Source organism: Lagopus leucura, unplaced genomic scaffold (genome assembly GCF_019238085.1).
Source record: "Lagopus leucura isolate 7727_CA_CO unplaced genomic scaffold, USGS_WTPT01 Super-Scaffold_100001, whole genome shotgun sequence".
Classification (NCBI taxonomy): Eukaryota; Metazoa; Chordata; class Aves; order Galliformes; family Phasianidae; genus Lagopus; species Lagopus leucura.
This window is the reverse complement of record NW_024962262.1, coordinates 40,903,935-41,038,924: the sequence shown is the minus strand read 5'-3', so window position 1 is coordinate 41,038,924 and position 134,990 is coordinate 40,903,935. Positions and strand designations below refer to the sequence as shown.

Genomic DNA, 134,990 nt, shown 5'->3' with positions numbered 1-134,990 from the left:
AACAGATCCTCCTGGACAACATGCTTGGTCACATAAAGAATGAGCATGTGATCCGAGACAGCCAGCACGGCTTCACCAAAGGAAGGTCATGCCTAACTAATCTTGTGGCCTTCTATGATGGAGTGACGGCATTGGTGGACGAAGGGAAGGCGACCGATGTCATTTACCTGGACCTGAGCAAGGCCTTTGACATGGTCCCCCACCACATCCTCATCTCCAAATTGGAGGGAAGTGGATTTGATGGGTGGACGACCCGATGGATAAGCAATTGGTTGAAAGGCCGCAGACAGAGGGTGGTGGTCAATGGCTCTATGTCCAGGTGGAGGCCGGTAACAAGTGGTGTCCCCCAAGGGTCTGTCTTGGGACCGGTGCTCTTTAACATCTTTATTAATGACATCGATGAGGGCATTGAGTGCACCCTCAGCAAGTTTGCTGACGACACCAAGCTGAGTGGTGCGGTTGATACGGTGGAAGGAAGGGATGCCATTCAGAGGGACCTCGACAGGCTGGAGGGCTGGGCTCGGGTGAACCTGATGAGGTTCAACACAGCAAAGTGCAAGGTTTTGCATTTGGGCCGGAAGAACCCCAGGCACCTGTACAGGCTGGGAGGAGTGGTCCTTGAGAGCAGCTCGGCAGAGAAGGACCTGGGGGTCCTGATGGACGAGAGACTGAATATGAGCCAGCAGTGCGCTCTGGCAGCTCGAAAGGCAAATGGGATCCTGGGCTCCATCAGGAGAGGGGTGGCCAGCAGGGACAGGGAGGTGATTGTCCCTCTCTACTCGGCTCTTGTGAGGCCCCATCTGGAATACTGTGTCCAGGTGTGGAGCCCTCAGTACAAGAAAGACATTGAGATTTTGGAAAGGGTCCAGAGGAGGGCAACTAAGATGATCAGGGGGCTGGAGCACCTTCCCTATGAGGACAGGCTGAGGGAGTTGGGCTTGTTCAGCCTGGAGAAGAGAAGGCTGCGAGGCGACCTCATTGCAGCCTATCAATACCTGAAGGGAACCTACACCCAGGAGGGGAGTAAACTGTTCAGAAGGGTTGATAACAGCAGGACTAGGGGAAATGGTTTTAAGTTGAAGGAGGGAAGATTTAGGTTGGATGTTAGGGGGAAGTTCTTTACTAGGAGAGTGGTTAGGCCCTGGAACGGGCTGCCCAGGGAGGTTGTGGATGCCCCGTCCTTGGACGTGTTTAAGGCCAGGTTGGACGGGGTCCTGGGCAACCTGATCTGAATGTCTATGTTTGGTGGCCCTGCTAGGCAGGGGGGTGGAACTACATGATCCTTGGGGTCCCTTCCAACCCGGGTGATTCTGTGATTCTGTGATTCTGTGAGAAGGATCTGGAGGAGAATATTGCAATACCCTCATCAATAGTAAACTACTGGCCTACTAAAAATGAAATCAAATCCTTTTGGTACCTTCTCCTTTCTCCTATGAAGAAGGGTTGAGAGAACTGGGCTAGCTTAGCTTGGAGAAGAGAAGGCTCCGGAGAGACCTCAGTGTGGCCTTCCAGTACTTGAAGGGAGCGTATGAACAGGAGGGGGTACGACTCTTTACATGGGTTGATACATGGGTGAGATAGGACAAGGGGGAATGAATGAAGGAGCTGGGAATGTTCAGCCTGGAGAAGAGGAGGCTCAGGGGAGACCTTATTGCTCTCTATAACTTCCTGAAGGGAGGTTGTAGTGAGCTGGGGGTCGGCCTCTTCTCTCGTGTCATTAGTGATAGGACCAGGGGGAATGGTTTCAAGCTACGGCAGGGGAGATTCAGGCTGGACATGAGGAAGTATTACTTTTCAGAAAGGGTAGTCAGGCACTGGAATGGACTGCCCAGGGAGGTGGTGGAATCGCCGACCCTGGGGGTGTTCAAGGAAAGACTGGATGTTGCGTTGAGGGACATGGTTTAGTAGGAGCTATTGGGAATAGGTGAACGGTTGGACTGGGTGATCTTTTAGGTCTTTTCCAACCTTAGTGATTCTATGATTCTATGATTTTAAACTGAGACAGAGAAGGTTTAGGTTAGATATTAGGAGGAAGTTTTCCACTCAGAGGATGGTGATGCATTGCAACAGGTTGCCCAAGGAGGTTGTGGATGCCCCATCTGTGGGGCAGGCATCTTGTGCCTGTTGTCTCTTTCTGTCACTTACTTATTCCTTCCTCTTTTTATAAAACCTTAATCTCAAGAAGCATGGCATTTTTAATTTATTTTTTTAAACTATTTTTGTAGATGGTAGACATCATTTGAAACAGCTGAACACTGCTGGAAGCCTGTTGAACAACCTCACTTCTTGCAGACGTCAGCTTGTTCTTCACCAGTGTCGTCTCTTCTATAGTAGCTGAGTTCTAGTTCAGATCTAATCGGAGTGGGTTGTGTTTTCATTGACCTCCCCAAAATAAACAGAACCAAACTGAAATACTGCTTTGTTCATTAGATTGGGAATTTTATTAGATAAACCTTTACCAGTGATAACTGCTTGTCTGGACTGAAGAAATGGCTACTTCCCAATTTCAGCTATGTTGTCTTTTACTGTGGAAACTTTGCCTTATTTGCAACTTCAGAACATTCTTCCTGTATCTGCTAGGTATGTTAGAATAATTTCTGAAATCATACAATTCTGAGCAGAAATTACCAATACTGGCCTTAAAGCCTTTAGCAGTGTAAAACAGGAGGTTTACCTGTAAGATCCCCATGTAATAGTATTTATTCTAGCAGATGTCTCACCTTCCAGCTGTAGTAGCGACGTACTCAACAGTAAAATTCAGTATCCTCACATGCTGATATTCTTTTCACTGACCATACTTTCTCTAACAAATACACTGATATTTTAGGGGGAAAAGAAGATGTGCTGCCATTCTGAAGATGTTTGTGAAATTAGCGTTAGCAGGCTTTCTGGAGCATCTTACACAGAAGCTTAAATCACAGCCATTATTTATACCAACATTAAGTAATTGCGTAACCCAAAGGAATGGCAATTTGTTATTTTAAGCAATCAGACAGGGCATAAGAGACTTTCCGATACCACATGATGGCATGATTTAATGCTGAAATCTTTAGTCATACCATGTTTAAAAATGATAGATAGTGGATCAATAGAGCTCAATGTCTAAGATGAGTTATCTCTTTTGAAACAGTTTTTTTTCCCCCGTGTGGGAAATAATTGTTTGCCTACAACAGTAAGCAAATGGATTACCACACTTGCAAAACAGCCTTAACTTTCAAGTTTTGGAGAAGCTGATGAATATCCAAGTAATTAAGATACCAGCTTGCATTATAACATATCAAGTTTGGTTCATGTGTTCTTATGGATTTTCCTGGATAAGATTTATATGTCCAGATTAAAAAATGCTTTGTGCTACTACTGAGAGTAGCTTATTGAGAGTAGCTGAAATCTTCTTCAAATAGCAGTTAAGTTTCTTAAAAACTTTATTGTGTCTGGAACTAGGTCCATATCCACTAGGAAAATAAAGAGGAAGACTGCTGGGTTTCCATAGTTTTCCAGTGTTTGTAAGGCTAAATATTATTTATGTGAATTACTCGACTGCTACAAAAGCTATGAGTATGGAAACGTGTAAAGAAAAGCTTACATGTTTCTGTGATACTTGAACCACAAAAAATGTTTGATATTAAAACTGTAATGTATTCTTGAAGTGTATTACCACTGTAAAAATGAACAAAAAGTTACAAAAATGTATGAATTGTTGTATGTTTGGGAAACACTTTGGGTTTTTTTCTCAATGAAATGCTAGGGAAAGAAGCCTGTCAGTGCAGGGGAGACCTTTGGCTCAAACAACTCCAAGTATTAATGCTGGGAGAAAAAGAAAAAAAAAAAAAAAAAAAAAAAAAGAAATTGAAGGAATTCCAGGCAGTTGTAATACATATAGTTGTAGAAAGTAATAGTTCATTGCTTCCTATGAGTGTAACAGTACGTGAAATTTTGGCAAAATAAGGCAACATTTATTAACTTGTTTTCTCAGCTTAATGCAATTTATGATTAGTATTCAAGTTTCATAGATTGAAACCTGAACGCATACGTGTTCACCTGCATGTTGGAATCAGGTTGGAACAGTTTTTCTTTAAGAAAAAAACATATTTTCTGATTTTTTTTTTGGTGTGTGCAACCTCGAACTCGTGGATTTCCACCGTCTCACCAGATGACTGCTGTCACTATTTTCCAAAGGAATAACAACGCTGCCATTTTCTTCCTGTTCTATAGAACATTTCTGCTGCATTTTGTAGAGAATAATTAAGGTAAGTAGTGATTAACATTCACCTCACTGAAGCTCAGGTTACAGCCTATTAGTTTTGCAAGTGTGAATGGTGCTTTTTCCCCCAGTATTACTGTTGGCTATTTTGCGTGGTCCCAACTGAACGTATCGGCAGTTTTGGATTCCTGTCTGAACAGATTCACTATGTGGACACTCTTCTTCCCCACGTTCAGTTTTCTTTTGTCTGGCTAGCACTACCATGGTAAAAGTGAACCTTTACCCACTCTTGAGGCAGGCAAAGAGAAAGTCAGCTATTTTTAAGTGCTTATTCTAGCTGGGGATTCCCCCTAACCCCAGCTGCTCTGTATATGTGTCAAGGCACCTTATGGGTTTAAAAACATCCAAAGCTGGATGTTGCAGTGCGCCATGTCACAATGTCTTAATCTGTTTGTAGAATAAGTGTGTAAATTTTTTGATGGTGCCAAAGTGAAGAATGAAGTTCTTCCTCTGTAAAACAAAAGACATGGCAAAGACAGCATAAAATGGCACTACTGTTGGTGGTTTTAAAGGTTCTTGACTAAAACTGTTGAGATGTCTGACCTCAGAAGTTAAAGTTACACATGTACCCTGTGTATTTAAACCTTATTTTGGAATCTGAATGCTTTCCAAAGTATATAAAGCTTGATACAAAAAAATAAAGTGTATTTAAACTTTTCAATTTTGGGGTAAAAAGCTTTATGAACTACAATGAACTCAGAAATTCACTGGGGAATTTCAAGGATAATTGGGGATCAGGTCTACAGTAGAGCTGCCGAAGGCAACTTTAGTTGGCAGACAGTTCAGGAATGAGCACTGTGCTAGAATCTCAAATTAATGGGATGTCTTCTGGAAATGAGAGCCAGGCAAGAAAATCCTACTGATTATTTGAGTCTAACTTTCTGTTTCTCACCTCCAGCCACCTGCCTGGACTGCTCTGAATAAACATGAGAGATCTGCCAGGGCAAATCTTGCATAAGATGTTCCATGATTCTAGTTTAATCCATCACTCTAGATTGGGGACGTACTTGGCTATTTCCAAGATCTGTTGGATGTAGTTGTTTTTTTTGTTCTGTTTTATTTTGTTTTTTTTCCCCCCCCCCCCCCCAGGATTTCCATGGTTTTACTGCCAGGCAATTTAGCTGAATGTAGTTCAAATTTCCTCCATATCTTATACAACGGGAAAGAACTCATAATACAACAAATAGTCAGGAGTTCATACGGTATGACGCCTTAGGATATTTTTTTTTTGCAGTTGTGACTTAATTCTTACACAATGTGTGTGCTAATTTGTACAGGTGACGTACTGCAGGGAATGTGAATAGAAAGCTATCACTTAGGTCTATGTATCTATAACAACAGTGAGTTAAGAATTGGATCAGAGTGCTCTGACTCACCGGTGGTGATGATCAGCTTGTGATGGCTGTAATGATTCCTGCTCCCAGCTGCCCATTCCACCCTGTGACATGCCCTTTACAAGCCCCAGTTGCAGAGGTGGCTCAGCTGTTCATGTAGCAGCTGCTGTAGCTTGGCAATTTGTAGCTAAGTATATTAAGATAACCCAAAGTAGTTTCTAACTTACTATAAAACACTGGGCTGTCAACAATAGTTCTTCTATTCTCCAGCCAGAACCAAAAATGGGGAAAAGGGAACAGAACTTCTGACAATAACCCCAAAGATCCAAGATGTTGGATGGAAGAAATTATGCTGTGTACTCTGCTGCGAAACTCGGGAACATTTTCATGTCCTTTTTTAGGAATAGGTGCCTTAGACTTAACCCAGCTTTAGATTCAGATGGTACACAGCCAAGACAACTCATCTCTGATTGTGAATCAGAACTCTGAGAGTGGGAGTCAGATCCAGATCGAGAGTAAGCTTGGATGTCTATAGGGTGAATTTAGATAGGTGAGGTACATGTTCAATGTGCAAAAGATTCAGTGACAATGGTCAATGGAGCCTTGAGGCTCACTTTACATCATTTTTGGGTTATATCCTCTTCCTTCATTGGCCATGCCATAAGTAAAGCTTAATGAATCACATTCATCTACTTATTTCTGAAAGTATCAAGAACCCTTACTTCTTTACTTCTTTTCTTTCTTGGTCAATGTTTCTCTTTCCTATCTGCTGGTGATACTTCTCAAGTCTCTTCAGGATGTAACTGTCAGATTCTTCATGCACTCCTGTAGGAATCTCATGAATGTTAGTGGGTTAAGTAGTTTTTGCTCTACACAACGGACTCAACTTAGAGATGTGACACTTTGGCTCAACACTGTAGACAGCAGAGGGGCAACTTTCATCATTTGGAGTCTCTCACACGCAAATTGCCAAGTGTCTCATTGGATCAATAAGATTTTTTAAGAGTGTGGGATGGCTTGCTCTTCTTTCTGTCTCTCATCTGTGCGAAACAGCATTGTGTGCTGCCTTATTAATCATTCAGATGTGCCTTTTCCTCCTGTAGTCTCTAAGAGCACAGCTGTTGTCTTGGGCTCAGTTATAGTGAATCCTTTGTGGTTCACTGTGTCCCTTGGTGACTTCATCTGCCATGAGATTGCCTTTATATCCAGAGCACCTTCAATTTTCTTCCAATATTCCCAGTATTTTAATACTAGAAGAATTCCCCTTAGGTTTGAAATGTACGCCTGTGGTGACCATCATTATGTTTCCCCTTCCTTCCAGTATTATATTTTCCAGTGTTTTTCGACAGCTTGTCTTCTAAACACTATTCTTTACAAGTGTGTCTGTGATTAAACGGGCACATTGTTCAGAGATAAAAGGGCTACTGGTAGAACAGATGTCACTTGCAGGACCACATATCCCCTTCCCCTGGCAACCGACAGAAGTTCTGGCTAACTTGTAAGTGGGCATCATGCCCTCCCAACAGATGGTCAGAAGTGCAGGGAGCCAAATACCCATCTATGGGCATGAAATATGTTTAAGAGGGTCGTGTCTAGACACAAATGTTGAACCGGCTTTTGAGGCTGAGCTTCTGTGCTCACAGTTAATCTAAATGAAAGGACATGTTTTTTTAAAAAAGGAACATTCTATATTAACATATGGCTGCTTTGGTGTTTAGAGCTGCTGATGGAAGATCAAGAAGTAAGCAGCATAGCTGAGTTTCACAAAGTTAGTTCAAGGAATCAAAGAAATCTGCAGTACAGTTGCTCAGATAAACATATGTAGCCTTAGAACAAAATTTCACATTTGTTTTCATAGAAAATTGAACTTGTTTTCTTATGGCTTCCACTCTGTCATATTTACCAGCAACTTTAAAAATCAGAACAGTTTTTATTGTCATAACTCTGTCTCAGAAAATAAAGAAGTTACAACATGGATTAATAGAACAGTTTTGGTGCGTGGCTTTTTATTACTCCTATAATCATGCAGAAGAACCTGATTAGTTTTCAGCAAGTTTATAAGAGAGAGTCTGTGTCATATGCTATTGCAGCTGAGCAAGGAAATGTGTCTTGCAACAAGGATACATAACTAGGTCAAGATTTTTGCCTTAAATTCTTTACAGCTGAAAATGCTTACTGAAATGCAGCCTATGCTTCGCTCACTTTGTTCGTACCTTAGCCACCTGAATCTAAACATCAAGCAGGTTTAAATCAGTTTCATGGTGTGCTAGATAAAGCCATAGCATGTTGTGACAAATGATAAATTTACTGACTAATATTAAGAAACTGATGGAGATTTATATGCGTCAAAGCAGCTCAGCTGCAGAATTTGTTCTTGCTTATTTGCAACGGAGGAGCTGACTTCAGCTTTGAAGGAGAGAAGAAGTAAGGATTCATGAACTGAGAGTGAGACAGTATTTTCATGTGAGATGAGAAACTGAAAGAATTGGCTTGTTTGTTGCTGTGTCCTGAGAAGGATGGCACAGGTGAATCACGTACTGATACAAAAAAGAGGCAACAGTGCATCCTCACTGTGCATCACTTGTGGATTGGGACAGCTTTGGAAGACTGTCTTTCTTGAGGAAAAGGAGAAGCCAACTTCTAGGTAGTTCATGCTCTGGCAGAAACACTACTCACATGCAGCTCTAATTTGGAAGAGTATGACTTTCCCTGTGGTGACCTGGCTAGAGATTATTAGGATGTTTCATTTACAAGTAGTAATAAATAGGTATTGGGTAGTGTTTTTTTCATTCTCTACCAAGACTGTTTTGATGATCACAGGCTGAAAAGTCATGTAACACATTGTTATTCACTTACACTTTTTGGATCCAGCTCCATTCAGCTTCATATTGATTCCCAGCTACAGCGATTTCTGAGTATTATGAATTCTGGCATTTTGTAGAGTAGCCAAAATCATTTTTGTTTTTTATGCCTTCATTTTGTATGGGCGTGCTATTTGATTTCATGCATATGCTTCTATAGTTGATGGAGCTTATGAAGTCTGTAAGTGAGACAGCAGCATGCAGTCAGCATCCACATTAGTTCATACAAGCATGTGTTTTTCAGCTTTTCATATGCTGTACCAGTACACAGTGCCCTGTGAACTCAGTTCCAGCTTCCTGGTATTTACCAGCCTGTTTTCCATCCTCTTTTGGCCCAAATTTCTGTGGCCCTAAACATTACTATGCTAAAATACCAACTGACATGAAGACTCATGAGCAATGTAAAGTTTGCTTACTTGAAGTCTTTTATATAAATAATGAACTTCACAACCGTGTTGAATTATGGTGCTCGGTGTTTTCAGGCTCTTTGTCTTTCTAACATTTAATGCACACGCAGAAGGGTTAAGGAATGGGGACGCAGTAGAGAAGTGTGTGTGTGAACACTGTGAAAACGCCTAACCAAGTACTTACTCAAGAGGTTGTGGAAGCAAAGGTTCTCCCAGCAGGCCTGGCACGGGCTTTTATATTTTTCAAGAAGGGAAGTAATTTCATCCTTGTTTATAGGTGCAAGTTAAACACTATCCCAATTAATACATTATTTCATTATGTTTACAGAAAAAAAATCTGATTGCGATTCTTACTAAAGCAACATCATCAGATGGAATCTCTCTGTAATGGTTTTTGGTAGTAAAGCAGCACGCATCACAAGTTGCTGATCCAGTTGCATGCTGAGAACACAGACATACATCAGCCACCATAGGAGTGTCTTAGCCACTGGGCTGTAGGGCAGGGGGAGGACAAAGGTTTTTATCTTTCATATTGAGGCTGAGCCACTCTGTGGCATGGGGAGCTTGAAGAGGCTGAAGGGCTAAACCTTCAGCTCTTGGGCAGTCTGGAAAATGACAGTTTTTAAAATGTGTGGCTTCAGATTTACCTGCCTTCTGCACAGAAAATAAAATGATCATCTCTGAGTCTGAATATGCATTTTGCACAGGATCCTGCCTGTTTTCCCCACTTAGAAGCTTCTAGCTTATCAAATTATCCAGTAGTCACTCGGTTACTAAATGTATCTTGTCAATGTATGATTATTAATTGAACTTGCTTATGCATTTTACTGTGGTTAATTCTACACACTTACTGCAGAACTGCTGTGTGAATTAGGAGATCATTGGTATGGTTAATTTGTATGCCACATTTGATGCATAATTTGGAGCTTTGCTTTCTCATTTGTAGAGCAAACTGCTGGGACGCAGGGCGAATTGAGAGAGCAGGTGGACACCACCACCTCATGTAGGTTGCTATCGAGTTGTTCCTTGATTAAGCAGATACAGGCTTGCTGACCTTCCTGGTTCTACTGTGACATTCCATGTTTTTCCTAAAACTTCAGCTCTTTTTTAATAACCTATTTTCTTTTAAATAAAAATAAAGCTTCCAACCCTAGATACTGGAGGAAATTGCTTGGGAATGTTACAAAGAATATGGGAAGAATCCTGGATGGCAAATAAATGGAGCTGGGAATGAATTAACGGAAAGCAAATCTGCAACTTTTTGCAGTGCAGTCCTCTCTGTATCTGAGGAACTGATTTGGAATTTATACATATACATGCCAACAAGTTCCTTTTCCTACGGCTGGTTATTATGATAATATTATGACAATGCTTACCGGGGGGATGTCTGAATGGCTACACCAAGTGGATGGTGAAGTTATCCCCTAAAGATTTGGAGTTCATGTTCCTTGGCACCACAGGCATTTTTTCTTAATCTTTTCAGATATGCACTTGCAGACCGTCTGCTGTCACTTTGGTTATTTTCTCTCAGTTTTCTCCTACTTTGGTACAGTACTGTTTTGTTAATCATGTCACTTTGGGATTTTTTTTTTTGTAGAACTTCATGTTTCCTCAGCAAACTCAACTTCTGAACTAGTAGCTTTACAAACCACTCTCAGCTTTCATTAGAAATAAAGTATCTACACATTTCAGTTTGTAAGAAAATGCTTGAAAATATGACTGGAGCACACTCTAGAGGCTTAAAAACTCAATGGCAGATAAATAACTCCAAATTTATTCGTATTTCAAATCTCACGATTTTAAAGCCAATCTCATGATTTATTTATTTTTTAAGTTTGATTCATTTCTGAAGAAGATTTGAAGCACGACTGGTGAATAATATGGATTTACTTTCCTGCTGTTCCTTGGAAGAACTGTTTTTTATTACTCTTTATCTGCTGACGAGGAGTCGAGTGTTATATCATCCTGATTGCTAAGTCTTATAATCTAGGTCAGAGATGGATTAAACTCTGCCAGTACAGAGAGGTGCTGGTATTATTTCCAGACCATTTTGGAAGTTTGTAAGATTTATCTTTGGGAGGTTTTACGAAAGCATTTTATCCTGGAAAGAACAAATGCTACATTTCATACGTTTATTTGGAAGACTAGAACACATGTATGTGTAAATTCAGGAAGCTCTGAACAGCTCTATAGATGTCATAAGGTTGTACAAAATTTAATACGCCACTTAAAAATGGTCACTACTCTAAATTGAGGTTATATGTTCTGTGCTGTTTTATGTCTTGCCTTTTGGTCTTGGAGCTTGCATGGAGAAATGGAAGCACAAGCTTGTTGCATAGCTTCATTTATACGTCACTTCAGCTTATCTGACCGTGTGTCCGTCCACCTTCACTTTGCAAATACTGTTTATCTGTGTAATATTGCCAATAAAATGTGAAGCTCTTCAAGTGTAGCAAAGCATTAGTGCATTCTTGACTAGTGACTTCTGACACTTTAGGATAAGGCTTAGCAGTGAGTTCATGTTACCCACTTGAAGCATCATGCAGATAGGGCTAAATGTCTGATTGAGTGACCTGGACAGCTGAGCGTTGTTACTGTATCTGAGCAGCAGTTTGTAAAACCATTCATGCTTTATTCCAAGCTGTCAAATAGGCAGCTATCAACACTGCCACATTTTTGTTATCATTCGCAGGTATTTGTTGAGCATACATATTGCCTGTTTGGATTCTGTTGATCATATATTATTTTATGCTGGCGCTCCAGAGGCTCGGAGATGAATCAAACCAAGGCGTCTGTGTCTGGGTATGGAGTTCACATCCAGTAGTCACAAGACCTTTCTTTTTTTAAACTGCAGTTGCTGTCTGTTCCCACTTCTTTGGCTGGTCATTGCTTCAAAGATACAGAAAACTCATCCTGTGGTCCTAATTCCTGCATCCATTACACTGCCTTCAGGAGCACCATAGGGCAGAGTAAGGTACCACCTTGCACATTTGCATTCAGATTTTTATTTATTGAACTATTTGTTTGTTTTTTTACTTATTTTGCTTTTTCAAGTGGTGGAAAGACTTCAGATTTTGGAAATTGTCTGAGTCGCTGTAATAGAGGAGTGAAAAGCTATGATTGTAGTTACCAAGCCGTGACAGAAACCACACAGCTAGAAGTTAGGGATAAAGGATCAAAAAACCTCTCAATGATAAAAAAAATACTGATGAGGAGCAAAACTGATTCCCTCTACATAAAATACTGCGAGAACACACCTGGGCCACAAAAAGAATAAGATCTCTGATGGCTGTCGAGGTAAGAGAAGGCCACGGTGATGAAAGCCAGTACATGAAGAAAAATAGAAAGAAATAATGGCAAATGTCACGCTACTGAAGCCAAAGAGGGCATGAAGATGTAATAACATCTAAGGGAGTTAATATGTAGCATTTTAACTGTCAACTAAATAAGGGAAATTGACAGCCGTACATCTTAGGGAAGACACCATTCATTTTTGCTTCTTTCAGTGAGTTTGCTGCAAGTCAATGGGCTTTTTTTTTTTTACAGAATATTTGTACTAACATTAAGAAAATTTGGACTGTTTTTAGCCTTTATTACACACAAGCATGTGTAGTGTCAGCCTGTGTGGACTGATTAAATCTAAGTAAAATCTGTATGTATGCTGTGGTCTGAACTCTGCAGCGCAAGTTGGAGAGAGGCTTTTACCGCTGGGGATGTGACAGGAAGCAGAAGATGCTCTTGGCTCTGCCGTGTAATGAAGTTAGCTCCAATTCATCGAGCTCATCTTACTGGTGGGGGGAAGCACTGTGAAAGTAATTATTAAGAGACAGAGCTAAGAACATCACTGAGCTCAGCATACTAAGCTTTTGAGCCTTTGTGATTTTATTAGATGCATGAATGAAGTCACCTTTTTTAAATAGCTGAGAGGAAAGGAAAGAGGCAGAGATGTGTGCTGCTTAAAGTCATGCTGCTAAAGAAGCCATGGAGCCACTTGCTCAGACCCAGCAGTTTATTTGGGGCTGCTATTTTCTGTATCCTGAAAAATGAGCTGAGAAATTTGGGTTGTCCCATTCTGCTTTCTTTACCTGTAAATTCTTGAAGACTAAGTCAGAACCCCTTTCCTAAATACAGCCTCTAGTCCTGGAAAGTCATAAAGAAATCCATGTCATTATTTCAGTCTTTCAGGTCTTGAGTGACCAAAGAGAAAGTCTGTTTTTTGTCTGCGTTCCAGGAACAGAAGCACAAGTGATTAGGTAGTTAGACATTCTCCATAACGCACTTACAGAGGATCCATCTGATAACCAGCTGCTGTCTCATCTGCTTGCTCAGTGCTGAGTAAAAATAAATGCCTTCAGCTTATTTCTACACAATTTTCCTAATGTCAAGGTGATTACTGTGGATTCTCTTCAGCAAATACTGCCACAAAGAAAGGCTAGCCATTTTTCTCTAAAAATTCGTGATTACTGACCTTTCATTTACAGCTGTAACTCCAGTTCAGATCGTGTTTTAGACCTGAATTTCGACCCAGATGCATTTTTTTTCCCTTTTGTTTGATATATAGAAGTTTCTGTATGAAATCATCACATTTGAAGGGGTATCAAAGTTCACGTAGTGCATCTTCCTGTTCCCAGGCAGGAACATGTAGAGATAGATCACTTCTGACAGATATTTGTCTCGCGTTTTCTTAAAGGTTGCAAACAAGGTTAAGATTACAGCGCCATGCCAAAAAAGCTGTAAAGACATTTCCCAGTGTTGAATCTGAATTTGCCTTGCTGCAATTTAAACCTGTTCCTTCTCATTTCACGCACCACAGACATGGAAAACACATTATTTCCATCTGTTTTGCAATAGCCTTTTAATGTGTTTGAAGATTTCCTCCATCCTTTTGCATAGGCTGTAGATTTTCTGTATTTTGCTCTTGCTTCTTCCACGCATACTCACACTCCCTTGCTGTTATCAGTAGCATCATTAGCATATGTGCCTCTTGCTATTCTTAATGTCATTTTTGCATCAAATGCCTGCAGTTTGAACCTTTACAGGGAATTACTTCTTGATAGTGAGTCATCAAAACCTGTTATATTTCAATAGGATTATTCTAAATAAAGATTTTCAAAGTCAATGCATCAATATCTTTTGCTAAGTCATTGAAATTTAAATATTTTATTTGAATACTGGTTTCAGTATTCATACAAGTGCTCGTTTCACTTTTCAGCTCTGCAATGTAAAAACAACCCCTGCCTAAAAATCAGGTATGGATGACTCCTGTTTGCCTCTGGTTTCAGGATGACAGGTCAGATGATTTTTGTGGAGGTCACAAAAACCCTCCAGCCCAGGTCCCTGCTCACAGCCAAGCTGCCTGCAGCTAGGTCAGCTTGCTCAGGGCTTTCTCCAGTTCAGTTCTGAATAACTTCCAGGATGGTAGATATTCACCTCTTTCTTCTGGGTGTCCCAGTGCTTAGCTGCTCATTTTACTTCTCATGTCCTCTCATGCTGCTCTTTGCAGGAACACATGTCCTTTTCCCCTCAACTTCACTCTGGGTACCTCCGAAGGGTGTCTCCTTTGCAGCCCCCCATCAGGTTAGTGGAGGCCACAAGCTGATGCCTCCGCATCTTGCTCTCTTCCAGGCTGACTTGGCCAGCTTTCTCAGCCTCTCCTTTTATTTCATGGGCTCTAGCCCCTCATCCATCCTCGTGGCCCCATGCTGGAAGGATTCCAGATTGCTGAAAAGTCTGTTCTTGTTCTGGGAGGCCAGAACAGGATGCAGTGCTTCAGATGTGGCACCACAATTGGGAGCCATCCCTTCCTCTGCCTTGCTGGCTGCACTCCAGCACCGAACACATGAGGCAGCAGGACATTAATGTGGCAGAGCTGAAGTTTCTCTACTGACTTAACAGCTTTATTTTTCTCCCTTTGCTTCAGGCTGTTTATGTAAGTTTTCTTCAGAAGAAGTAATATTTTTCAGTAGCCAGCACGCATGCGGTTTTATCTAGGGTTCAGCATCACTGCAAGCACTTCCCTCCATAGTCCTTTTTTACTCCTTTCTGCTACCAGTGCTTCATGCTTCCCGCATCTTCAAACAAATAGGAACAGAAAGCCATGCTGAAAATTGATCCGTTTGCAGGCTTGCATCACCTGGATCCTTTAAAGGAATATCCCTATCATTTTCTTCCATAAGATGTATCAGCATTATTAAGCAAATATTCATTCATCTCATCACCATGTTAAAACCCCACTGCTAGAGTGGGAAGCAGAGCCTTCATCGTATTGTGGTTGGCAAACTCCTCGACGCTTTATTTTGGGAGCTCAGCTGGCTGCTGCAGAGGGACAGTTTCTGCTCTGTCTGAGCACATCCTGTGCTGGTTAAATACCTCAATCATGAACATATGTTACAGGAAATGCAGTTGTAGCACATAGTTCTTCTTTTTTTAACATTTTGTATTCTTAGGCTTATGACTAAAGGGCAGTGTCAAAGTTCATGGTCTAAAAGACAAGAGTTCTTGACAGCCATCTTTTTTTTTTTTTAGGTTCTTTAACTTGAAACATGATTCTTTTTTGCTTTAAATGCCTATTTAAAGCTGTAATTTGCAGTAAATAATTAAATACCTTTGTGGAAGCTAAATTAGCTTATGAGAGACAGATCCTAATGTTTACAAACCCAAAAAGAGAGCATTGCTTAACTAAAATAGTTGAATACACTCTAAGTTTGTTTGCTTAAGTTCTTCGGAGTTATTTCTTCCACTGTTTGGGAAAGGAAGCTGCATTATATCCAGCTTTGTAGTCCTGCAGGCATGAGATGTCATCACTTCTTTCTCTCTTATTTTATTTTGCTGTAAAATACAAATACAAACACACTTCAGATAGAACCATACAATTTAATAAAGACAGCCCTAAAACATATTTTAAAATAAAGCAAATGATCTGTCTCATATTTTGCAAATTAAAGCGTTCAAACAGAGTCTTAAGCAAAAATGCCCAGAGCACAAACTTTTATCTTCTTATTGTATGGATCAGAAGCTCTTCCTCAAACAGTCCTGCTGTGTCTTTTTGAGGAGTTAGGGCCTCTTCCATGCAAATAAGACTTTGTCACACAATATTTAATTATGTTTAATTAAGGCTATAGAACATCTGCTCCTATAGTTGCTTAGGCACAGATCCTGTGTTAGCTAGCAGGGACTGAATAAAAATGGTAAGGTTGGACTGTAGCTACTATGAAGCCAAATGCACAGTGAGACATTTCTGTGTAATGCTTATATGGTATTAAATACTTGATCCATCATTCTAACCAGTTAAGCCTTTAATAACTGTGATACTAGCTGAAAGAACATAAAGATCTCAAGCAACTGCAGAACTCACGGCTTTATTATTTCCATTTATTTTTTATTTGTGCAAACTGTTTAGCTCTGTTCCAATCACAGTGTTGCATTTGTTTAATATATATCTTGTTACAGCTTCTGTAAAAAAAACAAACTTTGTTTAGATCAATATTCAAAATCCTGTGAGATTCAGAGCAATTTTCCCTGGACATGAATTATTTCTTCATGCATTAAAATCAAGAAGAGAGAGCAAGGAAGAAAAATCCCTATAAAATTCCCCCTGGAGAACTTATAATTTGGGGAAAGAAAAAGGAAGTTTATATTCTACATAGAGAAGGAAGGAGCCTGGAAAACATGTAATCTTCTCATGTCAGTGTTCCTCCAGTTGTTTTGCAGTTTCTCCATAGCCAGTTGGAGTCATTCTCTACACATGCAATGGCGCGTGGTGGTGTATGATCCATCTTCTGCAGCAAAAGAGAAACATCCTTTCTGGAAGGATACAAACTCCAAAGGATGCTCCCTTGCTGGAGCTGGTAAATGGTCCAATTCCACTTTTAAGGAAATAGCAGCAGTGAATAGTGTCTCCAGGTTTCCATTTGTTATTTCAGAAAGTTATTAATGACAGGAAGCAGCAATGCTTGCCTTTTGCTCTTGAAATATTTCAAGACGGAAGATGTTCAAGAGACTTATTTTTAAGCTGGTTTGAGCAAATGGAGTGCAGTTGTAGAGGCATAAGAATGGCTGATGGCATTTTTTTCCTAGTTGGTTCAGAAAACAAGCCAAGCTCTACGCTAAACTTCTGAGCAGCTTTAGTGTCAAGAACAGCAAGTTGGAATTGGTGCAGAGGACACCATCTATGAAAGATCTGCTTTCTCCTGGCTCAGTCTCATCTGTTTTTTATTGCTAAAGTTTTCTGAGCTTGCAATCTCAGGTGGAGCATTTCTGATGGAAATCTGTCCCCCAAGTGTGGACTCTTGCTATACAGATTTATATGATATACATAGCCTAGAAAGTTGCACCAAAGAAAACATGATGCTACCTTTAGCTTGTTATTTAGTTTGATGGAAGGGATTTTTCTTGCCAGTAGAATTTGCAGGCAGAAGTTAGAAACTGATCTGCAGTGATGTCTTCTGAAAAAAAAAAAAAAAAAGATAATATGAAATTTCATACTTTATGTTTAAAACATTACTTTTCCTTTCCTTTGCTCTGAAAAGTAGGAGAACAGTCAGATTCTGAGTGGCTTTTGAATGTTTTGTCAGTCCTTACTCATGTAAAACTTAGAGCTCATTTGTGAGAATTTGCTTGAGAATGTACTCCAATGTTTGACTCCGTATCAACTGGTTCAATAATCCTATTTTGGAGAAGTACGGGACCAGTAGATAAAAATGTATGTGCTGGAGTGTAGCTGTGTTATGATAACCATTACTGGTACAGACAGTTGTACGGGTTTGGATGGAACAAAAGGATGAAAAAAAAAAAAAGAGTTTGAATTGCAAGGGCTACATTCAACTTCAACCTTTTTTTTAATGCTTTCCCCTCCCTCCCCTCCTTTTTTTTATTTCTTTTTTTTCAGACTTTGTCTCATTTCCTAGTATATATTTGCAAGGTTAAATAGCTAGATCAAGTTATTTTGGTGATGTTACTTCTTCACAGCAGCATGGAGCTGTGACATTCAATCCACAGCAGTGGAGCCAAATAGCGTTTGAGGATCTCTGCGTACATTATTTATGTCAGACATCAAAGCGGGAGGCTCACATTTAGGTCTCACCTCAGCCTTATGATCGAATTTAAAGGCAGCAGCAATGCTGTTGTGAGTTATGCATCAACTGTAAATTGTTTACAAAACACACCTGAATGTTAAACCACCTCAGATCGTTGCGGTGTGATTAGATGGTGAATGTAATTTACGTGACGAGCAGCAGAGAAGTTCTTCCTTGTACTAACAAGCATGCATTAAAACTGGCTCTTGATGGCTTCCTTCCCTTAATATCCTTTGCTTCTGAAGTTATTGTCTGATACACTTCCCCATCCCAAATTAGTGCAGGTAGTGCTGATTTAGCGCTATTTAGTGTTGATGTAGTAGTTGCACATGTTTCTTCTGACCGCCATATGCGGTGAGAAGCTTTTCCTTTCTGAACTGAACAATTATAGACTTGTTTTGCTGTTAAACTGAATATGCATATAATTATGAGGAAAATAGGCAGCGCTCCCAGTAAAGCCTCTGGTTTCCAAGTTTCATCCAATTAGTACAGAAGGAAGCTTTCTCACACAGCTTTTATCATGGCCTGTTTCGCTGATCAGCTCTGTAGGCAGAGAAGGGACGGAACACTCCTCAGATCAGAAAGCAAATATAGAGCCAATCCATTGCAGTAATCACTGCATGTAAGCTTATAAATACCTTCACGTCCAGTCATGGCAGGTAATACATTGGAAATAGAGATCTTCAGTGTTTTGGAAGCGCCCTACAGAATTCAAGCCAAACAATGAGAAGCTTATTTTGCTTAATTTAAAAAGAGATTTTATCTTAACTACACCGTTTCCCTTTTGTAGCTGTATCTGATAAGGAGATGGAATATGCCTGCTGGAAACTAGCTGAATGATGCTGAAGCAATGATTGGAGTGCTGTATTTCAAAATGTATTTGACATAAATGCAGAAACCCTCCATTGGGAGTTAAATCAACAGAGAAAAAGGAGAAAAAAACATCAGGCAATCCTCAGCCCTCGGTCCTTATAATGTTTTCTGACCTATTTACCATGCTTAAAAGCAAGGATATCCTATTGCTTTGCTGGAAGCATGGGATTTATCACAAGGCCACTCATTAACAGAGAGAGGTCTGGCCTCTGCTGACGAAGATCATTTTCACATTGAACTCTGAGAAACTGCAGGAGAAATTAAGAGAGGTCTAACCCAAAAGATGCTAAATGACAGCAGTATGCAACCACTAGAATTCTGTGCAATCCAACTTGCCAGCGACTCTCGTTTCTCCTCTCCAAGCAGATGTGGTGTGACTCTGGGAATATACTTTGGCTTTTATATGTTTCTGCATCATCAGGATTCAAGGCCTCTAGAAGATCCTGTTTGCTAAGCTGCTTGTTGTCTGACTGCCAGTTCATCAGAGCATACTTTGCAGAGTTACTTGGCTAAAATGAAAAGCGCCGAGAATGGCAATGGCAGCACACAGGACTATAAAAGCTAAGGAAAAATGCACAATTTATTGAGCACTGGGAGCTCACAAAGAGAAAGGCAAAGTGCTGAGCCAAATAACCATCTCCACAGCCCATCTCTAGCAGGTAGCTGCAGTTTTAATCTGCAAAAAAGGTGGACCTCCACCCTTCTCCTGGTGCCAGATAACAGAATCAGAGCAAACCCTTTAGTCTGGGTAGGTAAAACTTCACTAAGCCAAGTGGGTAGACCTTCAGCAAGAATTTTGCAGGAATGGTTCATTTTCCATGAGGTTTCTTTCAAAAGGAGCACTTGGGGAACTTGATGCTGATGGCTGAGAGTGGCAGGAGCAAAACTGGGGTGAAACAGCAGTGATACAGAAACCTACAGCCTAAATAGATATAATATAAATGTGTGATCACCAGGGCTGAAAGGGTGCAGATGCTGACTGTAAGGCAAATGGTGACATTTATTGATTGTAACATTTACTGACTGCAACATATATTGGCAGATCATTAAATGGCCTCTATCACCTTGGCGCTTCAATACCAACTGCATGCAAAATACACATCATCAACAAATCATACTGTAGGACTAAAAATAAAAACCCTATAAACTCACGTGGTATGATGCAAAAATAGCCCAGGGAGCATTTACAAGTCTGGTGAAGACAACAGCTGCTCATGCTGAGCCGTGCTGCATGGGGCAGCACAACCCCTGCACCCAAAAACAGCGAGGGATCAGCAGAGGGTAACATTTGCACTGCCAGATAGAGATGGTGATTTACCATGCAAACCTGGACTGATCCAGGTTTATGGCTGTATCAAACATTCCCAGTGTGTTGAGGACTCACACAGTTGTAAATCGGGATCCCTTCCAAACCTCTCCAGCCATCCAACCCCACCAAATGTCCGGGTTTCATCTTCTTTCTCTCTACCTGCTGTTTGCACTGCACTCAAAGTGCAGAAGGGTTACCACACCATGAACAAGCATGAGCTGGTAGAGGTCTGTGGCAATCTTCCGTAAGGCTGAAAAGCATTTGTAGAAAAGGACCCTGTAAAAGACACTCAAGGGCCACTGTGTGTAGCTTCTGGCCCAGAGGTCCTATAGCTCAGAGCTTTTCTTCCATTAACCCAGTTGGCTAAATGAATTCTCCATGCAGTGCTGAATGAATGTTGTTAGCATTCCCTCTGAGAGGAGGAAGGGCTTTGAGTGTGGTTCTGCATGTTTGACTTGCGCAGAACACTACCCACCATGATGAATGGTTGGCCCAGTCTGATTCTGGTAGGGACAGGACTGGGTGAGCCCCATCCCTGCTGCAGTCAAGTCATAGATCTGCTTTAACCACTCATCGTGTGCCCTTCTAAAAACAGCTGGGCTACCTTCCCCACTGTTTCTTAACAGCACTGAAGGATTTTACAGACAGAAGGATCTTTTTTTTTCTTCCTGAATTCTAGCATTAATGTAATCAGAATCTGCTTCTATGCATTTATTTTTGTGATAGCATTGTCCTTGAGCTTACATGGCTCCTGTCTATCTGTGATATTTACTCACAGTGGTCCTACCCCCTTCTCCAGGCTTTCTTTTTCCAGATGGAATGAGCCAAGCTCTCAGATCACTGCCACGCTTCTAAGGAGTCTGTTCCAGTGTGATTTCAGTTTTCCTGAACACAGCTGTCCAAGTCTCTATGCTGCAGTCTAAACGAGATTTTACCAATGACTCTGCAAAACACTTACCCTTATTCTGCCCCCAGTTCCCCATCAGGCGTATCTTAGAATCCTCTTTTTGTGGATAGTCACATCAGTGCTCTGAGATCAATGTCTGCAGCCAAAGTTTTAGGGCTCGTTCCTTAGCGATGTCACAGACTCATCAGCTCGATGGAGCAGTGACAGCTGCTCCCGGCCAAGACCTTCCCCTGCAGCTCATAGGATGCAGACCGTGCTGGGATCTGGAGGCAACTGCCAACTTCCCTGCCCCCAGGACCTTACCCAGGGGAACCACCGATTCGCTGCCACCCAGTCTGCAGCGTTATGAAGGTGCTTACTGCATCTGTGCTAACAGAACACAGGGTAAATTGTAGTAAATACACATGAAAAATGATCTGGAAATCTTGAATCCTGTTTAATTGAAATTCAGGACCTTTTCGATCACTTGTAGCCTCTTTGATTCCTAGCAGTCCTGTTCTCATTCTTCATTTCTTTCCTGGTCTTCATTAAGTGTGAATAAAATACTTCAAAAATGCCAATCAAAATAGATTTCTTTCTGCAGAGGGAGCCCCGCGTGACTGTTGTCCTTCTCCATTTCTTCCTTCTCCAACTCTAACCTTCATCTATCACACGTGATGTAGACTGGGTGAGGACCGTGCTTCTATATTCATCTCTGCCTCAAGCAGAATGCTCACTATTGGTTTCTGGGAGAATAAAGAACACAACAGATCAATGCCATTATCTCAAGCTGCACTTAGAAGACAAATGTGGTGCAGCTGTTGCACTGATGGACTCAGGAGTACAGAAGCAGGGCTACATTTGGGGCTGTGGCAAACTAGCCAGAGGGCTCTGCGAGCACTTCCATCCAAAGAACATAGCCAGGGTAGAAGTTACAAATTCTCCAAGGATGCAACGCTGAGAGTTGTCTTCATTGACCTGAAAAATGAAGCAGATGTTATCAGAACTTTCAAAAGTGATCTGACCCAGTGACAGCATTTCTGCTTTGGCATGGCTCTAACAGCACCTGCCATGAGGTAGCACAGCAACTGGGCTGTAGGCTCGAGGGTTTAAGTTGTGTGCAAGGGGAGGCTCAGATTGGCTGTTAGGAAAGAAGGAGCTCTTCAGGAGTTGTGAGGCAGTGGCACAGGCTGCCCAGGGAAGGGTGGAGTCACCGTCTCTAGAGGTGTTCAAGAACCTCGTGCATGTGGCACTGAGGAGTGTGGTGTGGGCACGGTGGGGGTGGGCTGGGGTTTGGACTAGTGGTCTGTTCTGACTTCAGTGATCCTGTGATTCTATGCAATTGTAGCTGGGGAAGGTTTGAGTGTTTTGGAGGAGAGTGCCCGCTGTCCCCAGAGTATGTCTGCCTGGCTGGATGTGGCTTGTGTCACCAGCCATGGGATTTTGCCTCCAGTGGTGTTTCTCTGTGAGGGGAGGGATCTCTGCCTTCTGCAAACATGTTTTAGAAATACATCTCTCTTTGTTTTGTTTTGTTGGTTGCTTGTTTAAATAGATGAAGTGGGTCCAGAGGAGGGTCACGAAGATGGAAGAGCTTATTCAGTCTGGAGAAGGCTACTGGGAGACCTCACTGTGACTTTCTAGTACTTGAAGTGACCTTACAAAGAGGAAGGGGACCTTTTCACACATTCTGACATTGACAGGACAAGAGGAGGGGGGGTGCGGGGGAGGGGGTAGTTTTAACTAAAAGAGGGGAAATTTAGTTTAGATGTTAGGTGGAAATTCTTTACTCAGAGGGCAGTGAGGCGCTGGCACAGCTATCCAGAGAGGCTGTAGTGCCCCATCCATGATGGTGCTCAAGGCCAGGTTGGATGGGGCCCCGTGCAGCTGAGCTGGTGGGGGGCAGCCCTGACCATGGCATGGGGTTGGAATGAGATGATCTTTAAGGACTCTTTCAACCCAAGCCATCCTGTGATTCCACGATCTGTGTGTTTACTGTGAAGTACTGCTCTGTACGTATGAGACTTTTTCTCAGGAGGATGTAAACTTCCATAGGGCGAATCTCCCTGTGAGAGTTACCTGCTGCATGGGAGCTCTGGTTTCTGGTCAGACCGATGTTCAACCTGTCTCCTCAACACTGAGATCCCGACCTTGGTTTGGCACAGGGAGAACTGTACATCCATCTAGAGCACCTCCTCACTGCTCCAGAGGCTGACAGGCGAGGCAGTAACAGCCATAAGAGCCCCATCCAACCTGGCCTTGGATCCCTCCAGGGATGGGGCGCGCACAGCCTCTCTAGGCAACCCGTGCCAGCGCCTCACCGCGCTCGCAGTAACGGATCGATCCCGAGCACCCTCCCGCTGCAGCCCGCTCCCCCGTGCCGCACAGGCCCGAAGCAAGCAGCCTGCGGAGGCGGGCGGCTCCCCCAGCGCTCCGCAGCCGCGGAAGCTCCGCGCCGCTCGGGCCGCCGGGGGGCAGCCGCCGCCCGGTCCGGTTCCGCGGGCGCGGGGGAGGGGGGTCCGCGGGCGCGCAAGCCCCGTGCCGTCACGGGGCGGGGAGGAGGCGGCTCTGCGGCTGCATGTGTGTGTGTGTATGTGTGCGTGTGTGTGGCGGGGCGTCGTCATCCGCATTCACATGGGGGAGGCGGGGGCCTCGGCCTGAAACCCCCGCCCGGGGAGGGGAGACAGCGATCCCATAAAGCCGCCCCCCCTCCCCCTCTCCCCTCCAACCCAGCTCCGCGCGGCCATGACTTCGGCCGAGCAGACCGTTACGTGGCTGATCGCCCTGGGCGTGCTGGAGTCGCCCAAGAAGAGCATCGCCGACCCCGAGGGCTTCCTGCAGTCCTCCCTGAAGGACGGCGTGGTGCTGTGCCGCCTGCTCGAGCGCCTGCTGCCGGGATCCATCGAGAAAGTGAGTCGGGGGGAGCGGGCTTTGTCAGGCCGGGGGCGGCGGCACGGCGCGGGGGGCACGGCGGCACGGCGGCCTCCGACTCGGAGCCCCCGGAGGTTCGGTGCTGAGTTCCTCCCGGAGACGATGGAGCCGGCGGGAGGGAACAAAAAGCGCTCCCTTAGCCCCGTGGCCGCCGCTAACATTCACGTTTCACAATTTGATTTCCTTGTGCCGCTGTGTAATGCGGGCTGTTGTCCTGCTTGCTTTCTTTATTTGGGCTTTCTGGAGGCCTCCGTGTGCTGGCACACCTCATGGAGCCAACTTTCCCCATCTTGCTGGTGACTACTGAAGGTCACCTGGCAGGTGGCTGTGGTCACCTGGTTTTCTGGAGCCCCAGAGTTGGAAACCTTTGAGCTATGTAGGGTGCTGGGTTTGGAGCGGGCTCTTCAATTCCCCACAGATTGTCACTGCTTTGTGCTGTTGTCCACCCTGCTATGTTTGGCGGCTCGGTGCTGTCCTCATGGACTGCAAGCAAATGGGGGATGTGGAAATGACACTGGAGCCCACAAGTGTTATGGAAATGACACAGGAGCATGAGTGACACAGGGACCAGCACAGGGACAGCTGCTGTGGCCTGGAGCAAGCTGCCCATGGAAAACGTGGAGTCTCCTTCTCCGGAGTGACTCAGAGCCCACCTGGGTGCTGTCCTGTGTGACCTCCCCTAGGGAACCTGCTTTAGCAGAGGGTTAGGCTAGATGGATCTCCAGAGGTCAATCCCAACCCCTATGGTTCTGTTATTCTGTGTGTGTGATGCAGCTGGAAATAATGCGTGTCCACTCCTTGGCAGCAGTTGGGGTGCAGACCCCCTCAGGAATAGTTTGTTGGTGCATCCTTCTGTCTGCATGACAGCCGTGGTGGTTTCCCAGTCTGTCTCGCTGTACCTCCCTGCCTCTGGTCTCCAGAGCCCCATGGAGCTGGGTGTTGAGCATTGGGGCAACACAGGGCTATCCCTGCACTCCTGATAAGCCTGGGAGGATAGAGTCTTGAGATGGAGTGTGGAACAGGTTCTGCTGCAGGCACATTGAAACAGATATGAGTGCGATGGAAATAAGTGCTAGGAAAGTGTTTTCCAACTTCACGTGCTTCTGTGTACGGTGCAGCTAGGAGTGGCTTTGATGTGAAAGAGAGGCGTGCTTTTGCTATCGTGTCGAAGGAGACAATGCTTCTGATACTGGGGTCCCTTCCCAATCCCAGACCTAGAGGAGCCTGTGCAGGGGCACAGCTTCTCACAGGAGCTGTCAGTGGGGTGCTGCTATCCATTCTGCCATACAGAGATGAGCCTAATGGTGCAGGGATGTGCAGAGGGTGATGATGGGCTGGGACGGCTGGCAGAGAACAGAAGGCCTCTCGGCCTGCCACCTACCCCAGTCAGCCTGTGTCCAGCTTTCTGCTAGAGCTCTGTATATCCACTAATTCCTTTGTTTTGTGAGCGGATCTATACGTAGTTTTTGGCCTTTCACGCTGTGCTTTCTAGCCCATAGGTGCCTTTGAAAGGCTCACGAACTCATGTTCCAGTCCAACTTTGTGCATATGCTTTCTCTGTAGTTTCAGTGCGTACCCTACCGTGCTAGCTGGGAACACGAAAGGAGTATGTCTGAGCTATTTGTATAATACTGTTCTCTTTTTTTTCTTTTACTTCCTGTGGCTTGCCAATAAAACATATAGCATTAATATCCCTATGTCTTTGTATCCTGGTATTTTTTTTTCCTCATGTCTTTTTGTTTTTGCTACTACTGTTCATTTATAGAGAATTATTTTTATACTGAGCACGTTTTAAATATGAGTCCCTTTATTCCCTATTTGTCCTGAAAGTCTTCAGTTCAAACTGTCTGAGCTCAGACAGCTTCAGCTCAGACTTGTCTGAGCTCTCACCAGTACCTGGTTTGAGCCACAGATGTAGACTGGTTCAGCTCTCAGTATCATTTAACATCACAACTTTCTATGAATACCTGGCATAAGCAAGAAATTGGAAGACTCCCTCAGCTTATCTTCCTGTTAATACAAAATAGCAACTAAAACCAACAAAGAAGGATTGCTTATCAGTTTCTTGAAGATGTTTTCTAGCAAATGCTCTAAAAGCATTTCTTTCTTTCAAAAACTGTTTAGGAAGAGGACTCAACGCTCACAGGAATTTAATAACGTATTTTTGGCATTTTGTGCTTTGAAAGCCTCTGGGTACCCTGCGAGTAATTAGTAGACTAATTTTAGTAAATAAGGGTTGTCTGCCCATACAAGGAGTGAAGCACCTGAAGGTCAGCTAGCAGATTGTTTTTCAGTCAATAAAACGAATTGGTGGGTTTGAGGGCTGGTCACTGTTCTTCCTGTAGATTGCATTGTGTTTGTGTGCTGACTTTGTGCAGAGTAACTCCTTGTCAGGGAGCATTGGCTGCATTTGTTTACAGAACAGCTGCCTGTCTTGAGCAGCAGACAGGTATTCAATTCATCTGATTCCAGGAACTGTGAATGAGAGTGCATTGGAAGGCAGCATTACTATGCATTGCATCTCTTGCTTTTGGGCTGCTGCTGGCCATTGCTGCAGTTGCGTTGCTTTTGAAGAGTGGCCATGAGGAGGTAAAGCCAGGCAGGATTTGGGCAGAGCAATGGTCCCGATGAGCAGTTTTGTAACATGGGAAAGGGGCAGAAGGCAGAGCAGTTGCCTGCAACCAACAGGGCAATGACTGCCACCTCCCTGTGCCCAAACCCAGTGATGCCTCAACTCCTTAAAGCTCAAACTTGCGTTGCATGAGTCTGTGGATCTATGCTAGTGGATGGAGAGCTGTACTGAAAGTCATTTGAATGGGAAGCCAAGGTTTTGTGTTACAGCTTCTTTAAGGCTGAGCGGCCCTGGGGTCAGGGAGAGGCTGCTGCAGCCGTACTGCCATGCAGTTGTTCACTGCGTGCATGTCTTCTGCTGCGGAGATCATTCTCCAGACAAATCCCTCCATTGCAGGCCCATTTGACCCACTTTTGGCATTGTAAACAGAGATTAAAATTGGAGCGAGAATTTTCCTTGTCATCCTTTGCTTCGCGCTCCATTAAGTTCTGTTTGTACTTTCATTTTTGGCCAGTTGCTCGACTGAAATGTATTACTTTGAGGACAGCTCCATTGGCTTTGGAGGAAACGGGATGTTCTTTTGGGGTGGAAGGAGTACTGTCTCTCAACTGGGAACTCCTGTGAGGGTCTGTGACCCCTCTGCTATTGGTGCATCCCAGGCACTTAGTGACAGCCTTAGACAGCCTTAAACAGCCTTGACTGCTGTGCCTGTGGGGCCTGGCCTCCTGGAGGATGCTTCAATGGTGCGGTTGTGCAAGAGGAGTCATGAGAAGCTGGCTGGGGCAAGAAGGTAATATGTTTCCTCGCTGATGGAGGCTCAGCATATGGTCAAAGCAAAACTTGTTTCTCCCTCTGGAGGACTGGGCACTGGGGTCAGTGTTTGTGGTTATTTGTCGGTGCTGGATTGGGACTGATGGGAGATTTGACCTAATGGTTGAGGTCTCTGGAGAAAAGAGGCATTTTGAATTTTAATTTGGGAAGAATTGAGCTGTGTGAGAATCCAGAGGCGAATGGAATGCTCTTCATGAGCACAAGCACTTGGAGTCTGAGTCCCCAGAAGGAGTGTCCAGGCTGTCATATGTTGTGACCATCTCAGCGGCATTGCCTTACGGTAAGTGTAAATGCCCTTTGCTTTGGCCAGATGAGCTCTGTGTTCATAGAATCATAGAATCACGGAATGATTTGGGTTGGAAGAGACCTTAAAAATCATCCAGTTCCAACTCTCTCACCTGGACTTGTCAACCACTAAATCAATAATTTGATCAGCTTGCCCAGGGCCCCATCCAACCTGGCCTTGAACACCTTCAGGGATGAGGTATCCACAGCTTCTCTGGGCAGCCTGTTCACTTCTCTCTGATTCCACTTAGCCAAGTACTTCTCTCCTGGTGACAAAGAGTGACCTGACTGCAATGTTTCAGACTTTGCAAAGAAAGGGCAGGTGCCTGGGAGCCAGCAGTGATCAGAAGCAGCGAATGTTGCAACCAGAGACCTTTGCAAGAGTGCAAGATGAACTGCAACCAAAGTTGCAGAGACTGAAATCAGATGCTTGTGAGGCAGTGTGAGCACCCTGTGAGCAGTGCCACCCATCAAGTGGCAGTGCCAGCTGCATAAGCAGTCTGAATTTGGGAAGTAGCTCTGGTACTTGGTGGGGCTGCCAAGGTACACCTGGCTGAACTAAAGGACTGCCCTGTCAGTGCTCATCAAGACCCACAGGAAGGCACTGAAGCAGCAGCAGGTCGTCCGAGGACTAGGCCAAGGAGGGGAGAAGCAAAACATTTGATGAATTTGATGTGTGTACGCTCTCTCCCCTTAGCAGCAGTCCTTGCATAGAGACTCCCAAGGAGATTATTTGCTTCTGGTAAGAGTATTCCCTGCTGGGCAGCTGTGGCTGCCTGCACAGGGAGACTGATGTTGCTGCAAGGAGGGTGAGCCCAGCTTCTGGGGAAAGCTAGCCCAAGTGAGATTGTGAAACTGCTGTTTTGTTGGTTTTTTTTTTTTCTTTTTCTAAGTAGGTCTGATTCTCAAAAGTGTTCCTATGAGCTTCCTCATGGAACTGTGGTCCACTTACGGAGTTACCATTGACCACACTGCCTTGCAAGTACAGAGAACAGGAGGGGCACTGATGGAGAATGCTGCTGCTTTTTGCACTTATTTGCCAGCTCTTTAATTCTGGTGGCTCTAATGTACAGGGAAAGACAGTGTGCCAAAGAAGCAGAGGACCAGTATCTGCATTTGCTGTCCCTTTTCTTTCAAAATCACACCCTGTTAATGCTGAAAGGTCTATACAGACCTTTGGATATGCCAGACCTACAGAAGAAAGGGTAATTAACGAAGCTATTAATGAGGGAATTGTTTTAATGAGAAAAAAATACAGAGGAAATTTAGTTTTGCTGATCTTGTTCTCTATAATGCCCTCTCCACAGTTCCTAGAAGATACATTCTTTCTAGGTTTGTGTGTAATACTTAGAACAGACCTGGCACTGCCTTAGCCCTTGGGCTAAGCCCTGCTGTTACCCAGACCATTCTCCAAACACCGCATGTCTGTGGCTAAGAGAAAGAGCTCTGGGGTGCCCAGTGTGCTAGGGAGCAGAATGTTCCTCATTGTTCAGGTGAAGATGCCTATGGTTGTAACTCAAGCCTTAGAAAAACTGCAACTGTGGCCTTAAAATTGAAAGTTTACAAATTCTATATATGTATAATTCATATGCATACATATATGTATGTAAAATCTGCTTTTGTGCCACTGAGGGGAGGGAGAGGTGTCTTGAATATTCATATTTACTAAATAAGACTTTTCATTTGTTACTGCCCGGTGTTTGTGAAGATGAAGCTTCACAAAGTTTCAGGCACAGCAGGGCTTGCAGAGATGCTGTGAGTTGGCGGTGCAGCAGGGGCACCAGCCATGTGCTCTGCCTGGATTCTGCCCTGGATGGCTGAGCCTTCCTGCCCCATCTCTAGCTGGTGTGAGCCCCTGATGTGGAGCAAAGCAGTGCTCTCTCCGCTCAGCATCGTAGATGTGAGGTTGCAGCTGTCAGCCACCACTGGCACAGGTGATGAGCTGAGAAGTTTCTGCAGCCCAGTTCTTCCCTGTGGACCTCAGCAGGTAGAGACCCTCCTGGTGCACGATGGGCTGTTCTGGTCTAGGAGAATGTCATTCAGGTCTCCATTTTCTGGCTCTGCAGTGAGTGTGATAGGAAAATGCTGGCACTGTGCCCAGGGCAGGGTCTCTGCTGTGGGATTTTAGTAGGCCCTGTGGAATATTTCCTCACATTGAGGTGAAAAAGCAATCAAATCCCACACCCCTGGCAGATACAGCTGTGCTGACAGAGCTGTGCTTTAGTTGGCTCCATCGATGTCACCGGGGGAAGTACGGTGCGGCTGGCAGAGGAATTCCCTCTCTGGCATATGTTACATCCACACGGAGGACTGGTGCCAGCACCGCTAGCAGCAGAGCTCTCCCAGCGTAAACAAACCCTGAGTGATTGGGCTCCCACCGCCTCAGCTCGTGCTGCGCAGGCGGTGCTGCCGGGGCTGTGGGAGGGTGCGAAGCCCCCACCTGCCTGCAGGGTGCTCCCCAGTTATCCGCTGCAATGGGTTTCCAGCAGCCTCTGCCTTTACCCTGCAGTAGAATTTCTTGGTGTTTCTTGCACCGAGCAGCTCCGAGGAAATGCTTTTCTTCCTGTGGGCGCTGTGTGTTCGTTCCTGCGGTTCAGTGCGGCTGGTAACATAGCACAGGGCTTGGCACATCTGCATGCATGCAGATACCATCTTTTACTTTAAAACAGGAAAAAGAAAAAAAAAAAAGGATTTAGAAATATCTGAAAATGCTGGAAAAAATACTCATCCAGATGTAACCGGACCTCTGTGTGCATATTCACGATGCTTTGTGCATCAGTAGAATCCTACCTGGTTCAGTTCACAGAGTGGGTCTACAGGTGGCTCAGAGCTGCAGCTGCAAAAAACAGCTTTCATCCTCAGCTTTCCATGCTTGACATTCTCAGTTTCTTTGTGCTGTCTTAGCATAGGGTTGTTTTTTTTTTTTTTTAGTGTGCCTGGAGATATAAAAATGGAATGGAAAAAACTACATGTAATGTAATGTGAAAACAAAACTATCGTTTGGAATACCACGATGCCCTTAACTTGATATGTTTATATCTTAGCCTTAATCAAATGTCTGTCTCGTGGGAGCAGGTTTATAAACTTTGATGGGAATTTGATCAGGGTCCAAGGGAATTAACAAAAGTACAGTACTTCCACTGCAAAGAACATACTGTTTTGCAGAATGTTGTTTAATACAGGTGCAGATCTGGAAGGATGAGCTCCAACAGCTGTATCAGGCCCACAGTGTGATTTTCAAATGGTAGGTTGAAAAAGAAAAAGTGGCTCTAAGTGTAGTGTGGGACTCAAAGAAACAGCTTATTAAGGCTGCCATGGAATTGATTGACATTCTAAGAACACTGTAAATTTTCTTCCCAAACTTGAAAATATTAGCTGAGGGCTTTGGAGGGCTATTTGCAATAAGGGAGAGAAGCAGCTAAAGCAGAACATCAGTGTGTTTCAGTGCAGGTCACTGTCAATGAAGGCTGGTTAGATGCAGCAGTGTTCTGGGACACATGCAGAAGAAGAGCTCGGAGCTGGAGAAGCCATCACCCAAAGTGTTCTTGATGCCGAGTGCCCTGATGGAATAGAAGCCAGGTGAGCAGGAAGCTGCAGGTGGTGTGGCAACAGGCTTTATAGGTTGGGAAATCTCAGTACCAGAGTAGAGCAGAAACAGTAGGATGCAGCACTCCATTGAGCCTAAAGCCCAAGCCGTGCCTTTCTAAGAATCCTGCTCCATATTTTTAGTTTAACTATCAAATTCCTCTACTGTCACCTCATATCAAAATTAATATATGGGAAAAATGATCCAGTCACATACTGTGGCATGGGACTGTATCCTCCTGATACTTACAGGAGAAAAACACATTCTCTTATGGTTTTATTCTTTTGTAACACTCTTTAAAGCACAAGGCTGGCCCTTTGTGGGGTTTTTCTCCTGGTGTGCCTGCCTGAAGGCTGGATCTTTAAACTACACTCAGGCAGCTGCACTCACAGTGCATAGAACACCATTAAGGTTGTGCTGGACACAGCTGCTGGTTGGCAGTATCTATTCTGTTTGCTGGTGGTTTCTGTTTTCTCATAACTCGGGTGATCTCTCTTCTCCCTTCATACTAAACCACGTTGTACCTACTAGGTCACACTACATAAATGGATGAATGACAACAGAATTACTACACAGAAGTGTTAAAAAATCAAGCTATTGCTATTGTCTTTTATTTTATTTTATTTTATTTTATTTTTTTTTAAGATTTCTCTTACTTTTGCCCACTTTACTCATCATACAAGTGCAAGCAGGCAGCTGGTTTTCCATATAAATAGCTGATGATGTCACCTTCATATTGACTTATAGTTTACTCATTACAGAATCACAGAATGGCTGGGGTTGGAAGGGGCCTCAAGGATCATGAATCTCCAACCCCCCTGCTACATGCAGGGCCCCCAACCTCCACATTTAATAGTAGACCAGGTTTCCCAGGGCCCGTCCAATCTGGCCTTGAACATCTCTAGGGATGGGGCATCCACAACCTCTCTGGGCAGCCACCTTACAATCAAGGAGCTATCTTTCTGTCTTTTAAACTCATTTATTATGCTGTACATTCCTCTCTTAATTTCTTTGCATACTTTCCCTGCCCAAAAGGTGGTCTTTTTCATATTTTTTTTCTTAATGCAGCTCCTGTTATGGTTTTGCTCAATTCTACCTGTCTCTGCTTTGCCCTTTTTAAAGTGTGTTTGCTGTTTTCCTTAAAGCCGTAGACTTTCTGGAGTCATAGAATGGCCTGGGTTGAAAAGGACCACAATGGTCATCTAGTTTCAACCCCCTGCTACATACAGGGTTGCCAACCACCAGACCAGGCTGCCCAGAGCCACATCCAGCCTGGCCTTGAATGCCTCCAGGGATGGGGCATCCACAGCCTCCTTGGGCAACTTGATCAAAACAAATGTAATGTTAGCTGGCTGCCATCCATTTGTATTACACACTGTTTCTGGATGGCAGAAAAATGTAGTCCACTTCTTTGCAGTTGTGGTACATTGCATACATGTCCTTCCTGAGCTGTCCCTAATTTCTAAAACTGCTCCCTGAGAGTTTTGGCCTCTATCAGAGTCTGTCCGTGAACCACACAGAAGTGGTGTAGGCTGTTGCTCCTGCTCTGTGCATTACCTTCCCTTGTCTCTCTGAATTCCACTCTGGAGCCCTGATCCTTAATTAAGAATCTGTCAGGTCCCTCTGGAAGTCCTGTCTTTTCTAATTACATGTATTCCTTTTTATTTGTATGACTGTAGCACGTAGAGGTTCCAGTTCAACACTGAGGCTCCTTTGTGCTACGGATGCTCCAGGCCTGTAATAAGAGGGCAGCCCCTGCTAATGAACTGACAGTGTGGGTCTGTGGCAGCCAGGGGAGGAAACAAGTATTGGATAGGAGAACTATTTAAGCTCTCCTTTTCACTGTCTTTATGTACAGGCAGTCTGTTAAGATAAGTGATTCTGGAGAATGACCCTACTTCAATCACTGAGGTTTTATATTTTGTTGTTTATCCTTGCTTTCTGAATGCATTTGCTGTACTTACCTGCCTTTACCCTGCAGGGTGATCAAAAGCAGCTGCTATGCAAATAGTTTAAGAAAAAAAGTTGTAGAGTGCAACTGTGTAGTTATTGTGTATCCCATGTCAGACAGGAATATGAGGTAGAGCAAACCAGAAGGGTAAACGTGGAAATACCCACAGCATGCTCTGGAAGTGTTTGTAACAGTGGGTGTTGGGATGGTTGGCTAAGCTTGAGGATTCCTACTTCTAGTGAATGAATCCAAAGAATCACAATGTATAGCATACAATAAATGCAAAACTAGCAAAAAAAAAAAAACAAAAAACCAAACCAGCACAGGAGGGATGACACTCGCCATGTTCCCTGCAGGGTCCATTGCCATTTGCGTGCTTTCCAAATGCACTGTGATTCCTCCTCAGGCTGTTTGTTATATGCATGTGGGACTTCCTTGGCACTGACTTTACCTTCTTGTATAGTCAAGACATTATTCTCAACCCATGGCAGTTTACCATAGTACCAATCAATGTGTTTGTGTGCATGTTTGCTTGAGAACAGTGGAGCTTCTTCCATTCATATTGCCAAATTACTTGTGAAAAACTGTGGTGTTTGTGTGAAATTGATTTGAATTTTGTCTTGAGAAAGCAATAGCAGCTCATGTTTTACATTTCTTTGTTCTAAGGTGTGTTTGCTGATGCTCGTGGTACTGTGAGGTCAGAATAGTTGATACAAACTCCGCAGGATGGCCTGCCTTGGTTGCAGCTTGATGTTTGGACTCAGCCTTATGCTGAGCTCCACGTGCTGTGAAGGTAGATATTATGCATGTAGTTTGATTTCCATCAGTATGTGTGAAGCAGGCCTTCCTCTAGCGTAATGTGCAGGCAAAGGTCACAGCACCCAGAGACTTCCAGAGCACTTTGGCTTTCCAGCTCACACAGAAGGACGTGCCCGGGGCTGCAGGTCTGTTTACCTCTTGGTTTGAGCAATAGTTTGTTTGGTGGACTAATTTGTTTAAAAAAAAAAAAAAAATCAATTTTTTCTTTTTTTCTTGGGGGGAGGTGAAACAATGCTTCTATGTGCTATTAGGTGAGCTAAGCAAGGCTCCAGTAAAGATTCTGCACAGAGGCTGAGCTGTGCCAGGCATGAACGTGGCTTCTTGGGCTGAGGTTTCTGAGGTCCAGCCACGGCTTTCCACTGTGGGGTTCCTCTTTTCCCGAGGTAGGAAGGGGCTGTGGCTGACAAAAAAACCACGGACCAGTGGATTATTAACCGGGTACCGGCACATTTCCCACGGAGCTCTTCCCAGGCTTTTCTCTCAGTTATTTCTAAAGCCCGCCCAGGATTCCGCTCTCAGAGCAGCCCGGTGCCAGGCGGCGGCCGCGCCCCGCCCCTCTCGCTCCCGTTCCCGCTCCCGTTCCGCGCTGAGCCGCCGGGGCCGCGGCAGCCGGGCTGCGCGCTGCGCCCTCCGCCCTCGCACGCCATTTCCTGCGCTCCGTGTTTACTTCCCGGTTCAACCCCTTCCCAGGCAGGAGCGGAGGGAGCGGGAGGTGAGGGAGCGGGGGCCGGGCCGCGCCCCGCGGGGCCGGGTCCGCGCTGAGCCGCCGCCTCTTCTCTTCCAGGTGTACCCGGAGCCGCGCACGGAGGGCGAGTGTTTGAGCAACATCCGCGAGTTCCTGCGGGGCTGCGGTGCCTCGCTGCGCCTGGAGGTGAGTGGGGCGCCGAGGGAAGGGGCGGTGGGGCCGGCGGGGCCGGCAGGCTCGGTGCCCGGGGGAGCGGCGCTGCCGCCTTCGTGCCTTTGTGCGGACAAGATGGTGGCGGCCGCCCCTCCCTCGCCGCGCCGCGGGTCGGGGGCTGCGGGGTCGGGGGCAGCGCTGCGCTTCGGCTCGGCTCCCAGCCGTGCGGGGCTGCGCGTGGGGCTGGTGGAGGAGCCGGGCTGCGGCGCGCCGGGCTGCTCGCCGTGCCCGTAGCGCTGCTCGGAGTGCGGCAGCGCGGTGGTGCCGGTGCGGCTCTGCCCCTCTCGTGCAGCGGGCTCTTAGCGACCACATCGTCCGCTTTGAGCGGCGCTGGGGTCGGCGCGTGGGAATGAAGCGCTAATGAGGGAAAATGGTAGATGTGGTTTCTCCCGAGCATCCTTCGGGTTACATAAAAACCCAGCGAACTGCCATATTTCCCAAACATGTGTTCGCAGGGTTGCACATTAGCGAGTCCCACGTTCCTTTTATATTTAGCTGTGAGAGGGACGTGCTGCTGCCTCGCTTCCTTGATGGGTGTGTGGGAGAGAGAACTGATGTAATCCAAAGCACTGCCCAACTTCTCCGCATTGGAGAGGCACTGTAATCTCTGTTCTTAGAAGCTTTTTTTGGGGTGGAAAAGATGGTTTCTGGTGCTTCTGAATGTGAATTGGCTCTGTGTTGCCTTAACGAGTTCTCAGGTTCTTGCAGTGCCTGTGGTCCTGCCTGTAAGGCTGTGGGGCAGAATATCATTCTGAGCAGGTTGAGCTTTCCTGAGGCTCTGCACAGTGAGCTATCATTACTGAAATTAGTGGTGCAGGGCTTGCGCTTAATCCTAGGTTCTGTTTTGGGAGAAGATTAAAAAATAGTTTTTTAGTGCTGTCCCTTGTGAAATTAGTCTTCCCCCTTCAAAGAAGATCTGCTAGGATTTGTTGAGAGGAAAGAAGAGTTTCTATGGGATTCAGAAACCAGGCTCTGGGCTGAGCTTTGCATTGTCTCTAACGTTTGGTTTTTTCTTGCAATAGCTGACTTCCCACTCGTTTTTTATTTCATGTCTGTGTTTAGTTTTCCATATTTATAACCTCTCTGTGTGAGCACTGACCTAAAATTCAAGCAGTGGAGATACGCGAGCTACAGGGAGTTGGTGAGGGGAGATGCTTCAAGTCTCAAGTCAGAAATAAATTGCAAATACGAAAGCGAAAGGTGGGAAAAGATACAGTGAGTATCCATCTCTTTGTACTCGTTCCCTTGGTAGGGCTCTCACTGAGCTTGGAGCTTTTCCAGTTGTAGTTTGCAGAAAGCTTTTGTCAGCTCTTTTGCTCAGAGTGGTAAGAAAGTGAAGAACAGTGATTTAAAAAAAAGATAACTTTTGTCTTATGCTTGGAGCATGAATATTTTTGAGCATAACCAAATTGTTAGCATGGCTTCAGGGGCTTCTCAGCAAGGCTGCCGGAAACTCCTTTCTTACGTGAAGGCACTTGGCTGCAGCAGCTTCCAGCCCAGCGTGTTGGAGCAGGAATTATCCCAAGTTACCAGGAGAGGTGAGAGCCTGGCAGGAAGGGGCACAAATGCTTAGGTTTATGGAGCCTTCTGTATTTGTCTTAGGAACTTTGGTTATGCTTGGAGGTTGTCCGTTCCCTGTTGTTTTCTCATTAATTTTCCCAACCCCCTGGCTGCGGCCAGAGATGAGAGGAAGGGTAGCCCAGATTCAACAAGTAAGTATCTGGCAGAGGCCTCTCGGCCGCCTGCTAACCCTGGGCTCTTTGTGCTCTCTGCTGTAACAAGGTGTGAGTCAGCCCTCGTAGATCTCTGCTTCACTTGCTGTGGGAACTGGGGAGGTGCCATAGCTTCTCCATGCAGCATTGATGTAATGCTTCCTTACTTGTGGCTGGGTTTGGAAAGAGGGTGGCTGCTTGCTTTGAAGACCGCCTTCTGTTTTTGCATCGAGTGAAGAGTGTCTCTGAAAACAGTGGCAGAGATTTTTCAGGGGAGAGAAGATTAAATAATGAGTCAGTGGTGAGTATAAATATCTGACAAACCAGTGGATGTGGTTGTGATCTTTAAATAGAATAAATGTTTGAATAGTGCAGGTAACAGGAAACTCTAGATTGGAGCGGGGACGTCACCTTCTGTGCATGGATGTGGTGATTTTTGTAACGTGTATGCTACCTGCAATTTTGCATGGCTTTACATGGAGCTGACTTAGACAGGCATTGAGTTGTATGTAGTCAGGTCGGGTGGTTTCTCTCTGATTTTTGGAGCATGGTAAGAAAACAGCACTGGTTTGCTTAGCCTAGGTTCAGCTTTGCACAATCTCTTCTTGTTCTTAGATCTGAAGTTATCATGAGTAAAGTAGAGTTGTGGTTTTACAAAATTATCAGAGCACTTTGCTTTTTATGCTGCGTGATTCTAGCTTTGGAACTTAGATGTGTGTCTGAGAACTCGATGAACTGCCATGGTTAACAGAAAGATGTGCCTCAGTGGGTAGTTTCTTTCAGATGTTTTCCTCTATGGTTTCTGTTTGTTGAAGGATGTGATGACTGCTCTCTGTACTTGAAGATAAGGGCAGAGGTGAGAGTCTTTGTTGGTTTGGGAATATTCTGATGTCTGGAAGTTATCCTTATTTTCATCCTTTCCCCAATAAGTTTAAACTGTTAGATATGATGTTCAGAAAGCATGGTTCAAATTCTAATGAGAAGTATTGCTGTTCCTCAAGGGAAACCAATAGATCTATTTCTTCCCTCCATGGTATTTGATGTGTAAGTGTTCCAAAACAAAATGAATGCTTAATCTGGGGCTTGCAGTAAGCCTTTGTAAGTTGAAATCTGAGTTGGTAAAACAGAAATAGTTTCAATTAATAACTGTAAGATTGTTCTACAAGTGAAGTGTTTTCTTAACACTTCTTAAAATACTGATTTCTCATATATAGATTAAAAAATATTAGACCTGTTAACCACAGAAAATGTCCCTGAGATCTCAACTAGAGTTGAAAGACTGAATTTTCAACTCTATATTATTTCTCCCTTCTGGAAGCTGTTAGTTTTTGCTTAGAATAATCGTAGTGTCAAGTGGTTTGAAGCTCTGAAGCTTCGCTGCGTTTGACAAATGTCTGCATAGATGGAACAGACTGTAGGAACAGCTGGCTACTTTGCAAGTTCATAATGTAATGTGCAGTTTCCTTAGGTAGGGAGACAATTTGCTATATATTGTTCTTACCAGTTTTGCTTTAAGAGCTGTTTTTCCACGCAGTTTCACCTTTGTGTGAAAAGATGCTTAACGACGTTCCCTTTTTGGAAGAATGACCTCTTTGTCAAAATGGGTTCCCAGGAAGGGCCTGCAGCATAGTGGATGTGCATGGCAGACTTGGTTCTAGAAGAGGATTATTAATTAGGTATGCTTGATATGGAACTCGCTGCGGATATGCAGTATCTTCCACTGAACACTGGCAGGAGAGGCAGAAATGAAGAAGTGATGATCCTAGAGTGTTTGTTCCTTCCTGAGCCCCCATGAGTTTGTCTGTGGTGATTGTCTCGTTCCTACATTGGATCTCAAACACACTTTGTATTTCTGTTACTGTGATGGAAAAGGTGACAGCAGGCTAATAGAAAAGTACAGGTGAGCCATGGACTTGAGAATCTTTTCCCTACCTGTCAGCAGACCTCTGTACTTCTGGCATTCATAATGGTCAGTTTATTACAGAGGAAGCAATGCCAAAATCAGGGTTTTACTTCCTCAGTGAAATAACTAAAGAAGAAATGAAGCGAACCTGGCAATGCCATGGAATGTAAGGTCCTCTGTTTGTTCATCAGTAAATCTCTCGTGCAAGAATTTGCCCTTAAGGTTTTGAACGCTACATGCAAATTTGGGAAATGAAATCCTGAGAGCTATTTATTATGTCAAGATATGCAAATGTGTCTGTGATACAGCTGTAGCCCTGGGGAGAAGTTTGCAAGGGGTGTCAGTGTTGTTCTGTTAGACCAGTTCATCTTTTGGGAGCAGGATTACGCGCCTTTTTCTCTTCTTCCCTGCCCCACTCCTTCCACAACCATAACAATTAACCTGTAAGGTGATGCTGCTTTTTCTCTCTGAGCCTTGTACATTTCCCAAAGATAATGATGGCTGCAGTCCTGTTGCCCTTGTGGCCTTTGAAAGGTATTCTGCAAGTCAACACTCAAAGATCTGTTTGTGCAAGGAAAGTGTCGAGTTAAGTTGCTGTCATGAATGGAGCTTCCTGATGTCTGCTAGTGAATTAGGAATGGCTAAGGTTCTAGTAGAGGAGAGTGTTAGGCCAATATTACGATCAGATTTTGTTGTAGATTTTTATTAGATTGGAGGTTAAGATTAGATTTTAAATGTCTGTATACCTGTGAATTCTATTGTATTGCATGGTGACCTAATACTTGAAGCACCCACATAAACTAGTGTGCGTGTAGAGTGTGTATGGCATGGTGAATGTGCCATGGACATTGATCCTTTTGTCTTAACTTCATGGATCATGTATGAGGGATGTGTGGCATGCTGAAATACACCTAGAGCATTTCAGTTGTCACTACATACAGGGGGAGTTTGGGAGGTGCACATGCTGTGCTTCTTTGCTGTAACTGTTATCTAGTATGTATCTGCTGAGAGTGGTTTTGCAGCAGCTTGAATGGGGTAGCTCTGTGGTTCAGGAGAGGCTTCGGTATTACTGCTTAATTTGTGTGGTTCATTTTATTTCGAAGATCTGAATAAACCCTTGCACGGTAATTAAAGCAGAAATATGGTGCACAGTTAATCTAGAATGCACAGCAGACTTCAGCAGTGCACTCTTATGCTTGAATGCAGCAAACAGTGTTCACAAAAGGGTTTTAGTGATTCTTCCTGATAGAAGAAGTGTGGAAGCTAGGAAAATCAGGAGAACTGGGTTAGCATAGAGAGCCAGAGGAGGGGAGGCTTTTGCAGAGAGCATCAGGGCACCCAAGGAAAAAAGGAGTTAAGAGAATACAAAGGTAGTTTGCTGGCTTTTGCTCTTCTCTGGCTTGCTGGAGGAGTTCTTGTCCTGATTTCTTTAGCTCTCCCCTGCCTTCCAGCTCTTTGGTGTGGATTTCAGCAAGGAGGGGCTGCTCTGCTTGCCCTGTAGGAGGAGGAGGGACTTCTCTTCTGCTTAGTTCTGAACAAGGTGTGAAAATGTGTATGAAGGCGGCTCCTGGGCAGAGGAGGTGAGCTCCAGGAGGCATGGTGACAGGAGGAACTGAACACAATCACCTAGGTGTCAGATATTTCCCAAGCCTGTGTGTGACACAGATAGATCTTTTGTCCTCCCTACATACAGTATGTGTTATAGATAGTACATTCTGTGTGAAACTCGAATGCCAGCAGCTTGAGTTATGTAGCATTATGTGCCTTTAAGGTGTATTTTTGGACTCAAGCTACCAAAAAGTAGTTACATCTGTAGTGCATCCTACAGTATATAGCAAGTGGTGTTGGTTGGTCTTTGGGAAACTCTTCTATCAAAAATAGGATGCAACTAGAGGAAAATTTTACCATAGAATATCCTGAGTTGGAAAGGAGCTGTAAGAATCATGGAGTCCTACTCCTGCCTCTGTGCAGGGCCACCCAACATTCAAACCCTTTGTCTGAGAGCAGCGTCGTCATGTCCTGTGAACTCCGGCACTGGGGTCCGTGCCCACAGCCCTGTGCATCCCACTCCATGCCCACCGCGCTGTGCTGCAGCCCCTTTCCCTGACCCCCAGCTGCCCTCCCCTGACAGCTCCATGCCGTTCCCTCGGGCCCTGTCGCTGTCACACAGAGCAGAGCTCAGTGCTGCCCCTCCGCTCCCTGTGAGGAGCTGCAGCCGCCATCAGGCCTCCCCTCAGCTCCTCCAGGCTGAAGAAGAGCTGAAGAATGGAAGAAAGTCTGGCTCCATGAAATGGATGTTGCTTTTCTTTGCTGGTTTCAGTGTAATATTTCTGTTTGGGAGCCTTTATGTTGATTCTTGCATGGGACAATGATGAAATATCAAATCTAGGTCATCTTATGACTTGATGTAATTTCTTAAATGCTTCCAGCGTTGTTACTATTCCTGACTTCTGCTTGCATGCAGATTTCTTGGCATGTGTGGGAAAGGTGATGTACGCCGTGTTGAGGAGAGGAGGTTTTGCAGGCTTCATTTTCCAAGATTGTCTTGATGAGAGAAAGTAGCTTGCTTGCTTCCTCTAATTTAAAGAAGGAGGTGTACTTAGAACACGGTGATTTACCCCTTTCTTTTGGGGGAATTAATCTCACTATGTTGAGCTAAATCTCCAGCTAGTTGTAGTTCTTACGTGTTTTTGCTTGTGCCTTCTATTTCACTATAGCTGGCCGTATGTAGGCGTTTCACCAGTTGCTGGGCTGCTTATGGCACTGTTACTGGGAGCTAGCCTGGGGGAAGAATAATTTTTCTGATGTTATTCACTTTTCCTAGGTCTTTACATCAGGAAGCATTGAAAAAAATTCTAGGTAATGGAGCAGTTGTAGTGCTGTTAAGCTCGGCCTCATCTTACTGACGATAAGATGCCATGTCCTCGTTCCTCCAGCCTCACCGTTCTGATGGCAGGTCCGGAGGCTGTCGGTGATGTGGGAAGATGAGGCGATATTTCAGTAGGTGGCAGACTTCTCTGGATCGCTGCAGAGCCGGTGGTGCAGCCCGATATGGGAGAGAGGGGGAAAGAGGTTGTGACGCCTTTCTGTCAGTGCCATCTTGTGGGCCGGGCATGAAGCTGGAGCTTGGTGATTCAAAATGAAGTGGGGAAAACCTTCTTATGCGGGGATGACCTGAGTGGTTTCCTCAGATGTTTCTGCCTCCCCACATCAGCCTTTGCTGTGGGGAGAGTGAGCAGCCCAACAGCTGTCCATTTCAGTGCCCTGGTTCAGTGTGGTAAGCTGCTGTGCCGCTGGGGGAAATGTGCAGGCTGCTCGTACACCTCGGGCATCTGGGGTCAGAAGAGGGCTGGGGTGAGGGGCTCTCATGCTAAGTTTTTTCCTGAAGAGGTTGGGATGAAGGCTCATAGCTAATAGATGATATTTTTGATTAATTCTGATTAATCCTTCTATCCCTGTAATTCTGTAGTGGGAGTTACAAACAAACAAAACAACAACAACAAACAACAAAATAAAAAGACACCAGAAATGAAACCCTGAAACCTCACCAAAGCACCAGCCCTTCCAATTTCTTTTGACTTGTGTTTTCATGTAGCATATGACCACTGCCCTTATTTCGTCATCAAGTTGGCTGAGCTTCTCTGAGTGGAGTATTTAGAAACAATTAACTTGCAGTTGCTTTTGAGTCTGATTTAGAAACAAAACATCAACAACTGAGCCAAGCCCCTGCTTCAGTACAAATCCTCAGTGCTATTTGCTTTGCCAGCCCTACAGAAAGCACAACATAGTAGGGAACTGCCTCAGGTGGTCAAATAAAGGAAAACCAGGGAGGGAAACAAGCAAACAAATAGGAGGCATTACAGGCTGGTGTATTGTTTGTGAAGGACAGATCCTGGCCTGGTAGCTTTGGGTGATTTTCATGTACTTACATTTTTACACTCCCACCCCTTATTTTCTATGGCCCTTCACTGATTTTCCTTTGGGAGAGGGGCACTACAGTGGTCATCAGAGGGAGAACAAGTGGTGTGGTTAGTGATGACATGGCAGTTTTATTATGAAGGTACTTGATAAATATCCTGTGAAATTTCTGCCTGGTGAAGCCGTCTCCCTCTGATGCCCACTCTAGCTAGGCTGCTTTGCGTGATCAATTTAAGGGATCATTAGCTGTAAGTACCAGTGAAAGCAGTAGATCCTGTTGTATCTGGAATAGGTGTCAATGCCACAAAGCAAGCCAGTGCCCTAGTTCTATTTAGGTTGGCTCTCTATCCCTTTCCTCCCATTTCTCCAGAAAGGGGGCTTAACTGGTTGGACTCCCTTGTGTAGATTGCTGAACTGGTGGATGGGAGGGGTGAGGGAGGATATCGTTACATCTTTCCTTTAATGGTGTTTGCAGTGCTGAAGAAAAATTAAATGCTCCTTAATTTGAGGGGTGACTGAAGCGCCCTGAAGTTTTTCTGAATAGCACTCTAGTCTCTGGGCTGAAAGTGCAATCACTCTGTTTTGTTCTTTTGCACCAAGCTCTCCTTTACAGAACACCAGGGACAGGGACTGTGGGCATCTCAGTACTGTCTGCATGCTGCTAAACGTGCTACCTACTCTGGCAGTGACAGAGCATGGTACAGCAGGGCTTCCACGTGCCTCCCTGTGGCTGTGCACCAGCCCGCATCCTTTGCAAGCAGAAACCTGAAGTTCAGTTGCAGTAGAGCTAAAATATTTGGTAACGCAATTATTGTTGGTTTGGTATGATATCGCTGGTGGTGAATCTCTGTGAAGTGATCTGCCCATCTGAAGAGTCGCTGGCAGCCACTACAGGGGGGTCTGTCCCTTTGTTTTCTGGGACCGTCCCTGCTTGACTGTTTCATCCTGTGCTACTTCTGGGGTGTGTGCCAGGTACCTTCTGGAGCCAGCTGCCCGAGTAAATCCACAGAAATCCAACCTGTTCCCTCCCCACCCCTTGAAAAGGAAACGAAGCAGAACTGCCAGAAAGAGAAAATCTGCTTCCCCCAATCCCCTAACTGCTGATACAATGAGCCTGGCTCCTCAGTGTGGGGTCTGAGTGCCGGGTTTGGAGGAATTAGGGATGTGGGTGAAATTTGGAGTCCTGCAGTAGTCTTCAAACAAACTAGTTTTGGTAATCCCATTGATGGGCAATCTCTGTCTGTGTAATTGGAGGCTGGAAAGAAAGAGTCACACCAGGACAGCACCCTGGTTTAGATGAGTGCAAGCTGCTATGGAAACACCCTTGGCCAGGCAGGCATCCACCGGTTTGACTTTCCTTACAACTCTGGCAGCAGGCATGCATTGCCTGAGTGCTATTTTTACTTTTAGTTGTGTTTAGCCTGTGTTTCATGTTTATTTCTTGTGAAGTGTGAGCAGAAACACCCTTTGCTTTATTTTTAGATGAAGTGCCAGGCTCACTGTTTGGTGCTTTCCTGCCAGTCTCTGGTGGATCTGATTTCTTCCATCATGACTGCTTTCCACCCCTCCCCCTAAACTGAACCAGAGTGGAGTGGCTTGGTGTCTGGCATAAAGTACACAACAGAGGAAGAAGTGGACTGGGGCCTCCTCTTTTGGCATCAGTGGGCTTCTGGCATGGCTTAGGTGTGTTGGGGACTGCCAGACTAAGACACTGCTGCTGCTTATTCCTCTTCTTTACTGAGTGTGTCAGCACAAAGTTATTGGGCTAGTTTGTGAAGGACAGGGAAACAACCCCAACCAAAAAAAAGTATAACTTTGCAGCTGAGGTCAGTTTGTGCTTCAGATATTCTCAGTTCACTCAGTTGATGGGAGACAGAGAAACAAGAGGATTCATCAGCCCCCTACTTCCAGTACTCTCATGTAGTCTCTCAAGTAATGAATAGAAATGAGGTGTAGGGGAAAAAAAAAAAAAGGGAGCTCCTAATTCTAGAAGTCTGTCAGCAGGCAAAGCCTAGAAGCAGTTTTATTTAGATGAGCAGAAACAACAAACAGAGGTAGAAGGAAGCATTTAAGTGGTTTAACATGCAAAACGTGTTGGAACATTTTTCTTGTGTGCTCTATATGTTTATTAGCTCCATTCCATAGAGTGCCTTTGAAAATGTTCATCTTAACTGATTGCTGTTTGCAGTCTAAAAGCAGCTTAAGTGCAGGAATGACATTGTAGTTCATCACTTCCTGTCACTTCATCAGGTTCTTTGTTCTGTATGTTGAAACGTTTTAAGTGTGTGGAGATGGAATAATATCCCACTTCTTCCTCAAGATTGATACCCAACATTTAGGAAAGTGCTTACGCTACAAGTGTGGAACAGGATATTAATCTATACTAATATAATCATCTTTAGAGTAAGCCATGTAAATCTATCCACCCTACAGGCTTGTGAGTAGAGCATAAAGGAAATTACAAGCGAATGCATTTTCATACCCTTTGCCATGGGCTACATCTTGTGTCACAGGAACATTTTGCAAAAGGGAGTTTTCATCTATAAATACAGCTAAAGCATTTTTGGTGCTTGACAGTGAAACTGATAGAGCAATTCTTCACTGTTAAGATAGTTGTTGTAATTAGCTGATTAGCTTTGATACTGTAAACTACTGATAGTTGAATTGACCACATCTGGGTAATATTTATGGCCTAAGTTAATTAACTACCTTAGAGGGCTCTCTGGATTTGCTGACGTCTGTCAGCTTGTTCATTTCTTTCCTGCCTATGCTTGCTTGTTAATACAGTTAATGTTTTAAGTTTTTGTTATTACTGCTTACAGGGAGAAGTATCCCATTTTCAGATGTCAGTCTGTCTTTCAAAATTAAGTGAATGATTGCAATTTTATTTACAGCTGCTGTCAGCGACCGAGGAAGAAAATATAGATGTGCCTTTTAGGGATATCTGTGATCTCAGGAAATACTCTTTGGTACAGAAGTGAGCAGGAGTATTTATCATCATTCATCCAGTCACTTTTTTTTTCCTGAAGGGAAGCACTGGAGCATCTAGTTGGGGCTTATTTTGCACAGATGTTTTAAAAAAAAAAAAAAAAAAGATGGTTTAAGCTATAAAGTGGGTGGGGTGGCTGCTTACCTTTTCACTACAAAAGCATCTCAGGCCCACAATGCAGTTTTTGCATACCAAGCTTCCCTCAAGTCTAACATAGTGGTGAATGCTACTGAGATGTTGAGAAAACTGAAGAGAAGCTTTTAGGTTTGGCATACGTCTGTATGTGCTTTGTGATCATATGTCGCTGCTTGGCTTTCTGTAGGAAACTGTCCTAGTTTCAGTTGGAAAGCTCATGTTTCTGCTGTGCACTGAGCTGGAAGAGGTGCACACATGCTCAGCTGCTGTGTTACTGAAGCAGAGGGATGACATGACTTGGTTTATACATTAAGCTCTTGACAGCTGTTTCTGTTTCAACTTTTCCATTCTCCCTTTCTTGTTGGCTTTGTTGTCCCATTTGTCAGGGGGCTTACAGTCCTGATCCTTCCTTCTGCATGTTCTCACTAGTGGTTTAGCGTGCTGTTTCCTTTTTTCTGTCAATGTTAGCCTAGTGTCAGCTGTCTTATTCCTGGCTTTCCAGGTCTCTGGGAAGGTGTCATCTCTGCTCAAGAGAAGGATACTTTTCCATCTCTTTCTGCTGCTCACTGTAGGGTGGCTGTGGTACTTGTCAGTTCCCTGAAGCAGTGGGGAACTACACCTGTCTAACATAGTAATGCCAAAAGCAAAGAGTGCTTAGGAAACACTTCTCTACTATGAATATGGTCAAACGATGGGCTTCCTGAAGGTGTGGCTGATGCTTCATGTCTGGCAGTGTCCAAGAGACTGTTGGGCAACTGTGTAGCTGACAGCAGTCTGGGAAGGCGTGGGGTTTGCTAAGGCAACTTTTGTGATACTGTCCTTCCGTTGCTTCCAGCTCCGTCTGCTGGACTGCAGCTGAAGTTAATCACGGAACCTTCCTTAGACAGTCAACAAAAGAAGCACCTCCTGTGAGCTGCATGGTACGCATGTCCCTCTAGGTGTAGACGGAAAGGGAGACGGCACAGACATCTGAAAATCTGTTCCCTGAAATGAGGTGAAATGCAGACTTGGCTTTGTCGTTCTTCTTTACCATGCCTCCTTAGTTGTGGGTCTAGCTCTCTGTGCTGATGTTTGAGTTGGGCAGTTGCTTTCTCGTAGGGGCTCCCTCTGCTGGCATTAGCGCCTGACCCATCCTTTGTAGGTGGAGTCCTCTGTGAATCTCTAACACACTCAATCTTTTCAGTGTGTGTTTATAGACCAGTGTAAAGAAAAACAAAGTGAAGCCAGAGAGTCTTTAGCTGATCAAAATTAGGTGGTATTTTTATTTTTTCTTGGGGACAGTTTCTGGTACGTTTTAGAAATAAAGTGACAGAATAGAGAGCCCTTAAAAACTGTGCTGCAAAGCAAGGGTAGCTGAAAGTTTGGATTTCTACAAGCTGAGTCCTGGCAAGCATTGTTTTCTTGGTCTCATTGCTGGTAATGATGGGGTTGGGACCTTCTGTACAAAATACTGTTAATAAGGTAAGGCATGAGGCAAATGCACTACGTGAAGAATGTTGGGAATGTTTGAACTTTAAGAAAGCGTAATAGAAAATAAATCTGATACTGGGAAGTGTTAGCATTTTTGGGACTGCTGGCCTTGACACTTCAGTTGTGTATTCATGGCAGGATTTTATATCCTTATGTGGTGCACGTGACTTGAGGATGAAACTTCTCTTGTGCAGAGGCTAAATTGGCCTGAAGTCAGACTTGTAATGAGAGAATCTGTGCTTGAGCAGCGCAGAATTGGCCCAAATCAGCCATAGGAATTTGTTAAAGTATAAAGAGTACGTGTTGCAGCAGAATAACCAAAATATGCTGATTGCAGAAAGGTTGCTGATTTGTAGCAAGGCCTGTCAGACATCTGGTAGTGCACTGGTACCACAGTGCTCAGCATTTCAAGTAGGATCTTTGTGTTTTTGCTTCACTACTGAGAGTTGTGGAGCCAGACTGAATTTCACCTAATTGCTGTCTGTAATTGCCCTGGAGTCTGGATTTGTTCTTGATAGTAGTTAATGCAGGTCTCATCAGAGAGCAGCCTTGTTGCTAGCTGAATTCCAGTAGTTTCACCAGATAAAGTTTCACCAGAAAAGTGGAATAATTGTACCTTTACGGTCATGTCTACCATCAGGTATCTGCGGCGATGCTTGAGTTGAAGTACACTGAGCTTTGTTGGAAATAAGCATGATTTTAATATTAAGTTGTTTCCATCTTTGTACATCTCTCAGTTGTTGTAGAACATGGAAGCTTTTTACTCTGAAAGAGGAAGCTTCAGGTGCTCTTCCTGCATGTTAACGAAGAATGTGAAATCTCCCTTATAACGTGAAACTCCTCTCCTTTGTTTTCCTGGCTTTTGAAAACAGCCTCTCCGAGGGGATTTCCGGAAGCAGATGCAGCCTGCCTTTGGAGTTGTTGAGCTGGCTGTTTTGATTGTTGAAGTACTTTCTGCTCAAGCGGCTTGCAGAGAGCGCAGCTGCTCACCTACTTTCTGAGTTGGAAAAGTTTGGGACTGAGTTCTTTGGCCAGCAGGCAGCAAGATAGCACTGGGAGGGAGACACCCTTGTGTTGAAAGGTACTAAGGTGTCATGTAGGACTTAATGGATTAAATTGCTCAGAAAACACTAGGTGGATGAGACTGTGTAGTTAGGGTGATGAGTTGTCACAAAGTAGAACTATTGCTTTGGTACCGTCCAGAAGTCACATCACAGCTTCAGCTTCCTTTGAAGCATGTTGTAGTAACTCAAGCTCAGAAAGTAGTAATTAAATTTTAGAAAGAAAGTATAGGTTGTAGTTTGAATGTCTGTCTCTGGAAGAAACTGCTTTTGCAGCTGCCAGAAGGCATAATGGAAGCTATTGCTTCATGCTTTAAGAGCAATCTTCACAGCTGGGTTTGTTGTCTGGCCACTCTGAAACTAATTACGCTCCAAAGCACTGAATGCAAGGAGTACATACTGTATGTCTATTACTGTATCAGGTGTGCAGTATTGTATAACATGCCAATTTTGTACAAAATAAGGCAAGCTATTTTGAAAGCCTTGCAAAGGCTGGTGTTAAAACCAAGGTGGCTTGACTGTCTTAGACAAAATAAGCATTTTCAGTCTGTTCTTCAACTGAAAGAAAAGTGCTTTTTAATAACTATCAACAGTGAAGCTTTCAAATATGTGGTGTTACTTCTAGGAGGATAAAAACAGTGTATTCACTTGGAATTGTTCATAGGAGTTGAGATATATTAAGAACTCAGTATTGTCCTAGGCTGTTCAGCCATGCATTCTGTTTCTTGCAGTGTAAGTGAAAAGATTCTCACCTTTGAAAGAACTTAAATGTATTCCTCTGAATATGAGTCAACTTCTTAGTGTTGTCTTGTATGCATAACATGTCTGAGACAACAGCTTTTTGAGATAATGTTACTGGAGGCTGTTAAAGATGTGGATCCAACAAAGCAGAATTGCTTGTTTTCTGATGTTTGTGGAACATCATATTGGAAAGATTTGCTTAGTTCTTCAACCTGGAACTGCATATTTTACTCAGCTGCGTTATCATATTGCTTCCTTTCTTCCTGCTTGCAGTATCTGGTGTCACTTCTCATTCATTTGAGAGAAAATATGGGCGTTGGGAAAGTTGTCAGTTTGCAGACATTTGTTGCTTTTTGATTGAGAAAGAGGAAGATATGCAGTGACTGTTGAAATGAGATTTGGATTTAAACATAGCTGAATAAGATACTCCCCAGAAAGTGAGTGTCACCGTTCCAGGTACACACAGCACACCCTGTATACGTGGTAACTTTGTGCTTCTGAATACTCACTGATGGCTTTTTAGTTGCTGAATGTGCCAAGAATTTGAAGTCGTGCTGTCATTGCTTTCTGTTGCCCTTTGTTGTTGTAGTTGAATCAGAATTAAAAATTCCTGCAAATGAAAACTGTTTCCTCCTCCAGGAGCAACCCCTACAGTGCCTCAGCTTTGTGCCTTCAGCCTAGTTTCCCTGTTTGCCCAGTTATAGGTAACAGAGAAGCATTGTCTGTTGTGTTTGGACAGTTTGAGGCACAAGCTGCAGTAGGCTTTAAACACAGCGTAAGTTGCAGTTCTGGTAACATCTTTATGTCATGGGTTGTATTTTTGGGATGCTTAGACAAGAAAAGCTTTTGCCCCTTCTGTAGCTAAGCTAGATATTAACAGCTGATACCACCTTTGCCTTAAGAAACAAGGAATGTGAGAGGACATCACCTTGGGCGTTGCTTGATGTGATGCCTGCTTTTGCTGTGTGCAGAGCATCTTGCTCATTTTTGTGTTGAACTCCTGTGAGGCTGGATTCTGTTTGCAGTGCGGTGTGGCTCTCTGGAGATCACCAGGACCTTCTGTGATCTCAGTCAAAAGGTGGGGAGGTCTTAAGGCTGATTGGTGTCGGTCACATTGGTGTCCTCAGTGTGAGTTTCAGATGTTTTTTGGCCATGTTATAATGGAGATCGCAGTCTAAATAAGGGTTATGAATTTTCTTATTTTGGCTGGTTTTGATTCATGCTAAATGACAGAATATTGTAGCTGTTTATGGCCTTACAGTGACTTCAGATGTAGTGTTTCTTAAAATGTGGTAGCTTTGTGCAATTCAATTGGTATCCTTTCTTCTCAAAGTGTTATGTGAATGGCAACTTCACTTTTAAGTATTTCCGTCTAGGTGTTTCAGTTGCTCTGGAAGCCACATCCTTCATCATACATTGTACTTCACATTGATGTATCAAAGAAATTAGTGAGCTGCCAGCAGAAGTCTCACTTGCAGAAGTCTCACAAATGCTTCAACTCAACTCTGTTGGCTGTGCAGACTGAGATATTTAAATAGCAAAGGTTAAATGAGGGGGGGAACAAAACACCCAAAATGTGTCAACATACCACGCGACACCTTTTAATAACAAACTATCATTGCTATTCTCTACCATAGTCTCACCATAGTGGCACAGTGATACACGTGGAGTTGTTTCTTCTTGCCTGTCTTCTTACTACTGAAATCTAAATGTTTCAGTGAGCTGATCATGTAGAAAATGTGGAGGCACGTGGGGTACAGCCATGGGGTGCCCTGAGTCAGGATTGGACCTTTAGTTGACAGGAGGCAATTGTCGACAGAGATGATGGATGTATCAGTGTTTTTAGTAGCTTGATGGACTTCTGTAGCTTTTTCTAAAGCCTTCTGAAGCTATTTTGAGCTTTTTTCTTTTTACCTCAACATCCCATGGCAATGAGTTCCATGGTTTGCTTATGCATTTTATAAAAACTTCCTTTTGTTTGTACAGCTGCTGCAGCTGATGCCAACAGGTACTCTTGTTCTTACGTTATAGATGACCTTCTCCATGCTGTATGTGACTTCATATGGCACAGTAACAACCTTACTGCATCTGTGTCCTGTTGCATTTTGCCATGTGATGATGGACCAGAATGATTTTTAAATTGTGGAGGTAGTATGGAAATGACAAATGCCATTAATTTGTTGTTTCAATCTTTCCTATTTATTTCCAGCATTGTTTCCTTAGAATTTCATGATTTGGCTGATTTGGTGTTATTAAGTGACTGTCCCTCTTGTATTTGTCAATGGGAATAGCTATTGCAGAACATTTTTTTAATAGTGAAGACTCCTCCACCCTCCTTTCAGTGGGGTCCTACTGTTGTTAGCACTGGATTTCACTTGCCATTGTAATATTTGGTCACCTCTAAGGTTCTATGGTAGCTATTTGTTATGAATAAGGTAGCGATTAACCTGAATGATTAGATATCCCAGCAGTGTTCACTATAAGCTTTTTGTGAAATGATGTCTGTTGAGTACTGTAGGTCCTAAATAGGATCCTTCTTGGACACTTAGACGATCTCTTCCTAGCAAAAACCAATTGTTTGTGAATAGCTGTTGTTTCTTCATGAGTATTTCTGAGTTTTCACAGGGAGTATTTTTTTTAACTCAATGTTCAGGTGAGATATAAGGAACGAGTTTTTTGTGATAAGGGTCGTGAGGGACTGAAACAGGTTGCCTGGGAGGTGGTGGATGTCGTTCTTGGATACATTCAAGGCTAGGTTGGATGGGGCTCTGAGTACCTTGATTGGGCTCTAGGTGTCCCTGTTTTTGCAGGAGGGTTGGACTTAGATGGCTTTTAGAGTTTAAGTTCTTTACAGGGAGTGATGAGGTGCTGGAACAGGCTGCCCACAGAGGCTGTGGATGCCCCGTCCCTGGAGGTGCTCAAGGCCAGATTGGATGGGGCCCTGAGCAGCCTGGTCTAGTATTAAATGGGGAAGTTGGTGGTCCTGCCTGTGGCAGGGGGGTTGGAGATTTATGATCTTTGAGGTCCCTTCCAACCCTGGCCATTCTGTGATTCTGTGGCCTTTAAGAGGTCCCTTCCAGCTCAAACCATTCTATCTGTTACTGCTCTTTGTTACAGCTCTTGTCAGTTTATCAGGCTTAGGCACTGGCTTTATTGGTCTGCACTTCTCTTGACTCCTTCCCTTCTCCCTTTTCCTAGATCTCTATAAGCTTGTGTTTGCTGCCTTCCAATCCTCCTTCTGTGTCAAGTACAATATTGTGTGCTATTCTTAACATTTCAATCTGGTGTCCGGCTTCTCTTAAGCTGACAGGTATCATTTGGGGCTGGTAAGTCACAGAGATACATTTGATCAGTCTCATTGACTCTCCTGTGAATTCTGGCATGGAGATAACCAGCTTTACAGTAATACCTGGGAGAAAAGTATTTAAAGGAAACAGTCGGTCATTAACACTAATTTTTGCAAGAAAAAGTAACCAAGAAAAAAGTTGGAATCTATGTGAGCTGCTGGTGGATGTGTTGACTCTTCCTTCTACTTAAAGAAGAGATGAGTATCTGAAACAGTGTCACCTGCACAGAGATGTTGGTTGTTTCTGAGTGGTGAGAGTGCACCTGGGGCTGGGCTGCTGCCATGATGGCATGAGGTGGGGCCTGCATGGGTTCCTGAATTAGGCAGGGGTTACCCTGCACTGCCTAGCACCATGGTACTTACGGCCATAATGCTGCAGGTAGGTGACTGGACTCTTCTCTGGGGTTGGCTGGAGTGGCGAAACCTCATGCTGATGGCAGGTCTGAGGGTGGTGAGTGATTGAGTTGAGGACGCATGTATTGTTAGCATTGTGATTTTGTTTCCATTTTCCTCTTCTGTTTAGCTGGTGCATTCACGTGAAAGCTGTATTTTGTTTCCAAGTCTCTCTCTTCCTAATTCCAGGTGGGGACGGTGAGTGAATGACTGGGTGGTGCTAAACTGCTGCCTTGCTGCTAGGGTGAACCACAACTGGCAGGATTGGGACAAATGCTTTGTCACACTGTAACCAAACTGTTACCAGGTGGCCTAAGCTTGCTCTGTTCTGCCTGATGAAGAAGCCCAGCGCTGCCCAGTGGCTCAGGATGCCAGGTCAGGGCCCAGGCAGTGGTGGTGAGGTAGGGTGTGCGTAAGTAGGCAGCTGGATTCGGGACCCTGCTTTGCAAAGGTCTGAATGCCTGTGGTTGTGTTACTGGGAGGAGTAGTGAAGATCATACTGCTGAGACTGTTTGCTCACAGCAATGCCTTCAGTTCTCTCTGCCAGCTGGGATACCCAAGGCCATTGGCTGGTGAGCCAGAATCTTACAACTGCAATAGCTAGTGTCTTGGAAAAGTTCTCTTTATTTCCTTCAGCTTGCATCCCCGGGTACTACTATGGATAAACAGAAAAATTGATATGGATTTTGTTTTTGTTGTTGTTTGCAATCTGCTATAGGCCATCTTTTATGGAGTTTTGGAAATACATGTTAAAAAAAATCCCAAGTTCCATAGACTGCAAGTGTGCATTTTGTAAAGAAATCTCTTGCCCAGTGCTGGTGTGATGTTGGATAATTAGAATAGGGGAGGCTGCAGCTAGTTTTCCCTGTTGGAAAATACCTGACCTGTGACTCTTCCTCTTGCCTCAAGTGAGTCTTCTTCCTTTGACAGACAAAATGTTTAATGCTTCCCTCCCACATGTTAGCTTGGGTGCTAATGTGGTCCTATTTTGGGCTCGTTTAGCTCATGAAAGTTGCTGCAAGCTTCCTACTTCTTGCTGGATGCATTTTGTTTTTTTGCCATGTCAGCTGTTAGAATGAGATTGCTGTGGGAGTCTGATGAATCCTGTGTTAAACGTGTGTGAGGTCGTAGGAGATGGGAGTAAGGGAGATTCCCTATTTCAAACTGTGTGCTGATCTGTGGGCTTTTGAAACTGAGTCAGAAGGGTTTACTTGAGGCTGTGAAGTGTTTCTTGCCCTTAGGTATCTGCCTCACCCTTGGCAAGGATGATTCGTCTTTCCTGGCTGCTGCTGGATGGCCTCAAGGTGCAGTCTGTTGTGGTTAATAGTCTTTGGCGTTTGATGTTCTTTGCATGAAGATGCTGGGCCCTCTAGCTGTCCAGCTGCTGCTCAGGCAGCTAACCCAGCTTTGCATCTGGAGTGGTGACTGACGCAGAGCAGAGATGGTGGAACTTGTCCCTGGCTCCCAAATAAAGTTCTGTGCTTTAGAATCACAGAATGGCCCGGGTTGGAAGGGACCTCAAAGATCATAAATCTCCAACCCCCCTGCCACAGGCAGGACCACCAACTTCCCCATTTAATACTAGACCAGGCTGCTCAGGGCCCCATCCAATCTGGCCTTGAGCACCTCCAGGGATGGAGCATCCACAGCCTCTGTGGGCAGCCTGTTCCAGCACCTCACCACTCTCTCTGTAATGAATTTCCCCCAGGCATGCAACCTAAATCTTCCCTCCCTCAACTTAAAACCATTTCCCCTTGTCCTGCAGTTATCACCCTTTCAAAGAGTTGATTCCCTTCCTGTTTGTAGGCTCCCTTTAGGTACTGAAAGGCTGCAATGAGGTCACCCTGCAGCCTAGAAATGGTGGGTGATCCCAGATAATGTTATTGCAGGTGACTGGAAGAGACGGAGAGATCCAGCCCTGGACTTTGTTAACAGCGTTTGTGCTTGCTGAAATCAGAACTGCAGGCTGTGACTAGCAAAGGGCCCACTTCAGAGGAGCTGTAGCTCAGAGGATGTGCATGGTTCAGAGCGGTTAATGGATTTTGAAACGAAAGTGTCAAAACGGGTTAGCTTGGATCCAGCTTAAACTTTCATTCTTTTTTTTTTTTTTCAGGCTAGCTCATTTCAGCTAAATGTTGCAGACTTACTGTTTTTCTTCCATTGATTATAAATGGAGGCTTCAACATGCCTATGGAAATTCAGTAAGCCTTTGCTCTTTATTTTGGTGCTTTCCATGGTATATTCAGGAAGCAATTGAGATTTCTGATAAATTCTCTCTGAGCTGAAAGATGGTATCACTCCCTTGTTTTTTGTTGTTCTTGAATTTCTAGGCTACTTTTCCTTTTTCTTCCCACTTTTTTTCCCCCAAACTTATGCATTCTTAGCATGTTTACTCAAACTCTGACCTATGCTAGAAATGTCAAAACCCATTCTCCTCCAGTCTACCTCCTTTAGCTTCTAGTACACATCTGACTATACAAGCATTTTCCTGTTTTGGCAGTTAATACCTTTATTTGAAAAACAAAACAAGTGTGTATGTGAAGTGCTTCTGCATGCTGATGAGCAGCAGGCTAAATGTGGTGCTAGTTTAAGGTCAGTGGGACTGTTCTTGTGGCTTGTGCCTTGTCTGTGGCTCTTCCACCACTGATACTGAATCTGCGCATCATCTGATCACTTGGCTGTGTGCATTTGTTCCAGATGACACGTGAGCACGTGGTTGCCTTTAAGTTGTGGTTAAATCATGTGGTGCTGTAGTAAAACAGCCAGCAGGCTATTTTAAGAGGGAAGGTGATAACCTCATGTAGTACAAAGTCTTTTCCAGTAAAATGACTCTTCTGTAACACCTCCCTCCTCCACTTCCAGCTCTTACCTTCTGCCCTGCTCTGTCTAAACACTGGTGTTGGAAGTCTGTGGTTTCGCTATACATTATGGTAGTGACTTAACCTGGTATTTAGCTACTGTTATCTCTGTTTTGCAAGCGGAGGTCTGGATTACAGATAGGACAGGTAACGCTACGTGTTTTGGATCAAAATAAACTGTTTTTCCTACTTTTTCTGCAGATTTTTTCATGATGTAAATGAGGTACTTGGCTTCATTACATAGCACTCTTCCCACTCTGTACAGTAAGGTTTTTGATATTGAGTTGATACTGGAGAAATCATTTGAGAATTGTTGGCAGAATATGAATCTAGACAGAAGGCATCTGAGATCAGTTGTGGTAAGCCATCCTTCCTGTGTTTTTCTGTAAGAAAATGGAAGTGTTTACAATTCAGCTGATACGTACTTTGTTTTAGAAAGTAAATCAAATATTAACATTTCAGTACATAGTATTTGAAATCCTTAGCTTCAGGTATCTTGAATATATTGTCTCCCTTTTCATTAATACTCAGTTGATTTGGAGCCTTAAAAGATAAAATTCAGTGTCGCTATGGAATTCAGGCATTGGCAAATGGTAGTTTGACTCTTCAAAATTGAATTCTTTCTGTGGAATATTCATGCTGACTATCAGCCTTCAAAACCTATTCAGAGGGCTGAATTTGCTCTAGTCTTCAGCCCAATTGGGCAGTTGGCTTCTGAAGTCCTAAGTGATTCTCATTTATTGCTGTCCAGTCATCTCAGTTCCTGCACTGATTGCATGTGATCCTGCTCTGGGGTCAATCTTCGCTTTCATTGCTCTTTATATTTTCAGTTAGGGTGAAGTGTTGGCCCAGAGTTGAAATGTGAAGAGCCATTTCTTGCGTTCTTTTTCCTTTGAAGTTTTTTCTTAACTTGTTTCTTTCTAGCTTAATATTTAAATGATTAAAAAAAAAAAAAAAAGCCATGAAATGATATGCAGCTGTGATGCGTGGATTGCAAAGTAACATTAGATTCATTCACTTGTTTGTATATCAGGGCAGGAAGGAGTTTGCAGGTTCTCTTATGGCTACTTGAAAGTATGAAGCTTTCTTGTTGCAGGCAAGAAGGTGCAGATCTGCCTGTAAGCTTTACATAATACTTCAGGACATGGTGCATTTCCTCTAAACTGTAACTCAGGGGTGCTTGCATTCTCCATGCTGTTTCTTTGTGGGGGTGTTGGATGGAATTGGTATGAAAATAGGTGCCAAACAAGGATCTGAAATAGAGGATATGGAAAGAATGACTTTTAAAAAGGAAGAAAGCTCAGCCACTGCAGTGACCTGCATCCATCCATCTGACAAGGACTGTGGAGTTACACTGGTCGCTATTGCTACAGACATCCTAGGAATGTAGAAGACCAGAATCTCCCATGTAATTTTTTTTAAGCAATTACTAGTTAGTTACAGACTGATTCAAACATACAAAGGCCTGAAAACACAACTGACTTGACCGGCTTTATCCTGCTGCATTGATTTGTATACATTCATATAAGGGAGAAGAAAATGGTTTTGAGTATAAGCAGCTATTCTCGAAATGAAAGGAACAGCCCTCAAGTAGATGTTAGCATTGTTCTCAGAGAAGCAGGAGCTAGAAACTGCCTTCTTTTCCTGCAGCCTATTTATTTTGAGAGGTCTCCTGGTAGTTCTGTGTGCTTTATTGTTTGCTTTGTCTGCTTGTTTATAAAATTTGGCCTGGGCTTCTTAATTACGGCACTGCATTCAGTCCCATTTACAGCTTTGGCTTCTGCTCCGCTCACATCCTTCCGTGCTGTGTTAGTTTGTCATCTGTGATGTCTAAAACACTGAGATTAGAAGCCTTTATTATTATTATTTTTTAAGCCAAATATAGCTGATACACTGCAGTTTGTTTACAGCAGGGCTGTGCTGATAGGAGCTTCAGAAACACTTGCATTCTGCTTTTATAGGGCTGGATGATATTGCTTTTGAAGAAGAAAATTTCTTTGACATTCTAGAGAAAACTTGCTGCGCTTTCTTGAAGGCACTTCTGTGAGCTCACTGACATCCTCAAACTGAGGAAATTGTGTAACTTGGGTTACTGAGCACCTGATCTCAGACATCAGAAAATGGTATTATTTTGTACAGTGCTTTTTTGTTACATGCACGCATGCTTGAGCCCTTCACTTGGCATGCACTGCAGTTTTTACTCCTCAGTTCCTTCAAATATCTTTAGTGCTTTTGTTGTTAGAAACTGGGAGATGGAGAGAGTGGATTTTTTTAGTTCTCACTTAGAGAAAGAAAAACAACTTAGAGTTCAGTAAAATAACCTTTACCTTTCTCTTGTGGTTTTCCCCCACTGTGTATAACTGTGTGACAGTGTCAGATGTGTTGGCAGTCTATGCTGGATTGAGAGTTAGTTGCTCTTCCACTTGTGAAAGCAATAATGAAACTTCATAGCAGTGCTATCTGTATTTCCAAGCCTGTAATTTATAGGCTTTTTTGGTTAGGTTGTTTAGAGAGTATTCCTTGTGCATTTTGACCTGAATGTCCACAGCTGTGTTTCCTTATTTAGGAAAGAGCTTTACATAGTTCTTGTCTCTATATATGAGAAATAAAGGTGAGCTTTACCAGGCTGAGTCTTTCTTCAGGAATGCTTCTGTCTGAGTTTCCTTCCCTGCTGAGACAGCTCTCTTCGTGGACACTGCATCTTGTTTAGCTGAAACAAAGGAGTTGCATAAGGATCCATTCTAATCCGTTGTGTTGGCATTCACCAAGAAATCTCCATTTTGGTGTCCTGATGAAATTTTGTTTGGTAGTTTCATTTCAACAACTTCTATCTGGAGATCGAAGAGTGGGAGCTTCCTGAAGTCCGTGTGACTCCATCATTTTACTAATATTACATGTCACTAAATGACTCTCCTTTTCCACTCTGCTCCCCAGTGACAAGAGTTTATCAGTGCGTAATATCTTTTAAGATTTAAAATGTACAGGATAATTCAGGTGCTCAGGAGGATTGGACTCAGATGATCTTTCGAGGCCCCTTCCCATCCCTGACACTGTGATTTGAAAGTGACTTAGGATGGGTAGTGATAGCTGTACTACTCATTTACCTGTGCAGGTAGAAATGGAGCAAGCTCTGCTTGTAAATGAAAAACGCATGCAGGTGTCGCTAGCACTCCTGTATTTATTTTTAAATTAAATATTTTTGGCTACTGCTAAAAGCCTATACTTTAAAGTACAAGGTTCTGTAACTTTCTTACTAAAAAATCCTTTTGGAATTCATTTGAAGATGCTAAATTGCCATGTTTTGTGTTTAAAAACATACAAAATTCGGGTAATCCCGGGAATTGTATAGCTCATCTTCAAAAAGGAATCTAATATTTCTGTGCAGATTGTTTGCCATGTAATTTTTTCTGGGGTTTGTGAAAACCTGTGTGCTTAGTTCTGGTGATATTTAGATGTTGCCTTTGAAGCAGTGGCTTGGGTGGAATGTTATATGGTATTTGAAGTGAATCCTTAGTGCCTCTCAGCTGGTTGTGGGACAGAACGGAAATGGAGATGGAAAGCTTTAGTACATCTTCAGGAAATCTAAACAAAATTTCTTTAACCTTTATCCTTTTCAAATTTGTGTATTCAGATGAATGCGTGCCATCTGTACACACAGGTGTGCCACTTGTATATGCTTTTACTGCCAGTGCCTGCTCTAGTAGATAACAGGTTTTTAAAGTATTATTCATTGTAGAGATTAAAGCTATTTATGTGATGTGGTGCTCGTAGTACAATTAAGCTCTTTTGGTTTTGAGGAATACGTTTATATGAGCAATAAATTTTATTTCAGATCTGAATCTTTATACGTTCTTTACCACTGAGTTTTGATTTCCCTCGTGAACTGTTACAAATAGCCCGGAAACCCCATGCTGCAGATCTGTTCTCCCAGTTATTTGTCTTACTTTTAATTTGTCAAACGACTTGATTTATTTAGCTTTCCCTTGTGCTGTGTATTACAGTTTGGGCGACTGTATGCATCATACAAATCTCCAGAATGCTGTAATCTTCTTCCCCTTCCCCCCTCCCCTTCCTCCCTGTTGTCATAGCTCCCTGCTTTCCTTATCTCCCCTTTTACTGCCGCAGCTTTCAGATGATAATTCCCTGCTCTCAACCAGCTGCTGCATAACGGCTGAGTGAGGCTGAGCTCCCTCACTGTTGACCCACCGTTGGAATGAACAAAGACATCGGTGCTTTGCCTGCAGGCTTACCTATGCGCTCTGAGTGTGTGAGGGTTAATCACAAGGAGGTGAAACACAGCCGTGGCCTTAGCGGCCCCTCGCCAGCTGCTGTGGGCAGGAGCACACCGGGGTAGTGGTGGAACTAAAAGAGTTGCTGGAGGTTCTTGTTCGTGAAGGTCACTATTTCCTCACTGAAAGATTTTTATTTTTTTTCCTCCTTTTTCCCTGCTGTTCACTTCTCTGTGCTCCCATGGCCAAAAGCACTGTGGTCTGTCTGCCAGGAGCAGGTGGGATGACGCATTGCATGTGGTCATGCTGCTTGCTGCCAAACCCCGCAGGTGATGCAGAGACCCTGCTCATTTCCTTCCATTTCCTCCGGGGGAGCAAGCCAATGTTCTTCTAATCTTTTACACAGGGAGCCCTAGGCCACCGAGCTGAGCTAGGAAGTGTCCTGCTGGTTTGGAACACACAGCCTGGAGGTCATAGCTTGTTGTAGGGGTAGGTCAGCAGTGGCAGCCTATCTGTGATTCACAGATAGCAGGGCTGTCCCTAAATTAGCTGCTGTTGCTCACAGTGCTGGGCTTTAAAAAAAGCTGCTATCTTCGTCAGATGTTTGAAATGTTAATGTCTGCTGAGAATCCTGTACAGTAAGTTTGAAGCATTAGTCTAGCAAGGAAATACATATTTAAAACAACCCTTTTATCTTCACCAGTATGTGAACTTGTCTTACTGTGAGGTGCTCCTTTCCAGTAGATCATCCCCTAACCTGTACTGGTGCATGTAGAGTTATTCCTCCCCAGGTGCAGTATTCTATACTTGCACTTGTTAAGCCTCATCATGTTCCTCCCTGCCCAACTTCCCCATCTGTCCAGGTCTTGCTGAATGGTAGCACAGTCTTCAGGTGCATCAGCCAATCTTCTCAACTTTTTATCATCAGCAGGCCTTGAAGATGGTTAATTTGAAAGCAAGTCATTGCTGGACATTTTTGGTATTGCTTAGTTTGCTCTTACCTGACCTTATTTTCATTTTTTTTCTTTCTCTTATTCCTCTGCCAGTGTGTTTGTGACTTCAGTGGATACTGCTTCTCAGGAATATAAAGGATGAGTATTCCTGTGTTGGTTTTATTTCATTAAGATTAGGTCATAAACACCTTTTGAACAGAGTTCTCCTCTCACCAAGGGCTGACAGCTCAAGTGGTTTAGAATGACCTGAGTTTATTACTGTGGCCCTTATTTATGCATTGGGATTTAAGTAGATGGATACAGAAGTCAGTTGTGCTGTGAAATGAGAGTATGGATTTAGTAGCTGAAAACCATTACATGGGTGAAATGGATCTCTGAGGCATTTAGCTTGATGTTTAGGGAACATCACTAATGGGAAAATCAATATAGCTCCTATGAAATGAATTTGAGAACTGTCTAATTAATAGCCTCTAATACAATTATAAATGAAGAATTACCATCTAACATACATCTTCCTAAAGGGTATTTGCTGCATTGATACCTGCTCACGTTGTTTAACATTTCATTAATTGCTCAGGAGAGGCCATTATATAATTGACGGGAAAGTTTGCTTCCTGTTGAAATTTTAGCTGCAGCAAATCTGCTGGCTGTGACCGAAAGGGCTGCTGTGCTCCTGGGGGTGCGTGTAGTGCTGCGCATAATGCAAGGCAGTTTGATCAGATCTGCTTTAGAATATAGCATGTGTCCAGGAGATTGATAGGTGAGATGTTGAAACATAGGAGAGGAGAGAGAATAACATGAGAATGATGTTATTGACCTGTTTTCCTGTTCCTGAGTAAGAGGTGTAAGGGGAATCGGTCTGCTCACCTTCTGGAGTTCATTGATTTCCAGTGAACTTTTATTTACTGTAAGGAGTTTCATAGCATAGTCCTGCTCTTACCTTCATTTAATACTTTATGTTTTATGTTATGTTATGCTTTATGTTAATACTTAAAAGGCATATTTGCTTGTGGTCACTTCTGTGGAATTTGAAATCAAAGGGCCGATGTTTATTTGCTTTAAATCTTTTGCTAGAAGGATTTGGCTTATCTGTGTCCTGATGCAGCATGACTTATGCAGTTGCACAGTCACATCCTGACTGATGTTATCCCTAAGTGTCGTGGGGGAAGGTAGGGGGTGGATGAATGGGAGGGTAAAACATCCTTGCAGGTGGTGTGTCTGCAGAGTTGTTTGCCTGTGCAGCAGGGAAAGATGCGCTGGAAGTATTTTTCCATGTGGACTTGCTTAGTGTCTGTATATGCCTGTCACACAATGTTTAAAAGACAGTGGAGTTATTCTCGAGCTAATATATTTTGTTTGCATATTTAGGTTCTAAGAGCTATGGCAAGGATGTGCAAGTCTGAATTCATGCTATGTTTCTGCAGTTTGAAAAGTGGGTTATACTGCTGTCATGGGAAGTAATTTAATGTGCAGGCTTTGTTTTGGTAACGGTGTGCAATATGAAAATAACTGAGCTCATTACTCGCATCTCAAAATTCAGCCTTGGCTCTGTCAGTTACCAAAGTACTGCATGGATGTCCTTCTGGCCATGCTGAAGGGAGAAGCTGCTGAGGGACTCTCAGATCCAGATGAGATGTTTCAAGGGTCAGCTCTTAGGTCTGCATGTAAATAGCAGGACGGAGAAGGCAGTCCATCACACACGCGACTTATTGTGAAAACCTGCAGTTATCCCTCTTCTCTAGAAATCCCACGAAGCTCCTCATGAAACATCTTGAGATAATTTCGTTTAGTTGGAAGGGCTTCTTGGGTGTACTATGAAATCAGCATGAGGATGTCGTGGCCCTTTCATTAAAAAACAAACGACCTACTGGCTGTGACAGTGCCGAGGCTTCCTGTTGGAATGGCTCTATATAAAACCACAAGGAAGCAAACATTTGTCTTATCCTCTCATTGTGCTGCTTCCTGTGGGGCAGATTGGATGCACACCCTGGATACAGGCATTTTTTACGACCTCAAACACATTGTAAGGCCCAATCAGCTCCTCCTGGGTCCCTCATAGTCCCAGCACAACAGGAAACGGGGCACACTCGCATCCTGCTGTGCTTTGCTTAGCTGGCCTGGCAGAGCCCTGGCTGAAACCAAGCTCAGAATGAAGGTGAGCTGAAAATGTAGTTGTGGTTATGATTATTTCTTACATTTCTGTAAGTTTTAGCTATAGTTTATAATGTTTTTCTTAAATGTACCTTTTTAATAATTCTCTCCCCCTCTGCCTGACCCCTTCCCCCCAGTACCTTTCTGATTCAACGTCAATGCAGGTGCCTGTGTCTATTTCCATTCTTTTTTAGGCTCAGGGCCACTGTTTCAAATACTCTTTACAAGTACTCCTTTGAACTATCTGTAGCACAGTGAAACTTGGTGGAAGTTATCTGACTTAGTTAATGCAAGCGGGAACTGCTTGGTGCCTGTCAGCTCTGCCTGCGACCATGGGATCCTCGGGCTGTCTGCCAATTGGGAGATGCTAGCAGCAGATGATCCTTTGGTGTTTGTCAGCCTGTGATGTGGTTACTTTTAAAAGCTTCCACAAAAGCTTTCACTGCTCCATTTCAGCTGCTTCCCAATGCTCCGTTCTCTCTCCTGGGGCAGCAACCTCTCCGTCCTGTAGGCTGCTGGAGGATGGGTGCGGGGCTGTGGATCTGCTGGTGGGATGTGGCTATGATCAGGAAAACAGCCAAGTTCTTGCTGACTTTTTTAGTTAACGGTTGGGACACTGCAGGAAGCTGAATTTTTTATTTATGAATTTTTTGTTTGTTTCTGAAATTAGTTGGGACAACAGTGATAGCTACCTTTTTGCTGTCCTCTTTCTCATCTTACACAAGGGAATACTGTTACTCCTTTGAATCAATGCAGAATCAGTTGCGAGAGCTATTTTCATGACGTTTTCATTACCTCAGGCAAATATTATGAATTTTCTCTTTTTCTCCCCTTGAAAATCCAGATGTTTAACGTCATCACTGCATGCTTGCAAGCTACTAGCATGTTTTCTACAAGATAGTTTGAGGTTTGAATCTACTTCCCACAGTTAAAAAATAAAATCATCCTAAGCTTTCATCATCCCTTCTCTTCCCAAAACTCATTTCAATTATATAACCTATCCAGCAATGTAGAATTCATTGACTTCAAGGAATACTGTTTTCATCTCTGTCTTGTAGAATAAAGGAGTGTGTATGCTGCTGTAATATTTTAAAAGTATGTTATGAACAATTGGGTACAGTGCTTGCGAGCTCCTACAGAATAAGAAGAGTGTGCTGAGAGGATAGTGCAGCACTCAACTTCTTTTTGCCAGAATCACACTTGATATCTTTAGCTTATATTTTCTTGCTTTCTTTTTGACTCAAATTCATCTGTTCCTATGTTTTATTTGTATTGAAAAACAAGTTTTTTAAAAAAGGGGAAGAGAACCCCACAGTTTGATGGATCTATGACAGCCACCTGAAGACTGATCACCTTGAACAGGAAATAGCTCCTCCAGTTATGGTTTGCATAAGGATACAAATGCTTTGTTTAAATGGTTCCACGACTTAATGTACGTTTTTCTGTTTTCAGACTTTCGATGCAAATGACCTGTATCAGGGTCAGAACTTCAGCAAAGTCCTCAGCTCTCTGGTTGCTTTAAATAAAGTGACTGCAGGTAAGTGCAGCTTACTCTTTTGGTGCTCTCTTGCCTTGTGTTCAACTTGCAGCAATGTATATTTATGCCCGCTGCTATACTTAGGATAAAATAAGCATCTGCAGCCTTTTAGAGGTGTGTTTCTTTTTTTGTTGTTGCATCTTGTTGTTAAAGCTTTACCAGTGGCCCTGTGGATTCTGTAGTCTCTTCTTCTGCTGCAGGAAGTTCTGCAGTGAATCTAAGAGTGAGCCTTTAAGCTAGCAGTAGCTCTTAGAAATCAAGGACCTTTGTTTAATAGTGCTATTAGTATCTTGTCCCCCTTATGGTATATCTCTGGTCCATTTCTGAAGAGTTATTTTTTTTTGCTTATTGTTTTTCTTACGTCAGGTATGACTTCTGCAAACAAATTATTAGGGCTAGTGAATGGGCATGGAGTAATATCATTCAGTTCTTTTGAAGCTGCTTATACTACTGCTTCTCATCTTAACTTCGAGTGGGAATGTTGATCACTTTCCGTGCATCTTTAAAGCTGCTACTGCACACTGACTATAGCAGTCTTCACGAGGAGGGGAAAGTGTGTCTGATCCAAACATCAGTTGAGTAATATCCACATCAAAAAGTCACTATTGGAGGTGGTCTTAGAAAGGACCCCGACTGGTTCATTTCATGGAAGTAGAGAGGTGGTAGTGTTGATATGGAAATCGGAAATCAGAAATCAAAGCCAGGTGTTTGTGCCTCATTTATAGAAGCAAAAAGGACTGCATAAGCCTTCTTGACCAGCTGTTCCTCCTAATGGTTTTCTTGGTGACTGTAGGCCTTTTGGACTGTAAATATCCTAAGTCTAGTATTGGAAGATGGCTTTCAGATCTGGGTCTGCATGAATTACATGGTTACACAGATTCTTGAGACAGATCTTTGCACAGCAGAAGGAGTGTGTGTAGTGAGCCTGAAGACTGACTGATGAAAGGCTAAGTATGTACTCTCCATTGAGTTCTTTAACTTCAGGAGGGGTAAGTTCAAGGGACCGGTTATCTTCTGTAGGTGGATAAGGGGAGAGGAACTGGTACAGGGAAGATGAGATAACTGTGAAGAAGTGTTACAAACCCTGGAAATCTTTGGATAGATGGAAGATTCTGTGAAAACTAACGGATTAAATATTTATCTAACATGCAGACTCTGTTGCTGGAGAAGATTCTTGAATTTTTTTTATTTAAACTTTCCTGGGCAATAATCCTTTTGGAAGCATGGATTAAGAATAAAGTTACGACTTTCAAGTGAAGTCCACGATCTTGTCCCATTTTTCTCCAAGCAGTTTATGAAAACAAATTTGAAGATTCTTTCTGTAGTGGACTATAATCACCACTATTTGTATTAATAGTTTGTTTTAATACAGTGGCCTCAAGTGCTTTTAAGAAAGCGACTTCAAAGAGGGAAGTTTTTATGACTTTGGTGCATGATTATACTATTTTTACAAAATACTCAAGTTAAAATGATAGTTTTAGTCTTGCACTATTTGAGTAATAAGTTTACCCTTCAAAAAATATATAAATGCAATGACTAATTTAAAAATATATACCCAAATAAGGTAATAATTGTAGGCATGGGGCATCCTCTGCCAGCATTTTTCTCCTGTGCTCATTGCTCATCTCAGTCTGGTCCTTCTCCTGCATTTTAGCTGCTATTAGATGCTGTACTGTTGAAAGGCATTCTCTTTGAGATTAATAGAGTTGTCCCATTGGATTTGATGTGAAACAGCAGATGTACGTTGCTCATCTAACTCTGTGTGGAATGGAACCTGCTTGTGTCACTTTTCTATACCAAAAATAACTAGGATTGTGTAATCACAGTTTGTTTTAGTGTGAAAGCAGCCAAACAAGGGAATATGGTTGTCTGTGTACCTCTAATGTAGGTCAAATGCTGCTGGAGGTGCACAGCAAGCTGCTAGGAGGGATTAGCAGGCCTAAAAATTAGGAGAGCAGGTAGGATGGGAGACTTGTGCAGCCTCGTGGTGTCCAAGTTTGGGACACATGGCTTATAGGGCTCCTTGAAGCTCAGATGCTCACTCAGTTTTGTTATGTATGGAAAACATGAGGGAAAAGGATGAGATGTGGTGTACAGGCAAAGGAGCAACGTTTGCCTGCTTTAACGTGCCTTGTGTGTAAGGGCCATGAGAGCATTCCTCATCCACAGGCCTGGCTGTGAGGGCTGGGGGCTGGCTGAGAACTAGTGCAGCTGAAAGCAGCCCCATCTCCTTGTAATGCCAGATAGAGCTCCATGTGGATTTCTGTGGTGGAACCCTGGCACCGAGAAAATGCTAATGCACAGCTAATGCCTCGCTTGAGCTGAGCCCCTGCCTTGCTAATACACAGCTCTACCCCCATCATGGGTAGGCTGATGGTGGGAGGGCCCAACTGATCACCTCCTACTGCCCTGATACCCAGTAGGGTGGCAGAATGAGCCCAGCCTGCTCATTCTGACAGCCCCTCGCTGTCAGTCCTTTGGAGAGGATACATCACAGGTGATGTGGGCTTTTTTTGTTTGGTTTTTTTTGAGAGAGAAGCTAGTGAAAGAGTGGAAATGTTGTTGTGGTTTTTTTTTGGAATGGGGAGGGCGATGCTGGTGTTCTTTCCTTCAAGCAAGCAGCTTTCTTCCTATTCTGCTATTCCCTTCTGCCCTCAAAGAAGAAGAAATAGCTGATCTGGCAAAAAGGATGGGAGAGGAACGTAGGAAGACAGTGGAAAGAATGCTCTAATTGAGAAGGAGATGGTGGTGGGGAAGAATTAAGAAACAGATGTGGCTGGCTTTACTTCAAGCAGATTCTATGCATTTGAATTTCTTAGCCACTAGCTAAAATGATGTTGGTTAATTACCTTTAAAAAGACTGGTAGTGGGTAGGAATGGAGAAATGCAATCCTAACCCTCCTCTTCCTAAGCTCAAATTGTTTTCCTGTCTGTACGTGAAAGAAGCTGAGAGTGTCTGGATTTCAGATCACACTGTTGCTTTAACTTTTTAAAACTGGAGTTATTGAGCAGCTATGGATACCTTAAGCCTGCTTTAAGCATGTGAGTTGTTCAGAAGTATGCAGAAAGTTACGTGCAGATCTCTCAAATTCTAATTGTTGCTTTGTGTTCCTTCCCCAGACATAGGGCTGGGCAGTGACTCTGTATGTGCACGTCCCTCATCTTATCGGATAAAATCTTTTGATTCTCTGGGATCTCAGTCTTTACACAGTAGAACTTCAAAGCTCTTTCAGGGCCAGTATCGGAGTTTGGTAAGTTCTGTAATTCAGATGTGCTGAGATGTGCTTTTTAATTTTTTTTTTTCCTTTTTACTTAATTTATAAATAAACAATTGTGTAACAAACAACTGATTGCTGCTTTTCTTATTTTACCCCTGGATTTCAAGCCTGTGAAGTTCTGTTTCTGCAGCTTTTCTTACGATGTTCTGAAGTACATGCAGCTATCTGTGACCTTCTAGGGTAGTGGGCTTTTTTTTCTTGGTGATTTTTTGCCTTTGTTTTTTCCCTTTATTGATTACCACTCCACGTTGTTTGCACAGAGTGTTTTGCAGCATTTATTTCATAGTCTGAAGTATAAGGTCTTTTTTAAAGGCAAAATCCTGTGTTTGTCACTGGTTGTACTCTCTCTGAGTTTAGGGAAGATTAACGAAAGGTATTCAGACCTCAGCAAGGATGGTACTTCTAGTCTTGGCAATACTGGTAGTTGTTCCTGTTTACTGTTATGTTTCAAGATGAATCTTTCAAACAGCCTTCAGGTAGCGGAGTGGCATGGGCAGTTGCTTCACACTGCAGCCTTAATCAGGGTGGGGTATTACGTTGAAACTAATTGTGATGAAAGGTGCTTTTAGCAACTAAAAGCTTGGTAGGGAAGGTTCCAAACTGTAAACTGCTTTTGTTTTTTCATGCTTAAAGGGGGGGCTATTTTGAACTATGTGATGATTGTTGTATGGAACTTTAACACGGTGCTATGTGTGGCTTGCTGTGTTTTCTTTGCTGTAGCAGAGCCTGTGCAAGTTCTCGCCCTAGGCCACTAATTCCAGCTCCCACTGTGCTGTTCACCACCCACTCTGTTTTGCTGATGCAACCATTTGTAGGACTAGCTGTTAGCTGGAAAACTGAAATAACAAGCTTTAAGAATTTGTATCAGATCTGAACAGTTGTGCAGACAATTGCAAAGGGATGGAGAAGCTCAAAAATGAGAAGAAAGCTGGTGACCAAAATGAGGAAAATACATCATTTGGTTTTGCTGCTTTAGATAATTAGTTTGGAACTGTTCTCACCAGATATGTTGCTCATTTGATTCTGCTGAGGAGCCACTCTGATAAAGTGAATTGGCTGTAGTTGATATAACTGCAGTGTTGCTGCTCATTTTGTGACTTTCTGCTGTTTACTAATCTTGCTAAGCAGTTTTACCAAGTGAAAACACATGACATACAAGCAGAGGGCTAAGGCAGAGATAATTGTTTGAGTCTGTGGCAATATAATCATCAGACATTTTGCAACTTAGGATATCGTGAGGCTTTCTGTATATTTTCAAACTAAGCTGAGGTGTTGTATGTAACGATGAAAAAAAAATCGACAAGGTAAGTATTTTAATCACCTCAACTGCATAGCAAACATGTAAGTGGAATTCTGTTAACCTGGAGACCTGAGTAGGATCACTTACACAGAGATTTTCTCACATGTTACATTTTTTTTGGTAATACAGGAGCTGGCCATGTGTAAAGATAGGTGTGTTTAGTAGTCTTATTCTGTCAGTTACAGTGCAGTGGTTTGTATTTGGATTACTAAAAGCTGTTCAAGTATTTAGCTTTTTTAGCTTTTTTAAAGCATAGTAGTTCATCCTAATTCTACATTGCTACAGGTAGCCAAGAACAAAATGCTGAGTTTGAACATTGTTCACTTGAAAGTAGCTGTGAGCATTTAGTTATTATAGAACAAGAAACCTCCTCATTTTTATAAGCATATGTGTACATGGACAGCTGCAAGCTGAATGTGCATCAGATTAGCACCTATTCTAACCTTGCAGCAATTGATTTTGTGAGTAGTTATTTGATATAGATTGCATAACTGATTCTTAGGCTTTCTGGAAGAAAACAGTCTTCCTCTGTGGGCAGGCCACTGTGACTTGCACGTTCCAGGGGAGGGAAGCTTTAAGTTGCAAACTGTATTTGCTATCCAGCAGTAAAGGTTCTGAGTCAAACCTAAGTCAGGACCACCACTCCTGATCTGGAATGAGTTAGAAAACTCTCTGATATAAAACTGTTGCATCTTTGTATCTGCAAAAGGCATTTTCAGTTTATGCTATATAGAGAAAAGAGTTGTGTTTTTTTTTTTAGTTAGTACTCTCATTTTTTAGTTCTGTTTCCCCATTTTGATTTGAAGAGGCTGTAATAAAGTGATATACTCTTGGGACTTGCAGATATCAAGAAAAGAAAATGAGACACACCAGAAATGGCAGATCATCCCTTGCAAATCCTTAGAATAAAAATATGCAGGAGATGCGTGTTTTGGGGGAAGAAGGCAGGAACTATTTGTATAAATGCTTCTGTTAATGAAATAATCGTTTAAATGTCTAAAGTTATCCTTCTGTATTCCTACTAGGACATGACAGATAACAGCAACCATCAGTTGGTGGTGAGAGCAAAATTTAATTTTCAGCAGACAAATGAAGATGAACTTTCTTTTTCAAAAGGAGATATTATTCATGTAACAAGAGTGGAAGAAGGAGGCTGGTGGGAAGGAACTCTAAACGGCAAAACGGGGTGGTTTCCAAGTAACTACGTACGAGAAATAAAATCAAATGGTGAGTTTTAAAGTAGATTGTATTTATACAATTCTTTATTTTGGGTAGAGGTGGGTAGTTGATTTAAAAACTGTACTGTTTTAAGTTTCAGCTTGACTGTATTTACTGAAGTTCAGTCATGGAACACATTAGTGCTTAGGAACTCATGCTCCTTGTCCAGTTTACTATGTGGATCACTCCAGGAGTTTAAGTTTACAGTAAGCATGCAGAGAAGTACAAGCTTTGTACAAGCTGTGCTCTTACACCAATCCTAGATGCTGAAAATCGTGTGGTGAGGGTGCCTTCTGTGAATGTCGTCTTCATGACTAAATATCAGAACAGACTTTTTTAACCTACTTGAACATTGATGTGGGTGACATGATCTACTTTTTGTCTCTTCCCTGTCTTTACTTGCTTTTGTTGACTGGAAACAAACCTTTTGCTCTACCCCAAGAAGCTCTGTAGCTTTGCCAGTGTAACCTTGTCATAGCTCCAACCAAAACAAATCTTTCTGGCCCTGCTGAAACATTGGGGTGACTGCTTTTTAGGCAGCTAAGACAGATGCTTAGTTGCTACCTCAGGCTGTGAGATTAAAACCCCATTTTAAAATGTATTCTTTCTCTTCCAGTTGTACCCTCTTACATTTTTTTCCCTCTTCTTCCTGGTTGCAGAATGTTGGATTCTCAAATATCTGCACCTCTGTGTTTATTTTCAACTAGATTCTCTTAGATGTACTCAGGATATCTGAAGTGTTGTGGCAGTCTTTCAGCCGTGATGAATGTTTTTTCCCCATTGTTACTCATGTAAAGCATTGCTGCATAGATCTTGTTTGAATTGCATCGGTTCTGATGTCATCAGACTCTGGAGATTGGAACCTGGGTCAGCCAGAAGGCTCCAGAATTGAAATAGCTTTTAACAGTGAGCGTGCAAGAACCAAAAGCTGCCAGCAACTGGAAGAAAGGTTGTTACAGTCTTTTGAGAATACTTGACATGGGTAAAGTGACTTTTCTAAGCAGGAAAGCCAGAAAGCTATGAAGCTGAGCTTAGTACAAAGTACAGTTCTTGCCAGTTCTTGCAGCCCTTCCTGATACCTGATTTCTAGGGCCAAAATGAACTGCTTCAAGGATTAAACATTCACTTCTCACCAATGGGAGAGTTCTCTGCTAAGATCTTCATTTCACTGTGCTCTGTAGGCATGTTTCCTATGCTGTCTTCTACTGCTGTAAGGCTGCTTGCATTCTTGGAGCACTTTGTGCTGATTCCTTTCTCTGGAAGGGAGTAAGTGCTGATTTGTAATAGTGCTAGCACAGTATGCTAGCTGATATGTGTATGATACTTGTATTGAGTGGTTGTAGAAAAGATAATGAGATTTTTGAGCAAAACATGGCATTCAGTTTTCTCATGCTAAACGATGACTTGGTAAACTTTGAGGAAATAAATTTGATTGGGATAGGAAAGGATTTTTATTTTGCAAACAAGACACTATCACGTTTAAAAGCTTGCTTTTTTTAAATTTCAGAATGGAGAGGAAAAAAAAAACTTGCTTGAAATTTGGTACTTAAGATCAAATATGCGAGTAAAAGAATAACTGAAGTAGTAGGGTTTTCTTTTTCCAGGTATATGCCTTCACTGTAAGGAAGAGATGGTCTGTTTTTCCTCTTTATCTGTTCTATGCATGCTTTCAGTTTCCACTTTTTAAACTCTCACATCTTGTCCTTTTTAGTGTTCTCTGATTGCTAGTCAGAAATATTTTAGAATGTGAGGACTTACTTTCATACTGCTGTAATGTTGCACGTGACAGGGTGAAAGATTCATACTATCAAAGTTTATTAGATATTTGATGCTGTGGCTTTACTGAGCTTTTTCCTTGCACAGAGCCAGGAGAGAATGTGAAGGCTTAGGTGGAGCCTTGTGTCTTATATTGCTGGCCCTGTCTTGCACAGGAGAAAGATTAGGAGATTTAGAGAGCTGTGGGTTACCTTTCGATGAAAGAAATAGTATTTAGCCAGAACACGAAGCACTTCTCTTAGCAACTGGCATTAGCCAATCAGTTGTATAAAAGAATTCACATGGTAGCTTTCTGGGTTTTATCACCGTAACCCATTTAATGGCATGATTATGTAAACAGGAATATAGCTTTGAAAAATGACATTTGGTGTCACAAACATTTTTCTAATTCTTCAAAGAAATTAATGTTATTACTATCTAGCCTCTATTCAGTTACGCTCTCTTGACAGTTAATGTTGGTTGCAGGCCCAGTACAAATTACTGTTAATAGTTCTTCTGCCGTGGGAAAAGTCAGTATGGAAAAGCAAAGTGCATCTGGTGGTCCCATCCTGCGCTGCATGAGGAATGGACAAATACACTTGCAGCTTAGTGAAAGAAAACAAGAATGCTGGTTTTCCTCTTCCCGCCCATGCATACTTGGAGGGATATTTTCTTCTTCTGTCAAGTGATACTCTACTTGCAAAAGTTGATTAGAGTAATACTTGAGTGGGTGCTTGTTTGGTTTGAATTTGGTCCTGTGCTGTCCGTACTGCATTTTCAGTGCTGATGTAACAGGTTTATGTAGGGACTAAAAGGCTAAAAGACAAGTAGGCAGAAGGAAAGAACATTTTGTATGGGGAAGCCTGATTAGGACACACTCGAAAAATTACAGCTTTCAGTGCTTTGAGAAGCAGCACTTAGGTGTTGGAATGGGTAAGATGCTAGGGTTTAACTAACGTTACTGAAACCTATGGATTTTGTGGCTTAAGGCCTTTATATGTTCCCAGTATGTTGGATATGGGTCACACCTGCTTGAAATGTTTATCAGGTTATGCTGCACGTTTGTGAAAGTACTCTGATGCTCTATCATAAAGAGTAACAGACAGTTGTTTTTGTTTATGCTGAGAAAGTGATATCTTACATGCAAGATCAGGATTTTCTTCTCTGTAACACACTGTGTAATGGAGCTAATTGCAACAAGACTTTTATTCCTCCTTATGAAGCAAGGCAGTGCTTAGAGGCAGGATACCAGACACGATAGATGGACTGATTTACTGTGCCTAATTCTTTTTCTACAATAGAAGCAGCCTTTGTGTTCTACAAGCTGAACGTTGATTATGGCTGTTCAGGCAAAAGGATTCTAATGCATGATTCTTTTTCTGCGTCTTCTCTTTAAACCTGAATTTAATCTTGTGTGTGGATAACTGAGTCAGCTGAGCAGCTGGTAACAGAAATTACTGTTTATTTCAGCAAAATTTTCCAATCTTCAGCAGCTTAGTAGAGGAATAATGTCAGAGAAGAGATATATTTTTACATCTTTTAAGATGACGAAGTAACCAGTATTCTATGCAGAATAGCAAGGGTCAGGCATCTGTATTGTAACATAGTTCAGTAACAAGTACTTACCTTTCTGCTCGAGTATATCAGTTTCATCAGCTCTTACTTTCATGTTCTTTGGCAAGTGGAAAACCTTCAGGTTTTTAGTGAGTCTGAAAGTCACTATAAATTGCAGAATCAGGTGGGAGCTCCCACAGAGAATGAAAATAAATCACCTATGTGCAAATGACACGTTGGTCATTCAGTGCAATGAAGCAAGTTGCAATTGTCCCATAAATGAGCAGCATTCTACCTAAATATGTAAATAAGTAGCTGGGTATAGAGTGTTAACTTAGATGTTTCTTTTGCATAGACTGTGTGATCACAAATCCGCTTGGGTTTTTGGGTGGCAGTAGCCGTCATTTGGAATTACTTGATTGCATAGCAGAGCACCTGGTGAGAGCATCAGTATTTCCAGCTGCATTGCTGGGAGCTAATGGGATTTTGTGCTCTGTCAGCTTACAGCTGACTTGAGGTGGGGGTTCTTCACCAAGGGAGTTCTCATATCATCTCAGGATATGGTATGGAGAAACGTTTTTGCCCATGTTTGGTAGCTCTAAGACCATACTGTATTTTTAGAATAGCTTCTCTGAGAAGAATTCCAATGCAATTCAGAGAAAACCCTCTTCAAGATGCCACGAGTGCCCCTGGGGACCAATCAGCCTGCTGGCTAACCCCTCTGACTAGCCAGCATAGCCAGGAGGCAGGAGGACAGCCTGCAGGCTGTGTGTCTGAGGGGCCTGCTGGGCAGCCTGCGAGAGCACTGAGTCACTGCACCCTGGGCACAGGCCCACGGAGGCTGGTGCCTTATGGATCATTCTGCTGATAGTGTTGCCTCCCTGGCCAGCCTTTCTGGCATGGGATTTCCCCATAGCTGTCCTATAATGGAGCTGACTGGGTTTTTCTTGTAAAGGCAGTTGTGGGTCTGAGACTTGCATAATTTATTCTTAATGGCCATGCGGAATCATGCTAACTGCAGTTAAATTATATATGCTTATTAAAATGTTTTTGGAATAGAAGCTTGCTTTTAAAATCAACGTAAAATTTTGTGTAGGTGTGCTCTGATGATGCTTTTTTTTTGTACTGTTTAGATTAATGTGACTTGAAGTGCTTATCTGAAGTTTGCATGTTTAGGCAAGCGTGCTTATTTGAAACAAACCAGAACACCACAGAGTCCTGACAAACACCACAGAGCATCCACACTTGCTGGTGTATTAAGTCAAATGTGAGAAATCAAAATGTGGTGCTATAGATTTTTAACTTGTGTTTTCCAGTGTGCAGCATGATCCTTGCACGAGTCAGGGGAATAGTTAAAGTGCAAGAGGAGACTTTAGTGTCTTCCCATTTTGGGAACCAGCACACAGCTTTCAGGACAACAGCTCTGATCATGAAGACACAGGCTTTCCTTCCAGAAGAGCATGTGTAGCTGAGGGTTGATTTCCTATGGGATTATTATATAAAGGCATGCATTTACTGCTATAGTAGATTCTGTTCTATAGCATGGATTTTTTTTTTTTTTTTTTAATATTTCATTGACAAAGCTTATCTTGTTTCTTTCTTTAAATGATTTTCTGAGATAGGCACGTGGTAGATCACTTTATTGTACTGTATGGTAATTCTGTTTGCAGTGTCTTGCCTCTGATATGTTTCACCTTTATTTGCTCAAGTATTTTTACGAGTTCATTAAATTGATACCAAAATTTGTTTGAAAGTGCCAGTAGTGTGTAAAACACTTTTATTTTTAATTGCAGTCTGTGATGTTTTGCCTTTAAATAAATATATTTGGAAAAAGCTGATTTTTATTAACTGACTATCTAGTTCCAGGAGAAAGAATGGAGAGGTTTTGTTTGCCTTCATTGAGATTAGTGTTACATTTATTATGATCATATGAACAATTTTGATTCCTTACCAGTAATCCCTAGCATAATAAATATGAATGTTTCTTAATGAAGCACTATTTTTTCCATCTTACTGTTTTAAAGTGGTTTGTTTGACCTCTAGTGTTAAGCTATGAAATTGCACCCCATTGACAGAAAAACACCTTTTATTTCAGAAAAGCCAGTCTCCCCCAAATCAGGTACATTGAAGAGTCCACCTAAAGGCTTTGATACATCTGCAATCAACAAAAGCTATTACAATGTGGTGAGTGAACCTTTTTTCTCCTTGTGAGCTTTTTATATACAGTAGAACCTCATTTAATTAAATGCTCTTGTCACTACAATGAAATTAAGCCCTGTCTGAACCCTAGTGTTGAAACCGGATAGGAATTTTAGTGAGTTCTCACACAAACAAGATCATTTCAGTTTAATGAAATATCATGCATATGGATTCTAAGCATGATTCAAAATTATAGTCTAAAGTAAGTGAATAATATGCATTTCTGTAATGTATTCTGCTCATTTTACTTGCTTGGCTAGTTGTTAATTTCGTTTCTCTCACCTTAATATGCAGTCGCTCTTCTCCAGCCGCTATAAATTAATGGAATTCTGATGTATGAAAATGATTAAGAATATTTTGTTCTTTTGTTGAACAAGGCATTGAACAACTGGAATGATTTACCTTCTTTGTATTCATGCTTATAAATCGACTTGGTTATTAACTTCCAGAACCTCTCCCTTGTAACTGACCAATTGATTTCATGGCAGAATTTGCATACCTAGAAAATATGGATCGCCTTTAATACGCACCCAGGGGTTCTACAGTCTAGTATTTGTACCTTTTTAGTAGATAAGAAATGTGACATTTAATCTTTAAACCTGATGTAACCATTTTGCGAAACCTTTGTTTACTAACAGGAGGTACTTTGGGAAGGAAGCAAAAACAGTGTGATGCTTTTTGTTAACCACTGCTCCCTGCTGGTCTAAGAAGAAAGCACAAGCATTCTTTCCTTTTTCTTTGAACCACTGCCTTTGGTTTTCTTTTCTCTTCATCTTATTTGTCAGGGTTAGAAGGACCATCAACATCGTTTCATGCTTTCATCTTTTGTGGCATGGATAACGTGAGCCACCTGGGGAACAGAGCAGCTTTGCGCATAGGCCCCTATTTGAAAATATTGAAGCATCCCCCTGCTCCTCCCCACTCACTTGCACGATGTATCTGTCAACAGCTGTAATTCCATGGTAAATGATGGGCTCTGATGCTTTGGCTTGTGTTCCACACCTGCTAGTCTTGATGAAAATGATTGACGAAGGCACATATCTTTGAATAGCAGAAGTAATGCTCTCATTCTACTACATGCAGCAACAAAATACTAGGTTGCTTCCCTTTTTACTTTTTCCCTGTGTATCTTCATTAGTCCATTTTACTGTCTTTTTTTTTTTTTTTTGAAGTTGCTGTAGTGTGATGGTTGTTTCTCTTTAATTGCTGTTTTGATGTTAAAACCTATGGGTTTTTTCCCTACAAGTAACTGGAATGAATGCACAAATACAGCAAAGATAAGGTTTAATTGTTTCAGTGGGTGGAAGAGTGCTCTTAGTTCAATTGAATATATATCCATTATGACATTTTAGTCAAAGTAAATTGATGTTTTAATTTTTTTTTTTTAAGCCTAAAGAGGGCTGCTAAGTCTTAGGGTTTCTCTGATAGGTCCACATGTTACATAAAGTCATAATAAATATACGTAATGTAATAAAACGTTGTTTGTTAAATTAGGATTTAGTTAAAGATCCAGTTTGACTGTGTACAAAATAAGTTAAAGCTTGCCTACTTTACTTAATAACTTAGGCCAGTTTCAGGGCTAACAGTTTACTGCATTGAAAATAAAAGAAAGTAAATGTTTGAAAGTAAATGGCTAAAGCCATAGTTAAGGAGGCTAAGTTACAAAAGGCCATGCAGTTTTGAAGCAATGTCTTTGTTTTCTTTTTATAATTGTTTCCTGAATAACATATTGCCATTATCACAGAAATTTGAGTTACTATCCACTTTAGGAATCACAGAATCGCAAGGTTGGAAACGACCTGCAAGATCATCCAGTCCAGCCACCCCCCATTCCCATTAGTACCACAAGCACTAAACTGTATCTCACAGCTCCTCATCCAGGTGCCTCTTGAACACTGCCAGGGACGGCGACTCCACCACCTCCCTGGGCAGCCATTCCAGTGCCTGACCACTCTCTGAGAGAAAAAGTTTCTCCTAATGTCCAACCTAAACCTCCTCTGGTACAACTTCTGGCCATAGCAGCTAGGAAGCAGCTAGCCATAGCTATGTTCTACAGTTGTCTGTCATTTTCTGTTGTAAATGATAAATAGTGACATTGGTGACATCACACACTCAAAACCAGGTTATCTTTCACCTTGATCAGGTGCATTGATCTGATGAGATAAGTTTCCTTCTGTTTTGACTGCTAGCTATTTATTAACTAATGAGGATCTGTCGTGTCCTGAGGGGGAAAACTGACTTATCCATAGTAATATAGATGGTAAATTAAAGCATTGGCCCTAGAATATTGTTATGAAGTCTGTCAGCAGTGAATTAGGTAATTGTTTTGTTTTCACTTTTTTCTGCACTGTAACAAATAGCTTCAATTGTTAATTTCATTGCCTTATTATTTTTGTTTAAAAAATGAAAGGCTGTGCTGTAGCATGCACTTTGTTTCCAAGAGGTAAGACTTTATTGCTGTTCTTTAAATTAGGGTAGATGGCATCTACATTTTCTTGAAACATTCTAAGTGCTTACTAGGGCAATAGAACCCAAATAATTATTTTAAGTCATTAGTATGTAGTGATATTTAAAGGTAGATTAATAATCAAACAGTTTAAACTGTGAATTGAGTTTTTTTTTCTGTTTTTGCTGTGTGAGCTGCAACTCCTGCTTTATGTAACTGGTCATTGTTACAGATGTGGTTCTTCCCTATGATAAGCATTTCATCATCAATCCACATGAAACCCGTACTAAAGGTCAAAAAAGAGTAGCTCCTAATGAACTGTAGATGAAAGAGCATAGCCTGAGTTAGAGTAAGCATTAAAAACTGTGTTGCTGTCGCTTGACAGCCAAGCATGTTCTGGGACTGGTGTGCTGGAATTCCTTGCTTCTGTTGAGTTGTGACTGTATTCCTTCATACATACTAAGACCCTGTAAACCTCATGATTATTTGTTGCTATCTTACCTAGGGGAGGATTTATGCTGCAGGTAGCACCTGTGAGTGTGTTGGTCAGCCTGAGGAAAAGAATCAAAGGACAGTTAAGAGGAAACTCAGGAAGTGGTAGGAGAGGCTTTGCTAATCTCCCCTTCTGGGAAAACAACTGCATAGGCTCAGGAAAGTGCTTAAAATGAAGATGAGACTGCTTTCTTCTGTTCTTCATCTCCGTGTAAACACGTTCATGGATTTGCAGAACTCCACTTGAAGTTTGTAACACAGATGGTGATGGTCTCTGTGCTTTATTAGTGGTGCCTCGCAGTTGGGGTTGCTTGAAAGTATGGGATGCGTTTGGTTTGTTGTTACACTTTGCCTAGCTGGAGACTGTGGGTTACTGGAGTGACTGTGCTGCAGCATCTTCTCCATTAAATGCTACAAGTCTGAACAGGATATAATATGAACCAGACTTGTTGGAAGTGTTTCTAACTTGACCATGTAGAAGTAATTCAGTAGCCTGCCGCTGAAGAAGCGATCGTATTATTGCATGTTATTCCCTGAGGACAGAATGGGTTATGTTTTATTTTTTCTTGTTGATTCCTTGAGAATTTAAAACTTGGCATCCTGCATAAAAATTATCTTGGCTTAGAAGATAATTGTGTGGAGTCTAAGCAGCTTTTCTAAAAGCTGGTAAAGAAATGGACAGCATTCTCTATGGTATGCTTTTCAAGTTGGAGCAAGTATTTGTATTTATCAAAGTTCATGAATGTTTGAGAGGGCACTGGAGATAATGGGATACTTTTATGGTGCTTTACAGTGCTCCTCTTGAGACCTCTTTTAGGGAATATAGTCTGAGTTGCATGATCCAGGGACATTAGACATTGACTGCTTTTGCTGAACATGTGATGCTCCACTTGAATGCTTTACTGCTTGCATAAAATGAGAATGTGCTGCAGGATCATGCCCAAGTGTCGCTATGAAATCTGCCTTTTTTCCCTCTGTTGGAAGGTGATCAGCTTTGTGCAGGTCATTTAAATCCATTTTTGGGTGGTAGCTTTCCCCTTAGGGAAATGACTGGGGTTTTGTGTGACAGAATTGTTAACCAAGCTTGAATTTTCCATGCCTTGTGATTGAGAGAGCTTGTGCTCTGTGAGCTCAGTTTTCTGTGCCTGCCATTCATCAGTGTTACGGATTGTAAAAGCTGCCACTTCAATGCTGCTCTTTTGGTACCCAGACTTATCTGTGCAAATGTTGTGGTGGAGCTGTGGAAACAAGGTCTTCGAGGTCTCATGGGGTCTTGCAGCAGCCAGAACACACGGAAAACAGGAAAGGGAAGAAAGGTGATTATCAGAGTTTACGGGCAAGATGTGGATATGAGGAATATAAGGGTGCTCTGGTGCCAGAATACAGAATTGCAATACGGAGCACTTAATGCTTCAAAGCATAGCCAAGGATTTTATCCCTGTTGCTTCGTCATGAGGTTGGTAAGTCAAGCTGGAAGGATGCAGAAGTTCACAAAACGGATGTTTTAGAGTGATGTCAGCAAGATGTTCTCTTTAAAAACATATTCAATTAGAAGTGTGTTGTATGGAAAAAAGGGAAATAGGCTGAATGTACTTTGAGAGGTGTTTAAAGCTGTGTTTATGTCTGAACTATTGTGCAGAATAATGTAAAGCAGTGTAAGAATATCTACTTCAAAACCTGTGCAAAGTATTTTTATTTAGGTTTTTTTTTTTCCAATTAACTTATCTGGTGGATACTTTTACTGCTTAAGTTTTCCCATTTTTCCCCCTCATCCTTTACATCTTTTTCCTCCAACTACTTCTACATATTCCAAAGAAAGCCTTCAAATAAAAATCCCAGTGAGCACAGGAAAATAATTGAGCTGTTAGACATGAAACTGATTTTATTTCAGCCTTCTCAGAAAGCTGTTTGTAGCAAAGGGTGGAAAATACTCTGAGAAAATGGAGCACAGTCCTTCAGTGTCTCTAGCAAACTTGTTGGTCTTTTTGTCTTTTCATGTTTTCTGAAAATGTTGTGTTTCATCAGGTTGCTGTGTTTTTGTCCTTGCCTTTGTCTCCTTTTCCCAACTAATGACTTTAGCAGGAACATTTTTGTTGGAAAGGCTGTATTTGAAAACTTGCATTTGGTTTTGAACCATATGGATCACAAGTACTTTTATGTTCTCATGTTAACAGCTGACTTCTTTTGTATTATATTTGTTTTAGAAAGCAGGATTTAATTTATTTTATGATCAATGGAAATGTACTTTTCTCTTGTTTTTCTTGCTTAGACCAGAGAAGACTAAAATCGTTTTTAGTGGGGTTTTTTTTTTGAGTAATTTTTGCTCCTATGTTGTATTTCATGCTGTAGATTCCTATTTAATAGCTACAGCTTTCCTTGTGACATTCTTCTGTCATCATGTTTAGCAGAGAATGGAGACATTTTAATCTTCAGCTCAGGATTCAGATTTCCAACAAAAGAATGAACTCAAAAGTGGTCTCTCTCTTTCTCCAAATGAATAGAACCATTCAAGGAATAAGCAGAATCAATGACACCAATGAAAGAAACAGTGAATTCTTCATTGACATACTGAACTATTTAAAGTTATTTCATCAGGTTTGCATTTAGGAATGAATGGCTTTTTTTATTTCCTAAGAAAGAGTATTGACTACAGCACTGAATAATGCACTCAATTACAGTCGTTACTATAAATGCTGAAATGAGATATTGCTGTAGGCCCAGCAAATATGGCGTGTAGCAAAAAAGAGGTTTGTGGTGTGGCTTATGAGCAATAATTCCCAAAAAGTTTTTGAAACGTACCGTGTCTTATGTTTTTGTATTTAATTCTGATGAATCTCCTGCTAGATCACTCACTTTTTTGAAGGCAAAAAATAATTTGTCTGCTAGAAGCACTGTAGATTTAGACGTGGTTCTCTTAAAGTGGGCTGCTTAGAAATGACTCATTAAAATGTTCTCTTGTACATAATTGGGAGTATTCCAGTGTTTGATTCACATTCATCCAAAAAGCAAGTGTATACTGTACATTGTAATTTTTTTTTTTTAATTTCCTTGTGGTACTGTATTTTATTGCACTCTTGATGGAAGCTTGAGCATCCTCGTTTAAAAAGAGCACTGCAGCAATACTAATCATATTGCAAAGTGAAGTCGTCAGTTATTTGATATTTATCAATCTGGCCTTTTAGCTAGAACAGCGCGTCTGAATAAGCAAACTCTTTGCTAGTAAGATAAATTGTGCTGTAACTCAGACTGAGAAAACAAGTCGTTTGTTTCTCTTAAAACTTCTAATGTGCTTTGCCATTTTCTGATCTGTGACCATTTTGAAGTGCACAGGAGGAATAATTACTCCTGGCTCTGGAAGGACACTCTCTCTTTACAGTAAAAGTTAGCATAATGTAATTATTGTTAGCACTCCTGGTGTGTGGCTGAAGGGTAGCTTGTGTGGTTGTGTGTGTTTTTCCTCTTTGAGTTCTGTAAGTATATAGCAGTTAATGCTTTTCTGCTGATGCTAAATGTCTGAATATAAGAGCGTTCTTTTAAATTTTCCCAGTGCTAAATAAGTATGTTTTAAGGCTGGTATTAGTTTGAATGTTTTTGAAAAATACCCATTAGCCATTGTCATTTATTGTAGGTGCTACAAAATATATTAGAAACAGAAAATGAATATTCTAAGGAGCTACAGACAATGCTTTCGAACTACCTGCGACCATTACAAGCCAGTGAAAAGTATGTGAGTTTGTTCTAGCTTTTAAAATAAGGCTGCAGATGACTTGGGTATTGGGGAGGGCTTATGTCATCAAAACTGCAGTTCTAGTGTTAATGTGTGTTTTCTTGTGTGGACTGAGATCCTTGAGGCAGGGGGTTCTGTCTCAAGTTGCTCTCATTCTTCTTGCTTGCTGACTTGGACAGGTTGATTCTGGCTCTTGATCAAAGGATCAGTAAGCATTTTTTTTTTTTTAATGTTCTAGGTTTTGTTTAAGAACAAATACTCAGTAACTGCAGATATAAACACGTTTTGTTTTACCTTGGCAACAGGTTAAACTCGACAAACACTTCATACTTAATGGGAAATCTGGAAGAAATAAGTTCTTTTCAGCAGATGCTTGTACAGTCTTTAGAAGAATGCACCAAGTAAGTACATTGCACACCAGATGGTGTAGAATTCTAACAAGCAAATATTTTATTATTACTTAACTTGTGTAAATTAACATTTGAGATGAAGTTTTGTACCTCTCACTGTAATGGTAGTTGCTACAGCAAAAAAAAAAAGTAATAGATGTGTAGATAATCATTCTTTGCTGGTACAGGTAAATATTGGCCCTGGGATGCAAATGCAGAGGTAGGAATTTTAAAATAGTTAGGAAACAATTTATAAGTTTCCATAATGCAGTTGTGTGCTAGCAAGGAGGTGATAAAAGTAGTGTGGTTTTTTTTTTTGTGGAGGAAGGATTTTTTAGGTCTCTTCTTAAGAGTGAAAGAGAATAGAGGTAGCTTATGCTGTAATGGAACAGTGGAGGCAGGGAGGAAAGTGAGTTGGTTGAAGGACTCCATGAAAAGATTTTTGGTCAATACATTTTTGTCCCAATCAATGGTAGTCATCAGATGTGCTGGGAGATGCATATAGAATAGAAAGAAAAATCTGAAAAAAAAAAAAAATCAGTCTTAATGCCTGTACTGTATTATCTAAGAATCATGAAGCAGAAAGGAAAAGTAGCATGAAGAATGGAAACATCTCTTTTCCTTCTATAGGTTAGATGAGTTGTAGCAGGATGTTTTTCACTATTCCTGCAGTGAAGGTGTAAGAAAGATGAACATCACATTTGTATTTTCCCTATAGGTTTCTGCTGTTGAAACTCTGCAGAAAGTGTAGTTCCTCTTCTTAAACTTGAGTTCTTTTCCTTGCTTGTGTTCTGATTTTGCCTGACCACATGATGAGCTACTGTGACTGCTAATCCAAATTTGCTAGTTTCCTGCCAAATCACTCATTTAAATTGCTACTAAAGGCTGAGACAAGTTTTAGTCTTTGCAGGGGAAATACTGGAAGCACTTTGCTGCGAGTACGAGAGAATGTCTTGGACAGAGGAGAGAATACCTATCTTGGCAGCACTGATTGTACTCCATGTATTTTATTTTGACTTCTTCCTCCTCTGTTCCTCTAAGCTGATCTGTGTTAAGAGGAAGCTTTGACAAAGTGTAAGTTGTTTCTCCTCTAGACATAAATTTCTGTCTGGGCACATTGCTGACTTCGGATCTCACGTCCTCCTACCATCTGGCTTCTCTCCCTCTCTTTTTTCTCTAGACAGCTTATACTGGGGAGAATGGAAAGGAGCTAATGATTTAGCAGTGGAAGGGAGGCGTTCTCAAAATGATCTTTCTTCCATGCTGCATTTGAGTTAGAAGGGTATTCTTTTTGGCAAGTTCAAGTCAAACACGTAGCTGACCAAGTCTCAAAGCTCTGAGGATGACTGTATGTCCACGTGCTTAGATATTTTGTTGTCTTTTCTCTTATCATTTCACTTCCTACTGTTGAATTCTTTTTTACTATTATCTTGCTTCTGTAAGTCACAAGTTAAGAAAATGAGCAGACTGTCATCTTCCAAAGCTTTTGATTAAGTAGCTTTTAAGAAAAATATTGCCTTCAAACAAATGTTAATGCTAGCTTCATGTTAACTTGATATGTAAATTAATGCTTTATCTTTAAGCTTAAAGCAGTGTTTTAGAGTTCTTTCTGTGATTTAACTCATGTTAGCACACTCTTTCATAAAGTCCTTTGTTTTTCTTCTGGGTAAGTGAAATATTAATGTAATAAATTAGGAAACATAATGGATCATAGTAGGTGGGCAGAGGAAGTGATGCTTCAGGATTATTGGAGGGTTACTTCAAATGTTTTAAATTATTTTCTTTTTATAAATATGCTGGTCCTGCCAAGTTATATTTTCAGTTCAATTTTCATCATAGCATATCAACTTGAGCATCCAACTTCCTCCTGTTTTGAATCTAATCCATCATAATTCTTGTAATGTAGAAGAATGCTTGCCCTGCTGCCCTGGTTTTTGTCATTTTGCCATGTTTTTTTGGCTGGTAAACCTGTTCTCTAAACTCCCAGGCTGCAAATAGATTTATCATTTTCTTTTATTTTTGGCAGGGAGCTTACAGTGCCATCATTCAGGCACTTCAAGTTGCAGCATCCGGCGTGTTGTTCTGTTTATTTTTTTATCTTAAACTTGTCAGAGTGACCAAACACAGATGTTCTGCCACTTGTGGTGTTGCCAGCCAACATAGCTCAACAGATTCTTGCTCTTGTGTTTGCGAGTTTGAATGTTAGTTAAGTTCTGAATTCTGCTTGCATCTATTTGTCATTTTAGTTCTCTTTAATAAATCTTTGAACGTTGAACTTCCTGGTGCTTTCTTTTTGCCCACACCTTGTTGACTTCTTCTGATCTTCATGTTGTTAAACATAGGTTGCTTTCACGACACTTCATGCTGTAGTTTTTGGATTTTGGTGTGTTTTGGAGGAGAGAGGCATTTGGATACAATCAGATTCTGATCCTGTGTCCCACTTTCCTCCTGCCTTGCCTGATTTTCCAAACCTGAAAGCTCTGCTGGTGCACTGCTGAAGGTTTGTCCTCTTTGAACTTGTCCGGGTTGGTTTCACTGCAGTACAGCTGCTGTGCTCTTGTGCACTGCTCCATCTGTTGCAGTTTTGGGATTTTTTCTGTCTGGCTGCCTGAATGCTAGGGACTGGGTAGCAGATGCTTTGAGGTTACGTCTGCCTTTGCAGTTTCTTTTTATTGTTTAGCAAACAAAAACAGTGTATTAAATGAGTCTAACTAGCACTGAATGAGAATCTTCTGACTGATCGCTTCTTTTCAAGTGTGCTTAGTTTTGATGGATGTCAAAGCACAGCAATGGCCAAGGCAGAGAGGTGCTGCTGGAGTCTTCAGCTTACAGAAGAGGATTTATGATGGCAAAACAGAGTAAGAGTGCCCCAGTCTCTTGAAGGAGTGGTCCATTGTTCTAAAGCTCTTTTCAGATCTGTGATCCAGTACCAAATCTGAGCAGTGTGTCAATGAACAAATCTCTCTCTATTTAATTATATCTGGGCTGATCCACGTGATCTCTACTGTTGAAATGCTGCTCTTTAGATGTTTTTGGAGCAAGTGGTTGATCAGATATCTCTTGCTGAAAAAAACTTGTCCATTCACCTGAGAGTACAAGCTGTCAGTCTGTGGCTGCAGTTCTCAGGACAGGTTGTCTGGTGATGCCAGTATCAGCCAGAGTGCCTATGTATTATCTTCTCTGTAGCAAACTAAAGGCCAGCTGCTTTTTATGTAGCAACATACTTATCTTCCTGCACCATCACACCCATAGGGTTTTGCCTTCTTTTTCCTCACATCCTCCTCCTTGCTCATCACAGCTATGTTTCTCATCTTGTTCTGGGATGGTCCTGGAATGTTATGGGGATTAAAAACGGGGTGGAGGGGAGGAAAAAGGTCTAGTTGTGAGCAAGAGAATGCTTCTCTGTAACCCAAGACTAATGGGTATTTCAGAATTGATTCTGAGTGTCTGTCTATCTTGTCTGTTAAAAGTTTGTTCTAGTAGCTCCTCTTGCTTTTGGTTATTGTGACTATCAATAAATAAGGCTATCCATCTTAAGTGAACTTGAACACGTTACCTTCAGCTTGTGTGAAGGAAGCATGCAACTTCACTGATCTTAGAGAAGTAAGGTAAACAGGTAATGAAAGGTATGACACTGAAGAGAGCACTGAAAAGTAGATTGATAGATTACAAGTTGAGTAGTGTCTCAGTTTGTGAATAATAACAGCTTGTAAGGCTGTGAAAGTTTTCCTTATTTTAGCAACCCTGTTCACGTCATCTCCCCAGGCTTTGCAGTTGTTTCACGTTCCTTTCACAAACTGCACCTTTGAAGTTATTAGCTAACTTCATCATTTAATCATATTTGTAGACTTTCGCTTACTTTCACTCTTGCAGTTGTAACAAATGAAGTTAGCATTGATGCTCAAAGCCTTTCAAAGAGATGGGAAGAGAGACAGGAAATTTCTTGTGGAAGGAGATGGAGAGGAATAGAAAATGCTGCCCAGATAATTCACAGAATTGTAAGGATTGAAAGGGAACTCAGGAGATGATCTAGTCCAACCCCCTGCTAAAACAGATTCCCTAAATTCCTTAATGGTTAGTCTCCAGTTTGCAACAGGCTGTGTAATTGTATGTGCAGGGACATAGATGACAGTGTGTGACAGTCTTCTGGTAACCATACAACAAGGTGAGGTTTAGAGTTGTAATCTTATCCTAGCAAAATAGAAAGCTTACAGACAGCATGAGATGCTGATTACATTATCTATATTTCTTTAAATTTGCTTTTGTTAACTTGTTATAATTTGTCTGGATTCATCAGTTTACAACAACCTTTACTGTGGTGTTGTAAAAGTCAGTGATGCGAAAACTAAGGTAAACTTCAGAATACACAGGATACAATTCTGTAGTGTTGCTGTTTCTCTGCTGGCTGCCAGTCAAGCTTCAGTCCATCACTGATCATGAGAAGTAATCGTGACTGAGCAACAAAGTAATCTTCTTTCTTACTGCTCTCAAGTTATTTCGCTATAATAGAAACCCACTTTAAATCTGGGAATGGAGCTGGTAGCTGTCAGAGACAGCAACAAAAAATAGTAATTACTCAGTAATTTAGATGCTGTTGTACAATGATTATGCCTGTATAGGCCTTGTTAATGTTCTCTAATCCTGTAAATGAAATTAAACATGTCTTTGGTTTTCTTATAACTGAAGCTTTTTTCATTCTTTAAATATATCTACATGTATATATGCGTGCCTATATTATGTATATTGTTATGCTTACAATTCCTTTTTAGTTGAGGTATTAAATGAGAGAATATTTAGATGCCAACATAAGAACAAATTATAAAACTGTGCTCTTTATTGAATTGGAGCACATAATTACCAGAAGGTTTGTATGATTTGGTGACAGGCATTAAATTGTTGTTTTTCAGGCAATTAAAGGAAGTGGAGATAATTTATTAATTACTCTTGTAAAATTAGTAGAACACTCTCAAATAGTGTATGTAGTTGAGAAGTTGAAAGGAATGAGTGGCCACCCCCTCGTGAAGTCTGTTGATTATCTTAATTCAGCAAAGAATACGTAGCATAAAGTTACAGTGCATGAGCAGCATGTGAGAGAGAATAATATCGATCTTTCTTTCTGCTAAAAGAACAGCAGGCTGAGGAGACACAGATGTCTGCTTATTGTGAGAAGCCATAATTCACTTCCCACCATTCCCCACCCCCTCCCCCAGGCAATACAGAGACAATTTTTACCATTTTTAGCAGTTGTTCATTGGGGCCTCTTACTATTTAATGCTGAGCTATATTCCCTCTGTGTGTCTACAGAGTCTGAGATTCTCACTGCTTCTATTGCTTGAAGAATGTATTGTTAGCTCATGCTTAGATTTATTAAAGGAGACTGACTGCTAGAAGGGAAATCCTGCTAGGATGGCTGTGTGAATAGCATCTCTCAGTCTACTGAGGAATGCCCCTGGTTTCCCCTAAATGCCTGCAGAAGCTGCTGCCCTGTTAATGTCAAAATGAAAATTTTATTTCAAGAGAAATAGTTACAGTAAAATACGGACCCTGGCTTTTGATGTAAGGAGCACCTGACCGTGTGATCAAAATGCAGCCAGCATGGTGTGCTAACAGGGAGTTCAGTCAAGATTTTCTGGATGTCTTCAGGTGAACGGTGTTATTGGATAAGGTTTCCCTTGTCTCACATCTGAACATCTCCACAGTCAATTTTGATTCTTCAGCGACTTGGTCTTCCTTTGCCGTACAGAGGGACTAGACAGCATCTCTCTTCAGATGGGAAACACTATCTGTTGATATTTAGAAATGTTACAAGCATATTCAGGACAGTGAGATTTTTGATTTTGAAATGAAAAACAGTATTCTACCTGAGGGAATTATCTCAACTAATGTCAGCATGAGACCACCAAACTGTGCTAATGGCAGTCTGTTGGGTGTTTGCTGAGGACTCATCTAGCTTCAGAGCAATGTGAAATACTGGATTTCAGAGTAGCTAGATGGATGAAACAACATCCATCCTTACTGTGCTTGTTAGTCCGATTCATTCTTTATCTTAATGATGAGTTCTGAGAGCGGTGGTGTGGTAGCAGCAAGAAAGCAAGACTAGACAGACTTCATACTTCCCATTGGTGTACGTTCAACTTGAAGATTTCTTTATATTTTTGAAAAGTGTGAGAGTGTTTTTTCCCTATGTAAGAAGTATGCAGCTTAAGGAAATGCTAAAGTAGAGCAACTCTCACAGTCTTGTTTTTGCTGTTTATACTGATTCAGAATCAGAGTTCGGGCTTTCTGCAAATTGTTTACGCTTGAAGCTGTTGTGATTCAGTCATCTTTGTATATTTTACACTCGAGATGTTTTCTTACTGCAATTTGAAATGATAGTTTCTGCTACAACCTTTTGAAAAACAGGTTGTATATTCATACTATCTTTTCCTGTCCCCACCACCTCATCACTTACATGGAGAAAATGCATGTGTATCTTTCAGACAAGCACTATCAAAACTGATTAGGTTCACCAAAACTGTGAAAGTAACCTTTTTTTCTAAATACTGTTTCACTTACAGAATGTTTTTTTTTTTCTTCTGAAGTAACTAATGCTACTGTTACAATGTTATTCAACAAAAAGAATTCTTCTGCACAGAAAGACTACGGAAAAAATTTACTGCTTAGCAGTTGTGATTCATTCTAGCATGGAAGACAAAGTATGAGTTACAGGAAGTATTTCTATATTGGTGGTAAAGCAGCATTTTTGTCCCTGTGGCAAATGAGCCATAAAGGTGTTTTATGATGCTTAGAAAACAAGATGAGGGATGATTGTGTGAAAACTACCTGTAGTTGCTCCATAACTGGCTATTTGTTCTATCAGAGCTTAATGTGGTACTTTTGTGAGATTTTTAAACACGTCACATTTGTTGTTGAGGATAGAGCGAGAATCCTATTGCCTACTTGATCCAGTTTTGCTGAAATGCTGTAATATTCATTTCAAGACTTGGCATGGTGTGTACATGGATAGTGACAATAGATACATTGTGTAAAAATCAAGCTCCTAAAAAATATGCTGATTAATTCTTGAAAAAGGCCAGCCAAGTGAATGTCTTACAAATATGTCATATTGTGCCTACGCTTTGAGGATGTAACCAAGCCTGGCAGATACAGGATTGAAGCTGTAAAGAATAAAGATGATGCTGTTGTTTGCTGGCTGATGTCCAGAGAAACCCGTATGTTCATTTAAAATAATAATAAAGAGGTTAACATCGTATAAACTGGGTGGACTTCACTCACAGGCACATACTGTTTAGCCTGGGTTTAACTTTTTTCTTTGGTTCATATTAATGTAACTTCTTTGTTACTCCATTTTTAGGTTGCCTGAAGCTCAGCAGAGGGTTGGAGGATGTTTTCTAAATTTGATGTCACAAATGAAAAGCTTATACCTTGCCTACTGTGCCAATCATCCATCAGCAGTAAATGTTCTCACAGAACATAGGTATGTTTACCTTGTGGTCTTCAAAGAGTTATACAGGAAAAGTGTATAGCAGGTACTCGTGTTGTAAAGACTTGTCTTTCATTGACATGCATTTGGTATAGTAGAACTTGTTTGGGAAAAACAAACAAACAAACAGCTCATAGCTTGAAGCTGGTTTGTGTCCTCCTGGCCAGCCTGTAACTTTCAGCAGCTTATCAGTTCAGAAAACTTTACCATTTACAAAGCACATACTGAACTTTGGATATGTAAAACGAACTGTATTCATTGTCGTCATCTGCATTTTAAGGATGTAAAGATTAAATAAATAAATAAAGGTTGTTTGAAGTAGGCATAATTAACATGTTTACTAGTAGGCTTTTAATGCAGTTGGCTAATTGTAACTTATCTTAGTCTGTGCTTCTGTTAGCAGGTAGTTAACTTTGTAATAGAATAATAGAATGATAGAATAGCCCAGGCTGGAAAAGACCTTGAAGATTGTGTCCAACCACACCCTAACCATCCTACCCTAACTCTGACAACCCTCCAATAAATCACGTCCCTGAGCACCACATCCAAACAGTTTTCAAACACATTCAGGGATGGTGACTCCACCACCTCCCTGGGGAGCCAATTCCAGTGCTTTACAACCCTTTCAGTAAAGAAGTTTCTCCTGATATCCAGCCTAAACTTATCTGGTGCAACTTGAGGCCATTTCCCCTCGTCCTGTCACCAGTGAAAAGAGACCAGCCCCACTCTCACCTTTCAGATACTGGAAGAGAGCAATAAGGTCTCTCCTCAGCCTCCTTTTCCCTAGACTAAACAACCCCAGTTCCTTCAGTCCCTCCTTGTAGGCCATATTCTTCAAGCCCTTCAGCAGCCTTGTTGCCCTTCTTTGGACCTGCTCTAGCACATCAGTGTCCTTTCTGTACTGAGGTGCTCAGTGATATGCCCTTGGGTTGCTTTTGAATAACACGAGGAGTGTGAGCTTTTCAGGTTCTTGTAATTTTTATTTCTTGTGTGTAAGATGTAGGATGCTGAGTTAACAATGTAGAAGTTGCACAGCTTTGGAACTGACCTTGAATTTGTATAGAAAATAGCAGAATTATATCTAGGATGGAGTGTTGAGGCCAAATTTGATTTTAAATCTACTTTCCTAGAATTTCACTGTGAATTCTGATGAGCACATGCTGCAACAGCTGTTAACTTGATGCTGTTTGTTTGCTTGTGATGCAGTATGGAACCGTGACCTTCTCTTGAAGGTCAGACACTCTACACATTCTGGCATCTTACCTGTTCTTTTTCCTTTTTTTTCCTCTTTTTTGTCTTGATGTGTTGGACCAAAGTAAAAATATTTTAATATTCTTAACTCTGCCTAAGTAGAGAGTAGTGTAATGGTCGTGTTTTCTATGCTACTAAGCTCTTCCAAGAACTCACATTTTATTTTAACAGCAGCAATTTGCATCATATTTGTGACACCTGTAATAATACTAATCCAAAAGCTCCCAGCTACCAAAGACTGAGCTATCACGTACGTTACTAAAGCTTTTGTTTTACTTTGCTTTGAAAAATAGAGCTGCAAGTTCACGTTGCAATCCAGGCTGTTTTTAGACTGTTTAGTTTTTTTTTTTTCTTTTTTTTTGTTTTCAGACACAATGAATGAAAATTAAGACAATTTATAAAATAGTAATGAAATTCTAACAGTGTTTTCTTTCAGATGGCTTATTTCCAGCACCATTATCAGTAAATACTAAACGTGTTTAGATGATTCAAGCTTGTTCTTTTAAAATAATCTTAGGTTTAGAGCTGTTATTTGTGCCTTTATGCTCTTTTCACACAGAGATCTGGGCTTTAATCTGTAGGTGGGAGGTGGCAAGTGATTGTGAAGTGAGCACATGCATTTAAGAGTTTGAGGCGTTTGTCAAGGATTATCTTAATTTTCAGAAACCTGTCTCCTTTGTTTTCCAAAAGTTGTATTTGAGAAACAGTGATAAAAATGTGAGGGAGGTAAGTGAATTGTTTCCCAAATTGGGAAGAGAGCTGTTTAGTCTCCTCTGTGTTGCTTTGGGCATGGGTTGTCCTATGCAAAAAATAGCTCGTGATCTGTAAAGTCAGCTTTATGTCAAGCCCTGATGGAGTCAGTACTATGGGGTAATTAAGTAAATCAGGTGTGGGAATGAGCTCACAGCAATTGTGTTGTTTATAGGAGATAGCTCAAGGGGGAAGAATTTTTGATGAACAGTTGTTTAATGCTACTGTGTACCAATGCATGAGTCAAAAGAAGTGAATCTTTTTTTTTTAATTACCTCTGTTTTATTATTCTGAGCCTTTCAGTTTTGTTGACTGCCAATGCTATAGGTAGCAAACAGCTCAATGAAAGTTTCTGCTTGAGGCAGTTGCCTTGAAGAAACCAGAAAATGGCTTTAAACTGTTTTGCACTTCTCTCTTCTCCAAATACAAGATACCTTGTAATTACATAATTTTAAATGTGGGGACAAGGAAGACACTTTTGCCTGGAATAACCTGATCGAAGGCACAGAGAAAATGAAAGCAGTCAGCACTGTCTCCTTGTTTAACTAGTTGAAATGACATTATTATATCGGAACATTCCTCATAAACTTCAATGTAAAAATTACTGTGAGAAGATTTGAGGCTTGTTGTGACTGTAATAGTAATGAAACAGACACATGCATTTAATACTTGATTAATACTAAAATGAGATCTTCCAGGAATCTCATAGGGAGGTTTGGACTTTGAGGAAATGATGATTTGTTTGCTCTTCCTGTGGTATGGCTATGTGTTTTAATATGAATTAAAATGTGGCAGAGAAATGTTTCAATTCTTGGATTTGAGTGTCATGTTTCCAACAGCTGTGCTTTTCAGTGGCACGTTAGAGTGAGGAAAAGGGAGCAGTCTACAGCAGTTTGATGCAGAACATAAATTCTTATTGTCTACTTCAGATTGTTTCTTGCCATGAACACTGCGTGCTTCGTAAAGTGACCGTGTGCCTTAACTGTGAAACACACTGTACAGAAAAACTAGTAGGTAATTTTAAGTCAGATTCTTAAATCACAAAGTTAGTAACTTCTGCAGTTGATTAAATTCATTTAAATCATTAAACTCACAAAACCAAACCCGAATCTGGGTGGTTGCTCTAGGTGCTCTCATTTTGAAGTATTAACTGTGCTGTTTCTTTAGCCAGATAGATCACTAATATCAAAATTCTGTAAGCAGTCATCTGCCTTGATGAAATATGCCACCTATGAAGATCTTATATCACTTTTTGGACTTGGAAGTGTTCTCTTTGAACAGTGTTGTAGTACCTGTTGAGAGGTCTTGACATCTGGTAAAGAGTCTACATATATGTAAATACATATAGAAACTGATACTAACTTATACAGAATTGTTTTGATCTTATAGTTGAAAGGTATTTTTGAACAGCAATTTTATAAACAAATGGTAATAATTTTAAACAATTCTACTTGAGATTTAAAAAGAGGCATTCAGTGAGAAAGTGACTCTTCTTCCCCCATGCTGTTCCATGTGGATGCCAGCCTGATGTTTCCTGTTTCTGTCGTTTGTGCTTCTCTTTCATATCTAAAAGCAAGCATGGGTAGTCTTCTCCTTTGTAGAAAATAAGGTGTTTGTGCATGTATACATGTATGTTCTTATGTGTGTGTATAATACAGAAAGGGATTAATCATTGTACTGCTGTGTATGAGCTTTTTCATCTTCAGACATTCAAAGCCACAAACATCTTTCATTTCCTTAAGTTAATTATTAGTAGTTAAACTACTAAAATGAATACGAAAGAGACTTACATGTGCGTGAGTACACAGAAGTAGGAACGAAACCTAATACATCCATACGGGTATTCAAATTCCACAGCTTAAATGTTTCTGAAGTTACTTGCCTCTGACAGCAACAATAAAAACAGCAATCTTCTGCTGTGTGATTTCTCTTAGGGTTGGAGCATTATGAGCAGATTCTTGTTTCTGGTTCCAGTTATATTATCCAAGTTCATAATAATTTTTCCAGCCTTTCGTGCAGTCTTGAAATTTTATAGGTACCTTTTGGGGACTTGCTTCTGAGCCATGGCGTATTTTTTTCCAGAATTAAGATTCTTTTGGTCTAAAAACTCAAGAATGTTAAAGAATGGAGTAACTTTTTTGAGGCTTGTCACCAGATTTTGTAATTGTGTCTTAAGCCACAGGTTAGAGCTTGAGAGATGGAGCTTGCCAGGCATAAGTACATGGTGACCCTTGCTGAGATCAGTGTTCTGGCTTCCACCATTGTGTGTGGTTCACGTTTCCTTCTCCAGCAGCCATCACAGTAGCTGTGGTGCCACTGTACACAACCTGTATTTTCTTTACTGCTTTCCATATCAGTCAAAACTCTTTGGCAGCGTTGTATGAGATATCAGTTTCACTATCTCATAGTTCTTCCTGAAGATCCCAGTTCAAGTGCAGGGTTAGGTGGTCAACTGTAATAATGATATGTTATTTTTTGGAGAAAATTGGTCAAAGCTGTACCGCCTTAGGGCATTAAATGGTGTTATTTGCCACTTGTGCTTCTAATCAGAGAAATAGGCTTGCCTTCTAGTAGGAGAAGGAAACAGGATGAGCAACCTAAGACATGAAAGAATTCCCTGCAAGCCAATAAAAAACACAAACAAAACGGTTGAATACAAAGTACAGTAATGAATAATTGCAGAGGAGTGAGGAGTCCCAGGAACTTGAGCTGTTACCTACCCCTGGGGAAGATCAGAAACCACAAAGTTCAGTGCAAAGGCAGGGTCCAGCAAAGAAAAAGAGGAGGCAGTAGCTAGCATGGGAATGTATGCAGTCTATCCAAAATGACAAAGGATGAAATATTTAAGTATAGAATTACCTGGAAGGTGGATAATGTAATGGTGGGTGGGGGTACTCTCAAAGCCTTACTTGTCTGGTGGTACCTTATAACTCTTCTTAATTAAAGTCATCTTAATAAACATGGAGAAAATGCAATAAGCAGTAAATATGTAATTACTGGGGAAAGACAGGTTTTTAAAACTTTTTGACTTTCATTTAAGGTAAACACAGCATTATTTAAACAATGTGGATGAAAAATGTTTCTAAAAGAAAAATATTTTGCTCAAGAAGAAGCTTCAAATCAGTAATCTCTGTTGCTTTTATTGTAAAATAAGTTCTGAGCCAGTTTTCAGCTGGAAGAATAGCTGGGAGCTATTTGCAGAACTCCACTTGTTCAAGTATTAGTTTTGTTAGATCTTTCAGTTTTTTTAGATAATGAGTCCCACGTATATTCTGTGTTTGCATCACTGGCTTAGCAGTTTGGGGAAAGCTTCTGAAGCTGAAACATCGCAATTACTCCATGTAACTGGAGCATGGAATACAGATCAGCTTGAGTCAGAAAGCTCTTTGTGCCTCCCCCATTTATGTGCATCTCTGAGCTTGCAAGTGTGCAGGCTGATGTCATACGCTGATCAGCAGTCCTTGAGTGAGGAGCTCAGCTGAGAAGTTGGGAACTGAAAGCAGCAGTTGAAGGGTTGCTGAGCTGAGCTGTGCCACAACGCTCTCAAAATGCGGTGCCTGTGTGCAGTGCTCAGACCTCTGAGCAGTGATAGCTCGTGCTCCATCTATTACAAACAGAGACCTACTTCAGAAGCGTAAGTTGTGATTTTTAAAGCTACATTTTAGTTCCTGGATGTGCTTTCCTTTCTCTGACTGTGCACGCATCTGAACTTGTTTTCTTCCTTCCCCCCCAGTCTGATTTGCAGCTTTTGAGGCAGCTGTGCTAAGAAAGCTTTGAATATGTTAATGTGGCTTAAAGATACTTTTCTAAAATTTCTTTTGCTGTGAGCTAACTTTAGTCTGGAGAGGAGGGAGGACTCTTCTGCTTGAGATTTGAAGCACAGCCTTTTTTATTCTGTAAAGTGATGCGGGCTGTGTATTGAAATCTTGACCACTTCTTTCTGAGAAGTTACTTACGTAGGCAGTTTTGACTCAGTTGATGATTTAACAGTTAAAAAGCTTTTCTTGTTCAGCTAAATTGATTTTTATTTTTTATTCTTTATTAAAAAAGCAAACAACAACAACAAAATAACACAAAACCCACAAGAGTAACATATGGCTTAATTATGGGCAGGAGCTTGATTTAGTATATACTGACTAGGAAGGTAGTACTTATAAGCATCAGTTGAAACAGTGACATGAAAGAGCCATTGTCTTTGTCAAAGCAGCTGTGCTCTTAAGCTAGCAACACGGATATTTTTAAGCTGCTATTAATTAAAGAAACTGTTGTCGTATTCAAACAGTGCTTTAACCCACCCATGTTTTATTGCAAGCAAGTCTTTCCATTATGTTTCAGAGTCACGTTTGTCCTTTGTGAATAAATGAGGGACGGTCACTTTGAGCTAAAATCATTTCCTTCTTTGCCAGATACTTTTTGTTCCTGTACCTGTAGAGATAGGAGGCTGGTTTAGGTTGAGCCAGAGAGGTACCAGGGTCTGCACCAGCACACTGCTTGAACAAAGCTTTGCCTCCTGTTACTAAGTGTGTGTGCATGTTCCTTTTAGACTTTGAACAAGTGAGCATGTCGAAACTTGTCAGAGCGACCTATAGAAGTGAATGAAAGAAAACATTGTCCTCTTGGGAAAGTCACGAGGGAAACTGCGTAATTCAATTTTAATTGCACCTTTTAACACAGCTCTGTGTAAAAGGCTTCCTGGTGATGCAATTGTTAAGCGAGTTTTTCAGGATGCTGTATACATTTCAGACCTCAGCTCACTTCAACTTGCTCTGTAGGCTCTTGCACTGTGATTAAAAATGAGGCAGTAAACAACAGTGTCCTGTGCTAGAGAGCAGTGCCTAGCATGGCAACCGCTGCAACCTCGCTTAAGGGTAGAATCGCTTACTTAAAGCCAGGGGTTGCAGAGTAGGCAGAGAAGACTTTGTTTATATTTTATTTCGGGTTTCAAAGTAGTCACCTGTCAGGCTTCAGTGAGCTTTTTTCCCCCCCCCCCCCCATTTTCTGACATATCTGCGTTACAGTGCTGAGGTCGGGAAGAAAAGGCACAGTGGCAAACAAAGGGAATATGAATGTGGGTGAAATGGAGTTGGTAGGCACTGTGTTCCTCCTACTGTAGAGGCATTAGATAATGAAATATTTATTTATTTTAAAAAGCACTGTGTTGCTGTGGCTCAGCAAATGCCATTTATATAATGGATTTGTATGCACAGCAGCATGGAGGTAGCCAAAAATAATTAGGGATGTTCGTGTCTTGGCAATCTAAAGATGAAGGAATGACGGTATATTGAATGAGAGGAATCAATGGTTGGCTTGTACTATGAAATATACTGATATTTTTGAGTTGAAAGAAGCTTGTATGGGCATGTACATCTATCTGAAGTGGGGATGAGTAACAAGGCATGAGGATAGAAATAGTTTGTAAAGTTAGGCAGCGGGGCTGTGTCTGGCTGAAGTAAAGAAAAGGCAAAGAATGAGTTTGTTTATTTTCTGTTAGTTCTTGTGGCACCTATCACTGACGAGAAAACAATAATAGTTAAGGGGACATGGGGTGCTTACAGGGAGAATTAATTAAAAACAAGATAGATCAACCCAGTGGTATACCTGAGATCAATACTATATACAGAATGAATAGAAATGTAAAGCATTGTATCTTGTGACAGAAGGGCTTTCACAGGTGAGCTGTGGTAAAGCTTTGTGTAGAAGCTAGCTGTGGTGCCCTGATCTGTCATTGTCCCTTCCCCCTATGTCACCTTGCACATTCACTTGTCAGAGGCAGAGGATGTGAGACCACATTGCAGCCAGTTGGTGTAATAATGTTCCAGGGAATCAGCCATAAATCCTGGGTTGAACAGGTAGCTGGCAACCCTGTAAACCAACATAAGTATGAGTCAAAGTCCATAAGTCACCTTGAGAGTGCCACCTGAATAAGTTGATAACACTTTTTTTTACACTGAGTAAGGACTGTGATTTAAAACAAAAACAAAACAAAAAAACCCAACAAAACAAAAAACAAACAAAGAAACAAAAACTTAAACCAAAGTAGATCTTAAGTATCAAGATACTCTCCTGGGCAGCTTCTTATATCTAAATTTAAGTCAGAGAAGTACTCAGTTTTATTGCAGGAAGCTTTTCAGTGAGTTTTGGCTAAAACTTGGTCACGTCACAGGCTGACCTGGAGTCACACAAGTGTTCTGCTTGTAAGTGATGGAGAAAGGAGGCCTACCTTCTGAGTGCTCTGCTGATCCCTTCCCTATACAATTGACAGTACAAAGAAGGTGTTGGGAAACTTCCTGATCTGCTTTCTTAACTTCAAGTTCAGAAGTGCAGAAGCACACCTGGTATGCACTGAGAAGTGCCAGGACTTGGTGTCCTCTGAAGGAGGTTATGTGAAGTTGTGCCCTACCAGGCGGCAATACAGAAGCAGTAATGGTGTATTTAAACAAGGTAGTATAAGTAAATACCAATTAACTAAAGGCAAATAAGAAAAGTGCTTTCTGTTCTTTGAACCTGAAGAAAGTAATAGCCAGAAGGAGAGAGATTTTGGGGAAGATGTATCTGTGTGAGAAGACCTCTGTTCTTGGTTGCTCTCGTTATCTACTTGGATAAATTGTGCTAATAAAAGTGTCAGTCCTTCTGAAATGGGAAGGGGTGTGTGTGTGGGGGGAGGGATAGACAGGGTCAGTTTTGTCTTAATCTGTGTTTCTATGTGGACAGCTCACTGTTATTTGGACCTATGTATTTTTATGTATTATAGCAATGTCCTGTCAGTGTTTTGTTTGTTTTATCTTTAGGGAAGCTGAACAGACCAAGATTTGCTTTCATTTCAGTACATCAAAACACTGTGCCCTAAGTGTGGAGAAACTTGCCCCTCCTAGATTGTCACCTAGGCTTAAGTGAAAGAATTTTGTTAATGAGACCCTAATGTGCAAGTATTCCTCCTTTATTGCAAATAGCTGTTTAACAGTTACATTTTCTTAATTTATTTACTGTTTTCAAAAGAACTTAATCTGACAGCTGGCAAAGGCTTTCTTTGCAAAGTAAGACTACAAAGGCAAACAAGTGTTTTAAGCCTTGACTTACAGGGAAGTAGTGTTGTTAATGAGCTGAAAGTAATGATTTTCAGGATAGCTTACAAAAGATTTTAATGATTATCACATGGTAGTATAGGGGTTTGTTTGAGAACTAGTTAATTTACAGTAGCAACTGCTCAAAATGCTAACAGCTCCATCTGCAGATAACTTAAATGGCATAGCTTGAATGCAGAAAGGATTTTCTTCTTAATAAGTAGCTTTCTGAATTTTCTTAATTAGATTTTATATTCAGATATGCATGTACTTCTGCAATGTGTGTTTCCTCAAGCCTGGAAATAAGGCCAGATGCTGCTGTACCTTCCTTTCCTCAAAGAGAAGGCTGGTTTTTAATTCTTTTATTATTATTATTTTTTTTAAGCTTAGATGACCCGTAGCAACTTGTCCTCTACCTTATTTCTCTGAAATTTCTGCTGTGTAAGGAAGCAGAGAATGTAAATAACATAAGCTTCATTGGTAGCAAAGTGAACTTTAATTCCATTAAAAGGTAGCAAAGCGACATGAGAATTTATGTAACAACTAGAATGGATGTGCTGCAAGTCAGTTGTGAGAAGTGATGCAAATATGAAGAACCATGTGTAGAGGAAATACCAATTCATGATATTTGGAGAGTGTTGGTTTGTTAAAGTAACGCTGATGTCAAAAATGTGTTATGTAATTTCAAAGACCTTGAAACTCTAGCTCATGGGGATGGACTGCACACCAGTATCTGATTATTTACTATTTGTATGGCTGCTGGTTAGTTGATCAGATGAGAACTCTTAACTTGTACTTGAGTTCTTGAATTTTTTAGTTTATTTGAATTAATGTTTTATCTGCAGAATTTAGTGCGTGTGAAAGACTGAAGAGAAGAATCTAATTACTGTTAATTTTCTTGGTAACTTGATGTTAATTTGCTTAAATATCTTGTGTGTGCAGTGAGGAGCTAGGAGAATTCATGGAGGTGAAAGGTGCCAACAGTCCTGGGATCCTTGTACTGACCACAGGCCTCAGCAAACCTTTTATGCGTCTGGATAAATACCCCACGTTACTCAAAGAGCTTGAAAGGCACATGGAGGTATATCTTATCAGCATTTATGTTCCAGCTTAATGATGATTTGACAACAATTATTTTAAAGGTACATGTCAAACATGATGGGACCCCAAATGACTTTTGTTTCTCTTCCTGCAGCCTTCCAAAGTATGGGCTGCCATATTTCAAAAGGCGGTGCAGTAAGACTTCCTGAGAAAGCTGAACATTTACAGTAAAGCTAGGCAGAGAAGCTAACCTTCACTCCTAGAACAGTCTTGCAGGGTCTGCAGTTGACTTGATGTTGGGTTTTGTTTTTTTTTTTTTGTTTCCTGCACACAACTAGAGGCAACTTTATCTTGTAGGAGTGCTGCTTTTCATCGTAGGATTTCAACCTGTTGGAGACATCTTGAGTTCTACTGAACACTGTGCAGAAGTGATCTTCCCATAGTGGGAAGATGTTTGAAGATTAACTGTTTTCAGCATTTTCATCTTATAGGCGAGACTTGTGGGCTGTGAAGGAGAAAGAGAAACTATTATTATTTTCTGAGTCACATAGTTTGTCAGTCAATGACTCTGAAGGAAATGTGATTTATTTATAGTAAAAGGCAACAAGCCAAATAAAACCTTTTAAAATCTACACTTCCTATTAGGAGTTCAAGTTGGTAAGCAATTTTTTTGTGTCCAGAAGGACCTGTAAAATTTCCTTGACCCTGTTGTAAGCTTAAGAGTCATCGACAACATTTCTATTTCACTTTTACTGAGAGGAAGATCACCAGTATTTTGAATGGGAAGACTATGGAAAGAGAACAGAAAGGTTGAAAAGCTTTTATTTTGTGGCATAGTTTATTTGCTCTTAGGTAAGCCTATAAGCATTTTTGTTATTATTTTTACTAAAACTAAAATTTTTATTGTATGTTTTTCTCCTTGCTTTTAGGATTATCATCCAGATCGTCCAGATATTCAAAAATCCATGACAGCCTTCAAAAACCTTTCTGTAAGCAGAATGAAAAATAGATCATGTGTATTTTCAGCAGCATGCTTTCCAGCTTAATCTCTGTTGCTTTTATAATGCGAAACACTTTTGTACACATCTGTATAAGAAAATTTTGTGAAAGTTTTGGGATTTTGGAGATTAATGTAGTTTGTGGGCAGAGCTAAGAACTGCAGATTGTTGGGGAGCTACAGCAAATAGACTATTGACAGAAGAGCATTCTGCATCTGTCTGCTCTCTTGTGCTTCCTTTTCCTTTCTATATGCACTTGTGACTAAAGATTGTATTTTTGAGATTTTACAAAGGTGCATTCATTCTTGGGGTGTAGTATTGGAGTTGAGGGAGAAGTGATAATGGGATGGGCAGATGAGGATGGGAATGTAGGAACTTTAAGTAATGAAGAGAATAAGCCTGCTTGGAACAGATGAGTTGTTATTGTCATTTAAAGGACAATAAATCTTCAATTTGAAGAGTGCAACTCTTAAATTTAGGAAGTACAGCTGCAAGAGATGTATTTCTTGCATTCTCAATTAAAGTGAACTTAACTTTAGTGTTTCCTGTTAGCAGTGTATCCTGCTAGGTGGCACTTCCTATTTTTTTTTACATTTTAATGCAGAAATTGTACTGTTTTCTGTGTTCGGAAGAGGTTTGAGGATCCCCAGTTCTGAGTGCTTCACAAATGAGAGGAAACAATTCTTGAGAAAAATTCAAGTGAGATAAGATGGGAGTATGGTTAGTGAAAATAAGTTGGCAGGAAATGTAACAGAAATAGGAGCAGAAGGTTGTATGCATTCAGTTTGCACAATTGACAAGTCTCTTCTAATTCAAGTCCATTTTGTGTGTAAGCCATATGGATTCAAGACAGCTGTGTTACTGCTTCCTGCTTAGCCTAGCTGTTTTGTGTTACAAATCCTAAAATGTAAAGGAAAGGAAATTTAAAAAATGAGGATGTGACTACGAATTTGTAATTGAAGTTGGTCTGTTAAAGAAAGAAATAATATTGAAGTTAGCAAGATTAGTTTTATGCTGGTAATTGTAATATAAAAAACGCTTCATATTCAGGTACTGTCTGCTGTGTACTGCAGTGACAATGGTAAATATATGGTGGTATTTCTACCCTCAACCTGTTCCATGTTGATAGAGTTGATACAAGAGAATATTTTTGCCTCTGTTTGTTAGGCACAATGTCAAGAAGTACGGAAACGGAAAGAACTTGAACTACAAATATTAACAGAAGCAATCCGCTGTTGGGAGGGGGAAGATATTAAAACGCTTGGCAATGTGATCTACATGTCCCAGGTCATGATTCAGTGTGCTGGAAGTGAGGTAATGTACTTCTCACCTTTACTGTCAGTCTTCCTTTCGCTTTTGCAGTTAAGTTGGTAATCGTTTTGTAGCAGAAATAAAAATACTTTGTTATATTTTTCTAGAATAAAATCTTCCTGTGCTGATTTAAGACTTTTATGATAGAATAGGAAATAAGCTACTTGAAGATAGGTGTTCTCATTTGTAAATAGATACTGCCGTGGTTTAACAATAAGCTATTCTCCTGTGTAATCGATTAAGCTTTGAACTTGTTGGGAGTTTTTGTATTGCAACCATATTCAATCAGTTTCCTCCTTTATGTATGAGGAAAGAGGAAAGTGCTTTTGCAACTGGATTCTTTAAAGTTTGTCACCACATATCTTGCTACCAGATACTGTGTTAGCTGTTTAAAATAAAATATCTATCACTAGAGCAGATAATGCATCTTCTACTGCTGCATCTTGTTTTAAAGAAAGAAAAAGTCTGCACCAAACTCATTATAATTAAAATGTCAAATGTAATGGACCCTTAGAAGTTTCTGCGTAGCATTTTTTTTTTGACTAGATATAGAACAAATTAGTTTGTGCAAAAGCATTTGCTTTTTGTCTTTTAAATGATGCACGCATTTGTAAAGACTGAAAAACAAATAGAAACATTTAAACTTGGTAAGAAGCTGTATGGTATAGCAAAGGTGTTAGAAATTGAAGCAATCACTTAAAAAAAAAAGAATATATTTGTCATTAAAATCAAAACTTTGTTTTAATGCTAATCTTAAGTGCAACCATCAGATTAAAAGAGAACGAAGCAATGTTGTTTCCATTCTGAATATAAGCGTTAATACTTTCATAATATTTTTCTAATTCTGATGCTAATCTGATATTTTGTAAAAATCTGATTTTATATTTGAGAGACAGAAGTTTTGACATTGTAGCAACAGTATCCAGTCAAGTTTTGTGTGTTGTATATACATATATTTTTAATGTTCTTGGATTCAGTGAAATCAGCAAATTGGGTGTTACTAACTTAAACAAGGCTAGTATTCCACCCAAACTGTAAAAATTAATTCTTTAAATGAAAAGGCTCTGCTTTCCAGAAAGGAATATAGGCATGTCACTAGCAGTTTTCAAAAAGAAAATGAAAAAATTCTCACTTGTTCTACCATTATGGGAGTTTAATTTTGCTAGAGACAAGTGTTTGTGGTGTAACTGTAGAGTTGTGATTTTGCTGATCATTTTAAATAATGTAAAACATGAAAAGGGGAGAAGGGTTTTTGTGATGTTGTATTTACTTTTTTATTTTCTTTTTTTATAAGGAAAAGAATGAAAGGTATCTTCTTCTCTTCCCTAACATTTTGTTAATGTTGTCTGCCAGCCCAAGAATGAGTGGGTTCATTTATCAGGTAAGGTAATATGTTTACATCTGTGTAAATGCTGGCATGTATTTTTGCCAAATGTTTCATAGAAAACGTGGATTGTTAAACTTCCACTTTCACAAGTAGCAAAGGTAGCTTCTGCAACAAGAACTGATGATTCATTTAAAACAAAACCAAGAAAACAACCTCAAACAATGAGGGGAAAAAAACCTGTTTCTTCATTAGTAGTGATTCATCTGCCATTTGGGAATCCTACGTGGTTGTCTGCATCCAGTCACAAACTGTGTGACTTTATTAGGAGCAATTAAATTGTGAAGTTCACTTTTTGTATTCGTGGGAGTAGCTGAATTTATCTGACTGTGTTGTGTTAGGTAGTTCAGTTAGATAATTAAGCTTCTGTTAGCTTTGTGCTGCTGTCCCATTTTGTCCTTCAGGTGCACACCATTGTTCAGTAAATAAGCAATTTTCTGTGCACTTATTTTCAGCATCTGTTCAGTATGTACATGACACTTCCTTAGTATTTACTGCCCAATCCTCTGTTGAATGCTAAACTATTAATTTCTCATAAGTTCTAATGTGATTTTTTTTTTTTTTTTTCCTCAACACTAAGCACTCCTTAAATCCTAATGTCTGCATTCTCATAGCAAGGCAAAATTGTTTAATCACTCTGAGACAGTGCTTGGAGAGTGAGACAGTGAGGCAGTGGCTTTGGAGCTGTGTCAGGATTGCATGGCATTTGCCATCCGGATTTCTATTTTGAGGTTCTTGTCTTCTAAGTAGGACATGAGCAGATGAAAGATGCAACTCCCCCAGTTGTTCCAAAAGAAAGAATGTCCTTGAAGTCAGCATCTGTACCTGATTTATGCCTTACTGTCTCTTTTCCTGATTGGTGCATGTTTATAAACTGAGAAAAGAAGAGAGTTCCTGATCGTTGAAGTTTAGGTATAAGCTGCAGCTTCTCTGACTTTACAGTATATTCTCTGTGTAGTTCTGAGTATTTGATGTCAGCAGATGTCAGGTGTTCTGGGTCATAGTGCTGGTATTTGCTATGTGAGTTAATGGGGAATGTATTTAGCAGTAGTAAGTGGAAGTTGTCAGGAGTGCAAATGGTGTTTTATGAGAGGGTCTCACAATTGTCTGTTGAAAGGAAGGAGAAAGCAAGCTCTCTCTGTTCTGGTTTCCATGTGGCTCAGGTGATGATCATTCTGTTGTCAGTCTCTTGCCTGGTGCATTCCCAGATTCTCTTTTTGCTTGTATCTTCAATTCTTGCACCTCACTTCAGTGTGGCTATGCTGTGTTGGTCAGGAACCAGCAAAAAATGGAAAACAGATTTTAGGCTGCATTGTAAGGTACAGCACTACCATCTTTCCTTCACTGGAAAAGTTGTAGCAAAAAATCTTTTCTTTGGCATCTTATGATTGAGCATGTTTTGTGCATAGAGAGCACCAAGTGATTTCAGATCAACTTGTAAGAAGCCTTTGTCCATCCTGCAGTCACTTTAAAAAAATAAAAAAAAATTCCCCTTCTTTGGAGCCAAAATTCCTCAACGCATTGCATTTGCACTTTTGCCAGCGTGTTCTGAATAGTGCTTCTGTGCAAGAGAATAAAGAATCTGTCTTAGAGAACTTCTTAATAACATTGCATTTTTGGTAAAGCCTTTCATCCTGACAGCGTTGCATTTTTACCTGTTCTTCTGTGTTTTGAAAGGGACAAAAAGTTATCCCAAACCAACTTTTCCAGACTGGTTGGGCTTAAAATGAGATTAGGTTTGTTTTCTTAATATATTTCAGAGTGAGTTTGATAGCAGTGTGGATATTGGAGATGTAAGTCTTCAGTATATAATTGATGGATTTATTTAATGAAATCTTCCTTTCTAAATATACCACAAACAAAATTTGTTTGCAGATATGTATGCTTTCAGGTCAGTCACCATTGCTTCTGATCTTGTGACAGGGATGACCCTGAATGTCTCAGTTCCCAGAACTTGAGACTGTGATGGATGACTGCTGTTATGTTTGTATGGATTTGTAGCCTGCATAGGTATCAAATAGACTCAATAAAGTCACAGGTGTTATTTGCAGGTGTTTGGCTTGAAAACTTTTGTTACAAAGTGCCTGTGTGGATTTGAAAATATTTTAAACCCATCAGCATGTATTTGTGTGATTGCCAGTTTACTGTGTTGCACCTGTGTTCATTCGGAACTTTAAGTTGTATACATTTCACTTGGTAATTTTTTGGTGTATTTTGGCTTCAACTTCATCATTAACTGCTTTTTTTTTTTTTAAGGGGAAGCTACCAATGACTGGAATGACTATCACAAAGCTAGAAGACAGTGAAAACCATAAAAATGCATTTGAAATATCAGGTACTAGTTATAAATATTTTTATTTGCTGTTTACTAGACTGTGCTGCTCTCTGTAAGGAGGGGAATTTCAGACAGTCTGGAGGAGCTTTAATCAAGATCTTTCCTTTAGAAATGGTCAGTCTCTTTACTGAGAGACCTTCCGTAGCTCTGCTGTTCATGATTGCGGTAGTGCTTGTTTTGGATGTTTTCTGTCTATCAAGTGATTTGTTTTAGCATGTAACTTAATTCCCTGGGCCCAATAAAGTCAGAATCTTAGGAATATACTTTTGGAGGAAAATCCCCACAGTGGAGACTTACACCTTCATTTGTTTCCTGGATCATTTCTGCCTCCAAGCAGGTTGTGTTTCACTGAAGTAATATTGAGACTCTCAAGTGGCAGGCAGCGTAACACATCAGTGCTTCGAGGTGGAGGGAAAAAGCAGTTGATGGTACTTGTTCTTCTGAGATAACAGCTATGAAGCTGACCTCGGATGAGGAATGTGGTGGGTTAAAATGGACTTAACTGTAGAAATTAGAGGTAACCCTTGGTAAAATTTTCCAGAGGTGTTCCCAAGTGACTCTTGCCTCATCTTTCATATTAGATTTGGTCTGACCTCAAGACCTTCTCTGAACAATACTTTATGATTTTTCCTATGCTGAAGCTTAAGGACTAACGGGTGACGTTGTAGGCTATACATTAGCTTTCCTGGGAAAGATGGAAAAGTATAAAGCTACTGGATTCACCCTTTGGAGCTGAGGGTGGTCCTGTCTCTTACATATAATAGTTGTAATAATTGTGTTTAATTATCAAAGAGAGAAAAACAGGTATAATTCTTTTGCTTCATAGACAAATAAATATGTAGAAGAAATGTTATCGCATAGAAAAATGTTGCTGTTTTTCCAAAAATACTGGTTAAATTTTTTGCATAGTAATTGATGAATATAATGTTTTATGAAATGAGCATCATGTGTTGTCGTGTCAGTTTGACTAAGTTGTTCTGTGGTTTCCTGCATCTTATTTTTATGTCACCTAGGAACTATGATTGAAAGGATATTAGTGTCATGTAACAACCAACAAGATTTGCATGAGTGGGTCGATCACCTGCAGAAACAAACCAAAGTCACAACTGTTGGGAATCCCACCATTAAACCTCATTCTGTGCCATCTCACACAGTAAGAAAACACTTTGTCATTGAAGTGAATCAGTAGTGTGTACAGAACTAGGTTATCTGGCAAATGTGCTGCTATGTTAAGCATTTTCTTTGACTATTAGTAGCAAAAACTACATGCTACAACTACAGTTTGCTTCAAAATATTGTTTTGTTTTTAATTGCATGGGGGAAGAGTAGAATGTTTAGTTTTTGGTATAATAGTTTAACAAGGTTAAAAGAAAAAAAAAAGGCAGTTCTGTTTTGACTGCGTAGTATGTCATCATCTTTTAAGTATCCTTCGAATAGTAGGTTTTAACTGATGATGATGTACTTGAGTCTGTGGAGAAACAGTTTCCTTTTGTTGGCATCTTTTGTATTCTGGAGTTGATGCGAATGGATCTTAATTTAACTCTGAGCCTTGTGGTGAAAGAAATGGGAGCCAGGCTGCTTGAAGCTGTTCTTTCTCTAATGCATGCTTTCTGTGTGTTAGACAAAATGTTTTTATGCTCAGTTTTTCCAAATAGTAGTTCAGTATTAAAATTTTAAAAACTCTTAAGTAATAGACAAAAGGACTAGATGAGAGATTTTCACTGGATCTTTATGATAGTTTGCCTTTATGATGATGACATGCTTTCTTTCCCTTCCCACAACCATTCTCTTTGACAGCTTCCTTCCCATCCAGTGACACCCTCCAGCAAGCACTCGGACAGCAAGCAGATACCACTGACTCCTGCATATCACACTCTCCCTCATCCGTCACATCATGGGACTCCACATACCACGATAAACTGGGGACCTCTGGAACCTCCTAAAACACCCAAGCCCTGGAGTCTGAGCTGTTTACGGCCCGCACCTCCACTACGGCCTTCAGCAGCGCTTTGTTACAAAGAGGTGAGGTGCAGCAGACAAAAAATGTTACTGCATAGCCTGACTACGGTGAGAAATGTAACTCACATACCAACATTTTACAGTTTTGTGTGTGTGCATTAAGAGTTAGCTCTGAATCAGTGGTAATGGACAGTGAAAGCTGTTCATTTCAAGTAGACATTTATTCTCATGGCTCAGAAGATTCAAAGGTTTGTTAGGAGCGTATGCTGACACGTTTTCCTCCCTGCCAGGTATTTCCACTTATTTTCCAACTTTGTCTTGTTAAGAAGTTGTTTTTTGTTTTTTTTTTAAACCCATCCAACAAAAACTAGCAATTGATCATTCTAGCTTACTGCAGAGTTGCTTGCTAAGCATACTGAGGAGCATCTAGTATAAGGGATCTTTGGTTCTTGAAAGTGCAGTATGAAATCATTCTGAACAGCTGTGGGGATATAATGGGCTCTTGGTTCACAGCTTAGATTTTAAGATGCTGTTGTAGTTTTTAATTAGCATATGGTATGAAGCAGGAATCTGCTCTAAGAGAAATAACGATGGGGGTAGGTTAATTTGGTCTTTCCATTACACTGTGCGTGGTTTTGTAAATACTGAGAAACTATTAGATTTATGTATGAAGGTCTGCTTGTAAGAAGGAGAATACTGAATGTTGCCCGTCATGGTGATATCTTCAGGTTTAGTATTTTTCTGTAATGCATTCTTACAATTCTAATTTAGTACAAAGCAACAGGACCCAAAAAGAGTAGTAAACTTGGAATCATAGAATCACAAAATGGTTTGGGTTGGAAGGGACCTTAAAAGTCATTTAGTTTTAAACCCCTGCCATGGGCAAGGACACCTTCTACTAGATCAAGCTGCCTAAAGTTATGCTTGTGAACATTTTTTGTCTTCAACCATATGATGCTAAGAGAACAATGTTATTTTGAAGGCATGTGAATTTGCAGTTTAAACACAACCTAGTGCAGTGTGGTTGGTTTTTTTTGTTTGTTTGTTCTGGGTGTGCATTTGTGACAGTTTTGACTTTCTTTTTTCCTCGCTTTGTACATCTGCTAAGCGGCAGGGTGTAAGTGATAGGTGGCCTTCAATTAAGTGGTTAGTATTTGGGCTTGGTTGCTACAAGAAGTTCTCCAGTTTAGCTCTACTACATATTCATCTCTTTGTAAGTTAAATTGTTTTCGTGTCTTTTATGTACAGCGCTGCATTCTCCAATATGGTTAAGTTTTACTCATGTGTTTAAACACTCAGGTGTTTAACCTATGACAGCATTCAGTTTATCTTCATCATCTCCAGTCTGTCCTGCCCATTCACCTTTTTACCCTCTAGTTCTGTACTTTTATAGAGGATGGCTCATACCTGTAAGGTAAGGGGTAGATGAGAATATTCCTTTTTGTTCCTGTAAAACTAGCAGTTTCTCAAAGTTAGCATTGTTTCTCTAAATCAGCATGACTATATTTAGAGCAGAAATGCTGTTTGTAGCTGTATTTCTTTTTGCTGTAGGTCTGTTCTGATAAAGCTCCAAACATTCAGAAATGCTGACTTTAAAAAATATAAGTATACTACCTCCCAAGCTTCCTTTTTTGGTTCTTTTTTAACCTGCTTCTAAGTAGACAAATTAAATGGGTTGTTTCTTCAAAGGTTAAGGGAAAAAAGTGCATATATATGCTTTTGTGCTGCTTTTGCTCCAGTTCCCAAACAGCCTGCATGCTTTTGCTGCAGCTTTTTTGTATATTTCTGTTCACAGAACAGATAAAATACCCAACTTAGTGTATGGTTGGTGGAGGGATAGAAACGAAATGAGCTGGTTCAGGCAAATCTCATGTGCCAAAGAATATTAATAAACTGAATTATGGCACCATGTGTCTTAGGAACTAACCTTTGAAATATTTTAGAGAAGCTCTACTCTTTTTTTTTTTTTTTATTTTTTTTATTCTCCCCACACAGGATCTAAGTAAGAGCCCTAAAACCATGAAAAAGCTGCTTCCCAAACGCAAGCCAGAACGGAAGCCATCAGATGAAGAATTTGCACTGAGAAAAAGTAAGAGACTTGAACAAATATCTGCATAGTACAAAGACTGGAATTAACATCAGTTTAATATCTTTACAAGTTAGATGTACAGTCTAAATAGTCTGGTTTCCTCTCCCCTGGCAGGGGAAAGAGGGTAGGTATCTACAGAGGACTGTTTCATTTATTCACCTTAGGCACTTACGTCACACTGGCATAAGCAGCTTTCTAGAGTCATGCAGTTGACTACAGAATACAGGAACTTATCCAAGGCTAGGTGGGAGGCATCCTGCTTTTCTGTGTTAATGTGTGTACGTAGATGAGGAAAAAAAGTGTGGGGAGGAAGGCAGAAATAGCAGGATGATGCACAGAAATTTATTTATTTCTAATTACGAGTCTGTCAGCAGCACTTGTACTGTGTTGCTTTTTCTATTTAGCAATTAAATAGCTTGCAAGTTTAATCTCAGTATGTTTAGAAATTCTTTTTTAACTTCTACCACTTGGATAACGTTATTGCTCCCACCAACAAGTAACTGTTTTTGGTACCTTTACTTTAGGTGGCACTCATACCCTCTGATCAGATGTGTTCTATGAGATCCAATCATTGCAGGCTACTATGTGGTCAGAGAAAGGTGCTTGGTCCTGAAGCAGACAAGCAGACTAGGTCAGGTGATGTAGGGTGTTGAAGTGCCTTGTAAATTTGTGGGAATGGATGATCCAATTGCTTGTGTCACTAAAAGATAAGGTGTTTAAAATAGCTGATGTTCACACTTGAAGGCCAGAACCTTTTATTCCAACTTCTGCTTTTGTGTCTGCCCTTTGCTCGTGAGCTTCTTAAGTCATGTGCCTTGACTGCTGAATACATGAAGTATGTTACTGTTAACATTGTCTCTCCTTCTATCAGACAGCTTTTCAGGATTTCGTTAGTTTTCATCTTGTTACTGGCATGAGGAAGAAAATTAGATTTAACTACAAAATGATAGTAAATTGGTTGTCTATTGTCCAGCATTATACAATGCACTCCATTCTAGTCGTGTCCCTGATACTTGCTACAGTATTTTAGGTCTGCTTTATTGCATTCAGTGTGCAGCATGTGTATAGTCTTTTAGTAAATATGCGGAGTAGCTTCTGTTTGTTCAGAATAGATTAGAAGTATATCTTGGTTATAGAAACCCAAGTTAACTGAGTTTTTAAAGTATCAGTGAGAGCTGAGGTAGTAACAAGCTCTGATACTCAGCATTACATGGAAACTAAATGTCTCTGTATGGGCTTGGATGGTGTATATGCGTGTGAGTCATGGCCCTCATTTACTCCATGAATCTCTGGGTATGTTTTTCTTTCATGATAAAGTTTATAGCTTGAAAGAAGCTTCTAAATATTTGTTTGTCATCTGGCTCACACTTCATTTAAACATGATTCCCTTCCATAATTTTTAGAAAATTATTATGAATTGACCAAATAAGAGGCATCCTTATTTAAATCTGTCCAAACTCTTAAAAACCTTTGTAGCTAAGTATGGTTATGGCTCTCTGTAATATGAAAGAGCACTTTTTTCTAGTTCGTTCTTATTCCTCGCTGTAGAAGATAGCACGTGGTGAGTTGCTGTTTTCATCAGCCTAAGCATCAGGCATAAATAGAAGCTTCACCTTTAAAATGAGATTTTTTTTTCCCCACCAGTAATTAGAAGTAATGAGTAATTAGAAGCTTAAGTTCTATTGTAGTGCTCCTTCAGCCTGTGGAGATGTAAGAGTTTTCCATTGAAGGATTTCTGCCAAAACTAAAGCTTTCTGATAGATAGGTTTGTGTTTTATAGCAGACAAATGAAAGAAAGGCGTTTCAGCTGAGTGCCCTCTCAGTACTGATTTCAGAAGTGAAATATTTGTTTTGCTATGGTAATGATATGGTGCTGCTTTGTAACTGCAACACAAAATTCAATTATTTTTCTTGCCTTGAAAGAAGGGGAACTTGCACTTTGGAATGCCTGCAGCTCTTGAACTATGGGTAAACCATACCTAGTCAAGATACTTCAGCAGTTAGTTTGTCAGGCAATCCTGACAAAATATTGGACAGTTGGCTTTACTGTCACAATAATAAATTACAAAAAACAAATCTGTATGCTCTGGTTCACAGATGGTACTATTACATCGTGATGTTTAAAGCATTATATTTTTTATAGCAATTTCTCTTTCCATTGTTACTTTCAGTCATTGAAGCTTGATTTTTGAAATGATTAAGAATTCTAAAGGCTTGATTAGACTAAACTTTGGTCTCTATTCAAATATGTAGAATTTAGCTTTAAACAAACATTGTTTACAAAGGCCTGTCTGTAGTAAGAAACACATGCCCATATTTAAAATTTTGTTGTTTTCCACTGTTTCTAGGTACAGCTGCTTTAGAAGAAGATGCTCAAATTCTTAAAGTCATTGAAGCATATTGCACAAGTGCCAAAACACGTCAAACACTAAACTCAAGTAAGTTAGAAAATACTGGTACGACTCACTAAGCCACGTATCAGGTTGTTTTAAAAAAAGATAAGTGTAGTGTAAGCGGTCTCTCAACTTGATAAACAGCAAGCTGGACCTGAAATAAGTTAATAATCTGATTTTGGCTTAGTAATAGTGCTTGAGTGATTATGTATTTGGAAGCCAAGGTTCATATTTATGTAGGTCTTACAATGCTTATTTAAAATAAATTACAAGTGGCTACCTGGATTTAAAATTGCCAATGAATCAGAGGTTTTGAGGTGTCTTGCTAGAATATGACAGCTGTCCAATGTGGTTTTTGGTAAATTTCAAGAAGTTGTTGGTAAGTATTGAGGAACGAAGAATGAGTCGCACTTGTGGAGAAGTGTTCTTCTGTCTTATTTGGTTCAACAGTTTTCTTTTACGGAGAAGTAACGTGAACCTGTACAAAGTTTTTTTTATTGCCAGCCATTGTTTTTAGTTTTAATTACAAACTTTAATCCTATGTCGTAACTTCAGGAGAAACTGTTCTGAGATCTTTCTGTTGCTTAAAGCCATTTATAGTTTCTCAGATCAATATCTAGCGTATTGAAAACTTGTAACGTGCCTCTGGGGTCCTCCTTCATTTAATCCAAATCAAGGTTGCCATGTGGAGTTCCTCTGTGTTGTAAGTAAAATGTTGCTCAAAGCAGGGGGAGTCCATCAGCATGTGTTCTGCTTACACAAGAAAGGAGAAAATGCTGTTAGGTTTGTTCCAGTTTGCACCGTTTTCACACTGATGATTAAGGATTTAATTGGTGTCCTTGAAATGCTGTATAATGATGCTGGAGTACCTGGCTGTTTTTGCTATTGTCAGGAATTAGAAGGATAGATATTAGGAATAACTCCTAGTCTATTGTTTAAATTAGTATTAAACACTGTTACTGCTAGCCACAGGTCTCTGTGCCCATGTCCAAGCAGAAGCACTTTCTACAGACAGGTGAGAAGTCTCAGAGTGCAGTTGCAGGCTTAGATCACATATTTACATAATACATGTTCACTTATTGTTATCACCTTGAAAAATGCAAAATTTTGTATTTGTGTGTACTTCAAAAATGGGAATATAACCCTTGTATTAGCTGTTACTTCAAATGCTTTAAAAGCCTAAAACCTTCATTTTAATTTTTGATCTCGACAAACTGTAGATCTCCAAGGTGATAATGATCAGTTTGACAAATTGGCTACTATAACACTATTTTTTATTAATGTTTGACCAGTTTTCTGGCTCTGCAGTCATTATTGTAGTGTGTTGAATTGGATAAAAGGAAATTAATGTGTTCAAAATTCTGGAGATACGCTGTTGTTCCAACAAAATTAATTGAGACGTTGCTGTTAACTGTATTGGATTTGTTGATTATGTTGAAGGATACTGTGACAAGAAGTGGTTGGGGAAACATTTGTACGTGCACAATTGTGCGTGCAGGCATCTAATGGATATGATATTTTGCTTGATGTTTTTTTTTCCTTTCTATGTATATTTAAGAAATATACATGGTGCAGTTAGGTATCATTGCATACATCAGAAGTCAGCAGCTTTTATTTGCTCATAATTGCAGCGAGAAACAAGTGTTTTGCTGCTTTGTTTGGAAAGAGTAATGTTGCCATCTAAGACATCAAGTTTCTGAAGGTCCCTTTGTAGATGGGAATTGGAAATTGGGGGAAAAACGATGCTGGGATTCTTTCTGTGGAAGCATTGGTCAGTGTAGAAAAACAGAATGAAAGAATTGCCCATCAGTGAAATATTCCACTTTTACATATCAGTGGCTTACTTCTGTTAGTTCTCTACCTGGCCCTCCCATCACTGATTTGGTATTTCTATTAGCTGCATCTTAATGCAAAGCCCCAGAGGTGCTGCCCTAGGCAATGCCAGCTTTGTGTTGCTTTGGCACCAGTGCACGTTGGATGGGAGTTTTCTTTTTGAAGGTGGGGAGGATGTAGGGATTAGTTATATATGCAAATAAAATAACCGTCAGTCTCCTCTGTTGCTTATATCCTGTGTTTACTTCACATTTCTATTCCAAGTGAAGGCTTAAATCTTTTGTAGTGTCGTGCAGATTTTGGCTTGTAACATGGCCACTTACATAGTTTCAGTTTTCAGATACTGCCAGGCTTTTTTTTATTTAAAAAAACAAAACAAAACAACCAGAACAAAATAGCAACACAGCAACAAAAAAAAATCAAAAAGGGCAAATAGGTGAGAGAAAGTGTCTTTAATCATCTTTATCAACTATTCTAAGCGTTTAAAGTATCTAAATACAAAGACAGATTCAGATAGAGGCCAGTTAGAAGAGGTGTGTGAGGGTATGTGAGGCACCAGACTGTATTGCTGTTAGTCTCTTGGCCTTGTTTTTCTGTCAATCCAGTTTCTACTTGGTTAAACAAATAACAGGGTTACAGGCACAAAGAAGCTTCAGCTTGGCAATCCCTTTGAGTGGGTATGAGATGGTGCTGCACATGTAGAAAGTTTGGCAGCTCTGCTCTGCATGAGAACCTTGCTTTTTTTCCCCCTGCATTTTCCTCTTTGTAATAGTGACACAAGCACTTATGTGGCTGTATTGGGAGCTGGTAGGAAATTGTCTACCTGAAAAATAAAAATGAAGGGTTAATTACCATTTGAAGCTGTTCCCTGACCTGGCTCACCAAGCAGCTGTACAAATGGCTGTGTCATTGCAAGGGAGGGAAAGGATGAAGGTATGGATGTGTAATGGGGAAGGGGCTATTGCTTTTCACATTAGCACTGGGTCATGCTGGCTTGCTGTGTTTATTGCTCTGTCCCAAATCAGATTGCCCCCAGACAAGAACTGATTCTTTGCTTGAAAAGAACTGATCTCCTTCATCCAAAAAAATCTACCCTCAAACAAGATTTTGGTTACTTAAAATTCTCAACTGAGACTGCTTGTAAGCTTAAAAAACGCTTCAAAAATTTTATTGTAACAGTTCAAAAACTATTACAGTGAGTGTAATTTATACCTGAATCCCAAACAAAAAAGAAAATGAAAACAAGAAAAAGCTTTGGTGCCTTTTTAACAATATTTTCTCTTTTCCTTCTCTTCCCATCACCTTTTGCTTTTATTTCATGTGTTTGGTTGTGGCTATTCCTTACGTTCTCCTCCTCATCCCACCTCTGCCTATCCACATCCACCATTTCATTTCACCTATACATCCTTAGCATGGCAAGGCACTGACCTGATGCATAATCACGTCTTGGCTGATGATGACCAATCAAGTCTAGACTCCTTGGGTCGTCGCAGTAGTCTTTCTCGTTTGGAGCCTTCAGACCTCTCAGAAGACTCTGACTATGACAGTATATGGACAGCCCATAGTTACAGAATGGGGTCTACATCTCGTAAGAGCTGTTGCTCATATATCTCTCACCAGAACTAATGCACTTCTGAGCTTTTTCTTAACAAATGCTTGTTGTATCACAGCCTGCTTTTCTTAGATGTTTTCTTGCTGTTCCTTGTCTCTTTAATGTGATATTTTAACAACTTCTGAGGGAGCTTCTGAAACTTCAGTTATACCTGGTGGAAGGCTCTATTGCCAATGCACATACAAATAAGTCGTTCTAAAAAGTGTATATCCTGCCAAGGATGACATTTCTTGAGAGTTTTTTAAGTGACAGATATTAATTTGTAGCTCTGAATGGTCTTTACTTCTGGTTTTGGTCAGTGTAGCAACAGGTCCTTTTTTCTTTTTTTTTTTTTTTCTCCTTTTGAATACAGCACATTTTTGTATTTTGTACTGAAACCATACTGGCTTATGAGCTGAATGCCAGCAATATGGAAATACTTCAGTGATAGCTGTTGAATTTTCTACATATTATTAACAAAACATGGAGCTGGTAGTAAGAAAAATACGGTTTAAAATTAACAGTACAAGAGCTATGAAATCATTCAGATTCACATATCTGGCCCATTTGTTTGGAAAAGCGTTTGCTAATCCATGAGAACTTGTTTTTATACTGCTGTCTCTTTGTCGTTGCTTAGACGTCTATATGAAGGATTGCACTGCTCTCCCTCTCACCCTCAATCTGGCGCTTGTCATGAAAACCCAGCAGTCCATGCTCATTACATGCAGTGTTTTGATAATCTCATATTACCCGTGGTCATATTGTCACTTTACTGTATGCAGTAGTGTGGCAGAAAACAGGGTGTAGATGTTTACTTGCCTGTTAAAATACACAGCTTTCAAATGACCATTCTTCCTGAAAAGACGAGATGAAAATCGTTCCTCAGCTGAAAGCTCAAGTGTTCAGCACCTGAAACTCTAGGTACAACTGCAATCAAACTGGCTTGTACAAAGTTCTTGAAAACAGAATGCTTGGCTTTTGGTTTTACTGTTTGGAGCATGTCTGTGACAGATTTTGTGTCTTGTAACTTTTCTCACGAGCAGGTTTGTTTTCAGCAACAGCTCTTCACCTACAATCATGTTGGCTTTTCAGAGAACTGTAACACCTTATACACAGCTGGTGGTCTTGAACCTGTACCTGGGGCATGGCTGGGGTGAAGTGTGTGTTCTGTCTTGTGGATGATGCAATTGGGATTGAAACAAAAATAAAGTGCTTTCCAAATCTTCTTTAGCATTAGAGAGAAGCAGATGATGAAAGGACAGAAATAGTTCTCGTTTTCATCAGGATCTCTGAATGCAATTCCTCTATTCCTTTGTTATCCAGCGTACAGCTATTACTCTGAGCAAATTCAGAGTAGTTATGATGCTGTTAATTGCTGCTTATTAATTGCTGCCTGGGAGTTTGATCTCTCCATTTAAAAGTTTACAAGTAATTAATACCATCGTGCATGTTACATGATCAGAAAGTTGGTAATTGCTAGATATGAATGATTACACGAGGTTATCGACATGGAGAACCTATTTCAAAACACTTAATATTTGTAGATTTGCATTTCATCTTGCATTGTTTGATCACCTCCTTTATCTTTTATCATTGTTGCTTGTATTTGAAGGCTTGACTAACAAAAGCAGTAATGCTTACTAAACAGAATTTTTAGGGGCACATCTTACTAGCAGTCGTATATTAACTGAATGGCCAGGAACTTGTGTATGTTGAACTTTTTCCTAAGAGGCAGAGTGTTGCTTAGAGAAATGAAAAACGTGTGTGTGCTCCATACCATTCCACAGTGCATCTGTAAGCCACTTCACTTCCCTTTTTCCTTTGAGTTTTTGTTCTACATATATGGAAAGTTTGGATCGCTTTTCTTTTTTTAACCCTGTTAAGCTGTGGTGTTCCAGTTAAGTAATGTTTTCTGCATTAGATCAATGATAATTCTTTTATGTCTGTTTCATGTTACAGTGTAAAATAAGTTGGAAATACAGTTGCTGCACTTGAATTTCCATATCATGCAGAATGTTTTGTTGTCAAGATTTGAAGATTTTATTGACTTTCTATGCACCAAAGCTTTGACGGTTTACCACCATTAATTATTGTAGCACTTAAGTCATTAACTTCATTTAAAGTTCATAATTACGATCTCTAACTTTATTACGTTTAAATCATGCGGTGTTACAGACCACTAACTGTTGTGAATTGATCAGAAGTATTACTGCAACATGCTTAAAAAAAAAACAACAAAAAAAGCAAAGTGGAAATGGTGGTATTCAGTCCAAAGGTTCAGTGTTTCTATTTTTGTGGAACTTTAGTCATGGTAATAATAGTACCTTCTGTTTATGCAATTCTGTAAAATATGTGTGTACAGTTACAAATATACTGGAAGGATGGAGAATCTGAGTTAGAAGGTAGGTTCAAGCCATTGTCAGCCCCTCTTCACATGGCTTACACAGTGTTCCCATGAATTGGTATTTGCTATAAATTGAAGCCAACGAGTATTAATAGCGTGTTTTGCATAATTTTGCCAAAACACAGTAATGTGTATATAGTGACGTAAAACATAGAAAAATTAATATATATTGTGCACTTCGTTTGTGAATGGGAGAAGCCATTTTCAGTAGGTAACTGCCTTTTGAAAATACAAAATGGATGTATATCTGAATGTTGCATTGTACTGTACAGTATGCATATTGTTTGTGGTTGCATATATCAATTAAGTGTTTTGTTTTATATAAAAAAGGACATCTGTTATGTACAGTTGAAATAAATTTTGCATTTGCTAGACTGTGACTTTAATATTTAATTATTACACAGGGGGAAAGTACAGCGTAACTGGTAACTTAACACTTGACTCCCTTTTCTCCCAGTACCTCCTTTCTTCCCTCCCTTCTCCATAGAGGCATCAAATGCTGAAGTGAAAAAGCTTTTTTGAGTTGTGTATAATCTTTGTTTAATGTAATTGGCAACTGCAGGAAATTCCGTATAATGTGCAGTACGCGTCTTGGTGTTTATTTTCTAATAACTGTTCAGAAATTTTGTCACTCACAGAACGCTTTTGTAGTCTCCCTCCCTCCTTAATTATCTTTTTTCATTTTCTGAATTGGTATATTTTCAATAAAAGCACAGTTGAATAATTGGAACAATTTCAAATGTGCTACTGCAGAACCTGTTACCAGAGATACAGTTTATGAATATATTGATTTCTACAATGTTTCTACAACTTTATTCATTTTCAGGATTTAATATCGTACATTTTTCTCTTAAAGCAAGTCATCTTGTGTATCTATTTTTAAAAAAAGTCATATTTGAGTGTTTTAAAGCAAAATAATCATTTAATATATGTATGAATAGAACAAAATAGTTCTATCAAATGAACAAAACACAAAATCTAGTTCTGTTGAAAGGTCTTTTTATTTTTTTTTTTTGCTATGACTTAAATTTAGGTTTAGCCCTCTGGTTGCATTTTTATTTGTATTGCTTAGTGAAAATGTAGTAAAGGTTGTGGGATAACTCTTTAAAATTATTGTCTTTGAAAAATTTGCCACTTCAAATAATATACCTGTCTTTCAAACTCTTCATTCTGTTCTGAAGTGACTAAAGTTTGGATGTGGAGTTGTATGTTTATTTAAGTCTAATTATTTTCTTTTTATTCATCAAAATGTTTTGCTGTAAGCTGCCTAGATCTGTCATTTGAGTCTTGTGGGTTCTTTCCTAGTTGTGGATTGCTGCTAGTAAAAAAAAACAAAAACAAAACAAACAAACAAACAAACACCATTTTTGTGCTAGACTTTTTTGCTACTTGAAGGTTTCACAAAGAAGTTGTGTATTTTTGCACAAGATATTTAAGGGCAGACTCCCTTTTGACTTCTGACAGATCTATAGCATGAAGTATTGCCTTTCTTTTCCTCTCAATTCTTTTAATGTCAATACACACACAGCTTGGAAGCTTTGACAGCAAATGCAGGGAGAAACAGAAGATGAATTTTGCAGGTCTGCTTATCCACTTCAGCATCTTGAATGTAACTAATACAGTGAAAAACTGTGTTCTAAATAAGTAATTCTTATTTTCTGTTAAACATTTCCTTCCACAGGGAAATGATGTGTCTGAATACACCCAGTGGCTAACTTGTCTAAAAATTGTGTATGAACGTGCATAGGTCGCTCTGAAAGCAATGCCTCCTGTTAATTTCCATGAAAGCTGTAACAGATACAAAAAGCACAATATTATTATTTGATAGAGCAAATTCTCAGCCACACTTTTTCAATAACGTCACCATCATTAGCTACTCATTTTTGCCATCAGTGAACAAGAGGCTCTGGGCAATGCATTTAATGGTCTGCATGACTGTCAGGAGCGTGGCTTGTCTTTCATGCTGTTGTCACCATTGCTGCAATGCACTGCTCAGTGCCTCAGGGTGCTCACATCCACCATTTGTTGTCCATAAATGTTCAGCGCGTGTCTCTGAATGGCAGTTTTTTTCCTGCAGGGAGGAATTCCTTTGCACACCTTTGCCTCTTACACAGCTCTGTGTCAGGCACCGTGTGTCACATTGCCCCTCTGCTGCCATCTGTTGCAGGGCAACAACGTGTAATGGGGTATTGGTGGGAAGGTTCAACCCCTGCTGCTGAACCACCAATGTCCTCCTCTGACTTTGGGCCAACAAATAAGATAGGAGGCATTACTCTTGGGGCTGCCCTTGTATTTGTCTTTCAGTGGCAAGTCAGACTTCTGTCTCTGAAACTTGAAATAATTGAGATCTATGTAGCTTATGTAGAGAGCTTATTAAAGTCGGTAGAAAACAGCTATACATCCGTAAATACTATTTCTAATTTTTGACCTTTTATTGTGCATTGTTCACCCCCTTTCCCAATCATATTAAGAGTATGAAAAAGTATAAAATTGCAATTCTTTGAAGTTGTGCAGTAAAAACTCGATGGTCTGAAATTCTCAGGGTTTGGTTTGTTTGTTTGTTTTTTAAGTGAACCACCATCACTGCGAATCTAACTTTAAGCCAGAGAGTAGAACCTCATAATCTCTGGGGAGAAGGCAAACTCATAGCATCACTGTGAATGTAAAGTACCCGGGTTGTGCCTTCTGCTCAGAACAGCTAAGTGGAAGAAAGAGCTCTGTTCTCTGACTTATGAGGGGAGCAAGCTTTGAAATGAGGCCTGAATTTAACAGCATAAAGAATGGGAAATGAATACCCGCCTTCATATTGTTATTGGCTTAATGGGTTCATTTTTTTTTTTTTTTTTTAGACATGCTGAGAACTGCTTGCTACTGACAGGCCTGCTCTGTGTCACGTGTGTGTGTTGCAAAGGCCTCAAGGCCTGGTGGGCTGTATTACTGTTTGCTTGATTCTATTGGCTTAGCAAACTCAATCTCCAGTTTAGGGTGCAGTATTGGTAAGAAGCACAGTAACCCTTTGTTTACCACTCTAGGGCTGGGAAATACTAAAGCTGAACCTTTACTTTCTTGCTGGCATCTAAGTGAAGGTTGAATGTCAGTGGTTTCTTATTTTGCCTTTGTCTTAATTATGAAGCACTCAACATGGGATGTCTCTTTCTTCCAAGATTCTGGATTTATGAGTTTCCCTACTGAAAAGTTATGGCAGCTTCCTCAGCTTTTATATTTCTCTGATCATGAAGCAGTCATTTGAGTTTGCTGCACATCTCTCTTTCTCCCTTCATTTAACATCTCCACCAAAAAGTAAAACAAAACTAAACCTCTCTAGTAAAGCTTGAGATTTTTTTTTTCCACTATAGTTATTTCTAACCTAGGACTTCTGGTTGAATCATCTCAGGAGATTTAGGAGCAGAATTTTTGGTGGTCAGTCGAACCTTCTCTTTTTGCCTGTTTGGCTTGGACTAGGGATTCTTGTGTGCTCAGTATCTAGGATTACTTAAGTTGTGACAACTTCCTGACCTGTCCTCTTAGTACAGCTCTGTGCACAGCCTGCAATGTACTCGAATGCAGCTCCCTCTTCAAGTCCTAAAGCTGTAGCTTGTAATGCTTTCTGAAGAGAAATAGTTACACGGAGTCCCTGAGAAGCTGGTGGAGGCCGAAGGATTAGTATGTGGTATATTGCTGAATACTAGTTACCAAGTAATGCTCTGTTTGAAGTTCATTCGAGATGCAGAAAAGAAATAAGGGCTTTAGGCATAAACGTTACAAAAAAAGCAGGACGATTACATAGCTTCATTTTGCTTTTTGAACTTAACACCTCAAATGGGACCTGACACATCAAACCTGACACTTCTGTGCACGTACTCAGTTGATAACAAGATCCTCCTTTGTTGCAGGATACATGACCTGTGTGTTTGTGCCTTTGATAGTTAGCAAGTGCATACGGGGTTTAAAAAGCAACTTTCTGTTTACATGAGAGCAGTGAAGGTGAGGGTCACACTTGTGATGTCCTGAATTCTGCAGTAGTCGATATTCTGTGGCACAGGAAAGCCAGTGTTCGCATGAGCAGTTTACCTTGTGTAACTGTGTGTATGTGTGTTGTGGGTCTCATTGTGTGTGTAATGTTGGTGTTGGTTTTATTTTTATGAAGCAGTGTATTCTGTCTCAGTAGTATTGTTTATTGTACATGGATGAGGATATGCCAGTGTAGACTTTTACATGCATGTGTGTATATAACTGTATTGGATTATAAGGATTGATACAGAGACTCAGCATTTAGTAGTAGCTGGTGCCAACTAATGTCCTGAAGTAACATTTCATTAAATGCAAAATGTTACATCTTGGTCAAATGAAGCAAAGAGGTAACCAGTTAATTAAAATAAACATAAGGTGACTTTTTTGCAGCTAAAGATTGATAGTGCAAACATCCATGAGCCTGATTTGCTGTGCTTGTTTTATAGATTGCTCCTTCCCTGCAAAATGAGGGAGGTTATTAATTCCAAAGTTTTTGTTCACTTCGCAAGATCAAGAACTTGTGGCTTTCAAGGACGAGATTCTGTTCTCAGATGCTCAGTTGTCTTTATTCCATGAAGTTTGACCATCATGTATTGATATGTTTGATCTTTACTTTCAGGTTAAGGAAACTACTTTCTATGTTACAGATGTTTAAACAGTCTAATGGGCTTAATGTGTGCTGCAAAACTATGTTCTCTACAAACTCATTGTTTAGAACACAAGACTGCAGCTGTTAGAAAGTCAGGATTTTCCAGTGAGCTTGAATTTCTTTAACTTGGTGTGCTGAGGTCAGATGTTTTATCATGAATTTTGAAAGAGAAACACTGTTATCACAAAACAGCTGTTCAGAGGGGGCTGTCTCCTGAAGGCACGTAACTCTGCCATACCTGTTGAGCTGTGCAAACAGTGCTGGAATGGAGGTATTCTTCATTAGTAAAAACTCATTACAGTAAATAGGTAGGCAAGCATACATTGTTAATACTTGTATATTAGTCAAAATATGCAAGAATTCTAATGTCTTATCTGTGGTATTTGAATTCTAGACAGGTGTTTAGGCAGCACTTTACAGCCCATCTTTAAAAAATTTGTTGCAGTCTAAATAGTGTTTTTAGAGTACATACTTTATGAATGGATGCATAGCAGTTGGATTCTTCTATTATGAGCTACACCGTTAGAATTGGTATGAATTATCTTAATGTTAAAAACTGTAACAATTATAGAAAGTATTCTGAAGATGTTGGAAGGTTTTGACTGTTTGTTAAGCCGTTAAGTACTTCTGAAAGCTTATTTTAAAATATGGTGGCTGTATTACATTTATGTGACTAAAAGATTGTCTTAAAGCATATGTGCATGTTTGTGTCTATGCACATATGCAGTTGTGTTGTTTGTGGTGTTCTGGGGAAAATGTTTTTAACTTTTCTGTCATTGTACCATTTTGGATTTGTATCAGTGTGAGATCAGAATCTGTCCTTGAGGCTTAAATTGCTACTTCTTAATCATAATTACCTTTCTCTGACTCAGCTATGGTGAATTTGTATAGATCTTGCTGATAGTTGACCAGTGCCCTATTCATTGAACTGTGTAGCATCCCCATCAATAATGCAGAGGAGTTATCATCACCAGGATGGAAATGTTAGACTATAGTTTTTAATTGTAAGGCTGTGGTTCCAAATATAAAAACATCAGTAATCTGTGTATGAAGGGAAGGGGGGGAATTGAAAGTGATATACCTTGGTCATGCGGGTGTATTGTGCAATGAATGAAATAATGATTAAAATTCCCCAGTGCTGCTTGCTAGGTTCTCATTTTGTAATCTATTTTTACAACAGGTTCCCGCAAAGAATCAGCTCCTCAAGTCCTGCTTCCAGAAGAAGAGAAAATCATTGTAGAAGAAACTAAAAGTAATGGTCAGACTGTTATAGAAGAGAAGTAAGAGAACATTTAATGAATGATAGATTAAAACCGTAAACTTTGCACTTCTCTTCCTCCTCCCATTTCTTACTGCAGTGTGCATGGTATATAAATAGAAGGGGATGTAGGTGCTTGGAGTATGCTGCCAGTCCTTGTGAGTGCAGTTGGCCTTCATTTAAATGCTTGTTGCCCAACTTCTCTGCAAATGGTACTCAGTTTATTCCTTTTATGCCCCGGAATGTTATGCTTCACTTGTAAATAGTTTTTCCAAGTGCTTTAAGATTTCATTATTAAATTGATGTTGTCTTTCTAGTTGGCGTGTGGTGTCATTCTGTTTTCTTTTGTTAAGGTGCATTTTAGAAGTTGAATGTCTTCCTGTTAAAGAAAGCTATAATGTAGGAACTACTGTAGGTCAGTATGTGTTTGAGGGGTGTAACCTGTTCAGAGAAGCTGATGGTGGTCCCTTGCTGCTGTTAAAGAATATAAATCAGGATAAGAGAATTTTTAACACAAAGTTGAACAGATTTCACTTAACAGTTTTGTCTAATAGTAGATTTAAACATCATTATGAAAATCATTGTAACAGATGATCTTTTTTTCATTTTAGAAGCCTTGTTGACACAGTATATGCATTAAAGGATGAAGTACAGGAGTTAAGACAGGTTAGTAACTTGCTACATATATAGCAACATGGAGAATGGAAAGATAAGGCTTGTTATTGAAACAAATGCAGGTTGTAAGTTGATTTAGTTTGATAGGAATTAACTCTGATTTTGGACTAAATTCATATCTGAGATTCAATTTTAAAAGTAAGCAACACCAATTTGAGAGATAGCCACCATCTTTTGTGGTTGTCATTAGTAGCCTTTGGGAGGAGCATGATGTATCCTGTGTCTAAGGGGATTTAGTTATGTTTCATTGGTTTTTGGATGCTACAACTTTTGAAATGTTTAAAGCATTAAATTTAGCTCTGGTGTATTGCAAGCAAAATAAGTACGTAGAGACTGAAATTGCATTTGCTCTTGATTTTTAATAATATAATTATTTGGATTTACTTAGGCTTTGATTTACAGTCTTCCAGTAATCTGAACACCTCCTACAAATACTCATTTCAGGAGTTAGAATCCTGTTCTCTGCCTATCATGTGCCTTTTTTAATGAGGTCTAACCCTAGGGGTAGCTTAGTGTGCTTGTTTGTCATGTGGGAAATTGCAGTATATTACGCTTCAGTTGCTAGTATGGAAGTTGCAGCTGATATTCTAAGCATGTTTTATATATCCAAATGAGTTATTGTAAAAATCTTTTATTGACAGGACAAAGCCTGTTTAAACCATATTTATATGCTACTTTACATACTCAGTTCTCAAAACGTAGGTGAAAAAGAATTGAATTAACCCATTCTCCAATGCGTGAATTTGCAAACTGGTTTTAACTGAAACCAGATAAAATCTCCTGTGTTAAAGTAAAATGTGTTTGTATTCAAATTACTTCAATTTTTGAGCTCTAAATGTGTATCTGAATTCTTTGCCCATCTGTAAATATGCCCAGTATTTTTAAGGGTGTTATGCCTGTTTCTTGAAACAAGACGGTTGATGTATTTTTGCTGTTTTCAGTCTACATTGAAACATGTATTCTAGGTTTGTAAATTTTGCAGTCTTTTTAGAAATACAGTACAGCTAATAATAATAATTCACTAATATTACTGTGGTCTGGCTGCTTCTGTACAAAGGGTAGAAGTTCTGCCTCATTGAGGCCGTGCTGATGTCTCTGTGATCCTAAGCAAAAAGTCACCCTCTCTTGAACTTACAGCTTCTTTTTTTTCCTTTTCAAATACACTTTGTAATCTGGCATCTTCCAAGGCCAAGACTTATTAAAGGCCAACTTTGTTTTCTTGTAGTATCAGGGATGTTAGCTTAGAAGACCATTTTTGGTCTGCTGTTGTGATGTCGCCAGGTGGAGAAGTGGCAAAAATGATCTCTGAGCTAGGAAGGTCTTAAATGACCCCAAAGTTCATGCGTAAAAGCTGTCTGGGAGTACATGGTGCACTAGTTGGTGTAGGTCCAAGGGTAAACCACAGCATAGGATCCTTCTCATAGTGGTTTCCATCAGTTATTCATTACTTGTTCTTAGTAGTACATTCCTGAATTGGCAACAAGTGAAATTGTCTGTACTTACAAGAAAAGGTTGAAATTTCTTGACTTCTTCAAAAATTTGAGGAGGGAATGTAGGCAACTGCTGATCTTGTTCTGTTTCTAGAAATTTCTGTGAATGACAGCTGATGGGAGTCCAGTGGGACCCCTGGATTGCACACCTGCTTGTGTTAAACACCCGTAGAGCCTTTGTCTTGAGGGCCTTGTCTCATCTTCAGTGGGGTTGCTTCTCCACTGTTGTCAGCATCAGCTTGGCATCTTCTGGATTAACAAATGGAAGAATTGCTGTGGTTCAGTCAGAAACATCCTTACAGTCTTGTTGTTTGTGGTATTTTGGTGCATTAGTGGATATTCTCAGCACTGGTGTTTGGTGAAATTCAGAGTCGTCTTAGATTATTGGTATTTGTGTGTGTTAAACTTCGGTCACAAAACACTTCTCAGAGAACATAACAGTTTTTGAGGTGGTACTTTCAACTGTTTGCTTACTCACTGAAGGAAGCTAATATGCATTAAGCTTTCAGATGCTTTTCTAGGATTTTAAAGCTAGGTATAATTACAGGAAGTTCTTAGGGGGATACTTATTCTACTGTTGTTGCTGTTTCCCTCCTCCATTGACAAGAGACATTCTGCTGCTGTTGGTTAGCTTTGGGCAGAAGAATTGAAGATTACTGGCCATTTGTTACTGGCACTTGCATTATGAAGGACCCTCAGGTCCTTCAAATAAATAGCAAATAGTTCAATCTCTGTTTTTAGTTTTGCTATGTGAAGCAATTGTCATGTGTTAAATTTTATTAAAATTGTACTTGTAAGCAGCTAATAACACACGTCTGAATTTGTAATTGATAGTGTGTGTGGTCAGAAAAGATCTTTTCTTAAAACAAAACGAAAAAAAACACCAACCCTCAACCCAAAACTAATAGTTCTGTCTCTGTTAAACAGGATAACAAAAAGATGAAGAAATCATTAGAAGAAGAACAGAGAGCTCGCAAGGACTTGGAGAAGCTTGTTAGAAAAGTTCTAAAGAACATGAATGATCCATCTTGGGATGAAACCAATTTATAACTATTTTTTTTCTTTCTATTGAAAGACCAGTTGTAAAACTGAGCTGGGAAGCCTTCTGACATTAGTCAGTGTTGCATCAAGAGCACTACAAAACAGGATTTAACTGGATCTGGTGATTTCTTGCTCTGAACATATAGAAACAGTCAAGCCATTCACTGAAGCAATCTGTACACTAGGTGTTGGAGACTGTGGATCCTGAACTCTACTAAACTTAATTTGTTTGCATCTAAATTACCTCATTTTGCAGAAAGTGCAGCATCTGACTAAAAGTCCATGTTTTTCAGTGGCTTTTTAATTAAATATATATATTTTTCTTGTAAATATCTGTAATTTTGAATGCATATGTGGTTGGTATATCAGGGCTGATATGTTGTTCTTTTCCTTCTTGTTCTTACAACGGTCACAAGTGTTAGAAAGGTGGCAGTACTGTCTTAGCTAAGAAGGGTCAGAGTTCTTTGTGGCTAATTATGGATTTGCTCCAAAATGCTCACTCGTCACACATGCAAATTTAAAAACTTGTTTTTCTTATTGACCAGTGTATTTAAATCCTTTCCTGTTATTTATGTCTGCACATACGTTTGAAGCAGTTTACAATTGCTTAGAAACAGTATTAAACTACAGGAAATTGTTTATTGATGGTGAAAACCAAATTTAACGACACTAATGCCCACCATTTATGTTCATGTACTTTTATTTGGCAGACTAATCTGTTGTGCTTTGGCCACCAGAAGACTGATGTACTTGCCTGCTTTTTGACTGTGATTTTTTAGGTGTTTATGTACTACTTTTTTTTTGTTGTTGTGCTTAAGCGTACAGCTGGCTGGTAATTTAATGGATCATACAGTTTGTTAAAGCAAAAAAAAAAAAAAAAAAAAATCAATCTAATCCATAATTTTGTGAATAAACTGTTGCTATTTATTTTTTATGGTCACAACAATTAAATTCTAGCTAACTTTTTTTTTTTTTTTGCATAAGGTGCATGGGCCAGGGCAAACTTCACTCAGAGCTTTGTTTTTTTCGCCACTGTTTAAGATTTGGGTTGGAATTCCCAAAGTGTGGATGTAGTCGTTCCTTTCCCACCCTGTTTTCTCAGCATACTGCTGGTTTCTGTCCTGCTAGGAGTTAAATGGAAACAATTTGGAAATACAATTTTTTTTTCATCGTACTGTAATTCATTTTTTTGCATCACTGACTGATTGGGAAATGCATATCATGAACGTACCTGAACATTTTTATTCCCTAGTCTGCTAGGTGCAATTACCACAATCCTTTTCTTTCTTTAAAGTAGGAGATGCTACATCACCACAAATGCTGAGCTTCATTTGGAGCACTTAAAATACCCATTCAAGCTCATTGTAAGAGTCCCCTTGATTTCAGCAAACTGTGGGTCACACTGTAGGTGGTACAGCTTTCTCAGGAGTTTTTCTTCACTTGACAGCAGATGTGCAGGTATAGTGCAGACCCAAGTTGCACCTTTTGCCATCTTGATTTTCTGCTGCCCATTAATTCTCCTTAAGTGTAAGCAAATGTTTATGTAAACTGTAATGAATTGATGCCAAAATGGTTAGGGTGGTAAAAATTATCATGCATATTGTGAATCTAATGAAAAAATGTTCTTAAAGCTGTTCTTTCTAGAAAAAATGTGAATAGCTTTCTCTTTTTTTTAATAGGAAAGAACATTAATGATTACATTACTGCAGAATTCAGTGAGGATACTTAATCTGAACTACTTGTCTGATTTTAAAAGCTGAATAGATTTGTAGTATTTTCATCTGTGTTCCTCTGATTTCTTCCCTTAGTTCTAAAGGAGCAGACTGGGTAAGAAAACTTGAGAATGTCTACAATATCTAGTTAAATATACTCACTGAACTTTAGGGTTTTGGCAGTTCTTGATAGCAAAATCTTTTCCTAGCAAAATCTTAGCAGTTGCACAAAAATTTGTGCTGGCATTTACAATGATCTTCATCCTTAGAAAATAGTCTTGCTAAAAGCTAAGTGATACTAAGCCCTGCAAATTCATGGCTAATTGGCTAAATTTAGGGTCGAGAATGACATAATTAAAATTCTGCTAACACTTCTGACATCAAGAACGTTCTCAGATTGAGTTTTAACTTTCAATTGTGCATATGTGAAAGGACATTCCAGAGGAAGTATAAAAGGAGAACATGAATCTTAGCAGTATTTAGCAAATTTTAACTCAGGAACAACTTGGATCATAACACGACTTTGTTTTACATCGTATTGTAAAGAGTAGCATTGCTGTGTAAATTTGCTGACACGTAGTACCTGTGATTAAGATAATTTCTGACAGTACCCCTATACTGATATCTAATGAACATGCCTTAAACACTGGGATCAAGCAGTTGTTAAATATGACCAGAACTTGGGGACTGATTTTATTTGAGGTGGATTGGGATGATGAATTTTTACAAAAAAAAAAAAAAAAAAAAAAAAAAAAACAAAAACAAAAAAAAACAAAAAAAAAAAAAGAAAAAAAGCTTAAAAAACAAACAAAAAAAACCCAACCAACCCAAACCCACCTAATATTATGTGTAGCTCTTGTCCTTAGCTCTAGCACAGAGAGCGAGATTCAGGCTTTTGGGAACCAAGGAATATCTGAACGTTTTTCTTTTACAATTTGTTATACTGTACATAGAGTGTAAATTTCACCATGGACCTTCTGAATTGTTGGAAACTTTATATAAGCATGGATAAAAGGGGCACTGTTTATTTAACCTATTGAAGGGTTATTTCTTTGCTCTCATCATTTAGGGATGAGGAGATGAAGCCATTTCTTATCCTGTAGATGTGAAGCACTTTCAGTTCTGAACTGTCCAAAATGTAGCATAACATTTCTCTGTACTTATTGATGTATGCGTGTTTGTCTCACCATGTCATGGCATCTTAAAGATTAAACAACTGACTGCCTTTGTATAAACTTTCTTAATGCCAATTATTTAGTGCATTTAGGGTGTCTGTTTACAGTATCTGTGGAGAAGTCAAGTTTAGCTTAGACATCACGATAATATCCTGGTATCGACTACTAAAGTGTTCATGCTACACTGTTGTAATTAAACCATGGTTTTCCCCCTACCTAATGAAGTGTTACATTTAATCTAGCGCGTGGCTTATGAGGTTAAGAAGGAATACCTGTTGGTTTTGTTCTTTTCAAATTACTTTTCATAAGAAATAACTCTGCTGTTTAGTAGCTGGAATACTGTCTTGAAAGGGCCTTTTCATCATCTTTTATACCAGCAAATCAATGCCTTGAAAACAAAACCAAGCAACAGTTGTTGAGAGGGGTGTGAGCCATTTGCTTAAAGAAAGTGTCAGTCTTTCAAAAAGACATTTGAAGGGGTTAATAACTGAGCTTAGATTTGGGAAATAAAACATCTATTTCAGCTCAGTTCAAGGAGGTATCCTTGAGAATAAGAAGAGGACTTGAAGTGGAGCATCGTACAACTTCTCTTTGAAGAAAATTTTTTTCCTGCTCTTCTCTTGGTTCATCATTGTAGAAGTAGAAAGAAGGTTGTTTGTTTAATGACAATTTGAAATCCACATTTACTTTCCTTACTGTGTTGTTCCTCCCACCATCCCCTTTCTGTGTGTCTTTCGGGTTGGCCTTACTTTGTTGCCACATCTCCGCTCAGTCACTCTTACATTCCTCATTAGGAGATGGGGGAGAGAGTAAGATGGAGCAGCTTGATGGGTTGAGATAACGACAGTGGGATGACTTCGCAGTCATTTTATGCACATCAATTTATTGCCAATTAAAAATAGAGGTGAGTGGTGAGGAGGAACAAACTAAAAACACCTTTACCCAAGCCCTCCCTTCTCAGTCTCAACTTTACTCCTGGCTCTTCTACCTTCCCCCCACTGTCTTTAATGGTGCAGATTGGGCAGGGAGTTGGGAGTTGCCATCTGTCCATAGCAGTTCCTCCCACACTCCTTTCTCCTCATGCTTTTACTTCAGTTTGGGACCCTCCATTGTCTGCAGCATGGAGGTCTGTCCTGATGTCTTCATGGACTGCAGGGAAGCAGCCCGCTTTGCCATGGTGGTCTTCAGAGCCTGCAGGGCCAATCTCCACTCTGGCATTTGGAGCACCCCTTCCCACCCCTCTGATCTATATGTTTTGCAGGGTTGTTTTCCTCAGTCTTTTCATCACTGCTGCACTCTTAAATATCTTCTGCCAGAGGTGCTACCAGCCTGGCTGATGGTCTCATCATATCCTGTAGTGGACATTGTGCAGCTGGCCAGAACTGAGCATATCCATTCCGGATGGCCCCTGGCCTCTTACACAGATCACCCCTGCAGACCTCGGTGCCACCAACTTGCTGTGTAAACCCAGGTGCTTTTAGTTACACCCAGGAGCGAGCGGGTTCACTGGGATTGGGAAATGTCCCCAGAACCTGTGTGTAGTACACCAAAACTACTGGCGAGTTTGGTAGAGGTAGGTGCACCTTATGGCAGATGTGAGTGGGAAATAGTAGGCTGGTAGGAACATATCAGGGATGTTTGCCATTGTGTGCTTTGGTAGCTATGGGAGTATGTCAGTGCTGGCCACCCTTCCTTCAGGCAGCGCTGAACCTGGAGCTGAAGATGATACTGCAGGCTGTGCTGGCAGAAGCCACAGATTGAAAACAGCAGATAGAAGATATGCTGCTGCCAGCACAGCACAAAGTTATTTCTGCTCGCATTGTGATGGGTTTCTGAGGAAAGACTAAGAAGATCTTGGGATGCTTTTCACTACAAATGACTGCAGCTGTGCCAGCATTTCTAATTTAAGGCTATGCCTCCGATCTGCTGCTATTTGTCCAAGGGGTATCTAATTTGTGTCCTGTTGGATCTGCTGCATGAAATAGGCTCAGACATTTAGGTACAGAACCCAGTATAACCCAATTGTTTTCGACTCTTTTGCTCTATCTGATAGAGCAACGGGTGGGTAAAGAGGAAGCATGAATCTTCTGTTAATTACAGGAGTGAGAGGCCTAAAATCATCGGAGGATATGTTGGCTGAAATGGGAGATGTAGATGAAATGTGTATGTGTTTGCATGGAGTTTGCCCTTAGGAGAAATGCTGAGATGAAATTTGAGATGGATTTGCTCTGCAAGGCATGCTCTGTAACTGGGAGAAGGGAAGTGGACTTGCTGTGTTTCACCTGGTGTGCTCTGTGCTTCAGCTTTCTCCTGTAATGAACCAAGTATAATCTTGGGATGGTAGTTGAGCCTGGGCTTGGGGCTAAATCAGCCTTCTGAGCTCTTCATTAATTTATGTGGCCAAATTCTTATGTTAGAAGAAAATGAGAGCAAAAGTTCAATGAATTACTGTGAACAGTGACAATTTTATTGCTATTTAAATAGCAAAAATCGGGGCTGAAACATCCTTATGTTTGAATAGCCAGGGGATGTGGTAGTTCTCTGGTTTATTTTTTCCAATTAATCATTGAGAGCTGATCCCTTCAGCTTACCTGATCTGGCTATATGGCCAGAAGATCAAAAGTGTCAGGTGCTTCCTCACCAGAATTTGTCCATCTGAATGATGGGTTTTACCATAGTGCTTTATCAAACATCTGCAGTGGAACCACCCTTGGTAGCCAGAGGCTAATGGCAGAGCTCGCAGCTGCACCAGCAGCCTGATAGGTCTTGTCTGTTCAAACAATCTGCAGGAGGGTTGTACCGAGTTTAACCAGTGCATCAGCAATGGTGTAATGCTAATGACAAGTGAAAACTATGATCAACGTTGGTCTAAAGGATTTCCCAGCTCCCACCCAAAAGGCTGTGCTGCTGTGGGACCTCCGCCTGGAGCGGCGCTGGTATGGAGGAGCAGGTTGTCTGCTGAAAGAAAGGAAACAAAATGGGCACTACCCGAAAGCAGACTTCTCTGACAGGGTCTGTTGCATCTCATTTACTCTGACAGACTCAGTGCAAGACTCCTGTGTCTGGGATACAGTTTTTCAGGGATATCTGGTGCACGCAGTGTGTCCTACCCTGCACCTTGCCCCCTGCATCACAGTGAGGGCTGGAGATGAGCTTTGTCTACAAATGCTGCATGGGAAGAACGTCCTTCAATTTTGACAGGCTTGTGTGCTTAGACAACAAGTGGACTTGGGTACCAAGAGGAATTTTTCCTACTTGTGGAAAAGAAGAAGAAAGCAGATGACTAACAGTTACATAATTTAGTGATTAGATTAGTGTGTTGTTATTCTGTGAAAGTAACAAAGAAATGGATTTGAGAATCTTGAGTTATTCTCATCGAACAGGTTTGGTTTCTGGTTGAGTGGAGGACTTGGTGCATGGAAATATTTCTGTGCCCAGTTTTTGGGCTACAAAGCACATTCATCGATGATCAAATTGGAGGGCATCATACCTGAGGAGCTGCCATGGATGGCCGCACAAATCAGCACTGCATAACGTGCCTGCTGCAGGCTGTGATGGGGAAAGCTGTTCTGAAGGAACGTCAGGACTAAACTAAAACACTCATCACCATTGTACAAAGCATAGTGGAATCTGCTCCTGGAAATGGTTGTTCTTTTTGCTGTTACTTTGAAGGCAGTGAAGGCTTCCAGCATAGCAAAAATTGTATTACAGTTATTTTTGCTCCTGTCAGTTTGTACCCTATTGAAATTCTATTAGAAATGTCTTTTAAAACGATCCAGATTAGGAAGCAAAGTGAAATCAGATTTTGAAGCAGTGACTGGGGAAACATTTGCCTGAAAGGAGCAGCATGCTCTTCTCTCCCCATTCCCAATGGCTTCCTGTTCATCAAGTGTCAGATCTCATCAGCATCTACCATGGGATACTCACAGTGATCAGTTACACCCTTTGTCAGGCAGAGGACAAGCTGCTCAGAAGCATCTGTGCAACAGAAACAACATGGGACGGGAGGAAAGGTTGTTTCTGCCTAAATAGTGATGTGTGTGTGTGAGGCTGGAGTGTCCTGCACAGACCCCAGGTGCTGTGTGTGTGTGTGTGTGTGTGTATGTTGGAAGGATTCCTCTTGGCAATGCAAAAAAAGCAGAGACTTGAACAGAGCGGTTGAACCATGGCATAGCAATGGTCACCATTTGTGTTGTGCTCCACATCAAGGGAATGGCAGTCAGCTGGTTCGTATGCAGTTAAATTAGGTGGCCTCATGCAGAGGGGCACTATGGGGTGCTGTGGGCAAGGAAATTCGGAGCTGTGACACAGGACTGGGCTCTGTGCTAAGAGAAGGACAGTGATAATGCCCTTTTCTTTTTATCCCAATGGGGGAAATGCTGGTACAGTCCTTCAGCATGGCAGCACGTCCCATATGCTTTGTACACTGTGAAGAACGTGAGTGTGAAAACTTGTGCATGATGTGAC

The 134,990-nt window shown here is 40.8% G+C and overlaps 1 protein-coding gene and 1 long non-coding RNA gene across 8 annotated transcripts; one reads left to right on the top strand and one right to left on the bottom strand.

Moving 5' to 3' along the window:
* Positions 1-13,347: 13,347 nt before the first annotated feature.
* LOC122177871 lies at positions 13,348-21,248 on the bottom strand. 3 transcript variants are annotated; one of them, XR_006178185.1, is made up of 4 exons: positions 21,078-21,248; positions 17,217-17,307; positions 16,218-16,315; positions 13,348-15,691 (listed from the first exon to the last, which is right to left on the bottom strand). It is a non-coding gene; the product is annotated as an uncharacterized LOC122177871 (long non-coding RNA). The 3 variants fall into 3 exon arrangements; XR_006178183.1 differs by lacking the exon at positions 16,218-16,315; XR_006178184.1 differs by lacking the exon at positions 13,348-15,691 and having other exon boundaries at positions 15,810-16,315.
* A 2,373-nt stretch (positions 21,249-23,621) lies between these two features.
* On the top strand, positions 23,622-128,642 carry ARHGEF7 (Rho guanine nucleotide exchange factor 7). 5 transcript variants are annotated; one of them, XM_042866655.1, is made up of 22 exons: positions 23,622-23,912; positions 34,762-34,848; positions 64,187-64,271; positions 67,392-67,522; positions 69,875-70,076; positions 75,472-75,560; positions 82,142-82,236; positions 82,546-82,641; positions 89,984-90,106; positions 100,117-100,255; positions 101,145-101,204; positions 102,381-102,527; positions 103,819-103,905; positions 106,165-106,243; positions 107,257-107,396; positions 108,041-108,265; positions 110,198-110,291; positions 112,640-112,729; positions 115,929-116,105; positions 124,353-124,452; positions 125,042-125,096; positions 127,523-128,642. In XM_042866655.1, exons 1-22 carry the CDS (start codon positions 23,748-23,750, stop codon positions 127,643-127,645), a joined length of 2,589 nt encoding a protein of 862 aa, XP_042722589.1. In that variant the 5' UTR covers positions 23,622-23,747; the 3' UTR covers positions 127,646-128,642. The 5 variants fall into 5 exon arrangements, with proteins under 5 accessions (XP_042722589.1, XP_042722584.1, XP_042722586.1 ...); XM_042866650.1 differs by lacking the exon at positions 115,929-116,105 and having other exon boundaries at positions 23,730-23,912; XM_042866652.1 differs by lacking the exons at positions 23,622-23,912; positions 115,929-116,105 and adding an exon at positions 34,628-34,689.
* Positions 128,643-134,990: the final 6,348 nt, after the last annotated feature.

Bases quoted from the DNA above. Each gene is read 5' to 3' on its own strand.
- ARHGEF7 (XM_042866655.1), top strand. From the start codon at position 23,748: ATGACTTCGGCCGAGCAGACCGTTACGTGGCTGATCGCCCTGGGCGTG. The intron at 34,849-64,186 runs GTGAGTGGGGCG...TTCTGTTTTCAG, and splicing joins GTGCCTCGCTGCGCCTGGAG to ACTTTCGATGCAAATGACCT. The intron at 90,107-100,116 runs GTATGTTTACCT...TTGTGTGTGCAG, and splicing joins AATGTTCTCACAGAACATAG to TGAGGAGCTAGGAGAATTCA.